This window comes from Mytilus galloprovincialis, chromosome 9, assembly GCF_965363235.1.
Source record: "Mytilus galloprovincialis chromosome 9, xbMytGall1.hap1.1, whole genome shotgun sequence".
In the NCBI taxonomy this organism is placed as follows: Eukaryota; Metazoa; Mollusca; class Bivalvia; order Mytilida; family Mytilidae; genus Mytilus; species Mytilus galloprovincialis.
In genome coordinates, this window is record NC_134846.1 from 13,338,807 (window position 1) to 13,452,646 (window position 113,840).

Here is a 113,840-nt window from a genome sequence, read left to right on the forward strand (position 1 = left end):
TGGCGACGCGTTAGCGGAGACAGTAAACGGGTATTTGCGACCATCAAATCCCAAATTGATGCCGTCGGAGCTTAAAATACAATATTGTTATCTCCATTCTAATGAAATTGACAGAAAATAACGTTAAAACATGTATTTAAAATCTGTTATATGCCGTCTGCGCTTGCGCGTACGTCCCATAGCATCAATTGTCAATTGATGCCATGTAAGAAAGTGACGTTATCCAATCAAAATGAACGTTACAAACGTTGTTACATTAGAATTTAATATATTTGAAGTATTATCCATGTAAAACTGTGTCTGGTTATATATTTTCTTTCCAATTTTTCACTTCTTGTTTACGTACATATTTGAAGAATTTTTGATCAAAATCTACATTATTATCTTTATCAAATTCAGAAAATTTTCAAGTGGGTGCAAACATGCGCCTGCATCATACATAGACTTGCATACATGTACATTAGAAGCTTCCTTAACAAGTGGGCTTGTACCATTAGAGTGATTATTAGAGAAATGTAATAAAACTTGATTTTTTATTGATAAATGTATCTCAAGGTTAATCTAGATTAAATCAGTTTTTGTTATAATGTTGTAGGTTGTATGCCTAACTGACTCATACGGCTATCTTACATAATTAAAAAGTGCCCTTCTGTCCAGGGGAAATATTGGAATAATGGTATAAACGTCATCTATTTACAGATTTAAAAATTAAAAAAAAATTAAATTAAAATTTAGAAAGTGTTTAAGTGTGTTTCATTTTTGCATACGGAAAGTCAAGTTATATTAGGCCAATACAGAAAATATCGAACGTTATAAATAATTGATTGATTGTGGGTTGCTAAACGTCCAGTTGCAAATATTGCATGCAGATTAAGGACGATAATAAATTATCAATTATTTTACTATTTAATAAAAAAAAAAAAAAGGTAATGCCAAATATTTTTTTTCAATCTAATTTCAGGGACTTTTTGTGCGGTTTGTTCTAAATCAATATTTAATTTTAAAAAGATGTAAACAAAATATTAAATAAACAAGTTAATCCTTCGACGAGGAAGAACGTTGATGCAGATGACCTTGAGTAGTTCATTAAAAATTTGATAACTTAAGAAATATAATATCCTAGTATACCATGAAAGTATCAATATACTTATATCTATAAATCACATGACCGTGATGCTGACTTCCTGGTCGCAGGTGAGTGTTAACAAAGAGTAGGCAATGTAGCAGCAGGTTATTAACATTTACGTATAAGAAGGTTGTTACAGGTGAATTCAGTACATCAGTATATTAAGATTTGTATTTTAATAATAAAAAGGGGGTATCCTGGTCTTGTTAATAACTGTTAAAAAATAGTTCAAAAACGAACAGGTTAAAATTAACATTCTAGTCGAAAATATTTGCACAGGTATACAGTCTTCAATACAGCTATGAAGTTTGTTTAAAAAAACAAATAAGATGATTTCTTTAAAGTATAAGTAACTCAATATAAGTTTAAAAGCAAATCTTCCTGTGCGTATTTATGATATATGAGGGTATGCATGGAGGGTTTCTTAATTCTGTATTCTTTAATTTGTAGAGCAATTTTCTCTATTCGTAATGCGTTTTGCCTATTATTTTCGTAATTATTTTTCTTAAGCACCCCGTTATTCTCTACTCCGTGTTTTTGTGTCTATTTATTTTTTGTGTCCTTTTTTTGCCATTTTTTTTTTTTTGTAGTCACTTGATCCATTATTCTCTATTCTGTAAACCCCATCCCAGACCCTCATTTATGGTGGTTTTCGTTTTATTATAAATTGTGTAAAATGATCATTCTGTTCAAGAGTTATGGTGGACTATATAGCCAAATATAGTTCGTAGTTTGTATTCCTAATTGTTTGAAATAAATCAATTTTATAGTTCCTTCACTGATCGTAATATTGTATTGGTTATCAGTAAATAAAACGTTTCTCGTATGCGTTATTTATTACATTCATAACTCCATTTTATTATCATAAAGCCTACATAAATTACAACTATATGTACCAGTTTCATTTATAATATAAAGCGCAGCTATAAGTAAACATTATATATCTCATTGTATACTCAAATATACACACAAAGCTGTGTGTACTCCTTAAGATAAAACCTGCATATATCTTCGGTTCTTGGTATTGGAACCGGAAGATTTTGTATTATTGGTATAGAACGTAATTTTATTACTCTAATCGAAGATACATAACAATTTTTAGGAATGTGGCAAAAAAGTTTTTGATATTCGAAGATCGTATTTAACTTTTGTTATCAACAATGATCAACTCGTATAATTTGAGTATCTGTCAATAACGCAAAAAAGCTGGATAATCAACCAGGATGCTAAATACCAAAGCTATAGTTCATAAGTTACTTTATAGAAGAGCTTCCCATGAAGTAATATACAAAGAACCTAGCATTAACTTCACGATCCGCTATATAAAACAAATCTTCTCACAAAATAGATAAATGCAAAGTTGGTGACTATGTTGGATGCATCTATCACATTATCCGCCACTGTGACTGAGTTGTTCCACTCTAGTCTTATAAACTAGAACTGAAATCCCCCCTCCCATCCAGACGGGTCATTTTTTCTCATCGGGCACTCCAGTCAATAAACATTGGCGCCGAGAAATAGTCAATAACGTTGAAAATGGCGCTAAGTACCAATTATCAATCAGTCACATTAGTGTTGTACAAAACACAACCACTTTCAGTTTGCAATACACGATATTTTTTTAAATAGATATCGTGATTATTTAAAGAGGATTGTTTTCATGTGTTATATCTTGTATCCAGTTCTATTGTTTATTTAGATAATAGAATCAGTGTAAAATAACATCTATCCCATATATTTTTTGGAACTTGAGAGACTACTAAAAAATAGTAAATTGATACGAGTTGCTTAGAGTTTATGCGCAAATTCTCTATTACCATATTTTTTTATATAGCTACCTTTAGTATTGTTATATTTTTGCACCTTAATTTAATATTGTTTGTAATCATATACCAATAATAAGAGGTTTTTTCGCCTTTTCGTGGAAATTGCACGTTTTTTTCCATGTCACTTTTGCAACTCATTTTATGCCTCGTTCACACGTACCTTTAATTCGAATTGAATTCGCTAATCGCGTTCACACAGTCTTCTTTTTTTTAATTCGAATTGATTCGAATTGGCTTATTCGAATTAACTAATTCGCATTAGAAATACGTTTTTGTTAATCCGAATTAAAAGTTAACGTCGTTAGGACAGTAAAGCGAATTTGACGCGCATTCCAATTCGAATATTGACGTTAGGACGTTAAACGTTTCGAGTGCGAATTAAACTAATTCGAATTAGTTAATGCAAATCGAATTTGAATTACGTATGAACTCAGCATTAGTTGTACGAATCAAAAGGATAAGTTTTGAGTACTTTAACATAAGGCAAATAAGAGAAACGACTTCATCGCTAACCTGTCAATTATATATAAAGAGCGATTACAAAATATGTAAAGCTCTGTTCCTCAAATATCTTATGGATTATATAAATGAAAATAATTTAAAAAGACAATAGTATGTGTCTGAGGACGCAAATGCCCCGGCTGAAGCTTTTCAATTTTTCAAATTATAAAGGTTATTACTCAAGAACGATGAGTGACTTACTTCTGAAATTCGAACTGTGTTGTGGTTCTTAGCATTGTGTAGTCGGAAACGAAATGGGACGGTCGGACGTAAAGACGAAAAGACAGAAGGAAGGACAGACGGTCAACGGTAATACTTAATTTAGCCGTCGCCTACGGCGCCACGAGGACACAAAAGTAAAGAATATTTACTATAAAAAAGGGGGGACATGCAAATTGAATCGACGAATGTCAATCGGAATGACACGATTAATATTGTACTAATACGCATTTTCTGATACATGTATAGATACGTTTTCTCATATTTTGTAATATTCTTCATGCATGCGCAGGTTATAATATCAAAATACAATGCAGAATTAAATTTGCTGGGGGTATTTGGGGTTAACAGTTGGGGTAAGAACATCTCTTATTAGGCTTCATATTTCATATATGATGAATGCTTAGACTTTTAACAAGTATCACTCCAAACTTTGGCTTGCTAGCCCCATCCCCCTCTTTTTTTGAAAATCCTGGATCCGCACCTCCTGGGTAATCCTTAAAAACTACGATTTAGATCGTCACATCATAGTTTTCATAATATATATTTATACTCTATACTTCCTTCTCACCAAAAACCCAGTTCTGATTCTAATTAGCGTAATACACACCACTGGATTTGGAAAAGCAACGAGGAACAACGAAAAATAATTGTCATAGAATACATTATAAGTACTGCATGCAGGTGCGTCAAATATGTGTTTTGGCTAGGAACAATGATGTCATGTTAGATTTCAGTTTCTCTGTTAAACAATTCTTACGTTTGCTACACTATGGCCAAGTCTACCGCAAGGTCATTTTTATCTTTGCATAATTAATCTTTATACAAGTCATGATATATGATTTTACAACTTAATTTTTTGGAGATAATGTTTTAACATACAACATCAAATCTAGATGTTATCTACAAGAAAAAAACAAATGTTATAAGCTGAAGATGAAACGACAGCATCCATTCATTGTATTTCTCTGTATGTTATTGGAAAAAATTAACTGCCTTTAAAAAACATCCCGTGGAAAAAAAACATGTCCCCCTTTTTCCACATATAAAAGTTGAAAGATCTGTGCCTCATTCCTGATTTTGCCGACCATTCGAGGGCTGTGTAGTCAGTCAAGGTCGTTAAAACTTCCATCATCATCTTATTCCCGATCATAGATTTACCCCAAGTACACGAAAATAGACGAAAACGGATAATTTCAACGTTCAGTCATAATGTATACTTTTTCTAAAGCAGTAAAAAGCGTTCAAATCGGTCGTGTATTGAAACCACGACCTCTCCCACACAGGGGGCGAGCACGATACCATGAGATCAAAAATAAATCTGAAAGAAAAGATGAAAACATATGAATACACATAAATTCTTGGAAGGTTTTTTGGTTTTCAATTACATGTAAAGTTCAGATATCAAAGGGTATGCATGGGGTATTTTAAATCTTTTGTAAGATATACATTTTGTATATGATGTAGGTAAAAGGAAGTTAGTTAACTGTCATCTGACCTATTTCATTTTTTAAATACTTATATGTTGTTTATCAGTTTTAAAAGATTTTTGTACAGGTAGAGAATTTTCACTTGGGGGAATTTCCCGAATTTTGACAATTGATAACTACTAATTCCCTGTTCTAAAAATAGTAGGAGGAAGTTGAAGATAAAAACCCAGACCCAAAACCTTCTTTGGTATATCAACAGTAACAGTGACATTTTAAGGAAATCTTTTAGAATGGTAGTGTTGTTTTAGATAAGGTAAGATTTAAGTTAGAGTTTAACTTGACATAAAAGTGGTCTGCACCTTGTTTTAAATACAAATATATGTATTGAATGAAGCAGAAAATTAGGTATTTTATATTCATCATGAAATTTAAATAGTTTACATGTTCTCGCATATTATTGATAATACTTTCAATCAGTTGCATTCATTCAATATCTTTAAATTTACAAGAAATTCTGATATTTTTCTCCGTATATAGATAGATAGTGATTTTATTTTCCGTATAACATATTTTGAATTTAATTAATTGAAAGGAAGTTAAACAGTGCATTGAACTTACTTTAATCAGTAGCATTCGTTTAACTATAATATGCATAAGGAAAGAAATATCTTAGGACCTATTAAATATGTGAATGTAGATATAAGGAATTGTGATATGTGTGCCAATGAGACTCTCCATCCAAGTCACAATCAGTTAAAAATAACCATTATAGGTCAAAGTACGGTCTTCTTCACGGAGCATTGGCTATGATCTATAAAGGTGTGAAATTTTTCACGAAATCTATGAAATATTTGTCACTGGCCGTTTAGCAAATCATTATTAAACAATCATAGCAATGATATCATTGCCGAAAAAACGACATAAAACATTTACTTTGTGGTATTTTTTGGTACATAAAACATATAAATGATATATGATAATGAGTTTTATAAATTGACATACCGCAATCATTACATCGTAAGGAGCGGTAACACATATACTATAGTTATTATCCTTCTAATGAAATTCACCAGGTTTTTTTTACCTTTTAATAGTATCGTACTGGAGTGCTGCAGTATTTTATTATATGGACCTTGTTGTTAATGAAGTTAATGAAATATGTACGCCAGGTTTTTTTTTTACCTTTTAATAGTGTCGTACTGGAGTGCTGCAGTATTTTATTATATGGACCTTGTTTATATTAATGAAGTTAATGAAATATGAACGCAGATTATAGACAAAAAACTAAAATAACGAAAATTCGAATTCAAAGGAAAAATGAACAAATAAGCACACTGCAGATTAAACGTATCGAGCAACTTTAGTGTGACAAAAAATAATTAAATAACTATAAAAACATATGTGGCTTTTAAAAGTACATGTATATCAGTTGTGCATTTACATCACCCTTCTGTACCCATTTTGATTAAGTCTGGAAAACGAGGGGGAAACCCAAAATTTTGATCGAATTTTGATCGGTTGCTGATACAAAAAAAAAAGAAGTTTTAAATGACAATAATAAAATTGAAAACCCATATTTGGTAGACCGCATGTCAGGATGTATCGAAGAGACAATTAAACGCTTACATGCATAACTTACTTTACCTTTGAAATTAAATCTAAAATATACATGTGTGTATGTGTCATGGTCTTTATTATTTTTAAAAGATGAATCTCTAGGTTTGATGTAAAGAGGCTTGGGTATGATATATTTGTGGTTTCTATTTATTTCAATAAATCGTAAAGGATGAAAAACTGAGCTTAACATAAAGTCACACTAATTTTCTGTTTTATCAATATCTATATATAATATTCTATTACAAATTTGAAAAATTTTAAACGAACAAAATCATACAATATATATAAGTGGTACCTTTAATGTTAATTTGATGCACACTTACAAAAATACATCATTAGACATCTTTTTTTCTTCAATCTCTTGAACAGTATTTCAATATTTGTTTTAAATGTTTTAAAATTTCGAATTTTGACCTTTGATCCTAGCTTTACAAAATAACGATGTTATCTTATATTTAACACATATTTGAAGCTTATATTTATAATTGCCTCCTTTTCATACGTCCTACAATTTAGCCTTGTAATTTGTCTGTGTGTTCTTTATTCATGATTAAAGGACCATTTAAAAACATATAGATATCAGTCACTAGAACGATGGGTGGAAAAATAAGGTCATATGAAAAATTCCGGTTGGAAAGTAAGGATATGAAATGATTGCGCAATCTGATGAAATGCTAAGAAATAACTAAATATTAAGAGAGATTCATTACCGTTATTGATCTAAACTTTTCTAAAAATCAAAAGAAAAAGAAAAAAAATCATATTCTGCATTAGACTGATCACTATATTGGTTGATCTACGTCAAGTGGCAGATATTTCATGAGTACCTAGAACAGAATCATATTGCTGCTGAATATATTTCAACCTAACAAAACGAAACATTCAAAACTTTAATCTTAATATGTTTTAAGACTATAGTCTACATATTCAGGATTAACATTATACAGAACATTTGCAAATAATATCATCGTAGTCATCTTTAAGGATCAACAAAAGCCCAAAAATTTTACTCAATAAATACTTATTTATGCATGTTTTTATGGTTAAAAAAAATCGCATCAGTCGGACGTTTAGATAATACCGAGAATTATGCAATAAACTTTGTAAGTTATAAGTATATATCAATGTTTTGATCTTTTATCACAATTCAATTTAAACTCGAGCAAACAATTTAAATAGAAAACGGATTGAGAATTTTAAAAAGGTATTTGAATAAGTATAAATTGCTTCAGACAAGTATATACCTATACATCTACATGATACGAATAAAAAAAGAATTCTCATACGGTAGGACTTCCTGGTTGAAACAAATATAAATAATAAACTTCTTTTTTTTTCTCATAAAGATTGCAACAAGATGGCGACAGGACACGGTGTTTTAGGGATACATTTCATACCATCTGATGGTTATCATTGGGCAGAATTTTTACAACAGAAACTTAATGAAGATGGATATAATATCAAAAGTATGCTTTTGGATCTGACATCTACAAGTCATTCTCATTTCTATGAAACAAACGTTCTTTTAGTTAGTCCTGACTTTTTTAGTCTCCAGAATTTGGATGCTTTACACCGAATCAATCCACAAAGAGCAATAATGGTACTTCTGGGAACTTCCGCATCAGACATTCAGACATTTCTGTCTCAAAAATACCCTGCAATGTTGAAAATTACATTTTTTGAAACTCAAGCGACTGAGGATTGTGTACGTGCTTTATTGATTGGCATTATTAAGTTATACGAGCACGTGCACGAGGCGAGTGACGAGGAGACAGAAAAAGATGTATATGACAAACTGCCGCTACCAAGAAAATCCCCAGGAGCATCAATAAATAATATCCACAAAGTCGCAGTATCATTTGATAATAACGTAAGTATCATAAGAACACCAGTTTGATATTAACTTTATTCTCACTATGAACACCAGTATAGTTTGATTAAACACGATAACGTAGTACCACGAGAACACGACAAAATCTCTCTTTTTTAATTTACATACAATTAAAGGACCAGGCTATATCAAATGTACCTAACTTCACGAAATTCCAGTTAAACTTACTAGTTTTGGGACAAATCTCTTCAGACGATCCCTCCTTACATGGTATTTTTCATATCGCATGTATTATCAGCCCTATGTTCAATATCAGCCCAAGAGCCGCATGGCTCGAGGGCTGACATTGACCGAGGGCTGATAATACATGCGATATGAAAAATGACATGTTATGATCTTTTTATCATATACTTCTACAATTGAGAAAAATAACAGATTCATAAATTGATCCTTTTACGTGGTTCCCAAATAGAAGTCAGTCAAAGAGTGAAAAGTTCACGGACGTCGGACCCCAAATTTAGTACATTTGATATGAAATCTTTCTAACATATGCCTCAACAGAGAAGAAAAAACATTTTGATATGGACAAATCGACAAAAAAATTAATTCAATAATATAAATAATGAACACTGTTTGGAAAAGTAAACTTTTAAAAAGTAACTTTCTAAATTATGTTTGAAACTTTTTAAAAAATGCATTTATAAAATAATTATTTTTTTATTTTTTTTGTTTTTTTGTTTATTATTTTACACAATATACTTTCCAGTATCCAAATAATTGTTTTTTTACACTACTTTGTAATGTTTTTCACTGAAAACGTAGCATTGATGTGTATTTCCGAATTTACCGTGTATCACCGGAATGCCATGCGAAAACGTTACGGAAAAACATGTGATAACAGTCGAAGCATGTGATAAAATTTTCATATCAGCCCGCTAAGCACCAATTCGAAAAATATTGAATTTACGTTCATTTAATGCTATTATACAGTAAAAATCATATGTTATTTAGTCTAAGTATATGATAATAGGTGTTATTCCATATTGGTATTATTTTAGTAGGTTTCTGTATATAAATTGGACTTTGAATAAAAAAGCTTATCACATATTTGTTACGAATACGTTGGGTTTTGCATATGCAATAACCTCAAAATTGTCCGGGGCAAAAAAGACGATATTGCTATTGTGCCCTGATTCCAAATGACGTCACGTCATTGCGACACTTTTGTGATACAAAATTTAAAATTTTACCTGTTATGTTTTATTAAATTGTAATAATTGAACTTTGTATCTCTATTCTGCAGAACTTAGATATGTGATAAATAGATTATAACATGTCTTTTCCATATTGGCCCTGGTATCATCCCTCGACCCATATCGGCCCTCGGCTAAAGCCTCGAGGCCGATATAGGAGTCTCGGGATGATACCAGGGCCAATATGGAAAAGGCCATGTTATAATCTATACATATTCACCTGAGAAAGTGTTATTCACCGCGCTAAACGTCACGCGCTTTTACATGCAACGTTATGGTAAAATGTTTCATGTAAAATTTGTTTTGGTATATGTTTGGCATTAAATGCATTTTCTTCTCTCGGAATAAGGAATAAAACAATTACTGTCTTTTGTTTCGATAAATATGGGGTTTAATTGACTTTTGAAAAACTGATATTCACTTCGGCCGTCGGCCTCAGTGAATATCATTTTTTCAAAAGTCAATAAAACCGCATATTTACCTCATCAAAAGACAGTAATTGTATATTATCACATATTTGTTACGAATACGTCTGGTTTTGCATATGCAATAACCTCAAAATTGCCCGGGGCAAAAAAAAAGCATATTGATATTGTGCCCTGATTCTAAATGACGTGACGTCACTGCGTCCTTAACGCCACGTTTGTGATAAAATGTTTAAGATTTTACCTTTTATCTTTCATTAAATTGTTATAATTGACCTTTTTTTCTCTTTTCTGCAGAAATTAAATATGTGATAAAAAGATTATAACATGTCTTTTCCATATTGGCCTTGGTATCATCCCTCGACCCATATCGGCCCTCGGCTAAAGCCTCGAGGCCGATATGGGAGTCTCGGGATGATACCAGGGCCAATATGGAAAAGGGCATGTTATAATCTATACTTATAGTCCCGGGCGAACAAAAGTTGTATGTTTACTGCGCTGTTATCACTTTATCACTATTTGATAAACTGGAGATGATTTTCCTGTCTGGCTCTGCTTTTGTCTGACATCTTGATTCGTTTTCTTTAAAAAAATTATGAGATTTGAACATAGGTAATATTCTATTGACATAATGTTTTGAAAAAATCTGGATAAAATATTTGCAATTCATTTTTTATATTTATTTATTTATTTTTTGCTATAATTTTAATTGTGTTACCAGCAATATATGACGAAGAAAAAAAAAACTTTTTTACGGTATATGAATAAAATGCGTAAAATATTTTATTCTTATTTATTTATAGAATAGGGAAGTTTTTATTCTTTGTGATAGAAAAGGTAGTGATGAAATACAGATAGAATTGTTAAATCGACACGGACAAATAAAAGCTATTCACGAAAATAAAGCTATATATAGATTCTCGGTTGATGGTAAGTACTCATTGTTTACTGTTTTGTCAGTCAGTCTTCTGAAACAAGATATGTTTGTTATTGTTCAAACATTTTGATTATTATCATATTTATAAATGCATGTTTTGTGTTAAGTTAAATAAAGCACATAGTTAGACATACGATTGATGTTGTTTTTTTTCACCGAAATATTAATATTTTTTTACATAGTTTTTTCTCTGGGTTCGCTGTGGGATCATCCTAACACTATTACAGCTTTTAATACGCTAAAAAGGAAATATTAGTTGAAAAAGGTAAACGTGATCAAGACAGAAATATCAAAGCCAAATATGGAGATTTAGACGCTCGGGTCATGGGTTCAAAAAGGAGAGGCGAAAATACCAGAGGGACATTCAAACTAACAGGTCGGAAATAAACTGGCAACGCCATGGCTTAGTAAAAAGGAAGAAAAAACAACAATACACAATACATCACATAGAAAAACAAAGAATCAGCAACACAAACCCCACTAAATATTCGTTGTTTTCATAGGATCAAGGGGGTATGGGCTGGGAAACATTTGATTGATTATATAGGGAATCAATGAAGCATGACTGGAGCCCCCCTTTAGGTCCGTCAGCCACCCCTCTTTTATGAAAAGTTATGGATCCGCCACTGGTTGTCTCAGGTGCTCCGGAGGAGGTTATAGATCCTGCTCACAAGTATATTAACATATATATTTTGGGCATGGGAAAAATAATGTATCGTAAAGTTTATACAAATAAATGTTTTGTCTATTTCAACATTTAATCAAGTTTATTTTGCCATTAACATTCATTTTTATTATGTATTTACAGCTGAATTAGCAAAGACCAATCCCAAATTTATAGCAAAAGATGGTCAACTGACGATTGGATCAGGTCAAGTTGTAATTCCTGAATCTCAATGTGTTAAACCAGAGTCACAGAATAAGCCTAGGCGCTCAAAACTAGACATTTTACAAGACATCCTTGGTGAAGAAAAGGACCCAGTTTGTCTCATGTGCCAAGCACTTAATATAGAAGATAGAACTAGAGAGGCATTGGATATGAACTTGGCAAGGAAATGCCAGAGTCTTGAACCTCTTCGAAAATTTGATGGAGGCTTTTTTGATAATATTGGTCGTCGAAGTTCAGGTAGGTGGAAGAAAATTCAACAACAAAGTAATTAAATTTACAAGGAAGGATTTCTTATGATGAATTTTTTAATCGATTTGTAGGCGTAAGGAAAAGGGAAGAATGATTTTGTTGATTAATGTGTCATTTCGCCAAAACGTGTATTCGAAATTAAAAAAAAATTATAAACGGGAAATATTGATTAACTCTCTAAAATATTTGATAATATTATCTCAAAAGATTATCTCTTGAGTTCTCGTTTTGTTTTTGTCCATGTTGAATGTACTGGTGACTTGTTTTCCTCCGGGAAAATCGGATCCAGTTTTTTCTTACCCACCGGTACAAACCTTTCATTAATTCCTCATTGGGATTCGTATCCTTCTGCGGTTTCGAATCGGGATACCTGACATGCACTTCTTTTTTAGGATTCATCATGTTCATGAGCATATCGCAATATCCATTAATGTGCTCTAATTTTCTTTGCTAAAAAAATGGTTGTCCCGTTTTACTAAATAGATTTTGATCTTTCTTTTTTTCATGGATGGAGAGACGGACTTAAACATGGTTGTGGAAGCGATATTTGTATTCTATTTTGTTTCTAATTTTTCTAATACAGTTCAACATCAGTATCATGTCTAGTTCAAACAGCTCATTGTGAAGTTGTCCTTATTGTTTGCCTCACGTTTAGTTTTAATGCCCGATTGCTCAAAATTTCGAACTGATTTTTCAGTTCTATTTTGTTCCTCGAATTAATTTTAAAAAAATGAAACATTTAACAGAAAAATTATATGCTTTTTAAATATTGTGCTACAAAAAATTCTTATTTCAGAAAGTGAATAATACAAATTTTCTTTTTTATGTCAATAAAACCGGGTTGATTTTCAACATTTTTTCAGTGATGTATACTAAAAATGTTACAAGTTGTGTAAAACAGGCATCAGTATACCCGTCACAGATAATTCACAATAATTTAATTGTGGATGTAATGCGTCTTCTGATTGGCTGACGTTATTTTGTTATGAGCCCATAGACATAATTTAGTCATGTGACCGTGACGTCATCAACGTTTTTTCACTGTTTTCTACGGTTTAAAATGGAATTTAGAATTAAATTATAAGAAATGACTGTAATATTGTTTCTGTCTATTCGAAATAACATAAAAAATGTTAGCGGGTTATTTAACAGTGTGCACCAATTTTTTCATAGACAGAACAAATATTACAGTCATTCCTTAAATGAATTTTACTTTTATGCTCCATCGTATTTCAAGTTATGTTTTAAATATTTGTATGACATTGTTATTCATATCATTGCAACATGCCTTGTAAGCACCCTCATTTATTCTTATCGATAGCCCGGCAAATATTGGTTTTTTTTTTAGACTTATCTTAAATCTTTTTGACGATGATTACAGTAGTAGTATAGATTTTGAAGTATTAATTTCAGTTTTGTATGAAATCTACACCGTTTAATCTGCATCAAATTTTCAAAAATTCTTTATAAACATTATAAACGATTATCTATACTTTTGTTGTGACTTCAAGTTTGCAATCTGAATATGAATGTTTTTTCCTGTTTTATATTTCAGAAAATGATTAAACATTGATTGATGAGCTTTGTATAAAACATTTTTTTTTTCAGGTCATAGCAACGAGAAATGGCCAACATTAATCCACTTTGCTGCAGAATTTAATCTACCTCGATTTTGTGAAGAGTTATTAAAGTTACCATGGAGCGAGGACGCATGTTACAAAATGAACAAAGACGATGATACCCCACTAGATATCGCAAAACGGAAAAGTTTCCATGAACTGGTCGAAAAGTTAGAAAAATGTACTGCAAAAACAATAAAAAGTGGTGAGCTTAACTAAAATCAGTATTCGCTTCTTAATTGTTAGATACACATAAAGAGTTATAGAATAATCGCAGGCTGGTGTTTAAATTTTGACACTTTATTTGCAACATATTGAGCATAAGAGATTTCAATTTGCTGTATAACATAGTATTTCTTTTAAAACTATTTCTTTGAGTAGTAAATGTCTTTTGTAATATTTGGACCATACAACATAGATATTACACTATTCGTTCTTACACCAGATAATTAGTAATCAGTTTTAAATTCTATCAACAGTAAAGCAAGTTTTATATTTCAAACTTTAACTTTTTTTTTCGCTCCTATTTTGCTGCAATTTATATATTTTGTAGGAAATAAGTGATATTTACATTTTATACATCCCTTCTTTGAATCTTAATTTAGCATACAAATACCGTCCGATACTACCAATTTATTGATACTAGCTTTTGCACAAATCTATGAAACTTAATACAATTTAACGTCAGTAAATAATCAGTTCATAGCGCTTTTGCAGTAATACACACTTTTGCTTTCTGGTGAATGGCTTCAAATATTATCAATGCAAACGAGAAAAAATTAAAGGCCTAATTTATGTACAAAATAATAAACGAGACACAAAATATTATGTACAGACACAAACGACAACCACTGAATTACTTCAGGCTCCTTTCTTGGGACAGGCACATACGACAACCACTGAATTACTTCAGGCTCCTTTCTTGGGACAGGCACATACAGAATGTCGCGAGGTTTGACTAAGTTCAGATGTCAAAGTCATATTTAAAATCTTACAATAATTTATGGTATTGCTCAATTGCAGCGTTCATTAACAATAAAAACTCATATTTACAAATCTTGATTTTACTTCCTTGAAATACTTGGTATATACAAATAGTATCTTCTATATTCCATTCAATTTTCTTAGCTTGCCTCCTTAATGAAAACTAACGGGAAACTTGACTCTATTGCTTTATTACCTGCTTCGATAACATAATGCCAATTGCATCTAAATTAAATTTGACAGGAAATGTTCCAGGTAACAAAGACAGTGGAGTTGTAGAAGATGAAATTCCTATGAAAGACGACCGTTTAAGTTCATCAGAATCTTACACAGATATGTCAGAGATGACCAAACGAGGTAAACAACAAGTGCATTAGAAAACATTACTAGTACTTTGTTTGCAAAACTGTAACTGATTTTTCTTCTTCTCACAAATGCTTTAAGAGCTATTCATAGATATAGGAAGATGTAGTGTGAGTGCCAATGAGACAACTCTCAATCCAAATAACAATTTATAAAAGTTAACCCTTATAGGTCAATGTACGCATACCATGAATTTGAATACCATGAATTTGAAATCTTAGGATCAAATATACAAGTTAAACTGGAATTTATTACATGCATACAATGAAGATGAAATCTTTTACATTATTTACGTATTATATGGTTTGTTTCTCATTTCCGAAGTATGATTATTTCTTTCGCTTACTAGTACTAAACTTGCTGTTCTATAAACGTTTTGTTAATCAGTTAGATAACCATATTGGATGAAGTAAAACTAACAAAGTCGTTTAAAAGAAACAGGCAAACCAGTTTAATAAATCAGATTAAAAAAACATTAAATATAAAATAAGTATAAAAGTCTATGTTTCTATTTTTTTAGACTCGTTTACCGAGAAGGAAGAAACACCCCCACCATCGCCTCACCCACCACCAACGTATATGAATACTAGAGACACAAGTCCTGCTCGTTGTTCAGGACCACCACCTCCACCTAAGCCTCATCGTCCTCAGTCTAAATCTAGTGGTGATACAGATACACAGAGTGAATACATGGACATGAACGCATTGGGCACAACACAGTCAGCCCCGAACCTTCCATGTTAGTAGACGATGCGTCCTTATTAAATTATGTATGGAAAGGTCTACCACTCATTAAATTTTAGATACTTTTGACCGCGCTGAAGAATGTACATTAAACATTTTACTAATTCAAAATGAGAAATGAAATAGTACATAATATACGGAGACCAAATTTTATTTAAACCATATTCAGTCAGATGACACATGTCTTTACATGAAAATTACTTTGAATCTTAAAGCAATAGTTCATTTGATAAAATATCGTCGCAAGTCCGTAGACAAGTTGGTAAATATTATATTATGATGATTTTGAAAGCTACATATAAATGACAGGGTGAATTATTGGTTGTTAAATCGACAATTTTCTATAGTTATGCATGTACATTATTCATGGCATGACTATATCTTTTATGGTTTTTCTTATTTCTGTCAACAGCTATACAGGTGCAACATGCGCCAACAGGAAGATCATTGTCAGAAAGCCAGTCTCAAAACTATGCAGACGACGAAGAGGAAGACGAGGAATATGGTAAGGGGTGGTATTTAACTCTACTGTTTTTTTATAATGGTCACTCAGAATAGTTAATGATGCCATTTTGATTTTAAGTCAATTCATACAATTGAAGCTTTGACCAAATGTTGAAAAACAAGATTATTCTAATCTTCATATTTTACACTTTTCAAGAAATAAATTTTGAAATACAAAAACAGATAAATTTAAATGTAGCGTATGGTGTGTCATTTTTTTTTTTATTAATTATTACGGTTACATAATTCAAATGGTATTCCAAGTTCCTGAAGCCTTGATTCTTTTTTTCAAATATATTGACGCAATGTTTCTATCTAAATATATATACATATATTGACGGTCATTATCAGTTTATAGGCGTCAATAGAATATAAAAATTGAGAAATTATACTTTGCATATTATATCAATATTTAAACGTATTTTCCAGATTATCCGATAGAGTTTGACTTGCAATCAACTGGCAGCTCCACTTCAAATCTCACCTATTTATCTCCTCAACCTGTTATACACGAGGATGTTCAGGTACTATTTGTACTTTATTTATATATTTAAAAAAAAGTATAAAGTCTTCGGGTTGCCTCATTACTTGGATATGGAGAATAGGTGAAACTCTATAGAAACGCCCCAATGGATGTATTTCATCTGTACTTTCGTCCGTAGTGGCGTTCCTCCAACAAATATTATAACACACCTTTCTCGACATGTAATTCTAAAACAGAATGAAATAATTTCTTATCAACAGCTTGACAATGATGAGTTATAACATGTAAAACACTCATCAGATCCCCCAGTCAACTACTTGCTTCTTATTTTCTTTGATTTTTTCTCCTCAATACTTTGAGCGAGCTGAATATTTTTGTTGCTTTTAACTCTACATAATGAGGTCATTTTTGGAAATCAGCTGGACAGTGGTGATATTTTAGCGTTTTCCGAGTCTGTCAGACTCATATTTCCAACTTTTCAACAGTAGTCAGCACTTCGGTGTTGACATGGATATCAATTATGTGGTTATTTTTATAAATTTCCTGTTTACAAAACTTTGAATTTTTCGAAAAACTAAGGATTTTCTTATCCCAGGGAATAGATTACCTTAGCCGTATTTGACACAACCTTTTGGAATTTTGGATCCTCAGTGCTCTTCAACTTCGTACTTGTTTGGCTTTATAAATATTTTGACATGAGCGTCACTAATGAGTCTTATGTAGACGAAACGCGCGTCTGGCGTACTAAATTATAATCCTGGTACCTTTGATAACTATTTGAATTACTCGTAGGGTTATGCATTCCCCGACAACGATTGTAACTTTGTATTCAAATTATTTCCAACTGAATCATTTTTACAAAACTATACTCGGGACTTTTAGTGAACATGAGCTATTTGAGAGCCTGATTACATAACCAGAAAGTTAAACTATAGTTTTGTTTTCATTGTAACATATGTATTTTTTATCACCTGTCTACCATGACGTCAAGCATACGTATATTAATCTAAAAACTTCATTATTATACTTCTAAAAAGTACGAAGACGAAGAACGTACATAATGGTTTAACCTTATCTTTCATGTTCTAGCTTCCAACACATTCCCACGGGGAAAGACACAGTGGATTTTTCAAAAAGTTCAAGTTATTTGGGAAAAAACATAAAAAGGATCCAAAGCCACCGAATAGAGACCGAAAGATGTCATTGCCCACAGAAATGGATTTGAAAGCTTTCCAGCAGACGAGAGCTGTAAGTCTATACGTTTGTATTGTAAACCTTACCGTACACATTGATAATTCTTATAATATATTTTTTAATATTACTTTCACGTTCTGTCGTTTATTAGGGTAAGATAATTCACATGTATTAATTGTATTTTATAATGGCTTTTGCTGATACACACTGTAATATCAACTGATTCGAAATGAAGGCTCGTACAAAAGGTACACCAGTACGATTTTCATTCGTGTTACTACTTTGTCGTTTATATACATACATATAAATACATGTTTTTATATAAGATATGAGACGATGTTGTACGAGTGCAAATGAGACCACTATCCATCCTAGTCACAACCATTATATACAGGTCAACACGGAGCCTTGACTCACACTCAACAGCAAGCTACAAAGATGACTAGTGTTAAACCATTCAAACGGGAAAACAAATGGTATAATTTTATTATATAAAAAACAAGAAACAAGAAACATAATTGTTTACTTATTGAAGCTGTGTAAGACAAGTTTTTAACATGTTTCAATGTTGTGATTATAGGGAGGAAGAAGAGGCAGTATTCCTGCCGTTCAAGTCAATAGAGATAGTAGTTCGAGTAAGTACTTACTAAAATACGGAGCTTTAAAAGAGAGGGGAAAGATGACAGAGGAACATTCAAACTCATAAATTGAAAATAAACTGAAAACGTCATAGCTGTAAAAAGAAAATAAGTCTTAACTCATGTTTCTAGCTAAATTACCCTTAAATGTTGATACCTTATAGGATTCCATACTGAAAAGATTGTAGTTTAAAACAGGACTTTTCTAAATCTTCTGAATAAATTTTATTTTCATTCTTAACAATTTTTCAAAGTTTTTATATTTTTATTGAATTAAACTGATTTTTACGTCCACTAAAAAGTCAGTTTTGCATATGAGTTTAATTTGTTATAATACAGAACCTAAAGATTTTTAAAATAGTTTTAATAAGTGTAAGCATAATTGTTATTTCAACTTTTTATAGGTACGTCAAGTGGTGAAATTAATGTAATGCATACCAGAGAAGACAAATCTAAGGTAAATATTAAACCATAAATATACAGTATCCTCAGTATATGATGATTCGTCTTTGAGGAAAAAATATGATATAAATTAAGAAGTGTAGAAGATAGTTTATTTGGGGGTACAAATCAGCTAAGCTACCTTTCATTTTAATTCCATATATGTATACACTTGGCCACAACCATTCACATACGTCAGTAAACCATCGTATTATATCACCGACTGACCAGCATAAATACTATTATTGATTGACCGACTGACCAACATAACTACTATTATTGATTGATTGATTGATTTATGGTTGTTTAAAGACACTTACAACACTAATTATATTTCGTGGCGGACCAGTTAATTGATGGAGGAAGCGGTAATGCTCTGAGAGAACCACCGAGCCTCCGTAGTAAAACTGGCAATGCTAGTCGATTCATATTGGAGTTTATTGAAAAGAGAACTCTATTATCTCTAAGTGATATTTTAGCTATTTTCGAAATAAAAATTGCAGATTTTATACGATGTATTATACAGCTTCGATTAATGGATGTTGACAGATAAAAAAAATAATTTGAGAGAAAATGGTTTATTTATTACTTAAAATTGGCTTTGAACTAGCTTTCAGTATCTTCTCTACTAAAAAGTTAAATAGACTTAATAGCCCTATAGAGCGTTCAGAGATTTGTTTTTGTTTTATAGTCTGTGGATCTATTCCAAGATGCTAACCGCAGAAAGAAAAAGACACATTTTCTTAATAAAGTAAGTATAAATTTGTTTTCACATAGGAAATCGAATAGTATGTACATGTCCCATGTCAAGTTCAATATCTTATTATTGCAGTACTAGCTATATTAGTTTGGTAAACATTATCGACTATCATCCAATGAGGAAATATAGCTGTCGAATTAGGTTGCTCTTAATGTAACTTTTTACTGGAAATTGAATATCACGGATAAGGGAGATATGGGTATACGTCAATTAGACTACTACCCAACGACAAAACAACTAAAAGACTTCTAGAGGGCAGCATAGAGTCTTTAATAATAGAGATGTGTATATTCAATACATTAAATCGTCTCAAGTAGGTAAAAGTTACCAACAATTAAACACAAACAAGCAGGATCTATAATGAACACATGAAACAGACATATAACAAAAACGCTAAAAAAGGACATATTTTTATTTTCGTCGTATACCTATGATTTACATTGATCTTGATTTGACTATGTTATGTTCTTTATATTGTAAATATAAAATATACAAATTATATTTTAGGATACAAGGAAATCCATGAGAATGAACAAAGCCATTGAAGATAAAATAAATCCACTTCCTCTTCCTCAAAAGTCAAAACATAAGTAATTATCACCATAGATATGATCGTGGCAAGTTATGTTGTTAAAATGTGGGCAATGAAAGGAAACTAATTCCACGAAGTTTTCAATAACAAAATGTTCTACAAGACAAAAATGCAAAAAAACGGTTACATTTTATGCTGAGGAATAATTTCTACAAACCACCAGTCAGAAGGACAATTTTGATCGAGAATGATAAATTTTAAGAATTTCATCATCTGAGCATTCTTGAAATATAATTATATCAAATTAATTGAAACGTTCTCTTTGACACATTCCCCATTTCCATTCTCAATTTTATGCTTCATTAAAGTTATTTACATATAACCAAGACTTACTGCTTTGTTAGTAACTATGCATATGAATTATTTACTGACAGTATTACAAGAAAAACTAGTTGACACTGTATATATTTCGTAAAAAAAATGCAATTTTTATTTTATTTATTCACAAATGTATATATGTAAATATTTTGTATTGTACAAAATTGCTGTAAATATGTATATATGTTATATTGTACAAAATTGCTGTAAATATGTATATATGTTATATTGTACAAAACTGCTGTAAATATGTATACATGTTATATTGTATAAAATTGCTGTAAATATGTATATATGTTATATTGTACAAAGTTGCTGTAAATATGTATGTTTTGCCAATACACAGTACAATGACTTGTGATGAATATGTTTACCTTATTTTTATTGAAAATAAAGATCTTAGTAATGATTTGTTTTGGTTGGTACATTTTGATTGTTTTTACTTTGATATTTGCCTTTATTTTCTGTATATTGATACTCATCATAGCATGGATAAATGCAATAGCTAGTATACCGCTGTTTAATATTCATAAATCGTTTCAATTGAAACAAATTCGGATCACAAACCAAAAATGAGGGACACACATCAACAATAAGAGGGAGAAAAACCCCAAAACAACAGAAACACTGAACAACTACAAAAACAAACGCCCACATAAAAAGAAACAGACTATTTGATAACAACTGCTATATTTCTGACTTGGTACAGGACATTCATAGAAAAATAGTGGGTTGAACCTGGTTTTATATGGCTAGTCAAACCTCCGGCTTATATAGCAACCTTAAAAATAACGCGAAAATGACAACATTACGTTACAGGAATACAACATGAATAAATGTAAGAGCACCCAAGACAGAAAAAAATCACCAATAAGTAATATCAAAGTACAGCTCAACACGTAAACCACAACATAACAACTAACACCTCAATAAATTTAAGACTATACACTAAAACAGCATACAACAATTTTGAACTATGCGTCACACGAATGCATTAACGCCACAAAAAGTGACGTCACATGAAATTTCTAACCTTGGAATATAAAATCGGAATAAAGTTTGTAATGGTGTTATTTGATGAAAGATACCAATAGGACTTCGAGTGACTGTAACACACGTGAATAATGTTGCTCAACTATGGTTGTAAAAGAACAAACATTAGATCAGTTACAAAACAGCTTTGACTTGAAGATACATTGATTATGTCATTTTATGTTAACATTCATTCATTACGATAATTTACATCGAATGAATTAAAAACTAAATGAATTGAGAAAAGCAAGTTCTTAATACAAATAATTATTTCAGTATACATCATTGTCATTATTCATTTCTGTATACAAGTAAATCTATATAAGATAACCTTTGAAATACATAAGTTTGGTTTTTTCAAACAGTTATAACCTTATTCTAAAAAACTGATAACAAATCGAGGAGTTAGTCTCATAGAATAATCTAAGTGTGTAATGTCATCTTCAGATTAACTCCACTACGAGTGTATCAATTACTAGTTGTTATCTTTGGATGATTGACAACCTTCAAAATTCAAGTTGTTCCGGCAACTCGTGAGTGTATACTTATAATTTTTGTAATGCTCTAATCGTTTTAAGATCGTGGTAGTGTTCTCTTATCATATTCTAAGTGTACGAATAATCTTTTTTTTTTTACTTCATATTTTCGACCAAAAGATCAGAAAAGTCCTTTGCAATCTTATTGCTCTCTCATATGATGGAACATGACACTTGCTTTTTTTCTTTTTGTTCGAATATAATGATGAGAACAAAACAGAATATTCGGCAGGACATTACATAGACTGTGTGAATAATTGGTTTACGTCAAATCTTTGGATTCGACGTCTAGTTCGAGTTGAAATTCAAGTTAAAAACATTTTTTTTCAAGACAAAGTTTGAGTTTCAGGTTATTAATTTGTCCACCCTCCTTGTCGAGTAAAAGATCCTGTCTGATTTTTATTTCTCACTATACTTATTGTTTTCAAAGGGAAGTAGAAAGGAAACCCATTCTAATTATCGTCTATTTCTTCGATAATATGTTGTGATGTTTTGACCAGAGGTGACGCATTCATATGTGAACCAAATATGACCTCTTGCTGACTTTTTTTGTAAACTTCGAAAAAACGGCGTGTTTTTTATTCCGCTAATGTGTTTTGCCTATATTCCTTTGTGTGTTTCTTTGTTATATATTTGTTTGTTTTTATATTGACTTAGATATTTTTACTTATTATATCTGTTTGAATTGTTCACACATCGTTGTCAATATAATAGAATTATGCGACTGTCATTCAAGTAAGAGGTTACGCTAGCTATGAAACCAGGTTTAATCCACCATTTTCTTCATAATTCATGAATATGACAGTTGTTATCCATTCGTTTGTTGTTTTTGAGCTTTTGATTTTGCCAGTTGATTACGGAATTTTGCTCGGAGTTTGGTATTTTTTGTTATTTTAGCTTTTTCAATACTGGAAAAAAAGAAAACCAGTAAAAGAAAACTAATTCAATAAATTTCGAATAATTTAGCAAATGATAAATATTACCCTCTCTTTTACAACCCACAATCCGAACTTCTCGAAATTAAGGAAACAAGATTTATAGCTTTAATACTTAATATTTTACTTACTACTTATGCGTCAATTTTAGAAAGTTTTCCATTTCGTAAAGAAGTCTATGGAATGCTCTATTGTTTCAACTTTTTATTTATTAATGTTCATGACAGAAAGACGAACGGACGGACGGATTTTTCAAGCACTATATACCGCTGATTTAAGGAAAAAGGAGGAAAACAGCTTCAGCAAAAGTTTCATAAATTAAAAGTCTGTTTTTTTTTTTTTTTTGGTCATAAAAAAGTAAAGTTTTTCATAAGATGTTATGACGGTTTGACAGTTACTCATAAGATGTGATGACGGTTTGACAGTTACCGATGGTATCATCAGCTCAGTTGTCATCACTTCAGAATCTATGTTGACAAGAATTATCATTGATATGGTCATAATTGCAAATTGTTCACAAGACTTTTAATTTTTCGTAAAAAACAGAGGATTTTCTACCATATGAATAAATAACCTCAACTGAAATTGTCAAAATATTTCGGAATTTGGGGTCTTCAATGCACCTCAACTTCGTACGTTTGATGTAAAGTTTTAATTTGAAAAAGAGTTTGCAAGTAATATATATATTATAGCAAACGTTACATATCATAATGATCAGATTGTCCATGTTTTTTTTTTAACTTTTTATCATGTCATGATAATTATTCATTTCAGCTCAGTTCATTTATAAGATGAAAATAATTTTTTGACAAAATAGGGGGCCAAATACGGCCCTTAGTGTACCTTGTCATTTTTTTTTCTCGAGCCTATCTGATTTGTCAGATGTAGATAATTCTAGCAGGTATCTATGACGAGTTTATCATTGAGTGTGAAAGTTGAAACCGACGCCGAAGGAATGTTAGAGCCATATTTCTCGGACGAGGCATACATGTTGCGAGCTGGACAAAAATACATTCTACAAAAAGTCATCTCAGAATTATTTCTGTGGTCTACTTCAAAGCAGTATGAATTTCTCTGATACAACGTCAGCTTGGAAAGTAATTGATCAACATTTATAAATGGTAAAGGAAAGACAATACAGATTTAGTTTTTATATATTCGGTAAGTGTAATGTTCTTCCTGTTTCTAATGTTTACATTTATAGATAACATTTCGGAGGGTATCAAACTACTTGTTCATATCAGCCTCTTTTATGATAAATAGGAACTATCATCATCTAAAATACCAATTACATAAAAATTGTTAAGTAATTCTGAAAAGTAGCGAGGACCATCAACAGGGAGAAAACAGTTTGTTTCCAGAACTGCATGATTACACAGTTACAATGTACAAAATGTTCAACGTCACGGTAATCGCTTAGTTTCGTCTGTTACATATTCTTACATAGGAAATAAACTCATCATAGATACCAGGACTAAATTTAGTATATACGCCAGACGCGCGTTTCGTCTACAAAAGACTCATCAGTGACGCTCGAATCCAAAAAAGTTAAAAAGGCCAAATAAAGTACGAAGTTGAAGAGCATTGAGAACCAAAATTCCTAAAAGTTTTGCCAAATACAGCTAAGGTGATCTATGCCTGAGGTAGAAAAGCCTTAGTAATTCAAAAAATTCAAAAAATTGTAAATAGTAAATTTATAAATGTAACCATATCAATGACAATTCATGTCAGCACAAAAAGTGCTGACTACTGCGCTTGTGATACCCTCGGGGAAATAAATCTCCACCAGCAGTGGTATCGACCCAGTGGTTGTAAATAAACTCATCATAGATACCAGGACTAAATTTAGTATATACGCCAGACGCACGTTTCGTCTACAGAAGACTCATCAGTGACGCTCGAAACGGACTTTTAAAACCGAGTTTTTTTGTGCATATTACTATGCATTTGTTTTTTCTTTATTGACCAGAGGTATGGGGGGAGGGTTGCAATCTCACAAAACATGTTTAACCCTGCATAGTTCATTCATATGTTTCAGAGTTAAATGTAACATCCATTTTCTCTGAACAGCACTCATTTTGTTAATGGGTCAACTGAAGCCCGCCTGCAGGAACTGGATGTTCTAGCTCTGTTTATAACTCATAGGTGACTTTGGAAAGTTTTTTGCTCTTTGGTCGGGTTATTGTGTCTTTCATACGTTTCCCGTTTCCATACTCAATTATATTAATCACTCAATATATCGAGAAAAATGATTCCGAAAGAATAAGAACGGTGGTCAAATATTAATATTGCTATCGGATCGTAAAACGTCTGGAATTGCATTTTGAAGGACAATTGCATTTACCGAATGATTAGTTTTAACCCAATGTTTTAATTCATTAGAATAAATATTGAAAAACAAAGATATCTATCAAAGTTGCTGAAAATGATGTTCAGTATCTGAAAAAAATCAATATTAAAAAATTCACAGATTTAACAAAACCACAAAAAGTAGATTGTTTATCAACTTTCCAGAGACATAAATGTTCATCATATTATCAGAACAGAACAGGAGAGACATGTTGTCTTTTCTCTAGACAAAATTGTTCTATACTATTTGTTGGCTCCCAAATTATTTTTCTATAACTTATACACACTTTTTGCAAACGTCTAGATATTCAAACATAAAGGCATCAGAAGTATACCGCTGTTCAATTGTCATAAGTCAATTAAGCAAAAATAAATTCAGGTTACAAACGAAAACCGAGGGAAACACAACAACTATAAGAGGAAAACAACGGAACAACAGAAATACTGAACTGTAACTAAAACAAACACCAACATACCTAGAAACGGACTGTTTGACAACAACTTTGATAAAAACGAAGGTAATATTACACCCTTATTGGTGATTGTGAAAGAACAAGAAACGATTATTTGTTTCTGCAAACATCCCTTAAAGCTTTCATGACATCGTGTTATAATTTGGTGAATTATCATTGTAATTGATATACTTTAAGAATTGATTTACAAGACTTAATCCTCCTTACTTTTGTTAGTGAATAGAACTAAAACTGGTTGATTACTTTTGGTCTCCAATTTATTCTTGAAATCTTACATAAATAAACTCATCATATATTCAAAGATTGAAAATGTGTACATCATCCGCACGTTTCGTCTATAAAAGACTCACCGATACCACTGGAATTTAAAAAAAATGAAAAGGCATAAAAAAAGGTACGAAGCTGAAGAGCACTGAGGACCCCAATTTCATTAAATGTTATGCAAAATACAACTATGGTAAAAGAGCGGCGGGAAACCTGGGATTTCCCAATATCATTAAAAATTTGTCGTAATTATATTAGACTGACAAGTCAAACTGAATTTTCACCTTTGTGCTCTAATGTATAAACTGTCTACAGTAGACATATCGCTGTACCTGGACAAATTTATTATTCTTATTCAAGGTCAGTTAGTCGTAGCTATTATTCCTAGACACTAATGAAATGACTTTCGCTTTTGGAGAACATCAATTTTAAAAATACAAATCAACAGTAATAACACGATGTTATTGCATCACTTCGAAATGAAGTCAGTCCACGTGTGTCAATAGGGTCAACAACGCATTCTATATATAAAAAAGAAGATGCATGCGTTACCAGACATGTCAATTCATACCAGTCATTCATATTGTGATTACGAATTGAACACAATTTGTAAATTAACAGACAAAATTGGGTAGATTACAACAACCTACCACGCTCAATGCAAGTTTTTAATTTAAAACAAAGTAGAGTTAAATGCTATGACTATTTGGCTGTTACACAGTTTTCATCTTTGATGAGTTTATTCAATAAATTTATAGAATAAAAAAGAACCTCGGTCGATGCTACTGTTTATGTTTTTTTCCTTTCTGATGATTTCACTTTCCCAATAGTCACCACTTTTGTGTTGATAAATGATATCATAGATATGGCCAGATGCAAGAATTGAATGTTAACAAGACTGTCACTTTTTCCAAATGTTAAGGATTTTCTACCCCATGAATAGATTATTTTAGTTGTATTTGCAAAGCTTTTAGGATTTTGAGCCATCGACGTTCTTTCACTCCGCACTTAATTTGTCGATTCAACTTGTTTTATTCGAGCCGCACTGATAAGTATTTTGTAGAAGAAACACGCATTAAGGTACAAAACTGTAAGCCTGGTATCTGTGACGAGTTTATTGGTGTATATCTTTGTTCTTACTAAGGTCGCTGTATACAACTGCTTATGCATTTCGACGGGAGATCCCAGACTCCATTTCCATTTGTAGTTTTCGCTAATTATACTTTAAACATTTGACATGCAGACAATTTTTTTTCGGCTAGGTACGACGCTGTCGGTCTTGTTATCTAGCATGTTTATGGAATAATTAACGAATTGTTTTTTGAAAACAATTTCAAGTCAAAAATAGAATTAAACATTGACATTCTTGTTGCGTACAAATCGGTCTCAAAATTCACCCAATGGAAGTAATACTTCCATATACATCTTGTTTATTTTTCCTCTGTGTAAACAGTCATTTGATTATAAGTTGTATGTTTGCTTGATGTACTTTTGTTAAATCGTCTAGTGAAAATGAAATAGTGGTCAATTAAATAAAATACAATACAAAGAAAATCCTTCATGTTACTTTTAAATGTTCCCTTACTTAAATTAATAAAAAGAAATGGATAGTAAAACTTCTCATTAATAAATGCTGTGTATTGTCCCTCTGTGTATGACCATGAAAGTTTTAAAAATAGATCTGATTTCTTTCATGTTGGGTTTTACTTTTAGTCTTTTTTTATCAGCTCTGCAATACTTTCATTAAGGTAAGGACTTTTACATTTTTTAGACTTGAGTATCACTTGAGAATCAGTAATTGTTGAAATGCGAATCTAGTGTAGTTAATTCGGAACCAACCATTGGTTGATACATCACCGTGTGGACTGTTATTCACTGAGGGCATCACCGGCCCAGTAGCTAGTACTTGGGTTATTGCATGGACATACGGGTATTGTTCAAGTGGTCATAATTACTAATCAATTCCAAGTATATCATTTGTTAACAGAAATGAGCCTTCTGATCATTTAGTCTTAGAATAAGAAAAAAATAATTTCTTGTTAAAGTTATATTGTTGAAAGTTAGTTTTAAAATAGAAAATATCAAAATCAAAGCCAATCAACAGCGCCTTTCTGGTATTCTGTTATTTAAGGAATTACTGTCATATTTTTTCTGTCTATGAAGAAATAACATAAAAAAATTGGTGCACACTGAATAACGCGCGTAGACAGAAAAAATATTACAGTCATTTCTTATAATGGGTTGCTGCTCACAAGGAAGCTATTAAACCAAGAGTTCCAAATGGTGAAGTTGAAATCATCCCTTCGTAAATTTTACGGACGCCATCACGAGTTGGTTGACCGTTATGGAATAACCGTATCACAAATGATATCGGATATGTTCCTTACGTCGTAACTACAATCCCCTTCCCTTTCCTGAATGTGACCTACCGAATTAGACTATTTACCGGATTTGTTATCACATAAGCAACACGACGGGTGCCGCATGTAGAGCAGGATCAGCTTACCCTTCCGGAGCACCTGAGATCACCCCTAGTTTTTGGTGGGGTTCGTGTTGTTTATTCTTTAGTTTTCTATGTTGTGTCATGTGTACTATTGTTTGTCTGTTTGTCTTTTTCATTTTTAGCCATGGCGTTGTCAGTTTGTTTTAGATTTAAGAGTTTGACTGTCCCTTTGGTATCTTTCGTCCCTCTCTTATAATTTAATTCTAAATCCATTTTAAACCGTCGAAAACCATGAAAAAATGTTAATGACGTCACGGTCGCATGACTAAATTATGTCTATGGGCTCATAACAAAATAACGTCAGCCAATTAGAAGACGCGTTACATCCAAAATTAAATTATATTGTTTTATGTTTATGCTTTATTTGTTAGCCTTTAATAACGGAATTATCTTCTTTTGTTTAAGGTGTTTCAAGTAATAGTGCAACTAATTACCCTAAAGAAAAAAAAACAGTTTTAAACGTCATCATCGTAAAGAAATAAAATTCTATTAATTCAAAAAAGAGAATAACAATCTTGACTCTTTAGTAACCTGAACAGCCGTTTGTTTCCGATAATGTAACATATACACAGCGAAAAGGTCCGATCAATTGAGAATATATTATCAAATGGCGTATATTGTACATCATGTCATATTACAGCTAGCTAAACCTCTCACTATTATGACAGTCGAATATTCTATCATATTGACAACGATGTGTGAACAGAACAAACAGACATACTAGGTGGAATTGTCAAAAATAGGGGTAAAGCAGTCAACATTATCCTATAGTCTTAATCACTATATAAACAAAAAATTATATATATTATATATATAACATGTATAAAGAAAAAGCATAAAGGCTCTCGAAAAGCCCGTTAGCAAGAACGAAAGACAATGATACAAAAATGTACCATAGCACAAAGATTGCTCCTTTAGCTCTTTTACGTGAACACAAAAATTATGTGGTCAACATAAAGGTTTGAAAAAATGAAAAAAAAATGTTTGAGGGCAATACCCAACGCGAGATATCCTTTAAAGGGGAATTTATAGAGATAAATTTTTATGCACTGCATAACTTCGTTGCCATAGTGTGTTCTATTTTTTATTAATATAATCACTTTCACAAACCTATTTTTTTTTAATTTTTTCCGCCTTTTGAAAATGCATCCGATTTATTACAGATTTTCAAGCGAAATGATCTTGGATTGCATTCATGATCCGAATGCAATACTAGGCCAGCGATACTTATTCTTTAATGCTCATTTTGCTTGATATTCCGAGTGAAGAACTTTATCAATAATCTGAATTTTTTCCTTCCTAAAAATATAGATCATTTCCCTTCAATACATTTATAAGTAACATACTTTTATGATGTAAAAACGCTATTTAGAAATTCCTTAATGCTAACTTTCGATTCATACAGAACCGCAAATTTTAATTAATGAATATAAATCAAGAAATTTTGGTTTTGCCAGACATATATCCTTGAAATATAATTTTATGCAATAACAGATCAACTTTCCCTTTTAACCAAATGCTAAGTAGTTCGGATAAACCGAATGCAGTGGTGGTTAATAGTGTGGAACAAACAGCCCAGTTTAAAGTTTGACATGCGGTCGAGACTGTAGACAGTTTTTAGTACATCTATTATAATATTATTTACTACTACGCATTTGTTACGGTTCAATGTGTCCATGTTATAAATCAATTACTTTAACGTTTTCCCAATTTACAGTAATTTTAAACCATATTTTTATATGACTTCCTGTTATAAAATTTAAGGAATGTTAGGTGACTTTAATACTGGTGATTTGATACGAAATAGTATCAAAAGATTAGTTAATATTTCCTTATTTATAAGAGCGCACATGCTTTTACATCTAAATTTCGCGTTGTAAGAAGATTTAATGTCCAATTAAAGGTGTTTTATATATCAGATATATAAAAATGTAACCTTTTGACCAGGTATCATAGTAACATATATATCTGACATAAAACAAAGTGAAATTTCCCTTTAACACGTAGTAGGAGAATGATGCTCCATTTCAACAGGGAAGACGGTATTACTTCCGTGTTTCGTGGATAGGTAAAGCCAACACGTGTATATGGATATTTATTTTCTCCGTTTTGTGAATAGATAGAAACAACATTTAAAAGTAAGTTTCTCGTCTCGTTAAATGCACAGCATATAGTAAAGTGTTTTCATTTTCATAACGTTAACTCTGAATAGGTATTTAAATTCAGCCATGGAGTTTTCAGATGTTGGAATTTTTTGTGTGTTCTCAGATGGAAAAGACTGGGCAGACTTCTTGCAAGTGAAACTCGCTGCGGTTGGAATTTCATCAAGTGTAGAAGGTTTAGAAACTGATCACACACAGTCAAATTATGCAGTCAATGTTGTTCTGGCAACACCGGCCATTCTGGATATATTGGAAACTAACAATATTGCAGCAATAAAGGCTGATGGTTCTGTGATGGTATTACTAGGAGTTGACAAGGATGAGCTTAAACTTTCATTTGCAAAACATAACTACAAAACAATAAGCAAATGGGAATACTTTGAGACAAAACAGACTGAAGAGTCCGTATCAGAACTTGTAGAATGTGTTCGATTAAAGTTGGAAGCAGCCATTAAGTCATCATGTACCCCTGCTTATGATTTTTTACCACCACCACGTCCGTCACAAGCAAAACTGCGCCATGCAGAACCATCCGAATTTGCCTCATCACCAAAACTTCAAGTTGCCACAACAGATGATTTTGATAAGGTATTTTTATTCATTAATTACCATTGTTAACATTTGTTTTTAAATGACAATAATTATTACATTGGTGTGTATGATAGAATTATTACATTGCTGTGTATGATAGAATTATTACATTGCTGTGTATGAAAGAATTATTACATTGCTGTGTATGATAGAATTATTACATTGCTGTGTATGATAGAATTATTACATTGCTGTGTATGATAGAATTATTACATTGCTGTGTATGATACAATTCGGATAGTATAGCCAATAACAAAACACTGTTTTGTTTTCGTTCCCTTTTCACGAATGTGATTTACCTAATTAGACTATTTACCGGGTTTGTAATAGCCCCCAGTTTTTGTTTGGGTTCGTGTTGCTCAGTCTTTAGCTTTATATGTTGTGTCGTTTGGACTAATATTTGTATATTTGTCTCTCTTTTTTGCCATATTGTTATCATTTTATTTTCTATATATGATTTTGAAGGTCCCTCTGATATCTTTTGCCACTTTTTATACGACCGTAAAAATTGAAAAAAATTTGGTCGTATATTGGTATCACGTTGGCGTTAGCGTCGTCGTCGTCGTCGTCGTCCGAATACTTTTGGTTTTCGAACTATAACTTTAGTTTAAGTACATAGAAATCTATGAGATTTAAACACAAGGTTTATGACCACCAAAGGAAGGTTGGGATTGATTTTGGAAGTTTTTGTCCCAACAGTTCAGGAATTAGGGGCCAAAAAGGGCCCAAATAAGCATTTTCTTGGTTTTCGCACTATAACTTTAGTTTAAGTAAATAGAAATCTATGAAATTTAAACACAAGGTTTATGACCACAAAAGGAAGGTTGGGATTGATTTTGGAAGTTTTGGTCCCAACAGTTTAGGAATTAGGGGCCAAAAAGTGCTCAAATAATCATTTTCTTGGTTTTCGCACTACAACTTTAGTTTAAGTAAATTGAAATCTATGAATTTTAACACAAGGTTGATGACCACAAAAGGAAGGTTGGGATTGATTTTGGAAGTTTTGGTCCCAACAGTTTAGGAATTAGGGGCCAAAAAAGGGCCCAAATAAGCATTATTCTTGATTTTCGCACAATAACTTTAGTATAAGCAAATAGAAATCAATGAAATTTAGAGACAAGGTTTATGAACACAAAAGGAATGTTGGGATTGATTTTGGGAGTTGAGATCCCAACAGTTTAGGAATGAGGGTCCAAAAAGGGGCCCAAATAAGCACTTTTCTTGCTTTTTGCAGCATAACTTTAGTATAAGTAAATAGAAATCTATGAAATTTAAACACAAAGTTTATGACCATACAAGGAAGGCTGGGATTGATTTGGGGAGTTTTGGACCCAACCGTTTAGGAATAAGGGGCCCAAAGGGTCCAAAATTAAACTGTGTTTGATTCATCAAAAATTAAATAATTGGGGTTCTTTGATATGCCGAATCTAACTGTGTATGTAGATTCTTAATTTTTGGTCCCGTTTTCAAATTGGTCTGCATTAAGGTCCAAAGGGTTCAAAATTAAACTTAGTTTGATTTTAACAAAAATTGAATCCTAAGGGTTCTTTGATATGCTGAATTTAAAAATGTACTTAGATTTTTGATTATTGGCCCAGTTTTCAAGTTGGTCCAAATTGGGGTCCAAAATTAAACTTTGTTTGATTTCCTCAAAAATTGAATAATTGGGGTTCTTCGATATGCCACATCTAACTGTGTATGTAGATTCTTAATTTTTGGTCCCGTTTTCATATTGGTCTACATTAAAAGTCCAAAGGGTCCAAAATTAGACTAAGTTTGATTTTAACAAAAAAATGAATTCTTGGGCTTCTTTGATATGCTGAATCTAAACATGTACTTAAACATGTACTTAGATTTTTGATTATTGGCCCAGTTTTCAAGTTGGTCCAAATCAGGATCCAAAATTATTATATTAAGTATTGTGCAATAGAAGGAAATTTTCAATTGCTGAGTATTCAGCAAAAGCAAGAAATCTTCAATTGCACAGTATTGTGCAATAGCAAGAAATTTTCAATTGCACAGTATTGCGCAATAGCAAGAAATATCTAATTGCACAATATTATGCAATAGCAAGAAATTTTCAATTGGAGTTATCTTTCTTTGTCTAGAATAGTAGTTGAATCAACTTAAATCATTGTTTTATACAATATACAATGTATATTCACTTTTACTACCCACTGATAAATTAAAGCAATCTTACAATTCAGTGATAACAAGCACTTCTTTTACATTTTAATATTTTATCATGTATTTAAATGAGTAGTTATTGTTGCAAACTCCATTAGTAATTTGAACTGAGATCAGTTTTGGAATAAGGAAAAGGGGATGTGAAAAGAAAATTGAGGGGGGGGGGTCTCATTTCAGATTTCATAAATAAAAAGAAAATTTCTTCAAACATTTTTTGAGAGGATTAATATTCAACAGCATAGTGAATTGCTCAAAGGCAAAACACAAATTTTAAGTTTATAAGACCACATTCATTCTGTGTCAGAAACCTATACTGTGTCAACTATTTAATCACAATCCAAATTTAGAGCTGAATCCAGCTTGAATGTTGTGTCCATACTTGCCCCAACCGTTCAGGGTTCAACCTCTGCGTTCGTATAAAGCTGCGCCCTGCGGAGCATCTGGTTTGCACATATAACAAATAGAAATTGGTTAATATTAATACAACTACCAACGTTCGATAATCATAAGTCGTAGATTTTTTGTATGCATAATAGTAAACCAATATTTTAAATACCCAACGAGGTATACATTTTTTATAGGCATTTTTGCAGACTTTGTAAGTCCACGAAATCAATTCAAGTATCAACAATTGATATAGAAAGTGCATAGTTTTGGTATTGTATTTCATAAAGAGATATGAAAATTTCTCATGCAACTAATACCTCATTCCAAAAAATTTAAATTTCTCAATTGAAAATGTTATTTTGAATATAGAAACTACCTGCATGATTTGTTCTGCACACCCTTACCATTAATTTTATGAATAGTTCGTAAACATTTTATTGCAAACTCATTCAGCAAAATTGACATTTACTTATTCTCATTGTTGTTGGACGAAATACAAAGTTCTGCTACCTTTAAAATGTTTGTGTTACATAATTATATTATTAATTATATAAACAGATAGGAAATGTGTTACTGCAACTCTATCGGCAAAATAAATAAAGGCAACAGTAGTATACCGCTGTTCGAAATTCATAAATCGATTGAGAAGAAAAAACAAATCCGGGTTATAAACTAAAACTGAGGAAAACACATCAAATATAAGAGGAGAACTACGACACAACAGACAATAACAATCAAAACCAAGGAGTAAACAAAGACTCACAAAACCAAAATACATTGACATCAACAGTTATAAATCATAAATAGAAACAACACGAACTCCACTAAAAACCGGGAGTGAAATCAGGTGCTCCGGAAGAGTAAGCATTTCCTGCACCGTATACGAAAACACAACATTAAAATGTAACACACAGAAACGAACTATAATATAACAATGGCCATTTCCTGACTTGGGTTGAACCTGGTTTTGTGGCATGCCCAACCTCCCGCTTTTAAATGGCAATGTTAAATATAACTTTAAAATGACAACATTACATGCTAGGACTACAATACAAATAAATGGGAGAACATATAGGACAGAGAAACACACGAATAATAAAAATATCCTGCTTAATTGGAAATGCTGAACTGCTGCTCAACCGGTATATAATAATAATAATGATAAAAATAAATCGATATCCCTAATAAGTATCTTTCGCCTTTTTCCAGAGGGATTTGAAAAGTCACTTTTCACAACACTTCGTATGTGACGTCATGATTATGACTTTTTGCGTTCAGGCCTGGTTTGTCACTGAGTCGGGTGTGTCTATTTTCTGTGTTGCTCTTAAATGCATTATGTATTATGATTTTGTTTTCTGTAATTAGTTAACGTCAGTTTGATCATGTAAATCTTTTATATTCATTTGATAAAATTTACTGTTTGCAATAGCATAAATTGTTATATATAATAAGAGTTGTTCTTATCACAAGCAAAAACCCTAGCCGTATTTGGCACAACCTTTTTCAACTTTTGATCCTCAGAGCTGTACAACTTTGTCCTCCTTTTTTTGACTTTCGAACTTTATATCTGGGCGTCACTGGTAAGTCTTGTTTGGACGAGGCGCGTTTTTGACGTAATGAATTTTAAACCTGATGCCTTTTGTTATCTATTATTCATGTGCCTAATACGTTCTGCTATTTATTTGTATTGTAGTCCTGTATTATTATGTTGTCATTTTAATGTTACATTTAACAATGCCATCAAAGTGCGAGGTTTGGCATACAACAAAACCAGGTTCAACCCACCATTTTTTTTCTTTAAAAATGTCATGTACCAAGTCAGGAAAATGGCCATTGTTATATCATAGTTCGTTTCTGTGTGTGTAACATTTTTACGTTGTGTTTCCGTTGTGTCGTTTGTTTTCTCCTATTTTTGAGTGTGAATTCACATTACTATAAGACGTGTCACGGTACTTTTATATCCCAAATTCATTTATTTGGTTTTGATGTTATATTGGTTATTTTCATCGGATGTTGTCTAATGCTTAGTCCGTTTCTGTGTGTGTTACATTTTAATGCTGTGTCGTTGTTCTTCTCTAATATTTTATGCGTTTCCCTCAGTTTTAGTTTGTTACCCCGATTTTGTTTTTTGTCCATAGATTTATGAGTTTTGAACAGCGGTATACTACTGTTGCCTTTATTTAGAAGAATGGCTATTAATATAACAATTAGAAGATGTGGTATGATTGCCAATGAGACAAATCTCCACAATAATCAAATGAAACACAAATTAACAACTATATGTCACCGTACAAATTGTGTTTGTACTTTCTTGGGTGCGTTTTCATAAATTTAATTCCTAACATTTCCGATCCAAACAGGATATAAGACCATATGACAGCGAGTGTTAACATTGTTACGAATTATGATTATGCAGTAACAAAATTATAACAAACAGTACCTGTTACATATAACAGGTTATGTATTTTTGTGTACTGAATAACATTAGGGGACACAGAAAAGCAACGAATGGCAGATATATTAAATGTGTATTAAACTAAAGCTCTTCACCAAGATGAGAACAGGAATATGCCTTGATCATCGTATGTGAATAAAGCAAATAATTACTTAAAATCTAATTTGATTGATAAATAAGATTTATATTACATCAATTCATTTAATGAATACCAGTTATGTGTACAAAACGCATTTGCATTCCTGATTCGTCCTGACTCTGTATGAATTTGCTCAATTGTAATTAGTAAACTAAATTTTACTATTTTTTAATATTTGACCAGAAATGAACAATTTCGATACCTTTAACGACAATATTTAAGTGGAAAAAAAGTATCACTACATATTTAGCAAGAAAATCTGTTGATAATCGATCAACAATTGGACCTACATGGTAAGGTTTCGAATCTCTGAAAGAGGAAATAAAAACTACGTAATCTTAAGAAATGACAGTATTCCTCGAAATACATCATAATATGTCTGCATAAAGTTTTATTTTTTCCTAGTTTTCCTAGTTTGAACACCAGTGAAGCTTTTCTAAGAACAAATAAACCTTCTGATTTATATGCTAAAAAAGTATAAACAGATAAACTATTCTATAAATTTCTAAACGTTATGCATGCTAAATAGTACCCAAGAACACGATGTGGACATAAATATAATAATTCAAATCAAAATCATATCATATCATGTTTGTGCATGTATAATCCGAGGTTTGATCCTTCTTCCAAATTTAATGTTGCATATGTGTTCATTAACGAATACAACGATATTCTTAGATTTAGGGGGGTTAGTGTTGCTCAGTCTTAAGTTTTGTATATTATAGATTATATACTATTGTTTGTCTGTTTCTTTTCCGTTTTAGCCATGGCATTGTCAATTTATTTTCGACTTCTACGCTTTAATTTTCATCTGGTATCTTTCGCCTCTCCTAATATAATAAAAAAACCAGACATATACGACGGGTAAATAATTGAAAGAAAAAAAATTGTTTACTGTCATTTTTCTATTTGTTAAAGGCGCTAATTTGTTTTGTGGTAAACATGTTCATATGATCACGTTGATTCGATTTCATTTTGTCTTGCTATCATTCTCCTTTTTATTGAAGGATACTTTGTTTTGTAGTAAACATGTGCCTATGCTCATGTTGATTCGATTTCATTTTGTTATATCCGGTTTAAACATTTGCGCCTATATATCATGTTTTGAGATATATGATAATGCAATAAGCTGAAGTAATAAAGACATTAATATCTAACATTGAAATAGTATATATAACAGGTGTCATAAAACATGCATATATTAATATCATTAAAAGTGGAAAACAAACTTCTTTCTTAGCAGATATTTGTTTTCGTGCATGTCATTATTGACGAATCGATGGTAACGGTTGTTCGAGTGCCTTCTGCTTTACAGTGAGATCTGTTGCCTTTTTGATACGATAAACGCAAAACTGAGTCCTTTGTCATTTGATAATCAGTCACTGATCCGTCACAATGAGACATCGATCAAATTGTAAAACAATTACATGAACTGTATTATTACATCATTTATGTAAAGTTGCACATTTAGAAAGAAAATTAAAAGCTTTTATTGTCACTTCTAATGTAAATTCATTATCAATTATACCTATTTGCTGTTTTTTGTCTGATAGATTTTATAAATTAGACTTATTAACGCAATCACTTGACTTTCGTTGTCCGTAAACTTTTCCCATGTTCTTCTTATCTGCAACAGTTTGTCCAATTGTAATTAATCGTACAGAATTATTGTGTAGAATGTCAGTTGTCCATGTTTTACATGTGCTTCCTGTCGGATAAAATACTTGTCCAACAGTAGCAATCTTTGATCCTGATATGCAACAAATCATATATATAACCTATGAAACTACAATGCAAATAAACTCATCATAGATACCAGGATTGAAATTGTATATGTACGCCAGACGCGCGTTTCGTCTACAAAAGACTCAGCACTGACGCTCGAATCAAAACATGTTAAAAAGGCCAAATAAAGTACGAATTTGAAATGCATTGAGTACCAAAAATACCTAAAAGTTTTGCCAAATATAGCTAAGGTAAATAAACTCATCATAGATACCAGGACTAAATTTTGTATATACGCCAGACGCGCGTTTCGTCTTCAAAAGACTCATCAGTGACGCTCGAATCCAAAAAAGTTAAAAAGGCCAAAATAAAGTACGAAGTTGAAGAGCATTGAGGACCAAAATTCCTAAAAGTTTTGCCAATTACAGCTAAGGTAATCTATGCCTGAGGTAGAAAAGCCTTAGTATTTAAAAAAATTCTAAATTTTGTAAACAGTTAATTTATAAATATAACCATATCAAATAATTTATTCCTAACAGCCTTAGTATTTAAAAGATTCAATGTTTTGTTCACAGTTAATTTATAATTATGAGCATATCAATAATAACTCAAGTCAACACAGAGGTGCTGACTACTGGGTTGATAATCCCCCGGGGAATTAAAACTCCACCAGCAGTGGCATCGACCCAGTGGTTCAAAATGTTTTTGGTAATGGGTGATTGGAGGATTCGCTACAAATGGTCCTCCATTTGATATGTATTTGGTAACAATCATGACACATTAGTGGCACATAGTTTCCGCTATAAACCTATGGCAAATCTCAACTTTTTCTCTGAATGTACCAGGTACTTGTTTTATAAAAATTGGCAAAAGAGATATGTGAAGGAGGATTGTCGGTTTGTGTCCTATCAGGGGAGAACATGGCATCAACAGGCATTCTATGTTTCCGTTTGACCAATTTTCAACATCTCCTCTGAAACAATTTGAAATTGAGTACTGAATAACCTTCGTAAAATATTTCTCATTCAATGTTGATGAAATGGAACATGACGGAAGGACACATGGCGGCATTAAAATGACTTATTGAGATTTCATTTTGTTCTTAGAAATCGCTTAACATTTTTTACATTTGCTATTTCGAAGCCTTTATATGCTGACTTCGCGGTATGGGCTTCCGAACGGTGATTTGTAGTTATTATTGTCAGTGCTTGTTGGTCTCTTGTGGAGAGTTGTCTCATTGGCAATCATACCACATCTTCTTTTTCATAAAGCTAGTATGTTTGATATATTTAAAATTTCGTCTTTGTACCTGCCAGTTGAAACGTTCCGTTATTTTAAGTTGTCGCTGATGATGAGACCCTTACACGATCGTTAGGTTAACAAACGGCATCCAACTGAAATTTTATGAACATTAAAAATGCCTTCTTGCAAATAAATGGCCAATTTAAACCGAAGTAGAGTCATATACATCTTCACAAGCTGTTCTGGTGAATTGTCATATCATTATCAATTATACTACACCTTCTTTGCTTAAAACACAGGAATACTTTTGAATCTTAAAAGGCAAATGTGGGAAACAAATTATCCGAACCTAAACTTGTCGGGCGTTATCTACTCTTAAAGTTAAACAACTCAAAGACAGATTTGTCAGCTGATCGACACATGCTAGTAGGAACCTCTTCTGATAGTTCGTGTGTATACATACTGGTTTTTTTTTTATCCTCAATGCTCTTTCAACTTCATGCTTAATTTGGAATTAATAATTTTCTTTTGTTCGGGCGTCACTGATGAGTCTTTTATAGACGAAACGCACGGCTGACGCAAATAAAAATGTTCTTTCCTGGTATTTATGATGAGTTTATTAAGATTTAATTCTGATTTTTTATTTTGTTTCATGTCGGTCTTATTGGCGTATACCTCCTTTCTTTCCTTTTAACGTAATTCAACTCGTTTGTATTAGAACTGAGGGCAGGGGACTCTTTTAAAACAGCTTGTTTGTTTTTATAAATGTTGATGCTGTTTTTATTGTGTGTATGTATATATGTTTATTTTGTTAATAGAAGAAGAATTCTTCAGTTATATAAAAATGCAACACGGCGTACACGTCGAGTTAAGAGCTGATGTAAGGTGTATTACAAAGAATCTTATCACCATTGAAATATAGACACGCAAATTTGAAAAAGACTTTTTTTAAAACTCATCAATTGGAAAGGGGATTTTTTTAGAAAGTGTGAACTATTTTCGAGCAAGTTTTATTGTACTAACATTTTCAACGAAAATTTGCAATATATATATATATATAAATCGGGAAGACACAAATTTAAAAACAAGTCCTCAGTTTTAACCTTTTGGTCAAGTCTTTTGTTAATATTGCGTGTATTTTTCATATTTATTAGGAAGAGTTAAGTACGAACCTCTAACGTTTCATTTTCTTTTCCAGGTCGTTGAGGTATTCATTCTTAGCAATAGAAAAGGTTCAAATGAGATAGAGATCACCTTAAACAATTCAGGCGATCTAGTCAATACAAAAGCAGTGTTTGATGACAAAGCATTATACCAGATACAAATACCAGGTTAGAAGCTATTATCTCAGAGATTTTCAAAAAGTAGTTGTTTATCAGAAATTAAACTATAACTGCTGATTGTTGATCAACGTATTTAACCCTATGGCACAGTAGTAAGATAGGGGTATATGTTGTTATAAATATATAATTGGCATAGTTTTGGATGCCCATGGTATTTATAAAATATTTTGAAAATATGTGTCTTATTTCAACTACTAGTAGTTTTGCTATTTAGAAAAAGAACTTTCTTCTATTAAATATCCATCGTGAAAACCATTTAAAAAATAGGGTCAAACTTAATGAGCAAATAATTACAAATTCTTATGATATAATACAACCCCCGCATCTGGATTTTATTGTGTGTTCTGTTTTGTGCGATTTGCTTATATATTTTTGCGATGGAAAAGAGGTAAAGTGAGATCTCAATAAACTAAAGCTCCTCCATTTACCAGTCCTAAGTAAAGCACTCCATAAATAATAATATTTTCTCTAACTCTATAGTTAGATATAAGAAGATGTGGTATGTGTGCCAATGAGACACCTCTCCATCCAAGTCACAATATTTAAAAGTAAACCATTATAGGTCTAAGTACGGCCTTCAACAATTGCTATTTGTTTTCGTTTTATATCAGTTCTTTATTAATCAAAATGCATGTCTAATGTCAAATTGGTTTCCTCTGAATGGGGTAGTATGATGTCACATGAAACATCCAAGCATGCCTAACGACGTCACATATTATTCAAAATTTAGCATAGATAAACAAATTTTACCACCAAATCGGTGCAATGAGATATTAATCTACTCTCGACAGATTAATTTTAAATACTTAGCCTATACATGTTGCCGTTTATTTTTGTTCCGGTTTTTTTTCCGGTTAAATTCCTCTATAGATAAATAAACTCATCATAGATACCAGGATTAAAATTTTATATTTACGCCAGATGCGCGTTTCAGTTGATGTTTACCTCGGTTTTAGTTTGTAACCCGGATTTGTTGTCGCTGAATCTTTTTATTACTATTGAACAGCGGTGTACTACTGTTGCATTTATTTGGCAGAACTGTTATAAATATGAAACAAATATAAGAGAAACTTACTTTAACTATAAAGGTTAATTATATTAAATCACACAGATTACGATTAATGACGAGTGGGCCTAATTTTTCGTACTCCAAACTTATGTCAACGTGTCTCTCACTTTTTATTTTGGTTATTATCGCATCCGTCCTTATTTTGTGATTATTCATCACCTCGGTATCGTTTTATTTTACTGGAAAACTTGTTATCTTTTTAGAAAACACAGAATTTGAAGAAGACTGCCAGTTTGTTGCCATAGATAATGATATCCCAATGGGAACCGGCAGCATTCCAAAATTAGTGGAAGTAACTGACAATGTTTTTTACTCTAAACCTGTGCCGACCAAATTAGACATTATCAGAGAGACGTTAGGTTTTGGGAATGATCCAGTTCCATTAGTTTGTCAGATGCTAGGTTTGTCTCATATGGAAGAAACAGATTCACATAGTGAACTCTTAGATAAACATGTTACCAGTCAGTATAAACAGATAAAGGACCAGGAAGAATCAGATGATTGGAAACCGCTGATTAATGAAGGTATCCCACTAACTTTATTCAGTCAAATTTCATTGAATTTCTGTATTAAAGGCAGATTGTTCATTGTATACTACACACTATATCAAGCAAATAAATTATGTAGGAACTCATGAACTTATATATTCATTTTCAATTCAATTTATAAAGAAATGCATGGTATTTGACGGATGGGAAACCTCGATGTATGGACAAACAGTAAACGATTATCTCGTTTGATTGTGTAATTTCAATTTATTATTATAACATATTAAATAATTAAATCACAACGTTAACAAAGATATAGTGACGTTAACAATGATAAAATGAAAACGGCGTTAATATTTGACGTAAATTAAACTGTTTTTAATCACCGACATTTATAAGCCTTTACTTAATTTTTGAATAACTATACGTATTTAGAACAATGAACAATGATTAATAACGAAATATGTTCACAGTTATTTTTATTTTAAGCAGCTGTATTTTTGTATGTGCTTGTGATCTATTTAAATTACGCAATATCAAACGGCAATCAATTTCACTGACTCATTTTCCCAACGTTTTAATCATCTTTTGTTATGCATTTCAATGAGAATGTGCTCCAAAATCGGTTGAATGTAAAAGATATAGATTCACGCCAACTAAAATATCCAAACCTTAGACTTTTTGATAATACATAGACATAAATTGTAAAAATCAGTTTGATACTTTCAGAGATCCACTGTTCGATAAAGATATAAATGTACAAAGCATCTAGTTAAAAAATTTACATAAGGTATAATCCAAGACATTTACAACCAGCCAAATTTCTTAGCATGTGTTTTTTGTTTTTTTAGATTGTAATTTAAGCCATTGTCCAACCCTTTTGCATTTTGCTGCGGAGTACAATTTGAAGACATTGGGCTCAGAACTTCTGAAGCTCCCAGAAAGTCTGGATGCCTGTTTTGCTATGAACATGGACAAAAAGACCCCTCAGGCAATAGCTCAGACCAATGAATTTCCTGAATTTGCTCATATGATTAGAAGTTTCATGAAAGTAGAAACACTTAAAGGTTAGTAAATTTAGGTGTAATTATTTGCTGTTTATTTTTTGTATATTAATTTGCTATCATTATCATCATTTTAATAGTTATTATCAGCATTGCTGTTGTGTTGAAGATTGTGTTATTTTTTACTGGCCGATTAGAGGTGTTTTATAAAATTGTGCTACTAACATAATATGCTCTCAAATGAAATAAAAAAGTGCAAATTTTATTACAAGTATATTTCATTCCTGTATATCAAAGAACATGTCAGTGTAAAATGAAAATAGCACTTCATAAATTTGATGTGTCTGAAGCATTTTCTTTATTGACTTTTTTCAAAACCACTTAAACCCAAAAATTTAAAACCAATTTAGTTAATTTTGAATGAAGAAGTTGGAACAAGACCTGGGACTTTAATTTCTGAAAAAAATTATTACCTGAAAATGTTTATGACGTATTATATAAATTATGTCAATGTTAAAAAACTGACAACCAGCAGCAGTAATTGATGCGACGTGGGTTAAGCATTAATGGGAATGTACGCTTAATTCCAAAATGACTACAATAATTACCTATGCATATGAAAGTCGAAAGATACCAAAAGGTAGTTCAAACTCATTAGTCGAAAAAATACTCTGACAATCGTCTTGTCAAAAAGACAAATACAAACAGACATTCATACATCAGTATACAAAAAGTAAAACAGCAAAAACGGAACTCTAAGGAAAATGCTAAACGAAAAGTCCTTTATGAAATGGCAAAACAAAAACTCAAACCCCTCAAACGAATGGAAAACAACGGTCATATTCCAAAATTGGTAAAAACATTTCCTGATGAAGCATATGGTTTATTAAACCTGCAGTTAGTTTTGTTTCAATTTGTTTCGAGTGGCAAGTAAGTTATGCAACAGTATTATCAATTTGTCTTATATTAGTACTCTTAATTTCTGATTAGTTGTTTTACCATGTGTTTGCCAATTGATCTACCAATAAGCAATTTTAATATTGATATTATATTTTAGGAAATATACAGAGGAATAAAGATAGCGGTATTGTCGATGATAAGAAACTTCCAACAATACCAGGTGAGTAGAATAGATAAGAAACTTCTAAAAATACCAGGTGAGTAGAATATGATATTGAATTATTTTAAGCATATAACGACAACAGTAGTATACCGCCGTTCAAAGGTTCATAAATGTATAGAGAAAAAACAAATCCAGAATACAAACTAAAACAGAGGGTATTTCCAATACACATCGACTATAAGAGGAAATCATTCCATATTGTTGTAGTCGGTTGTGCTTTGGGTGTTCTTAAGCTAAATGTTAAATTCAAAGGAGTAGGTCCGGTAAGGCCCCTTTTTGGCCCAAAAATATAACAGTTTTACAAAATTGTTAAAATGTAAACTTTTAGTTATTTATTGGACAGTTGAATGCTTCTGCTACATAAATATGGGCTGTTTTGACAATACAATGCACATATATCGGGTTGTAGCACCATTAAGTCACGCTAAATTACTGAAATCTTCAAAATTCTATCATTTTAGTTAAATTTTAGACGGTTTCCGTGTAAAACGAAAGTGGCCGCATTCGTGTTCATCCTTAATATTGCAATGTAAGTTGTATTTTATGATAATGCATAACATATATAAAGGTTGTGGATGAACACGGATGCCGCCACTTCAATTTTTGACAAGAACAATCTGAAAAGTGACGTTTTTTGGCATATTTGAGAGATTTTTCATATTTGAGCTTCAATCGGATCGTTTTTAATGACTTAATCAGTTAAAATATTTCACATAAACTAATTGAATCAAGTGAAATAGACACTTAAGTGTTTAAAAAATGGTCAAAATCTTTCTTCAGATGAAACTGAAATTTGAGGCCAAAATGAGTCCTTACCGGACCTTCTCCTTTCTTTTCATTATGGAATACACAACTTTGACAATTATTTTAATTCATAGAATACGAAAATCGTAACGGTATGAATATTAAATAACGTATCTAAGTGCATGTTTCCCGTTTATTATGTCCATACCAAAGCAGCAATTTAAACAGTGTTCATTTTATTTAGATGTGATTCTGATAGATTGGGTGCTGTTTTTCTTACGTTCATGCATGTTTTACACAAACATGTGATTATGACATTGGAAAAAAAAGTGCAACACTGTTGTTTGTACGCAGTAAAGGATGATATATTGTATTACCGAAATATAGACTATTACAGCGTCATTTGTCACTTTCAACAAGTGTATTGTCTTCTATATAGTTAATTTAATTGCAAAATATCTATCATTCTGATAGTAAAGTCCTTCTATCGTTTATAAGGGTCAGCATAGAGTTCCTAATGGATTCTTTGTTTTTGTTTTATACCTTTTTTTCTATATTCTTTATTCATTTTGCTAACTATTCTATGTTCTTTATATTTTAGTACCCCTTTATTCTATACTCTTTGATCATTCTTTATAGCCATGGAATTGTCAGTTTATTTTCGACTTATGAGTTTGAATGACCCTTTGGTATTTCTTGTCTCTTTTTTATTTTCCCTGTTTTACTATATACTTCAATATTTGGGCATTTTATTTTGCACGTTTTCTTATCTTTCTCTGTTCTTCAATTTTGTGCTTTTTATTTTTCACTTTTTACCCTTAATTCTTTGAACTTCATCAAGACCCTCCTTTAATAAAAGTCTATTCTGTAATCTTTCAGAATTCCAAGAAGAAATTGAGAGCTACGGAAAAGGAAAGGTAATTGCTTTATAGAATAAGTTTTCTTTATTCACATTAGTGTTCTTTCATTAATCTTCTTGGTGATTAATTGGTACTGTATAATGCTTGGTCGTGGATTCGATACCTGAGTGAGTCAAACCAAAGACTTGAGATTTACTCATCTCTGCTACAAACATGAAATAAAGGAGTTATGTTAAAGACTGGTAATCAGAATAATTATTATATGTAGAGAGAGTTTCAGATAGCTATAAAACCGGGTTTAATCTTCCATTTTCTAGTTACGGAAAAGTCTGTACCAAGTCAGGAATATAACAGTTATCGGTAAAGTACAAAGAAGGGGTTATATTCATATCACACCAAAATATTCTCAATCTGATAAGACTAATATCTGTTTTGAACATATTCATATCAGCATGTCCGCCTTCCATTTATGTTACTCTCTTTGTATTGATTTGTCGAAATTGTGCGATAATATACTAGTTCATTTAAAAATCAAACAGTTTTATTATTTATTTTTTATCATTTTATTTATCTATGTATCCTTATATTATTTCGATTTCTGTAGAAAACTTCCTCTGGAGAAAAACCTAGACTTTGGTCAAGATTAAAAATACCGACAATTATGAAAACGAAGAAAAAGCCTCCAAAATCTGATGGTAGAATGCATAGTACCTGCTCGACACAAGACTTGCATATGCAATGCAGTACAACCATTCCAAATGATGGAAGCAATGATGAAAGTTGTAAAATTGAGGCAAGTTTGCATACAATTATGGCACTACGAGAAAACAAAATGTCCTAAAATTTAATATCAAAATGAACTGTCCAGTATTACTTTTAGGAAGATTTACTTAATTTCATATCTTTAAGCATTTCAAAAGTACAAATATATCAATGGGACAATCAAAACCCCAATCTCCGGCGCAGAGCTCACATCCGTTCCGTACTTACTTCGTATCACTACACTAAATATGTATTGTAGTGTACTAAGTATACGGAGAGGAAACGAGCGCTGTACGGAGATTGTCAAAACCCGTAAGTCGACAAGAGCATGGTCAAGCGAACAACTACAAAAAGATCATCTACTAAGCAGCACTCAGAAAAATAAAGATTAATCAACATTTACTCTACCAAAACCATTGGGTGAACTCCGGTGTTCTTAAAGGGTAAACAGTGCTTGCTCCTGAGTGACACCCGACTTGTTTCTCCTATTACAAAAACGTTAAAAAAAAAATATTTGGGGATAAGGCATCATATATTTTTAGAGAGATAAACACCGAGTTTGCCCGCCTTAGTCCTCGTGTATTGTTTTAATAAGTTATAATCGGATTCTTCAGAACATCACTTGATGCACAGTAAATATTGGTTATGAAAAAGCAGTGATCATTTACAGATACTTAGTACTTGTATACATCAAAGGGACAACGAAACAAAAACAGATAAACAAAAGGCGGATGTTTACACAATATGTCAATCTTAAATCCAGTTTAAAAATATAGTGGATAATATTATATGTATACACAATAAAAGTTCAGTTATGCACCACGAATTACACAATAAAAAAATCAATACTAAGAGGATAAGGTATGTAAATAACGGCTAGAAAATATTAATGTAAGAATTTATTTCGGTGGTATCGAGGGGTCAGATAATAACTACAAAAATGAGATATAAAAAGGAATTAAACTGTTTGTTCGGTCAGTCACTTTGTCTGCTTCTTCTTGTAATTCTTAAAATAAAACTGATGGTGGACGTTCCGTATCCAAGTGTAGCTCCAGTTTAGACGTCAGCACTTGTGTGTGACATTTGTTTGTCTGTTTGTCCTTTTTCATTTTTAGCCATGGCGTTGTCAGTTTATTTTCGATTTATGAGTTTGACTGTCCCTTTGGTGTCTTTCGTCCCTCTTTTTCCTTAATATCGCTATTATCACATTTTCCATCGAGTTTGTAGTAATACGCGCAATACGACGGGTGTCACATATAGAGCAGGATCTGGTTGCCCTTCCGGAGCACCTGACATAACCCCCATTGTTTTGATGGGGTTCGAGTTGCTCAGTCTTTATTTTCTAATGTTGTGTTTTGTGTACTATTAATTGTCTGTTTGCTTTCTTCTCCAATTGAGTGAAATATTATGTACAATTCCCTTAATTTTGTATAAGATAAAAAAAATTTGTGTGCACTAGTATGCAAATATGTCTCATTTTTCCGCAATCCCCCCCCCCCACAGCTTTATCTAGCAAAACTGTTCAGAATTTTTGGTCTTCGATGTTCTCCAACTTCGTACTTTATTTGGGCTTTTCACTAAATTTTATTCGAGCGGCACTAATGAGTCTTTTGTATACACAACGCGCGTCTGGCGCAAATACTAAATTTTAATCCTGATATCTATGATGAGTTTATTTTCATTTATTTTAAAAATTAGACAGTTCCTTTTCTTCCAGGATGATGCTACCAACGAACCAGTCTCAAATTCATCCGAACATCATTTGACACATAGTAAATCTTGGTCTGGACCTGGTATGACAAAGATGTGACCATTTAGTGTGTGGTTCGACGCCTCGTGACATTATTGTGCAGCTATATACGGAACATGTGCATTATTGTTTATTAATTAGGTACTCAAAAGTTACGACAATACTGAACGAGAAATAAAAGTCATATAAGCAATATATTTAAACTGTAGGTATGAGTGTTACTCTCTGATACTCACCGGTGCATCCGTTTTGTTAAAAGAAATTTAGTAGACTGTAAAAAACATTGTTACAAAAACTATTTTCAGTGGGCATTATGACTATCAATTTTAAGTAGAAAATATTTTCTGCAGAAAGTATTAAAACATGCAAATCAACAAAGTTAACTTTTTCCTTTTTAAGGCAAAATATTTTAGTTGAATGATTTCGTTATTGTAACAAGGAAATATTACGCCGGTTTATATGGATTCAAAATGAATGTATTTTTGTTTGTACAATAAACTACCAGATACAGATAATCTGTAAATGATAGTTGTTTTGGTCGATAAAGTCTGAACATTTAATGTTGTCAGTTTTATGGACTTTCCCACTTTATTTTTCTAATTTACTTGTCCATTCGTTTTTGATGCCTTTTGTTATTTGATTTTGTCGTGTGATTATAGACTTTCCGCATTGATTTTCCTCTGAGTTCAGTATTTTTGTGATTTTACTTTTTACCCTGGAGTTCAGTATTTTTTGTTTATGTATTTTACTAAATATTATTAGTAACACAGTGTGCAATTTTCCTAATACGAGAAATTATCTAGTCAATAAAATAAAAAATAAAAGTCAAACCCAAAGTGTAATTTATTGACCCGATAGATTCAGTATTAGGACAATTGCAAACTGTGTAACGAATTTATCCTGATTTTGTTATATGACATATTATTATATTCAAATTCAATTATTGGGACAAAAGCAACCAAATATATTTAGAAATTTAATCTAACACTGTGAAAAATATTAGGACTATTAAGCATCTAAAAAAATATTAGGTCAATGGTATAAGGGAAATAATTCAAATTCGCGTAATGAAAAATTGAACTGAAATTAATTAGGACAATATCAGCCAATCAAATTGCAAGAAATTACTCTAGATCAGGATAATTTCATTTATCATCCAGTTTTACAATTTCACACGTTTTCATTTTATTGTATGAAAGATAAAGTTAAAATAAAACGAATTATTTTTTCTCTTCCCACACAGCCGCATTGAAAATCATACAGAGACTGCTCTTCATTTATCAGGTGTATGTGTGTGTGTGTGTGTGTGTTATCAACAGAAAAGTATTTGTGTCCTTGTATTTATTGTTTCTTATTTATGAATGAATGTAAAATCGTGGAACAGATGATTTCTTTTGGTTGTGTCTCGCGATTGAACAATGGCTTCAGTAAACAAGATATTAAACACTAAGAATGGTATTATTTCAAGCTATTTAAGTAAATAGATGTATTCAATTCAAACTGCGTACTTGTTATCTGTTCGGGTATCAGTTTGGTAATAAAACATATACTCAGATGAATATGACAAAGTAGTTTAGATGCGCATTGAGTAAATTTAGAGGTGTGGAGCGAACTTGTGACAGGAAGATGTGAAGACGTGAATGACAATGAAAGTATATATGTATACAGTATGCTTCGAAAAATATAAACATTAAACATGTTAAAATCATTTTTTCAAATGATGTCAAAGTTATATACCAATTTTCGCGATCTAATTTTTGTTCAAATTTTAATAATTTGACTGATCCCGAGAAAAATATTGTAAAGTTTATAATCTAGAGAGAATAGTTCTTTTAACGTCTGTAATTTTGATACTTTTGCATACAATTTAGTCATTTTATTTAATGTATAATTTTTTATTGTGTTCAAATGTATTAAATGATTTGTATTTTGAAAGAAGTAAATAATAAAACTTTATTTGTGTGTGTGTCTTTTTGTTTTTGTGCTTTTGAGCTTCAGTCATCCGTTCTTTGTTAGTTTCTTACCTTAATTGGAAGAGAGTCCAACGATACCAAGGGATGTCCCAACTAACTACTAGGAAAAATCCTGACAGTGTCTTGACAAAAAACAGAAAACGATTAATAGACCATATAAGACATGGGGAAATTCTATTCAGCTGTTTTTGTGTACTGTCCTAAATTAATTTTAGTTCTCAGTTGTTATTCTGTGGTTAACATTTGTACTGTTATATTGGTTTTTTTATGTATTTCTCTGTCATCAGTGTTCTTGTATTTATTTGTACTGTATTCCCGTCATGTAATGTTCTCATGTAAGCGGTATATTTAACATTGTCATAAAGCGCGAAGTTTGGAAAACCCCAAAACCAGGTTCAACCCACCGTTTCTTTTAAATGTCCTTTACATAGTCAGGAATATGGCAGTTGTTATCTAATAGTTCGGATATATGTATGTTGCATTGTCATTTTTTTCTGCACTTAAGTGTTCTGTTGTTTCATAATTGATGTGTTTCCCACGGTTTCAGTTTTGTTTTCTCCCAATCGACTTTTGAACAGCGGTATACTACTGTTGTTTTTATTGAGCAACAAAAGACAAACAACCGTATATAAAACATATAACACACTGCGCAACTCGAATCTCACTAAAAAAGGGTGATTTCTGATACTCCTGAATGGTAAGAAAATCCTGATCCACATATGACACCCGTCTAGCTATTTCTATTTGATTGATAAGCTTTATCAAATGAGTAGGTCATCATGCAATATACTGGCTGGGTGTTCGACTCTTATCTAACCTACCAACAGATGATCCAGAAGGTAAAATCGATTCTGCTCTACATGTGGTACCAATCGAGTTGCTCCGGTTAATTCTGTAGTTTACATACGGGGAAGGGGACTTTTTTTCTTATAGAACATGCAGAACCTAATAGAACCTTGGATTTGTTTTAGCTTTGTTTGATATATCAAGGCTATTGTGGCTTTAGACATCATTCTAGATTCTTAGCATTGCATAAATACATTCAATGCAGACGTTTTTAGCTTCACATGCTTAACATTTATGAAATTTTATGATAACTTAAATGGAATATTGTGTATTACTACATTTTTGTTTTGTTTTTTAATTTTAGGTTTTTTTTTTAAATCGTATTTAGAGACATGTCAAATGTCACGCGATGTGGATATTGTACATACCGTTAAACTACTTAAATATGTTCCTTGTTGATAAAAAAAATGCTATGGTATTTGGTGAGCAATGGATTCCGCACTACTGTGGTGACATGGCATATATAGTTATCAAAAGTACCAGGATTATAATTTAGTACGCCAGACGCGCGTTTCGCCTACATAAGACTCATCAGTGACGCTCATATCAAAGTAGTTATAAAGCCAAACAATACAAAGTTGAAGAGCATAGAGGATCCAAAATTCCAAAAGGTTGTGCCAAATACGGCTAAGGTAATCTATTCCTGGGACAAGAAAATCCTTAGTTTTTCGAAAAATTCAAAGTTTTGTATCAGGAAATTTATAAAAATTATCACATTATTGATATTCATGTCAACACCTTAGTGCTGACTACTGGACTGGTCATAGATATGGTCATATTTGTATATTTTGCTGTTTACAAAATTTTGAATTGTTCGAAAAACTATTTTTTTCTACACAAGGAATATATTACATTAGCTGTATTTGACTGAACATTTCGGAATGTTTAGATCCTCAATGCTCTTCACTTTGTACTTGATTTTGCCTATGAACTTTTTAATACGAGCGTTATTGCGGAGTTTTCTGTAGACGAAATGTGCGGCTGCCGTACACATGTATCATATAAGAGCTTGTTATCTTTATTGAGTCTATTCTAATTTCTATCATACAAACTGGTCCAAAAAAATGAAATGTCAAAATACCGAACTCCGACGAAATTTTTAACGAAAAGTCCCTAAGCAAATGACAAAATCAAAATTCTTAAACACATCAAACGAATGAATAATCTGATTTTGAGTCATCCGTTTGTTATCCGCTTCATGATTTCTTTGGCATGGGATCACATATTGTTACTCTTTCAAAAGAAGTATTACATGGGCGTTGATTTTATTGTATACCTAAAACAAAACGAACAGAATAGTAAACAATCGTACAATACTCGACTTTCATCATCGGATAAATTTATTGTCCCTAAATCAAATACAGAATTATACAAATCAAGTTTTTCTTTTAGTGGTCCAAAAGTGTGGAATTCACTGTCCAGTGAAATTAAAAAATCAAAAATTATATCTGCATTCAAAAACTCTCACAAGTCCTTTTATTTTTAAAAGTGTTAAATCTATAAGTTAAGCCACAATGTATACCATAGGTGTTTTTTTTTTTTTTTTTTTTTTTTTTTGTTATATTACTTTATATACTCTTTTATAGTCCCTAATATTTTATTACTAAAAGTAACTGTGCATTTGCATTCAGATATCGCAGATCAAATTTATTCGTTTATAGTGTATTAATGTACGTTTTTTGATTGAGTTAAGCCTGCCAATTGATATTTTATCGAGTGTTTTTCTGTGTTGTGATGTTATGCTATTGTGTCAGAAAAAGGTGGAAGGTTTGGATCCATTAAAATGTTTAATCCCGCTGCAATGTTTGCACCTGTCCTAAGTCAGGAATCTGATGTCCAGTAGTTGTCGTTTGTTTATGTAATTTATACGTGTTTCTCGTTTCTCGTTTCTCGTTTTTTTATTTTATATAGATTAGACCGTTGGTTTTTCCGTTTGAATGGTTTTACACTTGTAATTTTGGCCCCTTTGTAGCTTGTTGATCGGTGTGAGCCAAGGCTCCGTGTTGAAGGTCGTACATTGACCTATAATGGTTTACTTTTTTGAATTGTTATTTGGATGAAGAGGTGTCTTATTGGCACTCACACCACATCTTCCTATATCTACATACATAAATAATGTGGGGGTTAAACATGTTAGCGGGATCCCAGCCATCCCCTTAACCTGGGACAGTGGTATAACAGTACAACATAAGAACGAACTATAAAAAATCAGTTGAAAAAGGCTTAACTCGTCAGATGGACAAAAATACAAGTGGACGTGGCCGGGTACTTTTACATCCCTGACAACAAAAAGACACTAGGAACAGATCTAAGAGTACTCGTAATTATCTGACAGCTAGTTCAAAGCCAATAACAATTAATAAAAGAAATCATGCATCTAAGAATAAACTATCAATCCGTACATATCCAACATCCAATGGATTTAGTGTAATTTTAAAGACGTCATAAACAGTCAGAGAAAAATATGACCTTGTGCAATGCTAAGTTACAGGTATCGACAGATTGTAGAACCATGAATGTGTAAATGTATATAACATACTAGTAATATTTAGTTTTCTTTTAATTTACTCATAACAAAATCAATATTTATACCAATAAAAACAATATTCAATGATCTTTCAATCTTATTACAGTGTTGAATTAGTAACCTTTTAGAATAAGTTTATTTAAAGGTGCGATTAGTTTACAAGGATCATTTATGAATTTCCGGGCACGGTTAACAACATTTCCCTAAAAATGAGGATGTGCTATCCCGTTTGAAATAAGTTTTCTACAGGTACAACCAAACTTCAAAACCAAATCTTTATATCTATGGAAAAATTTAGTAAAGGTTTTAAGTAATTTATGGTAACGATATCCCTGGTTTGATAATTTACCAGTAAAACGTAGATTGCGTTCGTTAAAATCAAAAACGTCACAACAGACACGAGCATAGCGAACGAGCTGTGAAATATAAACACCGTAGGATGGTGCCAAAGGAACATCACCATCTAAAAATGGAAAATTAACAATAGGGGACGAAAAATCGTCCCTTTTGTCGTAAATTTTAGTGTGGAGTTTCCCGTTTAAAACCGAAATATCTAAATCCAAGAAAGGACAGTTATAAACGAATAAATTTGATTTATTTAAAGTAAGTTCCTTGGGGTAAATTCAGCAGTATATTGAGAAAATTCTTGATTATTTAACGAAAAAATGTCATCAAGATAACGGTAAGTATTGTTGAATTTATCAATTAAATGCAATTTCGACGGGTCTTTACTGAGTTTAGTCATAAACTGTGATTGGTAACAGTACAAAAACAAGTCTACTATTAGTATGTTGTTTATTCTAAGCTCTACGCTCGTGCAGGAAAGTTCGTTATGAAGTCCCACTCATCTTTAAAAGAAGAGAGACGAAAGATACCAAATAAATAAATAAATAAATAAATAAATAATCTTTATTTCAAGAGGATGATCACATTAGTTAAAACTAATCTTCCTGAGAGTCCTCAAAATAATAATAACATATTTATAAGTACATAGAGTATTATAAAGTTATATTATACACAATATACAATTGTATTTAAATAATAATGAAAAAGCATATTAATTTGCACAATTGATGAAAAATTTGTAACATTTTGTTTTAAAAGATACAAGTGTATTACTCATTTTTATTTCATTTGGTAAACTGTTCCATATTTGAGAACCCGAATATGTAAATGTTTTCTTTAAAAAATGTGTTTTTGGTTTTGGAAGATTTAATAGTTTTTCATCAGCTGAACGTAAGTTATAATTTTGATTATCAGTAAAATGAAAATGTTCTTGTAAATAGTTAAGAACCATTTAATGATTTAAATACAAGTATTGCCTTTTGGTATTGAATGCGTTTTTCCACATTTAACCAGTGTAAACTATTAAACAATAAACTGGATGATGTCATTATGTCAGCTTCTACTATAACCCTAGCAGATTTCTTTAATAACTTATTAAGTTTATTTATTCCACTTTCACAACAGCTTCCCCATATATTGCAACAATAATCAAATAATGGCAGAATATAAGCATTAAAATAGATAATACGTATATGCATAGGTAAATATTTTCTTATCTTTTGTAATAAATTGATTCTGTTTGATATAGTACATGACATTTTATCTATCTGCTGATTCCAATTTAGGTTTTTGTCAATATATAAACCAAAGGGACAGTCAAACTCATAAATCTAAAACAAACTGACAACGCCATGGCTAAAAATGAAAAAGACAAACAAACAACAGCACACATGACTCAACATAGAAAACTAAAGAATAAACAACACCAACCCCACCAAAAACTAGGGGTGATCTCAGGTGATTAAATGAATGTAAAACTGTTGTCAAATATATAGACTATAAGTAAATATGTAAATTTGATCTTTGTAGATCGTGGTAGACTGTAGAATTGACACGGCTTATGGGCAAAATATTGACATAAAGATTAGCTTATTAAAATAAAATTTGCTGCGTCTTTTAGCGAGCTGATTTTATATACAAATACAAGCGTTTGTTTTCTTTATTAAACACTCCATGAAAATATGTTTTTGGTTTTAGCTTAATAATAGCTTTATTAAGTGCTTGTTGACAGTGTGGTAACTGCCTATGTTTCACGGTTATTTTGCCTATGTGGTAACTGCCTATGTTTGTTATTTTGAAACCTTTTCAAAACATTTATAAATAACATCAGGATTGAATTTATAATAGAATGAAATTCAAAACAGTGTAGCTGTGGCCATTGATTGACACATTAAAATCATCCATTGACTGGGACAATTTACGTGAACGTTTGTCTGTAACGACCACTGTTCACGACGTACCTACGATAGACATTTAAACTGTGGGGTCACCAAAGGTTTCTTAACGCCTTTAATTATAAAATAATTCGAAAAATTAATCAGGAATAACCTTTGTGTTTTGATTTATATAATTGATATAAATCAAAATATCGTGTTATTTCTGGTTAATTTTTCGAATTACTTTATTTAGGTGTTGAGAACCTTTGGTGACCCCATAGTTAAAGTGTCTTTAAAAAGTACATAGTGAGCATTGGTCGTTACATACAAACGTTCACCTAAATTGTCCCAGTCAATGGATGATTTTAATGTGTCAATCAATGGCCACAGCTACACTGTTTTGAATTTCATTCTATAAACGGGGAATGAGTCAAAGAGACAATTTACAGACAGACCAAAGTGCAGAAACCACCCCAAGGCCATAATTGTGTCTTCAACGCAGAGAGAAATCCAGCAATCGGAGGAAGGCCTCAACTGCTCCATGAGAAATAATGTATAATCATTCAACGAAATGGAAGCCTCCCTCAACTCCGAAGCATATAAATGATCCAAATTTAAAAAAAAAAAAAAAAAACAGCACAAGGAAAAAAAAGGCTAGAGCCGTAGAGGTTTCTAACTTTGGTCAGGCGCAAATAATTCGATGGAAAATGTTTTGTGCTATTCCAAACCTTCCCCTATACATCTAGCCAATGCATGTGGAATAAACAAACCTTGCCATTTCTCTTACAAGATGCTGTGTTTATGTATCATGTTTCAGTTTAGGGCAAATTTAAGGAGCTTTGTGTGTCTTGAAAGGCAAGTAATTGGTATTAAGCAGCACATTTTACCAGCAAAGTGGAACGACATTTATGAATCGTACTCAAAGCATTAATCCGGTGCGTTACATTTCCGAGAATTTGTTCCCTGTTTGGGCGAGAAAAGAATCGATGTACTTGCAACAAAACGCGCGTCAAAAGTCACTAGCATACACCTGCATTCACTTTGTAATTGTTTTATATTAAACCAAATGACGTTCCCTGTTTGGGCGAGAAAAGAATCGATGTATTTGCAACAAAACGCGCGTCAAAAGTCATTAGCATATATAATGAAGGTAAATTGAGGTAAAATATTTAAAGAAATAAATTTTAGTATTACATATAAAACTAAGTGAATCTTCTACGTAATTGTAGAATATAACTAATTCTTGTATATAAAGCTTTTTGTGTAAAAAGATATAATTAGAAAGTCTTTAATGTTATGTAACTTTTTATATATAAGTATTAGATGTGAAATTCTTCTTATTTGACACTTAGCGATATAAATAAGGTTTGACAGCTTAAACTCTTAGAAGTATTTCCTTGAGCAAATATATCTAATTCTTCCCTATTGTTCACCTAGAATTCTTTCTAACTAAATAATCGGATTTCCCTAATGGTCGTAAAAACAAAGTATTAAGTAATTAAAAATAGTAACCCCAAACAATGCAAAAATGTGAATAAGGTAAAAGAGATCTAACCAATAGAAACTGTCCTTATAAAAATAAGTATTCTAAAAGTCATTTTGATTGGTGAATAAAACAAGTCCAACCAGCACGTGTTCTAGGGATTTAAAATAGGAAACCCTAAGGATTCAAACATTAGTTTACTCGTATGGTTGGACTCGAAATAAACATATATAGACATCTTTGTTTTATTCACCAGGTTCGTAAACTTACAAATTTTGTTTAATGATAAACATAACGTAACCTCAATAATCTTTTAATGTAACAGTTTATAACAGAAATCTTTAATTTCTTACCATGATTAAAGTTACCATTAATATCATGATAAACTATTTTAATTAATTGATAAAGTATTTTGATAATTGTTAATTCAATTTCATTTTAAGAATCAAACTCTTTATTTCATATTTATGTATTTGATTAATTTTACTCGTATGGTTGGACTCGAAATAAACATATATAGACATCTTTGTTTTATTCACCAGGAGGCCTCGAAAGAACGCAAACGACAGTCCCCCAAATTGCTGTAGTTAAAATAGAAACACAGATATGTAAAACAGAGACCAGCAACAACATTAAACCCTTTAGTGGGAGAGGGGAGTCAACTGCCTTAGTCAGCCCTTACCCCTCTTTCCCGCACAACACATACACCTGCATTCACTTTGTAATTGATTTATATTAAACCAAATGACGTTCCCTGTTTGGGCGAGAAAAGAATTGATGTATTTGCAACAAAACGCGCGTCAAAAGTCACTAGCATACACCTGCATTCACTTTGTAATTGTTTTATATTAAACCAAATGACGTAAAAAAATGTCAACTATATGTCAATGTGTGACCTTCAACAATGAATAACATTAATACCGCATAGCTAATCATAAAAGGCCTTGAAATGACAAATGTAAAACTATCAAAACGAGGAAACTTACTGCCTAACTTTTTTTCTGTTTGTACATAACAATAAAGTAAATTAAACCAAAAACGAAAAACAAATGATGTATAGCAACAACAAAAAACCACTGAATTACAGGTTCCTGACTTGAGACAGGCACATACAGAATGTGAGGGGTTGAACATGTTAACATTTGTTTCCGGATCCAATTTATTATTCATTTGTATTAATCTGTTAATGCTAACTTGTTTATACTATTAAAATTCAATTTGATTAATAAAATATGTTTGCACTAAACAAAAAAATATTTGAAGAGAGCTTAATGAACTCGCCAGATCGAAAACAGCTCCGCCACTGAAGAGTGCGTCTTTTCCATTCTCTATTCTATCTAGTCAGTCAAAGCCAATAACAAGTAAATAAGAATCATGTGTATCCAAGACTAACATATCAACCATTATGGATTTAGTGGGAGCGTATATATTGCTATAATCCATACCCCAGAATTTCTACAGTCCAGTTGCCCGACGGTGCGATAGTCTGACAGTCTGTTGGTCCGACGGTCCGACAGACTGTTAATCCGACATATGAATTGAAGTCGCTCTTCGTGAGGATGTGCTGTGGCAGATGATAGATATCGTCCTTATAAAAGCTTACTTGTATAGTGGCGAAACGCTGGCAGGTATTTAAATTTTCAATAAGTGGAATTTGTTGGCATGGGATATGGCATGGGCAAATTCTGTTTGAACAATCCATCTCAGATTCTATTCCTGTTCACCATGTCAAAGCAGATCATCGATAATGTTTAATTGCATTATACATGTGCGTACATGCAATGCACATTTTGTGGTTAGAAGTTAAATCACATAACATAATTTTTTGTCATAAAATCCTCACGCCATAACATCATTTATGTTGAAAAGAATGGAAATTTAGGACATTGATGATGACGCGCATACAATACACATTCACAAACAGCAAACAAAACAGAAGCTCACTGTGCAATGAGGAGTATAGAGCATTCTAATCAAATGGTTCGACTTAAAAAATGACTTGTTAGATTCAAATCAGTCCCATCTGTGTGGTCAGAGGTGAAATGAGGGAAAAACAGATTTTAAAGCGCATTCATGGCCGTAACTACATGGAGACAAATGCCTCATGTCGGAAATTTAAAAGTTGAAACAAAAGCTCGTCTTCGTATCATTTTTTTTCACGGCGAGTGTCATATGCAAGAAGCAATACTCTTCACTCTCCGATGTCGGCCCTGCATGTTTTTCGTGACCCATGTTTTTAATTTACTTTTAGTTTTCAGTGTTGATGGTCTATTGTTAGTACGGTTATGTGTCTTATTATATATGTACCCGGGTTTGTCTTTTGTTCATTTATTGTCCTACTTTATGACTATATACAGTATAAGTGTTGATTTTCATTTGTAAATCTAGTAATTTTGTTTTAAGCTTGAATTTTCTTATACTGAAGGACCTTTTGTCTAATTAAAAAAAACTGCATTTAATTTTGAGAATATTTGAAATCATGAAGCGCTGTTTCGTTCTGGTGCTGATTTTGGTTGGCAAGGTTTCATGTCCACCGATGTCCAGACATTGTGCGAGAAAATATTTAAGAAGAAACGATGCTACTGGACCATGACAGAAAAAGTTGGTCGATAACGCCGGATTTCGTGTAAAGCCTTCATTAACAGTCAGAATAAAACTATGGTCTTGTACAATGCCAAATATACCTTTATATATATATATATCAGTCTTCATTGATCGAAATCCTAACATCCTAAAAAGATCATTCTCAAATGTGGGATTTCACAAAAGAAAGACAGTTTTACAACATTTTCAAAATTTCAAAATTTTAGACACTTGTATTTGCTTTTGGAATATACCTCTTTATCGATTTTCATGGCGATCCAAGCAAAAAAAAAAGAATTTTTGCTCCAAAAAATTTAAGCCGTTTTATAACGAAAATGTTACGACCAAAATAAATCATCACACTATTAAAAATAGAAATCAATTTTGATCATTTGAAATCAATTTAAATTACATTTCATAACATTTATATCAATATTGGTTGAAAATTCGGTATAAAATGTTGTTTCTCAAAATTTGTGATTTCTGAAAAAAAAAACTTAGATCTAGTTTTTACCCTTATTTTAGGGAACAGTCATTATTTATCAGCTGAAGGGTTGCCATCAAAATTTTTTATCTTACTGGGGGGGGGGGGGGGGTCACACAATGAAAGTTTTTATGTCTGTCAAGTATATAAATTGTTGACATTGAAGTAAGCGTGCAATCTTTAAGATAATTTCTCTCATTTTTAAATCTTAAAAAATTTATAGTGTACAGCACCAGCAGGATGCCCAATCTCTCAAGGGTAGTGAATCTGATCACTCATCTGTTATATTGTTCGAAAATTCATTATCCATAGGATGTGAAAATTTATAACCCAACTTATCTTAAATTCTTTTAAAGATTTACAACTCTATAAAACATGAAAGGTTTCTAAACATGCAGTGGAACATGTGTATCTCAACTTTCTGAAGTGTTAAAATCATTTTGATGATATTTTTTAGGATATAAATGTATGTAGATCTGTTTAAGGTGTGTACATTCTTAAATCATAAAATCATTTGTAATTAGGTATTATTAATTTATTAAATTATTACAGTTATCGATTAAGAAAAAGAATATTTAAAGTTTCAATTAAGGGCATTTAATTTTGTTAGGCATTGATCATGGCATTTACAAACACAACAATTCACTTGGGCATTTTGTAAAACATTTCCACATTGAAATGAAATTGAATGTTCTTATAAGTATTAACCTATATATAAATATATATACAAACATAAGCTCAGAAATGAAGCATGTTCATATTTGAAGCAGGAAGGACCAGAACCATAAGTTGCACTTCCTAGAACTTTATGATTAGAAAATTAAAACCCACAAAACATTTATAAAACTTTAAAATTTCAATAAAGGCATTTAATGAATTGAGACATTTTCCTTAATTCTGTACACGAAGGTTCAAGTGAATTTGCAATCTATATTGCTTATTTTGTTCTTTTTCTTCTTGCTTGAGTCTTCTTGCATGTGTCAGATATTCATGTTTCAGAAAAAAAGGGGGAAAAAAGAAAAATGGATGTGATATTTCATATATTCAGGGTTTTCTCAAAGGATAAAACTGAAAAATATTAACCAAAATCAGTTCAATCAGCTTCAAAACATAGAATACTGAAGGTCGTGAAGAACACCAAAGCAATATAATATTTACATTCTAGTTTATGTGCTTTATCCAATAATAATATTTGAAAATATTTAGAGAACATCAGCTTAACATGCAGACAAACTAAATATATGAAATAATAGAACTATAATTTATAATGTACTATAAAAAAAAATCAGTACAAAATCAAAGAAAACAACTGCAATCAAGGAATAATTATTTCTGCCATACTCATATCAGATAGTGTCAATGTCTACATACTTCTCATAGCTATTTGCTCACTGTTAATTAATAGGGATTTTTATTTTATTTTTTTTTTGGGGGGGGGGGGGTCATACTTATGAAACATCGTTCTAAGGGGGGTCATTATGTGCTTCATAAAATGTATGGGGGGTGCCAACTAAACTTTTTGATGTGAATATTTGAACCGACCCCCTCAGCTGACTGAATAATGACCATTCCCTTAGTTTATATTTTCAAAAAATAACGAAAGGAAACTTCAACGCTGTGTATGAAAATTGTGGAAATCGGTGAAATCGGTTGTACAATGTAGTGTTCTAACATGGTGATACTATTCCAAAGCGAGAGCTTAAACTATACAAGTACACACCCGTGATATCGCGGGTCCGTGACTGAATTAAAGTATATAACTATGCCTAAGCCTTATTTTAGTAATTAGTATTGTCATCTGATAAAGTCATGTCGATTATAAGATACAAAGTTTTCTCTGCTTTCAAATCTTTCTGTTTGAACCCGTCGACCTGGAACTTATCAATTTTTGGTAATATTAATTATTTGGAAAACAAAAGTTCCTGGCTATCCAGGAATGGAGTATTTTTTAATCAACAGCATTGTCCTATATTAGTTATCTTAGAAAGTCTTGCTGATTGCTGAATAAAACTACAATAGGGAACAATTTGACAATGATTGAATTTAGTAGTGTCAGCCCTTTGATTATGACCCGTGTACATAGCAAAATCCTAAATACACCGTTTGGTGGTGCGCCTGTCAAATGCGGAACGTACAGATAAGGTAATAGCTAACAGGTGAATATACTATTGGTATCGGTATCGGATTCGACCCGGAACTTGTTAATTATTGGCAATATTAATTATGTGGAAAACAAAAGGGTCTGGAGTGGTGTAATTTTTAATCTACACCATTGCCCTATATTAGTTATATATAGAGTTGAATTCTTTGATTTGTCGTTTTTACCCGATGACGGCTGACAAATTGGACCTCGTAATTTTAGTATTATAGATGAAAACGGTTCATATGACCCCCAAATGACCCCTTATAAAACCCAAATATGAAACAGACTATAAAAATCAATCTCGTTTCAATCATCAAACTCGTTTTCATTTCTAGAGAAACCACGTGCTTCCTTCTTCTACCGGCTTCGAGAATCCCGCCATCACAATTCCGCTCACTCATTCATTTCACCTGATTTTCAGGAGATTATCAAGTATGGCAAACCCAAAATGTTTTTTCGATATGTCCATTGGAGGCAGTCCAGCTGGTAGAATTGTTATGGAGGTATGTTATTACGTTATTTTCTATAACCAGCGGTATTTGTTGTGTTACCATGCAAGTGAAGGTAGCCGGCTTTCTTGAAAAACGATGAGTCGCGTTGTAAACTTTCGCTAGATTTTTGTTTAATGTTAGGCACTTGTTTTAGACCGTGTCTGAAGTTGTATACAAAAAAAAAGCTGCTGAATAACAATTAAAATTAAAAAATAAATAAATGCCGACTCTGAACAAGGTGAAGGCTGCGCGGATTGGATATTCATTTTCACCCGTTGCTTGTACCGCGTGTTTATTTCTTCTTCCGGTTAAGTACATCGGACCACCCAGAGCCAGGGGATTATTATGCACGACAAAGCCGCTTTAAAATACATCATACATGCACTCAAGTAATGACTAATTACATTACTGAATAATGACGGTAATGTCGCGCATTTTGCATGACAAGCGATATTTGAATCCTATTTTCCAATTTTTTTTCCACATCATAGAAATTTTATTTACCCCATAAATTAATAAATAATGTGCCTGCAATCTCTGAAATGCCTTACTAAATTGATTTACTAAGCCAGAATTTTAATTTTGATATCCCCCTTTTTTCTCCCTATCGAGAAAATTATCTAGTGTCTATCAATTTCTTTGGAGGCATAAAGTGATAAACTGTTAAAAAACTGCCATTTCAACTTATATTTGCTTTTAAATAAAGATGAATTATTTTCTGGATTCCTATTCCGTAGCAGTTTTGAGATTCTGCCATCCTCACATACAGTGGAGTCCCTGGTGGCTGATGAAGCTGTGCATAATTTACCTGATTGGTTTTGATTTGACCACCTAAGAATCTCTTATAAGTCCTAATTAGTCTATTCAGAAAAAAAATTTCCTAACTTCCTCTCCTGGAACTGGTGTCTTTCACCAGTGTCAGGCTTGCATCACCATGATTTCTGTATACTCAAAGCAGGAAAGAGATATAAGCCTTTTGGAATCGATCAAAATTTGAAAATACCATATATTAAACCAGGAACATATATATTAACGGGACTTGACACTACATGATTGTAGTCGATTTTATTTTCGTGCCATCTTAAATAAAAATACAATACAGAAACAGACGTGTGCTTAAAACGGACTCGCTATTATCCTTAAAATTTCTGATAATATCAATAAAATGTCATTCAAACTAGTTTTATAGTGATGCTAGCTAGTGTATCAAACTTGTATTCTGTCACTTCAAATTTGTTAAAATCGCAAGCAGTTCATCACAAAACTGTGCAGAATGCAAACATCGTAATAAAAAAAATGGCGACCATTGCTGCGGTGATTTACAAATTCCCAAACTATTATAAAACACTAAACATCAAATAAATCACTTATTTTAGTAATTTTATATGACAAAATATATCTTCTAAATGATACAACATGTATTTATTTACGATTAAAATTATAGAGTTATGTGGTCAGGGGTTTATCTGGGTATTTTGGGAAAAAGGACCCTGGCCACTTTTGGGAATTTTTTTACGCGATTTATATAGAAATTGGGAAAACTACAAATAAACCAGAAGTCAGTTTTAGTATGCATCATACTATAATTCATTAGAAATTATATTTTTTTGTGAAAATAAAGAAAAACTACAATACATGATTCATTGTCATTTATAATTTTATTTTTCTGTCCTTTTTGTTTTTAAATGTCTCAAGAAGACGATCAAGCTTATCCTCTGACAACTCTGCTCTGTCACTGGTACCCTCTAAACAAATTCTCATAATTGACTCTAATGTGCTCTGGCCAAGTTTAGATCTCAGTGGGCTGCACACATCATTCATTGTACTAAAGCTTCTTTCAACTGCAGCTGTAGATGCTGGAATTATGCTCATTAAGTGTACTAAAGTTGACATCCTTGAAAAACAATTACGAAGGACATCATCTTTTGTCAGCTCATTAAGGATGTCTTTTGGGGTTTTAATTCTTCCGGTTTGCCTACAAGTAATAATAATTTGATTAAAAATGAATAATGATCCTTGATTGGAGTATAAATGAAGTAAAACTTTGGTGGATAGTTGTCTCATTAGCAATCACACCCCATCTTTTTTTTTAATCTGTACACAATATATCCCTCCTTTTTTCAAAGAAAAAAGTGTTTGATTACTATTAATAATAATACTACAACATGTTTCTGTATGTTTTAAATTAAATTAATTTATTGTGTCTTATTTTTCTTGTTCAGTTCAGAAATATTTTAAATCTGAAAATAATAAGTTCTATTCATTGTGATATCATATTATAAGAAAACTTGTTAAGGTGGAAGCTGTTCTTTTAAATAACTGGTAAAAGTGTTATCACATCATCAATTAGTTATCTTAAACCTAATTCATTTTAAATGTTGCTATTAACTGGAATAAGACGAGCACACAACCAATTTATGATTATCTTACTGGTCACACTCACTGTCACAGGTCATTTGTCTTTTAGACTTAGCTTTGAGTTAGCTATCCAGACCAAAGTCTACAGAATACACACCTTAGAATAACTTAAGGCAGCCTTCACTTGGAATCAATGCTTTATGAAAACAAAACAAAATAAATGTAACAAAAATCAAAACAAAAATGCTAAATTAAAATTGATTTTTTTTAACATAAACAGTTGATTAAAGATATAATATATAATGATTAGACTAATCTATTGAATCAATCACAACAAAAAAACAATTAAATAGATATACAATCATGACTGCCAGGCAAGATGTGAAGAGTATAATTAATTCATTAATGTATTGCTATCAAACTATAAATAGATTAGATTGATCATTCACTTAGCACCTGACTATTTACAGCATGTTTGTATAACAGATCAACAAAAAAGTAGAATTTTAAGTATAATAACTTACAAAATTATACTTAAAATTCAACGAAAAATGAACACAACAAATGAAAGTTGTTTAATAAAATAGTAACTATAATATAAATTTGTAAACTACTACCTCATCATAAACATCTGGTGCTTAAAACCAGCATACTCTGCCCTAGCAACATCAACCATGTCTATGTCAGCATCACACCTGGTCACATGTCTCTTAAATTCATCGAGTTTTGGTTCACCGTAGTGGTGAAGTAAAATGTCAATTTCACCCTGAAATATATTAGAGAAGACTCATTATTTAAATAATTAAAATTTGTGATTGAATCATTCATTGGTCTTCACTATAATTAAATTATGAATTACTATTTTATTTTATGTTTTAAAAATAAACTACTGGTACAGTACTGTCTAATCATACAGAATCTAAGATAACGAAGAGCAGAACAGAAATCAAAGACTTGTTGCTGATATCAGATATTTCAGCCTACTTCCTAGTATCATGTATAGTTGTAACTTCAAGTGTAATAAACAGTACAAATGTATACAATAATATGTTGATTTCTAAATTATTATTTAATATAAACAATAAATTACCTTTCCATACTCAGTTAAATCTTCTACAGTGTCAGGCAAGCATCTTGGATCTAGAGCTTTGAATGCACTGAAGACAGGGTTGCAATGAAATGCATCAGCAATTTCATTTATCAGACTGTGAATGAAAGGTATTCCAACCTTCTTCAGAAATTCAGGCCTAAAAAAAAAAGATATGTGTTTCCGGTAACATCATTTTGAAAAATAGGGACGGAAGGTCGGAATTCTTTTTTTTTTTTTTTTTTTTTTTTTTGACATCGTAAATGAAATCTGGAAAATTATCATGTTTTTTCCAAGTCCGGATCCGTAATTAGTTTCAAAAACCGGAAGTGTGCCATTTGCAATGTTTTTGAAGCACCTGCTGTGCAAATTTCTTGGATTTTAACCTATTTGGAATACCTTTTGACATTAATAAAATGTTTTACTGGCTTTCTATGCAAGAGGAAGCAAGAGAGAAAAAATATTATGTCATCTATCAGAAGCCTGTGTCAAAAACAGGGTCGGTTGATAAAATTTTTTTTTTTTTTTTTTTGGAAGATCCAATAAAAAAGTTAGGGTCGGGGCTAAAAAACAGGGTCGGTCGGGTTACCGGAAACACGGATTTTTTTTTTCTCGGCCTCATCAGGGTCTACATTAATTTGATCACCTCGTAATCTCCTCTGCAACTCTGTTCGATCGTTAATCTCATCATAAATATCACTGATTTTACTAAAATATAAATCAGGATCTCTCCTTTCGAGAAGAGTTATAAGTTCGGACAACTGATTAGTAGTGGTTGTTACCTTTTCTGATACGTCATTGAGACAAATTTCAGAACTCTGCAGATACATACTCAGAATGTTTACGATCTTGAGAACATCACACAGTAATAAAATCATTGCCATATTTTCTTTTTTGGTAACAGCAATACGTAATCCAAATACTTCAGGTTCTTTCTTCTTGGTATAAATAGCATCTAAAGTATCAAGTATTTGTGTGTATCTATCAACAAATTGCACACAAGCTTTACCATGGGACAGCCATCGTGTTGTTGCTGCACGAATAATTGTTAAAGGTCTGTCACCATAAGCTTCCTGAATGCCTTTGAAAACAGCAAATCTAGAGGGAGAATAGTGAAATAACTTCCAAACAGCAAGAAGAGCAGCATCCACATCTACCAAAACCTCGTACTGTGCCGCTTTCATGAGGTGCTTTATACAAAGTGCAAGACGATGATTGCGACAGTTAATATACAGGCACATTGGTGACAAATGTCGCATTCTCCTTTGAAGACCTACAAAGATTTCAAATAAGACAATTATTAGTAATAAAGTAAATGATTTGAACTGAAGTTAATAAGTATCAATGTCATAAATATACCTGCAGCATTTGTCATATAATTTAAATCAATCTCATAAAGTAAAACACACTTAGTGGATTAGGCAAAGCTTGCCAGTACCCTGGTACCTGCATAATTAAATTATTTTGTCAAATAGTTGCTGTTTATTTTTTTTTTAATTCTAAGTCTTCATTCAATCATGATTAAATCAACTCATAAAATTTTTACAAAAGTAACTTTAATTAGTAGGCATTAAATTAAAGATGTTTATGTAAATTAAAAAGGTTAGTAACTCATTGAATTGATATAATAAAAATGTGTACCTGAAACTTGACCACTCATAGTGTTTGTTCCATCCAGTCCAATGTATCGGCACTTTGTACAGGGACTAAACTTAACGCTCGCCCGGGCGCCCGAGGCGACCAGATTTTCGGCTGGGCGAATATATTTAGTCATCATGGTCGCCCAGCTGGCGACTGTAAAAAAAATGAAGTAAATCCCATTTGTACCCTTTCCCCCGAAATATTAACAAAGACTGTTCCCAAAAGGAAACCTGTTTGTCTTATCAAAGCGATATAGAAATATAGAGTATTTCCGAAAACTAGTAGGTTATTTCTAATAACTGAACCCAGTCGAATAGCTATGTTTTCAATCCGGAGTCACGATGTTGCATATATATACCTTCTTCTTTCCGCATGTTTTCTTAGTTCTGCTAAATTTTCTACGATAATTTCATTATTGAACAGTGTTTTCTATTTTACTGTTCAATAAGCATCGTGAAAGGGATGTTTTCTTATTGTCCTGCGATTCATTACAAGCCTGTGTTAGACGGTAACTTGTCCCTGAATCGCTTTTTACAAAAATATTTAATAAAAAACGAAATTTAAAATCTCGTAAATAAAAATCCCAATATCTAGTTTGATATCCAATCTTCATTAAAAACTTATTGAAAAATATATTTTGATCAACACTATTAGAGGATGGCTTGGATTGAGATAATATTTAATGTTCAAAGAAAAAGCCATATTGTCTAAAGGTCAACAGGAAGTTGAAAATTTGAAGGAAGATAATTTTGTTAGGAAACAACCTAAAATAAATATTGTCAAATCTTATGATGCATTTCTGGTGGCAATAATTCAAATATTATAATGGTTACCATAGAAAACATTTTCAAGACTACAAGTAGGATTTCACAATAAGGCTTCATTAGAAAAACTGTTTTGTTTCATACCATGAACAAACATTTAAAGAAGAATCAAAGAAGTTTGTATTTGAACATATATGAAGACTATTTCCTGTTTTACTTCTTGTATGAATGATCCTCCTTACGTGGGAGCACTTAACAAATGTACAAGTTTGTTAACATAAACATCAAAATGATTTGCTTTGCTTCATGGTATGATAATTTGATAAAAAAAAAATCTGACTGGAACCAACATCAAGAAAATATTAATTTCTGAATAAGGTTTAAATACAACTAATGTTCTCCAGCTGAGCCTATAGCTAGCAATATTCAAGGTAACTTATACAAAGTATCCTTACAATCCCGGTTATTACGCTAAAGTGCCCTTCCAGAAAACTAGCACCCTTCTGCCCTGAGATTTAAGCTGGAACACTGTTAGTAAGTATATACTAAGTAATTTTCAGTTTTGTTTTATTTTAGTATAAAGATTAGTGGGCTCCTAAAATTTTAAGCGGGCCCCTGAAAAAAATATCTTAGGGGCCCAGCTGGCCCCTAGAGAAAAACAGTTAAGTTTAGTCCCTGTTTGTAACATCAATATTCTTGTTAACTAAAAATTCTTGTATAGCTATCAAGAGCGATTCGCTATCAAGTTTTTCTACATGGACGAGTCCTAAGAAATGATCAACAACATGGAAATTTGATGTGTTAGAATCAAGCAATGGCCACCTTGCAAATATGCTTAGTTGCTCTCGGTTTGCCTCATCAGCACTTTCATCAGCAAGCAGTGAATAAAATTGGCTGTTTCTCAATGAATTCAACAATTCAACCTCAATATCATTCCCTAATATTTCAATAAGTTCTGCTAGACAGGTATGTAGCTTGTGGTTGAGCAAGTTCTAAGTGATTAATCAAGTCCTGTACACCTAGGGAGGCAACAAATCTGACAAAATCTTCAAAGTTGGACTGGGCCCAATGTTTTTGAACGATAAAATTTGTGCATTTAAAAAGTTTTTTCATCACACTTCTGTTAAGAGCAATATCAACTTTATTTTTTTCCTCACTGGAACTTTTTATCATTTGTAACACAGTAGGCTTACTAGTTGTTTTCTTGTATGCAAAACTGATATTGGCCTCAGCATATTTTTCAGATGACTGCTGGTGTTTATTCCTGATCTCATGTCTTTGTAATTGTCTTGTAGGATGATCCCCTAAAATTACCCCCTTACTACTAAAGTCAGTACTACCAAACGGAAATAACTCGCAATATTTGCAGACGTATCCCTCTAAGGATTCACTATAGTATAACCATTTATATGCCATTTCATACCTCCTTGCATCAAAAAGTCTTCTGTCTGATACATCATATACTTTTAATTTATCATTAAAAGCAGTTTTACTGTCAGTACTACCCAACACAGTCATGACTTTACTACTACTAGGTTTCATTGTTGGTATTTCATTACTTGGTTTACAGATTTCAGTTTGCGTTTGGAATTGACAAGCTTGGTCCTCAGGTTGTATCAGTAGCGAATCGGTATTGGTTTGACTTTGATCATCATTTGAAATTAAATTGTCATTGGAAGAAACATCAACAACATCGGTAACATTTTCAATTGATTCAGTCACGGATAACGCTGCCTCTGACTCATTGCATGCAGTTGCGGCATAGTCAATTACAGCTCTTGGTTTGAAAAAAGATAAGATTTTACGGGATTTGTTGCCGTCGGTGTTTTTCAATTTCTTCACATAGTATTTACTATTGTGAGACGACATGTTTACAAAAGGAAAGAAGTTAAAAAATATTTTATTTTATTATCAAAATTCGGGGCTTCTTAAAGCGCACATGTGATAAGGATTTCCCGCTTTTTTTACCTTTAAAGTGAAGAGCGTAGTTTTGGAAAGGCTAAATTGCGGATTTCAATCCGGACTTTTCAAATATAAAATTTTGACTACGTTTGGGAATTTTTACACCTGAAATTGGGAAAAATATAGGGGTTTTGCCATTGGGAATGGGTCCGAATACCGGACTCAGTGGAATGCTAGAAAAATCCATGGTGGTTTATGTATTGAGCAGTTCCAATAGTTTTTCAGTCAGACGCTACCAAAATCCATAAATCTCGGGGAGTCCGAGATTTTTTCAATTTTATACTGATAAGCGTATCAGATTCATTTCCCGTTAGGTATACTGTCCCCAGATTAAACGATAGATACTGGATCTCCTTTATACATCATAGATATAGGAAGATGTGGTATGAGTGTCAATGAGACAAATAACAATTTATAAAACACAACCATTATAGGTCAATGAACGGCCTTCAACACAGAGCCTTGGCTCACACTGAACAACAAGCTATAAGGGGTCCCAAAATTACCTGCCAACTTTTAAAAAATACCCATGGGAGTTTTATGTGCAAGAGGGCTCTTATAGTCCTGAAAGTCAGCAAGGAAGCCTTCAAATGTATTTTAATGTTGTTTGGCGACTACATACATTTTAATTTTAAAACCCTTTACTTTAGCCATTGTAAAATTTACTGTTTTTTTTAAACTGTGGACAAAATTTCCATCTGGGAGCTTTCATGGTGGAAATCTACCGCTTATAGTGACAGTTGGCAGGTATGAAACATTCCTATAATTTTTTGGGGCAGCCAAATCTTAAAATTGCTCAAGACTTAGAATTTTTCAAAAAATTTACAGCATCATACAATTTTGTACTTCAGAAATAAAATTAAAAAAACAGCCTTACATGTATGTGTATTTCTATTTTCAGTTGAGAGCTGATGTTGTACCAAAAACAGCAGGTATGTATATTTTTAATTCTTTTTTTTAAGAGTGAGGTCAATACAGAATTTGATCTCAATATAACAATAACATTCTATCATAAGAAAAGCAATTATCTTTAATTTTATCCCAGTTTTTGCTCATAGTAAGTCTTATTTTAAACAACCTGTGTATATTTCAAATTTAATACAATGTCCCAAAAAAATAAAATACACTATAGACGAATAATTGTTATTAAAGGGGAGTCAATCAATTTATATTGTATGGATTATGTCCTTTTGGACAGTATCTAATAAACTAGCAAGATATTATGATGTGTGTGTATATTTAAGGCTTTAAACAGAATAACAAGAGATTTTTACATTTACTGATCAACCTTGTGTTCCATGAATATTTCAATAGCAAAGAAGCTTTCAAAATTAACAGAAAAGTCAATATTAAGAAAATCAAGGTTGAAAAAAAAACCCAGTCACTAGCAGTATTGTGTCCTTGAAAAAATACTGGTGTTCTTAGTATGAAAAATTAATTTATTTTCAAGAATCTGTTCTTAAATTTTAGAAAACTTCAGAGCTCTCTGCACTGGTGAAAAAGGTTTTGGATTCCAAGACAGCAAATTCCACCGAGTAATCCCAGGATTCATGTGTCAAGGTGGAGATTTCACCAGAGGAGATGGAACTGGCGGCAAAAGCATCTATGGCAATAAATTTGAGGACGAGAACTTCAAGCTGAACCATACTGGTCCAGGTAAAAATTTGTTTGAATTTCTGTTCATACTTTTGAATGGAGGATGGAACTTCTCCACAGGTTCACACTGATGCAGAAATATGTTCATCAGTACAAGTCATTCTAAAGAGGGGTGACTGTTTGGGAACGAGATGTATACCTATTCAGCTTCTAAATTTTATTGAAAGGGAATTCAAATTTTAACGCCTTGCGTGAGGAGAGTTGCATGCATACACAATGAACTAAAAGATTATTTGTTCAATTTTAGAAACATTTTTGTTCTCGATGACAAAATAATAGAAATTATAAGTCAATGAAACCATAATGGATAATGACATCTTACTTGAGGTACCTGGATATCATACTTAAAAAAGAAATGTAGTGTCATCAAATTCTGGAAAATGCTATATTCTCCAAATGAGGGTTAATATTGTTTCCTGGTTTTTCTTTCAATTTCATGTCAAGTTATAGTTTAAAGAGACATTCACCATAACCTGTGGAAGTTGAAATTGCAAAGTAAATTTACATTTTAATCAATTGCATTTCAGGAATTTTATCCATGGCAAATGCTGGTAAAAACACCAATGGATCACAATTTTTCCTCTGCACAGCAGAAACTTCATGGTAAGTATTCATATACATGTACTACAATCCTGAGGATTCTGTCTGTACTTGTACTCATAGATCAAAATTTCCCCCAGAATTTGTTTATCCAAGTTCAAAGCCTTTCTTTTTTTCCCACTGTGGAAATGGTATATTCAATCTTCATCTAGGTTAGGCAGGGATATCTTTAAAAAGATAATCAAGATTATTTTTCATTATACACAATGACGGTAAACTGGTTTACCATTTGTCCATCCATCCCACTTAAGTGTTCTTCACATTTTCATGAACCTTTAAATCAGCTACCTGAAGTTTGGTATTGAGCTTCGTGTATGCCATCTATACAACATGAAGCATTTTCAGATTCATTGATCAATAAGGTATGCTTACACATAATGGCCATGTAGGATATAGTCCATGGTTCCATGCATTTACAAATCTTAGCTTTCTGAAAAATGGAATCAAGCTATTCTAGGTTTGTATCTTTACTGTGATTTTTCACATGCATGGATAATTAACTTCCTGTTTTAACAGAATGATCGTAGTGCTGAAAGTATTAGATTAAATAACAGGAAGTTGATAAGTGCACACTACAGAGTTTGTTGTTTTGTACTACATTTTAAATTAATACATTTGTGTGCATGCTGGTAAAAATCTTAAGCTCAGAATCCATGTTCAACAATGTATATCAAGAATTGTAGAGGCCAATCAAACCGGAAACTACAAATGACTATTGGAAATGATCAGAAAGTTAATAATAGAATTATTATTCGTCATATTACTTCATAAGCACAACTGATAAATGTTCTTAAATTTATAGTTTTCTTACTCTTTTAAACAGGTTGAATGGCAAACACGTTGTATTTGGCAGTGTTGTTGAAGGAATGGATGTTGTAAAGAAAATCGAGGGTGTTGGATCTCAAAGTGGCAAGACCTCCAAAGAAGTCAAGATCACAGCCAGTGGACAACTATAGAAAGACTCATATCTTGTGCAATTTTTTTTTTTTTTTTATTAATGGATATTTTATAGAAAAATAGCGGAAATACTGGTGTAGATCATTTCTACAAGTGAAAATCTTGGACAATAAAGTGCTAGCTCAACAGACTGTATTTCATTTTAAATATTTGGTTTATATTGCCTTTCTCTCTGTTCTTATTAAGCTTCCAGAAGAAAGGGAAAAAATTCGGAATTGTGTTGAGTGAAACCATGAACCGTTAGCCACTAGTTCTATGCCCCAGTCTGGCAGATTTTATTCGGACTTGTCAAAATTTTATATAGACCTATAGGAACAAGTTATGATATTAAGTTTTCTGACCATCAGATGTAAAAGATTTTTGCGCAGACTGGTGCTAACTTTTTCTTTAAGCAAACAGCTTCCGTGTGACGACTTAGTTTGAATTATCATAGGGCCTTATTACTTTTCTGTTAACTCAACTGCCCATTATTAGGTGTAAGCAAAGTCTTATTTGCTCGTTTATTTTAAGTTATCAAGATTCTTGTTCTGTTTCAGAAAACTTCACAATTGGCAGAGAAAGTATCGGGACAATCTACCTTTAAGAGGTGCCTTTTTAGCTCACCAGAAGTGAGCTTACTCAATTTTACAATAATCTAATCCTCTGAAACTACTGGGACAAATTAACCAAACTTGGCAACAATCATCATTGGGGTATACAGTTTAAAAAATGTGTCCTATGACCCGTCCAACCAACCAAGATGGCCGCCATGGGTAAAAGCATAAAATGTAGATTTTGGCCTATATTTCTGAAACCAAAGCATTTAGAGCAAATCTGACATGGGGTGAAATTGTTTATTAGGTGTCGAGATCTATCTGCCCTGAAAATTTCAGACAAATCGGACAACCCGCTGTTGAGCTGCTGCCCCAGAATTAGTAATTTTAAGGAAATTTTGCAGATTTTGGATATCATCTTGAATATTATCATAGATTGAGATAAACTATAAAACAGCAATAATGTTCAGTAAAGTATCTACAAACACATCACCAAAACACCAATTCTCAGATCTACATCCTGGCATTTAAATTTTTCAAGGGGTGATGCAGATAGGATTCCTCTAGATTTTTCATTTATTTGAAGGTGATAACTGATTATTTATATTGCTAATTATTTTTTAACCAGAGGATATAGTATGATAAAAATCAAAATGGAGATGTTATATAGTGTCTAACAATATTAAGTGGGTAAAATTACTAGATTCAACTGGTGTCAATATATATCAATTAAATTAATTTGCATTGAAGTCTATGGAAAATCTAGGATTCTTAGCCGCATCACCTCTCAACATTGTTTACATAACACAAATGCTAATCATTGATTGGTCAGTTACATGTTGTGATGTCACTGCAGATCTGAGAATTTGTCATTAATTTATCTGAGTCCATTGTTTTATATGCACATAAATCAAGGTGAGCCAGAGCCTCTAGTTGTTGCCTTAAAGAGATCAAGTGTGTACTCGCTCGCCAGGACTTTAGATGTTGGATAAAAAGGAAATGGATGTGTGAAAGCTGAGGAATATCTTTCCCGTATAAGGATTACTGGATTAGGTTTTAAAAACAAAACAAATTAACTTAAGTAAATAACAGTGAAATATTTCGCCTACTAAACTGACCACTGATTTTATGACGATAGTCCTACATATAAATGTAGTTTTATACTGCAATTATCGCATTAACATTTATGATCTCAGAAAAGGAGATCAAGGTCAGATAAACCAATCCAGAAATACACGTACACCTTTATGCAATCCTTCCGTTCATAGAATATAGATGAACTATTGCTTGTAGTATTAAACAAACAAACCAAACCATGGAAATTACTGACCAATGAAACTGTCAAACAGACATGTACACCTTTAAATCATTTGTGGTTAACCTATTGCTTGCAGAATCTAAGAAACAAACTAGGAAAAATGAACCGTGAAAATGAGGTTAAAGATTATACCTACCAGAAAGACTTGCCTTGAAATAATTTCCTACACTAAATATAGAAAACAGAAACACTTAAAGTATGCATTGAACCCCTGGCACTTGTCCCAAAAAAATGCCCTACATGTATTTACCTGTGTTATATTTTAAAAAGGTATATAGTACATTTTTTTTCTGAGACAAATGCCTGGATCCGCCTATGGACACGTACACCTTAATATCATTGCATACACCAAATAAAGTAGACGTATTCCTTATTATATCTGAGATGAGAACTTGACCTTGTTCACGGATTCATGAAATGATGTCGAGGTCAAGTGAAAACTGTCCGACAGTCGTGAAGACAAAAACATCTATCTCATAACCATTCACATTTTTACCTTTCTCCCAGCTCAATTTAATTTTTGATTTATGGTGACCCATAGTTGTTAATGTCTGTTTCATTTTGGTCTTTTGTGGATAGTTGTCTCATTGGCTATCATACCACATCTTCTTTTTTATATTGGATTTCAAATTTACATCATTTGTAAACGATTCAAATTACTTCAACGGTATTCACCAAATGATACAACAAAAAATGAAAATGCATAGATCCCGATCAGGAAAGACCAAACAAACCACTCATTGAAAACCACATGATTCTGGGATGTGTTCGTCACCTGAGTTGCACAAGAAATTGTTTAATATCGACTTCAAAACTTGGTGAAGTTTCAACTACACCTTTTTCATTCTTTCGACTAATGCTCTTACAACCGTGAAGAAATAAGGTTCTCGTTATTAAAACGTAATCAATTGACTATTCTTGATTTGTTTACAACCTCCTTACAGTCATTATAATCGTTCCAAAAAGGATTTTATACAGTTCCAACTTAATAGAAATGATATCCAAACATTGATTTAGACGTTTTATAAGGATAATGATTATATGCAATGAGATAATCGTTGCAACTTAATTTCTGCTTTAATTCCTTGTTTTAAAGAAATGGAATCCAACTTTTGTTGATCAGGAATGTCCCTGGAAGAAACTGAAGAGAAATTGTAAACTAAATTCCAGGATCCCATGTCAGAATCTTTCATAATAAGGGCCAATACAGTCAAATCATACAATAACTGCCAATCATGCCGAAGTCCTTAATTTAAAGTCTGACAATGTCGAAGATGAAGAAGCTAGTAATATGCATCCTTGGTACATTGCTGTTACACAAACATAGGTTGAATAATATATAATAGCGCACAAAAGGGAATAAAGCCCTAAAAATCCTAGCTTAAACCCTGGTTATATATTAAAATATTGTGACAAACATATGTTACTATTGGGTCTGTTATGAAAGTTTAATTCTTGGGCAAGTTACAGCCCTGTAAGGTTAATGACGGTTTGTTCCAGTTGTCAGTTTTGATTTACAAATAGTTATAAGAAGATGTCGGTATGAGACAACTCTCTATTCAAATCAAAATTTATTTATGAAAGAAAACCATTATATGTCAAAGTATTGTCTTCAATACGGAGCATTGGCTCGCACCGATAAACTCTGTATATAAAAATTAGAACACGTATGACTACCAATGAGACACTGTCCTACCCAATAAAGTTCAAAGGAAGAGGATGTAAGCAAGGCAACAGTACGGCCTTCAATAATGAGAAAAACACAAACCGTCTGGTCGACTGTAAAGGCGACAACATGAAATATAAGAAATATATTTAGAAATCTATTTTTCTAATTTATAAGTAAACAATGAACGAAACACAAATAATTATATGACAGACATGAACCAACGAAAACCACTGAACTATAGGCTCCTGACTTAAAAGCACACCGGCAAAGAATGTGGCGGGGTTAAAATGATTGTGACAAATAATAAAAAAAATCATACATCTAAAACTAAGATATCAATCAATACACGTCCAACATCCAATGGATTTAATGCAAAGTCGTCATAAACAGTCTTAGGAAAACGTGAGCTTGTTCAATCCTAAACTATATTATGTATCCACAGATTGTAGTGTCGTGAAATTACATATGTGTTATATTTAAAACATTACCAGTGGCGGATCCAGAAATTTTCATAAGTGGGGGCCCACTGACTGACCTAAGAGGGGGCCCGATCCAGTCACGCTTCAATGATTCCCTATATAAGCAACCAAATTTTTTCCCAAAAAGGGGGGGCCCGGGCCCCCTGGCCCCCCTCTAAATCCGCCTCTGATTACAGTGTTGAATAAGTAACCTTTACTTCACTTTATAATCTTAAAAAACAGAGATTTTCCTATTCTATAAATGTTGGCATTTCGTTCAGTGTATTGTTCATAGTTCTTTATTTTCCAATTAAGGGCCTCTGACGGGACATAATGACAACAATACACAATACATTCTCATTTATAACATATAAACATATAATGGAGATAGAATTAAAATTATAATTCACATATAAAGAGGAGGTCGAGATAATATCATAGAATATGTATAATCATATCAAATATCGCAACATAAAACAATTGTTATTGCTATTATCTTAGTTCTTTTAAAGTTTCATATCTTTCATTTTACTGCCATCGGCCAGAGTGCCAATAAAAATAGATTAATAACTGAATTTGATAATGCCATCCACAAACAGTGAGACGTTTAATTCCTTTACAGTAATATTACCTACTAAATACCGTATACTTTAGAATATCTATTTTTGTTTAGTCTATTTCATACCGCATGTATAGATCTTGAAATATTGTATATACACCTCAAGTTGCTCCATTGTTATGGATCTAGAGGGTACTGGTGTGTTTGAATACTGACATGAGATGATTGAAATGTATTTTTCCATTTGTTTCCCAACAAGTGTGTTCCTATAAACAATGATATTTCCCTCTCCTTGAAGACAATAATGGCCATGGCCGAAACAACTTTTCAAAGTATGGCCGAACTGGTACCGTAGAGCAGGAACCGACATATTATTTTATTTTATTTAGAGCAAATAGTTGCAAGTGTCGATAGAGTGAAAATGTGGCGACTTGTCATATTTGGTTATGAAAATTATCTTTCTTTAATTAAGAACTTTGATTTTAGAAGATCTATATGCAAATTACGTATTTCTGCTCATAAGCTTCAAATTGAAGTTGGTCGTTTTTCAAATATTCCACGAAATGAAAGAATTTGCAAAAAATGCTCCTCTGGCTGTGTTGATGATGAAATCCATTTTTTAACTAACTGTGAAAATTTTAAATCAGATAGAGATGCTCTCTTTGACTTTGTTTGCCAAAGAATTCCAAATTTTTCTACACTTGATAATCAGCATAAATTTATTTATTTATTAAACTGTGAAGACAATCAGGTCCTTAATGCTGTTGGTAAATTTATTAAAGTGAATATGAGTTAGTAATTGTATTGTAACTGTATGTAAAAAATTGTTTGTATCTATGTATCTATGCAAATCAATATTCTTTGCCTTATTCATGTATACTCTGTATGCCCCTTGTGGGCCCTTAATTGGAAATAAAATATGTTCTGTTCTGTTCTGTTCTGTTCTGTTCTATTTCCCAATATTATAATCATATTCAATTTATTCAATTACACTAAAAAAATCAAAACCAAACCTGATTCAATTGCAAACTTCTAACATTGTTTAAGGAAATTAATATATTCATGAAATATTGCAATTTAAAAGAATTTAATGGTCGAAGTTTCGGATCTGTCACGTGACATTCAGTGAAAATGGCGACGCTCGAAGACAAGGCAATTTGGGACGATGGAGAGGTATTTTAACACAAATATTGCACAGTTTCACTAAATTAACCACCATGGAGACCTGTAAACAGAAATACAGTCGCCTTAAGTATCCATAAGAGTCAATATATCATGTTATGGAAATGTTCTTTGTAGTTTTTAGGAGAATACATGATTCAATTTTCCTTCGTCATCCTCTCGCCGGTCACCGTACATACACTTTTCCCCAGGAATGACAAGTTGACCTGTGAAATTTATCATTAAACCTACATTCATACGTTATTGTCCCGTTAATATAATGTTCATCGTAATGCAATAAATATTCGAATTTACATTTTTTATAAAATCATTCATGTCCATGTGTATAGTTACCAGTAGGTGGACGGTATCAGGTCCGTTCGCACTCTACACATTCGCGCCCAATTTTTATTCACATTCCAGTTGAATAATTGAAAAATTATGATTGTTGTTTAAGGTTCATCATAAGGAATTGAAAAATATGGCCGTGTTTACACCTCCAACATTACTATGAGTACAGACAAACTGGTACATCCAGGAAAGTTCTAAGGCATGGCAGGAACTAGATATATAAAAGTTATATGAAGTCTACGTTTCAGAAAATTAAAAACTTACCTGGATTTTGATGTTCATTTTTTTCCAGTCTGCAGAAGATAGCAAAATAAACAAACACCCGAGTTTCATTTGATACGGTCCACTCAGTTACACAGTTTAAACCTGTTAAATCACCTATTGTTTACAGGTGTCTATTGTCCATCTATTGTCCATTTAAATCAATACTACTCACAACATTGATTATATGAGGGGAGCTTCTCAAACGTTTTCACTACTTAGTTAATTTTTGCACCTTCTGCAGGAACGAAAAAAAATGGATAGCAAAATCTAGAAAAGTTTATAATTTTCTGAAACATAAAATGCATTTAAAATTTATATATCTAGCTCCTGCCATCCCTTAAAACTGTTGCAGGTGTATAGGTTAGTCTGTACTCAGAGTAAAATTTGGGGTGTAAATACGGCCATTTTAGCCAAAAGGTTATGATGAACCTTAAAGTTGCTTTGGTGTAAATACTGAATGTATTTATAGCTTAATATGAGTAAAACTTTGAAGATTTTAAATGAAAAACACAAAAGATAATTGTTTTTAACAGCTTGGTCCCTTTGACCTGAAACAATATCACAATTAGATATAGCAATACACTATTATAACCAAAACATGATAACATTTATTCAACACAGAAGAAAAAAACGTAGTCAGAATCTCCTTTCATTTTAAAACAAGTCAATGAAACAAAAGTTATAGCAATACACTAACCAAAACATGATTATAAGAGTTATTCAGCACAAAATAAAACGTTGACAGAATCCCACTTTATTTAGAAAGGATTATTAATTTTTTAACAATACACTATCCAAAACATGATTAAGATTTGTTCAACACAAAAAAAAATGCTGTCTCACTTTATTTTGAGACGATGACAACAATTATACTTATTAGAATACACTTGCCAAAAATTTGATTACAAAGTTATCAAACACAAAACCAATTAAAATTGGGCGCGAACAGACTTTGGGTGCGAACATGTAGGGAGCGAAAGTGAAAGGGGGCGAACATGAGTGGGTGCGAACGTGAATGGGCGCGAACGGACCCGGATTCTTACCAGTACATAGTAGTCAGTACAGGCTATGTTAGTCTGTATCTGCATATTAGTTACACAGTGGCTAGAGCAGGATCTGATTACGGGTATATGTGTACTGGAAGAAGTACTGGTTGGTATGTCCAAAAGTGTTGAAAGGCAGCCGTGAAACCCTCAACTTTTGCTAGTTTTGTCATGACCACTGCATTATCTTTTTTGGAAGAAAGGAGTTCTTATGGATGTCTTGTTTTGCAGTCTATCAGTTTAAATGATCTGCTATTTTGAATTTCTTGTCTTTCTACGATGTTCGTGTATTGAAAATCACTGCCTTGACTTGGCTTTATTTCTTATTTATTGCAAATAGTTTGTTGGTTCAATAGCTTGCCCCCATCACTCAACCACTTTATAGAACATAGTCAGCCTCTGGTTTTCTCTGTTCCCAAATGACAAAACCGTATTCTATTAACGATGTATCCGTGACTAAGTTACACTTGCCTAATAGTCTTCTTGCTTCACCTGTCTCTGATTGTCATTTTTAGACCTACATGTATAGACCCCCAGCTCGGCCATATAATAACTGCTACTTCTCAACTAACCACATGGTATTAAGCCTGTTTAAGGAGTAAAAGCAAAAACAAATAAACTTAAGAGTTAGGGTAGGGTGACTGTCTTTCTCCTTGTTTTCTAGCATATTCTAGTTTAAAGCAGGGTTAATATTTATATTACTTTAACATTTTCTTGTCCTTAATACATTTAATTAACTGCTGGACATTAAACAGCCCTCTATCAACATCATCAGCACCTCCCAAATGTTTTCTCTGTGTATTTTAGCATCAGGGGATAGAATCTCCTGACTTTGGACAGGCACAAAAAAGCGGCTGGGTTAAACATATTTTGTGAGATCTCAACCTTCCCCTATACCTCTGGCCAATGTAGAATACAGAAACACATAGCAATACTCATGTAGTAAAACTAAGTTTAAAAGAAGTCTGAATAGGTATCAAAAGAAACTATGCAAAATGACAATGATACATAAATGATGATAAACAAAACAAATGTATAACAAATAAATAAAGCTCTGGCACCCTGAATACATATAACATTATTACATACAACAAACACACACATCGTGACATGACATATAATATCATTGTCTGATATCATTTTTGAAAAGATTAGAACTTGTTCCAAATCTTTACTAAGGCACCGGCCTCCCTAACAACACGACAGGTTAGCTACTGTTAGTAAATGTATTCACACAAATATAGTTCCCTATTGTTCTCATGTATGTGCACATAATACACATCTAAACTGAAAAAATGGGTATATTATTGGAGCAGTTCATTCAAGATTGTATGTCATTACTAATGTGTGTTGATGTGCAGGCTTTTTTTTTAAAACATTTTGATTAAGTAATTGGGTATTGATACAATACTAGTATGCTTGACAACTGTCATTATCACTAAACAATCAGAGACAAGTCACAAGGTAAACCTATACTATCAATCAAATTGACCACATTACTTATCAACCTCAGTCTTACATAATTATACAAACCCTGCAATATACATCTAGATCTTAATATACAAATATTGACCTCATAATTGAATACACAAATGTCATGAATGTATATATTAGATGTTTGATATATAAGGATGATAGATTTATTTATTGCCTATTACTTTTGATCTACATTTCATAAAGTGATTCTGTAAATTATATCTGAAAGATAAATGGTTAATGGATTAACAAGATCTTTAAAGCAAAAATGAAATATGAATATAAATATGAATAAATAAAAGGTATTCAGTAAGGCCTATAATTTACTTGATAAATTTCCAATAAACATCTAAGTCATCAACAATTTAGATTAGTTCACTATTTTTTATTAGGAATTGGCTTGAAACAGTTTTAAAATTTAAAAAAAATTAATTATAACAAACCATTGTTTATTAGTTTATTCCCCATCAATCATTATGTCTATTTTAATCATTTGAATTTTTATTAGAAGTGAATATATATTTTTGCAACCAAGAAAGAATCCACATTTCAATAAGAAAAGTTTTTTAATTTGCTTACGTTGAAAAAGTACATTTTCAATGCCCTGTGTTGAAAAATACTTTGAAAAATTGATCAAAAGGCACTCTACAACTTTTAATCTTCAATGTCATATAACCTCTTTTCCATGTTTAGAACAGGCAACATTATTTGGATAAGATATTAACTGAAGTTTAAATAAAATTGTGCAAATTAAGAGACCCATATTAATTAATTTGTGTTCATTTTATCCTCATACTGGTAAAGCATGTTTCCTTCTAAAGACCAGCTGTTAATGCAATAGTGCTTTATTAATGTTCATTTTCCCCACTATTCTATAATATGAAATTATTCAAACTACTCTTCTAATCTTCCATGAGTGATTTCCATCACTTTGATTTTTTGGGATACGATTGCTTTCAAGCAATCTGTAGACTTTTACCGCTGACTCAGGGCTGCATTCCCTCACGTCAACCGTTTTATTCTAAACATTCAGCAACATCTCAGATTCTTATGATTGTCTTGCTTTAAAAGGTAAAAACAGGCAAAAGGATTGAACATAAACAACTTTCCTGTAATGCTCTTCTCATAATCTTCATGCTTGATATTTCCCTTGACTTATATGCGTGTTTTTATCAACACGGAAAAAACAGAATTAAGCAGTATTTATATTTAGTGTTTTTATAAATTTAGAAACACGTCAGAGGGAATTCCCCAGTTTTGATAAATGCGAGAGTTTTCTGAATTCCGATAATTCTATTTCTGTCATATAAGAACTGAAGTGGAGTTTTTCCAGATTTTACCTTTATGAAACTGATATTTGATACTGTACTCTCCGATAAAGAAATGGAGAACCATTCGTCATATCATTTAATAAACATTCTTGTTCCAAATCGCAAGTCGCGGGTTTGTTTATGTATTAATGCGCATGCATATAGTTTTCTTGATTTCAAGGGGTATCAGATTGAGTGGTTGCTCTGGATTCCCCGCTTCATTGATTAATTTGAAACTCATGGGATTCTTTCTATGTCTGTCTGCTATTGAGGGTTATTGTTGTTGCATAATTTTAAATCATATGCATCATTTAAATTAAAATAAATGTAGTCCACAGTTTACCTAACACCCCTTCAGCCGAAATGGAGTCTTCCATATTATCGTTTCGAGTTGTCTCCCTTCCGGAAGTATTTTCCGTTAAATCGAAATACAATACGACTCATCAAGAAAAATTAACTCGTTAGATGTAGATAAACGTCGTATTATATTCAGAACGATCTCAATTTAAACAGAGGGGTGTGTGTGGAAAGGAGTCATGCCCACTGACCCAAAGGAAATTAATATTTAAAGAGTTAGAAATGGTGTTCCTCCTAGAATTAATGGTGATAAGATACGAAGTGAAATACCTTCTCTCACTCTCAGTGACTGCTGTGGAAAGTAAACTTGGAATTGATAGTACAAAAATAAAACACAATAAGTACATTGCTCATACACTTGTAGCCGGGATTGGCTATTTTTAAAGTTGAGTGACTATTCAGATTATTACATTTTGCATGTGCAGTTGAATTTAATAGTTTTGAAAATAATACTATCCAGCTGTACCAGGGCTGCATGTTCATGCTTTTTTGCGGCAGTATCCTTGGATCTTTTTTTTTTCTCTCTTTGATCTTTTCAATTTTGGCCAAATCTCACGCATTTGCTTAATGAAAAGTTGGCAGAACTGCTATACATGTGTCAATGAAAACTATGGCAATCGTATCCCTCAGAGCATTCTGCTCTTTGATTCTGGAATAATATTTATATGATATGAAAATGAATTGAAGTGTATTACTTTTTCACAGAAGTTATGGAGTATATATTTCTATTTTTAGGAAAGTCTTGGTGAGGAAGTATTAAAGTTAAACACAGATGAAATAGTAACAAGAACAAAACTTCTAGACAATGAAATAAAGGTATGTCTGTTCTTTCCTGCTGCTGACTAAATGACAAGGTATTCAAGGATTGCAAAATAGGCTACTTAACGTCATGTAGTAAGGTCAAGGTATAGTGAGAGAAATTGGTATGCTTTTGTTATTGTTGACCTATTCTGATGTTTCCATCTCAGATAATAGAAATTCACAGAATGCTTGCACACATGCAAAATTATTTCATCTGACAAAGTACAAATGGTTAGATCTTCAGAATCACTGCTTGGCAGTGTTTTAGTAGATATCACATATAATCATTGCAATGGTTTTTATTAATCATGGTAATATAAAAAATGCGACAATATCAGGTTTCTCAATAATGAAAACTTGCATTCATAATTCCAGTTTCTTCACAAAATTTATGCAATCACATTTAATTACATCTAAAATTGAGAAAGGAAATGGGGAATGTGTCAAAGCGACAACAACCTGACCATAGAGCAAACAACATCCTACCAATGAACTGTATATTTCTGAATTTACAGTACATTTTTTTTGTATTTTAGTGCTATACTTGCCATCTTTACAAGTGTAAAATGTCTGCTGGTCATCAACATTCATTTCTCTTGATCTTGATCTTGATTTCATTTACCAATTTTCATTTATATTCTAGATAATGAGGAGTGAAATTCTCCGTATCACACATGACCTGGCGGCAACTAAAGACAAGATTAAAGAGAATACAGAGAAAATTAAAGTCAACAAAACCCTGCCATATTTAGTTTCTAATGTGATTGAGGTAAAATTAATGTAAAAAAACACTGATTATAACTTTTTTACAATATTGAAATTGATAGCAAACTTAAAAAGATTGTCACATAAATGTGGAAGATCCCTTTTCATTTTGAGATCACTACATCAAAGATAGAGGTCACCAGACTTGGGGTCAATTACATTGGAATGTAATTAATTAAATTACACATTACATTGCAAAAATGATCAATTACACTAATTACACATTACACAGTTTTTGAAATGTAATTAATTAAATTACAATTGCTTTACTTTAAAGTAATTAATTAAATTACACATTACACATTACATTTCAGCATATTTTTTAACAATATTATACATGCATGTGTAAAATATTCATGTAACCATAGTTTAAGCGTTGCAATTGATAATCATTAGTTATTTTAATGTTTTGTCATTTAGTCTGAATCACTCTTGTCTGAACACTTTGACAGCAATTCTAAATAGTCTTTCGACAGGAACATATGTGGCAGATATTGCTTGATCAGAAGATCAGCATATTGACAGGAGAGGGAATTTGTTCCTATTAACTTGTCAATACATCAAGGGGTATTTTGACATCTCAAGTAAAGTCATTTAAATTAAACATAATTCAATAAAGAAATTATAAATAAATTAAAAATATTTTTGTTTTACTTTAAAAATATAAAAAAGTGTGCTTGTCACAATATTGAAAATAATTTTTAGTACAAACAATGTATATAATGTCTAAATATTAGCAATATTTTGCTAATTAGATGAAATACATGTAATAGTGGCATTGCCCCTGGACATTTTAATCTGATTAGTTGCTGTTTGTTTTTCACAGCTGTTAATTTTTATTTCTATAATCCTTTTGTGTATACTAATTTGACAAAATGATTGTGTGCAGTGATTTTAAATTCTAAATGAAGTATCTAGAAAAGATTTTTCAAAGTGACACATTTTTTTGTTTTTGTTTTACAAGGTGATTAATTACTTATTAATCTATTTAGTTAAAAAGATCTTTCTTAAAAACTGAACAACACAAATATTTGATCCTCACTTTTTTTTTCAATTATAAGACTATTCAAAATAATTCTGTCATGTATGTAGGTCAAATAAATAATATAAAAACTTCAGAATGAATTACAGTGTTCATATATTAAAAAAGTATGTGATATCAATATTTGAAAAATAAATATAATTTTACAATTTATATTATTAAACACAAATCCTTATCTTTAACACCAATAAAGTATAAAATTGAGAATGGAAATGGGGAATGTGTCAAAGAGACAACAACCCGCCCAAATAAAAAACAACAGCAGAGGGTCACCAACAGGTCTTCAATGTAGCGAGAAATACCCGCACCCGGAGGCGTCCTTCAGCTGGCCCCTAAACAAATATATACTAGTCCAGTGATAATGAACACCATACTAATTTCCAAATTGTACACAAGAAACTAAAATTAAAATAATACAAGACTAACAAAGGCCAGAGGCTCCTGACTTGGGACAGGCGCAAAAATGCGGCGGGGTTAAACATGTTTGTGAGATCTCAACCCTCCCCCTATACCTCTAACCAATGTAGTAAAGTAAACGCATAACAATACGCACATTAAAATTCAGTTCAAGAGAAATCCGAGTCTGATGTCAGAAGATGTAACCAAAGAAAATAAACAAAATGACAATAATACATAAATAACAACAGACTACTAGCAGTTAACTGACATGCCAGTTCCAGACTTCAACTAAACTGACTGAAAGATTATGATTTCATCATATGAACATCAGGCACAATCCTTCCCGTTAGGGGTTTAGTATCATACCATCATAACATATATGAGAAGAATAAAGTACATGTAATTGAAATGTAATTCAAAAGTAATTGAGCATTACAGGCTTTTTTTCAATGTAATTAATTAAATTACCATTACATGTAATTAAAAAAATGCTCAATTACACATTACATTCAATTACATGGAAAATTGTAATGCATTACACTTAATTACCATTACATTTTTAATTACCCCATCCCTGGCTTAGGTCACAGATACTTAAAATATACTGATATAAGAGCAGAAAATGGGGGTTCCAAATAATAATTTCAACAACCTTACATGGAATTGCAACATAACATGCATACATAATCACTTATAGTTAGAGGTGAATCCCCATTGAGTTCGAGATAATTGCCTTCGAGGTCAAAGATAATACCCCTGAAACATTTCATTGTTGTATGTCTCTTTACAGTTATTAGATATGGACCCTGTTGAGAGTGCAGAAGAAGATGGTGCCAATATTGATTTAGATGCCCAAAGAAAAGGAAAATGTGCAGTCATTAAAACTTCTACAAGACAGGTATGTACAGTTTTGTAGTAAATATATATTTGTTCTTTAAATTGTCCAAAAATTTGTCATACGATAGAAGCAAAATGATGGGAGGCTTTATTATTTCATTGTTTATGACTTTTGATAAAGCAAAAATACATTATTTAAAGTATCCTTATGAAGATTTGTCAAAGTGAACTAGACTTTTTAAACAATTTTGGAGGGATGAACAGATATTATATAAATATGTGTACTATATCATGTATATACAACCAAATACAGTATTCATATTCTAGAAATGGTCATGAGAATTTGGAACAAAAACCAACAGCATGTAGAATATGTAGAAGTTGTTGTTGAAATATTTCTATTTAATTCATTTTAGTTAGATTATCTATCTTACAATGTATACCGTAATCTTTTTATAATTATGCTATGATATAAAAGTTGATAGAGAATAAACCTCTACAGGATGTATTCTTCTGACGTTTCAGTCTCGTTGAAATCTCGTTCTGGAATTATTTCAAAACTATGTTATATCAGTGGAAAATAGAAATGTATTTAATAAATATTGTAATCAAAATAAATTCTGTGAAAATATTGGGTATTTACAATCAGTAGTTTTTAAGTAACTAATTTTCAAAAACATTACCAATCAAGGCAGTCTATTTAGCTAAAAAGTTTAGAAAATAGATTAGAGGTACAAAAAAATGTTTTTTCCAGAAACATCTCATATCACATTTGTCTTTTCAAACTACTTAGATATGTATTTTTTCAATCATTTATAACAAAAAAACATGAGATCATATGCAGAGAAAAATCACAAATTTACAAAATTGACAACATGGTAAATTTGCCAAGAAAAAAGCATCAGAATATGACAAAACTTTCTTATATTAACATATACCTAGAGTTTTTTTAAATTAAATTTATTCACATTGGTCCACTTCATCTTTATTGAAAGTATGAAAAAAGTTTAATTGTGGAACTGTGATTTTTTTTCACGATAATAGCCCAAAAATGGGAAAATCATCAAAATGGGTACTTTCAAAAGGCTGTAGCAAAAAAAAAGTGCACCACCATATGATTTTTTCTTTACCAATTATTTTTTTACAGTCATGTAAATCCAAAAATCAGGTTAAGAACAAAAGTTTTTATTCTAAAAAATTTTGGCTGTTCAGAGTTGTACATCCTGCAAAGTCTGTATTAAATATCTTTTTGATACATGTACATATTAAAAATAAACCATGGTATCAAAGACTTGGTGCTACTTCTAATTACAAAGACAAAAAATGAAAATAACCTGAGAATCAATATATTGATAATCATGGGATAATCTGCAAAATGAATATTAAAATGTTTCTTTTGAAAAATTATACAACTTTTGTACATTTAAAGGTTATGAAGACACTCTACAAATAGCAAAAAAAAAAACACCACCAAATAGTGGTATATATTGGAGTGCTTTAAATGACTATTTAAGCATCCTTTTCTTACCTATTTATACATTGTAAAAAGTCTGGAACCTTTCCCTGAAACAGTTTCTTTTGACATATTATCAGATTTTGTGTTCTTTAATTAATATCATCTACAATACATTTCAGACATACTTTTTACCTGTAATTGGATTGGTTGACCCAGAAAAACTGAATCCAGGTGATTTAGTGGTAAGATAAACATTACATTGATAAGTTTTATAAACGGTTAAACTTATTCAACATAGGCTTGCACTGCATGTAGCCCTTTCCCTTAGCTTCTTCATGTTCAAGGAATGTAGCCCTTTCCCTTAGCTTCTTCATGTTCAAGGAATGTAGGCCTTTCCCTTAGCTTCTTCATGTTCAAGGAATGTAGGCCTTTCCCTTAGCTTCTTCATGTTCAAGGAATGTAGGCCTTTCCCTTAGCTTCTTCATGTTCAAGGAATGTAGGCCTTTCCCTTAGCTTCTGCATGTTCAAGGAATGTAGGCCTTTCCCTTAGCTTCTTCATGTTCAAGGAATATAGGCCTTTCCCTTAGCTTCTTCATGTTCAAGGAATGTAGCCCTTTCCCTTAGCTTCTGCATGTTCAAGGAATGTAGGCCTTTCCCTTAGCTTCTTCATGTTCAAGGAATGTAGGCCTTTCCCTTAGCTTCTTCATGTTCAAGGAATGTAGGCCTTTCCCTTAGCTTCTTCATGTTCAAGGAATGTAGGCCTTTCCCTTAGCTTCTTCATGTTCAAGGAATGTAGCCCTTTCCCTTAGCTTCTGCATGTTCAAGGAATGTAGGCCTTTCCCTTAGCTTCTTCATGTTCAAGGAATGTAGGCCTTTCCCTTAGCTTCTTCATGTTCAAGGAATGTAGCCCTTTCCCTTAGCTTCTTCATGTTCAAGGAATGTAGCCCTTTCCCTTAGCTTCTCCCTTAGCTTCTTCATGTTCAAGGAATGTAGCCCTTTCCCTTAGCTTCTTCATGTTCAAGGAATGTAGCCCTTTCCCTTAGCTTCTTCATGTTCAAGGAATGTAGCCCTTTCCCTTAGCTTCTTCATGTTCAAGGAAGTTTTTTTGTTATTCATTGTTGATAATAATTCTTTATTTAAAGAGGGTTACACAGTTAGCTATAAAGCTAATCTTCCCTGAGGCCCTCATGAAATACAATGAAATATAACAATTACAAAATATCAAACAGACACACATACATGAATAATGAAATAAAAAATTGTTATGAAATATACAATTTTCAAAACAGGTAAAAGTTACAAATTCATATATTACATGTATAGTATTGGCATCAACAATATCATAAGTTTGAGTAAGTGTGTGACAATTATTATGCAAATAAAAAACGCACAGCTTCTTAATGTTCCATCAAGTAATTTTTTAAATCTTTTTTGAATGAGCTTGTACTTGAGGTTGATTTTTTCAGGGATATTGGTAAGTTATTCCATAAAATAGATCCTGAATATATAAAAGATTTCTTATAAAGCTCTGTTTTGGCTTTTGGAACTTGTAAATTTTTGCAAGAGGCATTTCTCAAACGATATTGGTTTATTTCTGGCATTTCTTTAAATTTTTCCGTGAGATATACAGGGGCTTCATTCTTAAGGCATTTATGCATCAAAACTGATTTGTGGTATGAGATTCTGTTCTCTACTGTCATCCATCCAAGATGTTTAAACAGTGGAGCTGATGATGAAAGTGGATCAGCATCTAAAATAAGTCTTGCAGCCCTTTTCTGCAATTTTATTATTCTAACGAGCTCATTTTTAGCACAACCACTCCAAATAATACAACAATAATCTATCAGTGGGAGAATATAACCATTATAAAATAATTTTCTTAGATCAATATTTAGAAATTTCTTGATTTTAGAGAGTAAAAAAAGTCTAGATGAAATTGATGAACATAAGTAATTAATATGGCCTGTCCAGGACAGATTAGAGTCAATTCTAATACTTAAAAGTTTTTCAATTGATGATTTTTGAAGAATATTATTCTCAATAGTTAGAACTGGTTCTGCTTGATTTAAACGCAGCCTTTGTCTTGTACCTATAACCATACATTTTGTCTTATCCGAATTTATGAACATGCTATTTTCATGACACCATTTTTCAACACATTGGAGATCATCTTGTACTTTTAATTGCATATCACCAATAGTCTTTCCTGATGTATGCGTAGTTGTGTCATCAGCATACAAGTCTGTATGGCAGTTTTTGATGTGTAATGGAAGGTCATTTATGAACAAAACAAACAAAATGGGACCAAGTATTGAGCCCTGTGGAACACCAAAATTTATAATTTTTTTATCAGAAAACTGATTATTTATATGGACTTGCTGTGTTCTTTCACTCAAATATGATTTTAAAAAATCAACAGTATCTTCATGGAAGCCATAAATTAGAAGTTTTTTACATAGAATTTCATGATCAACAACATCGAAAGCTTTCTTAAAATCCAAGAGGACGGCCAAATTGATATTTTCATAATGGAGTTACATTGCAATATTTTACCTGCCCAATGATTTTTTTAAGCTTTACAGTGTGTTTTCTGCAAGCAGTGTTTTTTGAGATAAATGAAAAATAAGAATTCCATGTAAAATCTGTTTTAATCACTTTCAAAATAAGTTTAAATTGGCCATGAAAAATCAGATCATTTTTCCCCATGATGAAATTTATAAACTTTTATTTACATATCCAATGGCCAAAAAAAAACAACCCCAGCATCATACATTGAACTTTTACTTATTATATTTATAATTTCAGGGTGTTAACAAAGATTCATATTTAATTCTGGAGACCCTTCCGCAAGAGTAAGTATAATTACTATAACAGTTTTATTTAGTAGAAAAATTATTAATAAATTTTTATCAAAAGATACAAACCTCAGTTGTTGTAGTGAAAGGTAGGATATCAGGTATGTGAGAAAAAAAAACCCACATTATTTAGTTTCTGTGCACTTGAACTCTTAGCTGGATTACAATAATTGTACCAAATATTTTTATGACAGCAAGGCCACGAATGCTCATGACCAAAACTTCTGAAAGTAAACAAATGCTCTTGTCATGACAAAAATATCCTTATTAAGAGTCATCTTTAGTGATACAGCACATTTTCTTGAGGTGATGCACGTATATCCATTTACAGTATACATGCTTTAAGGGCTGTTGGTTATTGATTTAAATTGTAAATATTTTTTTCTCTAATTCAGATTTGATTCTCGGGTGAAAGCTATGGAAGTGGACGAAAGACCAACAGAACAGTATTCAGATATTGGTGGCTTAGATAAACAGATTCAAGAAGTAAATTTCACTCTAGATATTGACAGTTACGGAATAATTTTTTAGAAGACCTTAAGATACAAATAGTATATTGTGAGATCACCAAAATAATTTAATATCAAATTCTTCAGTAGAGATTTAATCACAGCTTGTGATTGAAATATCATACAATTTCATCCAAGACAACGAAACACACTTTATAAGATAAAGATAAAGATATTTTATTTCCAAATCATAGGGCTCATAACAAGCATGTAATCACATGAAGTAAAAATAAAAAGCATTTCTCTCCCACTCGCATACACTCACACATACAACTCTCGTTCTGATTAAGGATGATTGATTTAACAGTACAACATGTAAATGAAAAATAAAATACAGTAAAAATACAGATACAATACATGTATAATATATACATATTAATAATATTGAATGAATACACTGATGTAATGTTTTTATTTGGAAAGCTCTTTGTTCCATCCAAACAAACTTATCTATACCTCCAAATTACTGAACAGAAGTACTATTTGGCATTTATACAATAAGCTTTAATTTTGGATAATTATATATTTGATAGAAGTATCTTTACCCATTTATACACATAGTTTTAATGTTGGATTATTATATGTTTGATAGTTAATAGAGGCAGTTGTATTACCTATGACACACAGAGAAAGGTTTGAGGCATTAGGAATCCAGCCACCTAAAGGTTAGTCAACTAGTTCATGTAGTTGGATAAAATACTGTATAGTAAGCTATAAAAAGTCCTTAAAGAACAAAATTTGAACCCTACAGTCTGATTTATTCTTTAAACAATTTAACGGAAAACAAATATTGCAGACAGCAACCAAAACCAACCATTGAATCATAAAGAATGTGGCAGAGCTAAACAGGACATAACCTGCTAACAGATGTACAACAGCATAATACATAACAGACTGTACAAATCTGTTGAAAAAGCACTAACCACAAAAAAAGAAAGAAACACAGAGTATAAATCGTGGTTTACTAACAGTTACTGAAAGCTAGTAACTAATACAGGATTAAACCACTAATTCAAGACTCCATTGCTTACCACACTGATTTTCTGCAATTTCCAGCATGCATACCAAGTTCAAATAAATGACATTTATTCCTTTAAACCTATTATTAAAGCCTTTCTACTGAATCTGAAATTTAACATACCTTGAATTGCATTTATCGAATGCACTGGAAGATTGGAATTGTGAAATCTGGTGAATTACTGGGTCTATAATTGAATAAACCACTTTTTCCAAGAAGAATATATCAATCAGTACACGTAAAGGATTTAGTGTCTAACCTGAACATTACAATTATGTAGTCCCCACAGAATTACTGTTTTCTGTATTGTAGGTGTACTTCTATATGGAGCTCCTGGTACAGGAAAAACGTTGCTAGCCAGAGCCTGTGCTGCACAGACCAAATCCACATTTTTAAAATTAGCTGGTCCACAGTTAGTACAGATGTTTATTGGTGATGGAGCTAAGCTTGTCAGAGATGCATTTGCTTTGGCTAAAGAAAAACAGCCAGCAATTATATTTATTGATGAATTGGATGCTATAGGTTTGTAAATTTGGATCATGATAAACTGATGACATTTTATAAGTTATCCAATTAGTAAAGACAATTATCTCTGTTATGTGCATTTTTCCTTTGATCCATTTTTGTGATAATTTTCATATAATGCTACTCGCTTGAGATGGAAAATTATCGCTAGAAACTAAGGACACACGTGGCGTTGCTAACGAAATTGACGTCGTCGTAGGTAAAATAGCGATAAACAGATTATCATTGATAATCTCAACTCGATTGCCTCTCTCACTTTTGCCGTCCCAGCTCAAGCGAGAATATCAATCTCTTTGAGATGATCAACGATAATCTATAAATATAATAATAACTAGAATTGCCATTGCAAGCAATAGCGGATGTCACCCTTCCCCTATTGCCACTAAGCGGCAGCCATTTGAAAACAATTTAACAGTGAATGCAGATCAACGCATTGCGATTTATCTTTCTGTAAATTTTCAGTACATTTTGAGCATTGTCAAAAGTTTCACATTTCTTCTGTTTCCATGGCAACGGCAGCCATTTTGAAAATTCCGAAGTCAAAAGTCTCATCTATACATGCCAGTTAACAATAATATTACGTTACATTAAGTTTGGAGCATTTTGAAAATATTTGACATTTCTGCAGTTTCCATGGCAACGGTGGCCATTTTGGAAATCCCAACTTCAAAAGTCTCATGCAGACTTGACAGTCAACAAAAATATTAAGTTTCATCAATTTTGGAGCATTTTGAAATTTTTGACATTTTGGCTGGTTTCTATGGTAACAGATACCATTCCAAATTTCTAATGACAGATACCACATTGATACATGGGAGGGAACATACCATCAAAGTTTCAATGGATTTGACCTACCATTTTAAGAAAGTAAATGCCACTTTAAGGTTTTTGAAGCATTTTTACCATTTTTGACTTGTTTCCATGGTAACGACAGACATTTTTGAAATTCCAGCGCCAAATTGCACATCTACCAATGTTGCTCATCGTTACTGTGGAGTTTTATTAAATTTGGAGCATTTTGATATTTTGGAAATTTTTGGTGTAGTTTCCATCGCAACATGATAGTTCCAATGATTGCCAAAATCATCCAAAACCAGTATATGCCCGGCACCTACATTGTATCAAAATATAATGATTCTAAGTTAAAGCAACACCAAATAATTCATTAATACCAAAAACTGGAATTTTTCACAATTGTTCCGTTTCCATGGTAACGGCAGCCATTTTTTATGGTCTTGAGACCTACTGCAACCCGGAATTTTGTGTTCCTCATTATAGTTAACTATCATTAAGATTGGTTCCATTGGCTCCGAGAAAACTGCCGGGCAAAATAAGTGGAAGAATAATAATAATACAGAAAAAGAAACAGAGGAAAAGCAATATGTCACCCGACATTGTCGATCGGGTGACATAATGATATCTTGAGATTTCAGTTTTGCCTTCAATCTAGTTATTTTGTTAGAAGAAATTGAGATCTTTATCTTCTTTGCTTCAATGCTTGACTGTATCGATTTCTGTTCTAAGATTTATCAATATTGCTGTTTATTGATAGGTACAAAGTGATTCAATTAAAAAATTGCTAAGGCATCTCTCTTTAATACCTGCTGGTACAAGGCTGTTTGATTCTGAGACTCATTAAGGGGGTAGACTTTGGTTCAGGGAGATAACTTTTTAAATCAGTTATGTGTTTGTTAAAGTCAAGTTTCATCAATGTTTTTCAAGAATTTACCTGAAACAGATTGGAAATAATCTATGTAACCTAGAAGCTTAGAATATATTTATGAAAATGGTTGACACAAACGTACTGATGATTTTAAGAGTTATTTCCCTTAACCTAGGTCTACCTCCTTAAGTACTTTTTTTACTTGATAGGTACAAAGCGTTTTGATTCTGAGACTCATTAGGTACTTTTTTTACTTGATAGGTACAAAGCGTTTTGATTCTGAGACTCATTAAGTACTTTTTTTACTTGATAGGTACAAAGCGTTTTGATTCTGAGACTCATTAATTACTTTTTTTACTTGATAGGTACAAAGCGTTTTGATTCTGAGACTCATTAAGTACTTTTTTTACTTGATAGGTACAAAGCGTTTTGATTCTGAGACTCATTAAGTACTTTTTTTACTTGATAGGTACAAAGCGTTTTGATTCTGAGACTCATTAGGTACTTTTTTTACTTGATAGGTACAAAGCGTTTTGATTCTGAAAAAGCTGGTGACAGAGAAGTCCAGAGAACTATGTTAGAATTACTTAATCAAATGGATGGTTTCATGCCCAATGCCCAAATAAAGGTGCGTATATACACATTATAGGTATTTGTATATGTTAAGAAATATGATTTCACAGTTATTTTGCCTTAAATAACATGACATGATAAAAATTTAAAAAGATAATTATTTTTGTTATTAAAGATTTTTGATAACAAACATCTTCAACATATTATTTGTTTATTCAGGAAAGTGATGTCACTAGAGTGTAAAATAAACTATTTATTAATTTTTCAAGGTTCCATTATATACTCACCATTTATCTTTTTTCCCTTCTCATCCGTCATATATAAATATTTTTGAAGTTACCTCCCATTGTCCAAAGTGAAAAAAAATTTGTACTAAAATAGAATCATTAGAAATACTTGAAAAAATATTTAATGTTAAAAGATTTTATTGTAAAGAAAATTACAATCACAAAAAAAAAAGAATTAATTTGCAGTTGATAGGCTAAATAAAATCTTGGTATAAATTTACTTCTGTTCAGAGGGTAAAAAAATAAAGATGATTCCTTCACTGTTAAAAGAGGTCAAATAAATGTACATACATGATCTGTCAGTATCAGTAGCTTTCATAACATCATTCTTGTTGTATATCATAATATTGGGGTATATTTTCAACAATCAAAGCAGTTTGTTTTAAGTACCATTTTGAAGCTTTTATAGGTACCATTCAAACTAAACTTGATTTTCATTATTTGCAGGTAATTGCAGCCACAAACAGAGTAGATATTTTAGATCCTGCATTACTGAGATCTGGCAGGTTAGATAGAAAGATAGAATTTCCACATCCCAATGAAGAAGCTAGAGCTAGAATATTACAGATTCATTCCAGGAAAATGAATGTCAGGTATGTTAATATTGAAATACAACAATTTATATCATTGTTTATTTGGTGATCAATGGGTGCAAAATATTACATACATATTCAGGACAATAGTATGATAGTGTATAAAAGATGAAATTACCTTGCAGTGGGCTAGATCAATGTACATATTCAGGACAATAGTATGATAATGTTTTAAAAATGAAATTACTCTGCTGTGGAATAGATCAACACACTTAATATTCTAGCTCACAAGGAGATATCACCCTACCTGTACATATAAAATTTCAAATTAAGAGGTCAATGAACGGTTATAATGATAAGTAAATAGTCAATATTGGTCAAATTGTTTCGATTTAATAAATTGGCTTTTTATGTTACCACCCTTCAACAAAAAAAACAAATATGAATTGTTTTCCAATTTTGAGCAGTTATTCCCTCTTTAAGGTGGTACCTAACACCTTGACTAAAATTAGTTTGGCTCGTTTAATTTTCATGAAATTTTGATAAAGTATTAACCTTGACCCTTTGCCAAAAATATGAAAATTTCAAAAAATTTGAACCAACCATTTTATCAGAAAAATTACATTGGTTATATAGCAGTTTGACAAAAACTGATTTTGATCATTGAGAAGCTTAATATTCCATCAACTACGCAACGTAAATAAAACGTTTAGCTGATTTTACAGAGTTATCTCCCTGTAGTGTTAGGTACCACCTTAAGGAAAAATCTATTGACCTGTTTAGTGGTTATTGCCCCTGAAATATCTATTTCATAGACATAAGAAAATGTGGTATGACTGCCAATGAAACAACTCAACATCTAAGTCACAATTTGTAAAAGTAAATGCAGTTTTTGTCTGGTATCACCTATATATTGTAACAAAAATCAGCTATATTAAAAGTGTCAACATAAAAAGTTATCAATGAAATTTGAGATATGTTTAGCTTTCTGGAACAATGGAAAAATTTCTTGCTAATAGTATTTTTTGTGTAGTATAAAAGTGCAAGTTTTGAAGATAAGTTTAGTGAATTTAGGGAGGTATAGAGCAAACAACATAGATATGAGTCATAGGAATAAAACAAGGTTTGCTACATAGCTGTTTATGGGGGCACATTTCATGTTTTATGTATAATTTTTTTTTTTTTGATTTTAGTAAAGATACAAATTTTGAAGAATTGGCCAGATGTACAGATGATTTCAATGGAGCCCAGTTAAAGGCAGTGTGTGTAGAAGCTGTAAGTCTAGACATCCTGAGTTATCTAATTTATTTTATTACTTGTTTTAATTTAACTCACTGGTCAATAGGGCTGTGTGCACTATTGTTAACATTATCCGCATCTATCTTCTGTTAAATAATTTTATTTTTATCATCTTCTCTGAAACAAATAGACCAATAAAATCCAAAATTAAAGGGAATAATATATGGAAGTTACTGAAGGAAATTCCTCCTTTTTTTACAATCTAAGGATAATGTAAAACAAAAGAGCAGAAAACAGCTGATGGCCACCAATGTATCTTCTATAGAGTGAAAAACTCCTGCACCTGGAGGCATGCTTCAGCTGGCCCCTTAACAAAAATATGTACTAGTTCAGTGATAATGGACCAATGTGTCTTCAATAGAGTGAGAAACTCCGGCACCTTGAGGCATGCTTCAGCTGGACCCTTAACAAAAATATGTACTAGTTCAGTGATAATGGACTTCATACTTAACTCCAAATAAATGAAAGAAACTTAAAATTAAAAAACAAAAATGAGTCCAGGTTAAACATGTTTTTGACAAACAAATAACAAACACACAACAATACGCATAGTAAAACTCACTTTAAAAGAAGTCCGAGTCCAACGTCAGAATAGGTAACAAATGAAATTGAACAAAATGACAATGATACATAAATTAACAAAGAACTGCTAGCAGTTACTGACATGCCAGCTCCAGACCTCAATTAAACTGGTTGAATGATGATGTCTTTATTATTTCACAATGCCCCATTGTCTTTTATAAGTTTTGTGTTTAGATCTCTATTTAGTAGTAACCTACAACCATATAACTTGGAGTAATAAAACATTTAATATACCAAAATAACTTACCTGAAAAAGTAGATAATTCGGACATATATCTTGATACAAGAAAACAGGAGTAACGGAGTACAGCTAAAAAAAATGCAATATTATATTTTAATGATATGCAAATTGATCTAATGTCTTTTTACTTCCATATCTGTTTTATTCATTATAGAAAGTTTATCAATCAGAACTAGACAAACTCTGTAATAGAAGATTACCTTTTATGTTTATTGTTGATAGTTAAACCTGTTGAATAAGGAAAACTTATAAATTGAAATTCAGTTTTTTTCACTTTAATTTCAGGGTATGATTGCATTGTAAAATTCAGCATTCTTTTCTTTAATTTCAGGGTATGATTGCATTGAGAAGGGGTGCTACAGAGTTACAGCATGAAGACTATATGGATGCTATCATAGAAGTGCAAGCCAAAAAGAAGGCTAACTTACAATATTATGCATAAATCTCATTGTGGAATCTCATCATCATAGTTGTTCAAAAGTTGAATGGACAAAATAAAGTGAAATATAGATCATTTCTTAATTTGAGGAATAGCTGGAGTAGAGATGTCTGATTTGCTGAATCAATAAATTTGATAAGATGTTGTGAAAAAGAAATAGACTACATTGTTCGCCTGTCTGTCTGTCCAAAATACAACAATTCCCCTTGAACCTTTAATAGAGACCTTGCATGCTATGTAAGATTTTTAAAATTTTCTTTGGCATTGATATACCGTCAGTTTGTTTTGAACATTTTTACAAAAGTTCTGGAACTTCGCCATCATTCCTAGTTAGTAATAGGTCAAAAGTAGAAACTGTAAACATATGTTCAGTGATTGAAAATTTATGAAAATTTCAATATAACTAAATCATTGGATGTCTTCTTCAGGAGTTATTGCCCCTTAATGATGATTTTATCCATTGGTGCATTTTGTGCAGAATCTATTGTAGATATTATGACTACCACCTATAGTGAAAGGCTTAACTTGGTATATTTGAAGTGTTTCTGCTAAGTTTACATTATCTAATAGGAAAAGAAAAGACATAATCATGTCTTTGTACAGTATAAATCTTGGTATCGGTTTAGTTCAAAGCTGGTTTCAAATTCATAATACATTATAAACATGTTCTTGTCTGGAACATGCATTTTGTTCCCACTGAAACTGAAACAATTCTTCCTGTACCTGTCCTAATCAGCTACTTACATTTCACAGTTGTTAGTTTGCTGCCATAGTATATCTTCAAGTAGGATTGAAATGCAAGTTTTAAATGTAAGTCTGTTTTTCATACTTGCAAGAAAACACAACAGTAAGTTTTCATGCTAGCCCACCTGTAATAAAAGATCATGTTAGGTTTTGTCATCACTTGGCATCTGTCATCTTACACTTGAAAAATATTCGCCTGAAACTGGGCTATAGGTTGCTTAGCTTATCTGACTGTTCCTTAGAGTATGAAATACTATCAAGTTTGAAAATGGTATCCCTGAAATTGGTCCAATGAACATGACTGAAATCTTCAATTTTCATGTATTTCCCTTGATAATTGATTATTACCATTTTTAGGAAAAACATAAAAGATTGAGAGAAATTGTAAATAAAAAAGATGTAAAGCACAATAAGAACTACAAATAAGTTTTCATAGCTGATGAAATTGTAAACTGACTTCTTATAGGAGTATTTGCCCATGAATGACTGGTTTTACCTTTGTATATATAAAAAAAGAAGGTGTGGTATGATTGCCAATGAGACAACTCTCAACAAAAGACCAAATGACACATAAAAATTAACGATTGATATACTTTTTGATGAAACTAATGTTGAGAAAATTAAGATCTACAAATAAGTCAGCGTGATTGAAAACCTCCATTAAACTACTCAAAAATACAGAAAGTATGCAGTTTTCCATTGTGATTTTTGGGGAAACATCAGGCCTGGCCAATTGCAACAAACAACAAAATAATTTAGGAAAAGCTTTATTATAACTATTGACATATAATAATCTTACTAATTATTAAGTTGTCAAAATATATATGTTCTTAAGTTTCTAAGTCTGATGCTAAAAAGTTTATACTGTATGCCTACTTGGGTCTTTGTAAAAGATAAACTTATCTATTGACTTGAATATTTAAATAAAATACACAACTTTTGTGATGTACATAAACTACATTTTATGATATGTATGCCAACTATACATCTATTAAGTTGCATATAAATGTACATATGCCGAAATACATTTCATCTATATACATTGTATATCAAGATGCCTATAAACTGCACATCTTTTGCACAAACAACCCGTACGTAACTGTACATCTGCTGAAATGTATTCAATATAAACCATCTCCTGAAATATATATTCAGTAGAAGCTCAAATCTTCATAACATAAATAGGACATCTGTTGAACTACATTCAATATAAACTGGACATCTGGTAAACTGCATTCATTATAAATTTGACATCTGGTAAACACGTTCAGTATAAACTGGATATCTGGTTAACTGCATTCAATATAAACTGGACATCTGGTTAACTGCATTCAGTATAAACTGGATATCTGGTAAACTGCATACAGCAAGCATATACTGGAAATCTGGTAAATTGCATTCAGTATAAAATGGACATCTGGTAAACTGCATTCAATATAAACTGGATATCTGGTAAACTGCATTCAGCATAAACTGGATATCTGGTATACTGCATTCAGTGTAAACTGGATATCTGGTAGACTGCATCCAGCCAGCATAAACTGGAAATCTGGTAAACTGCATTCAGTATAAAATGGACATCTGGTAACGATAGACTTTCTGAGTTGTGATGTTACTTACACTCTTGTTTCAATCAAGGGTGAAGGTAAGTACCTATTAAAACGTTTAACCCCGCTGCATTAATTTGCACCTATCCTAAGTCAGGAACCTGATGTTCAGTAGTTTTCATTTCTTGATGTGGTTCATAAGTGTTTTTCGTTTTTCGTTTTTAGCTCACCCGGCTCAAAGGGCCAAGTGAGCTTTTCTCATCACTTTGTGTAATGTGTCTGTCATCGTCCGTCGTCGTCGTCGTCGTCGTCGTCCGTTGTCATTTACTTTTACAAACAGTGGCTAAATATAGAACATAGGGGTAAAATGTAGATTTTGTCGTATATCTCTGAAACCAAAGCATTTAGACCAAATCTGACAGGGTAAAATTGTTTATCTGGTAAACTGCATTCGGACTAAACTGAATATCTGGTAAACTTCATTCAGTATAAACTGGACATCTGGTAAACTGCATTCGGCCAAAACTTGAAATCTGGTAAACTGCATTTAGTATAAACTGGACATCTGGTAAAGTTCATTCAATATAAACTGGATATCTGGTTAACTGCATTCAGTATAAACTGGACATCTGGTAAAGTTCATTCAATATAAACTGGATATCTGGTTAACTGCATTCAGTATAAACTCGACATCTGTTTACTGCATTCAGTTAAAACTGGATATCTGGTAAAGTTCATTCAATATAAACTGGATATCTGCTGAACTGCATTCAATATAAACTGAAAATCTGGTAAACTGCATTCAGTATAAAATGGACATCTGATAAAGATCGTTCAGTATAAACTGGACATCTGGTAAACTGCATTCAGTATAAAGTGGACACCTAGTTATCTGCATTCGGTTTAAACTAGATATCTGGTAAAGTTCATTCAGTATAAACTGGATATCTGGTTAATTACATTCAGTATAAACTGCATATCTGGTAAATGCATTCAGTGTAAACTGGATATCTGGTAAACTGTATTAAGTATAAACTTGCTATCTGGTAAACTGCATTCAGTATAAACTGACATCTGGTAAAGTTCATTCAGTATAAACTGGATATCTGGTTAACTGCATTCAGTATAAACTGGACATCTGGTAAACTTCATTCAGCCTAAACTGGACATCTGGTTAACTGCATTAAGTATAAATTAGACATCTGGTAAAGTTCATTCAGTATAAACTGTATATCTGGTAAACTGCATTCAGTATAAACGGGACATCTGATAAAGTGCATTCAGTATAAACTGGACATCTGGTAAACTGCATTAGGCTTAAACTGGATATCTGGTAAACTGCATTCAATATAAACTGGACATCTGGTAAACTGCATTCAGCATAAACTGAATATCTGATTAACTGCATTCAATATAAACTGGACATCTGGTTAACTGCATTCAGTATAAACTGGATATCTGGTAAACTGCATACAGCCAGTATATACTGGAAATCGGGTAAATTGCATTCAGTATAAAATGGACATCTGGTAAACTGCATTCAATATAAACTGGATATCTGGTAAACTGCATTCAGCATCAACTGGATATCTGGTAAACTGCATTCAGTATAAACTGGATATCTGGTAGACTGCATTCAGCCAGCATAAACTGGAAATCTGGTAAACTGCATTCAGTATAAAATGGACATCTGATAAACTGCATTCAGTTTAAACTGGATATCTGATAAAGATCGTTCAGTATAAACTGGACATCTGGTAAACTGCATTCAGTATAAACTGGACATCTGGTAAACTTCATTCAGCCTAAACTGGACATCTGGTTAACTGCATTCAGTATAAAAATTAGACATCTGGTAAAGTTCATTCAGTATAAACTGTATATCTGGTAAACTGCATTCAGTATAAACGGGACATCTGATAAACTGCATTCAGTATAAACTGGACATCTGGTAAACTGCATTAGGCTTAAACTGGATATCTGGTAAACTGCATTCAATATAAACTGGACATCTGGTAAACTGCATTCAGCAAAAACTGAATATCTGGTTAACTGCATTCAATATAAACTGGACATCTGGTTAACTGCATTCAGTATAAACTGGATATCTGGTAAACTGCATACAGCCAGTATATACTGGAAATCGGGTAAATTGCATTCAGTATAAAATGGACATCTGGTAAACTGCATTCAATATAAACTGGATATCTGGTAAACTGCATTCAGCATCAACTGGATATCTGGTAAACTGCATTCAGTATAAACTGGATATCTGGTAGACTGCATTCAGCCAGCATAAACTGGAAATCTGGTAAACTGCATTCAGTATAAAATGGACATCTGATAAACTGCATTCAGTTTAAACTGGATATCTGATAAAGATCGTTCAGTATAAACTGGACATCTGGTAAACTGCATTCAGTATAAAGTGGACATCTAGTTATCTGCATTCGGTTTAAACTACTAGTAGATATCTGGTAAAGTTCATTCAGTATAAACTGCATATCTGGTAAATGCATTCAGTGTAAACTGTATATCTGGTAAACTGTATTAAGTATAAATTTGCTATCTGGTAAACTGCATTCAGTATAAAATGGACATCTGGTAAAGTTCATTCAGTATAAACTGGATATCTGGTTAACTGCATTCAGTATAAACTGGACATCTGGTAAACTGCATTCAGCCTAAACTGGACATCTGGTTAACTGCATTCAGTATAAACTAGACATCTGGTAAAGTTCATTCAGTATAAACTGTATATCTGGTAAACTGCATTCAGTATAAACGGGACATCTGATAAACTGCATTCAGTATAAACTGGACATCTGGTAAACTGCATTAGGCTTAAACTGGATATCTGGTAAACTGCATTCAATATAAACTGGACATCTGGTAAACTGCATTCAGCATAAACTGGATATCTGGTTAACTGCATTCAATATAAACTGGACATCTGGTTAACTGCATTCAGTATAAACTGGATATCTGGTAAACTGCATACAGCCAGCATATACTGGAAATCGGGTAAATTGCATTCAGTATAAAATGGACATCTGGTAAACTGCATTCAATATAAACTGGATATCTGGTAAACTGCATTCAGCATAAACTGGATATCTGGTAAACTGCATTCAGTATAAACTGGATATCTGGTAGACTGCATTCAGCCAGCCTAAACTGGAAATCTGGTAAACTGCATTCAATATAAACTGGACATCTGGTAAAGTTCATCCAGTATAAACTGGATATCTGGTTAACTGCATTTAGTATAAACTGGACATCTGGTAAACTGCATTCGGACTAATAAACTGAATATCTGGTAAACTGCATTCAGTATAAACTCGACATCTGGTAAACTGCATTCGGCCAAAACTTGAAATCTGGTAAACTGCATTTAGTATAAACTGGACATCTGGTAAAGTTCATTCAATATAAACTGGACATCTGGTTAACTGCATTTAGTATAAACTGGATATCTGGTTAACTGCATTCAGTATAAACTGGACATCTGGTAAACTGCATTCGGACTAAACTGAATATCTGGTAAACTGCATTCAGTATAAACTCGACATCTGGTAAACTGCATTCGGCCAAAACTTGAAATCTGGTAAACTGCATTTAGTATAAACTGGACATCTGGTAAAGTTCATTCAATATAAACTGGATATCTGGTTAACTGCATTCAGTATAAACTGGACATCTGGTAAAGTTCATTCAATATAAACTGGATATCTGGTTAACTGCATTCAGTATAAACTCGACATCTGTTTACTGCATTCAGTTTAAACTGGATATCTGGTAAAGTTCATTCAGTATAAACTGGATATCTGCTGAACTGCATTCAATATAAACTGAAAATCTGGTAAACTGCATTCAGTATAAAATGGACATCTGATAAACTGCATTCAGTTTAAACTGGATATCTGATAAAGATCGTTCAGTATAAACTGGACATCTGGTAAACTGCATTCAGTATAAAGTGGACATCTAGTTATCTGCATTCGGTTTAAACTAGACATCTGGTAAAGTTCATTCAGTATAAACTGGATATCTGGTTAACTGCATTCAGTATAAACTGGACATCTGGTAAACTGCATTCAGCCTAAACTGGACATCTGGTTAACTGCATTCAGTATAAACTAGACATCTGGTAAAGTTCATTCAGTATAAACTGTATATCTGGTAAACTGCATTCAGTATAAACGGGACATCTGATAAACTGCATTCAGTATAAACTGGACATCTGGTAAACTGCATTAGGCTTAAACTGGATATCTGGTAAACTGCATTCAATATAAACTGGACATCTGGTAAACTGCATTCAGCATAAACTGGATATCTGGTTAACTGCATTCAATATAAACTGGACATCTGGTTAACTGCATTCAGTATAAACTGGATATCTGGTAAACTGCATACAGCCAGCATATACTGGAAATCGGGTAAATTGCATTCAGTATAAAATGGACATCTGGTAAACTGCATTCAATATAAACTGGATATCTGGTAAACTGCATTCAGCATAAACTGGATATCTGGTAAACTGCATTCAGTATAAACTGGATATCTGGTAGACTGCATTCAGCCAGCCTAAACTGGAAATCTGGTAAACTGCATTCAATATAAACTGGACATCTGGTAAAGTTCATCCAGTATAAACTGGATATCTGGTTAACTGCATTTAGTATAAACTGGACATCTGGTAAACTGCATTTAGTATAAACTGGACATCTGGTAAACTGCATTCGGACTAATAAACTGAATATCTGGTAAACTGCATTCAGTATAAACTCGACATCTGGTAAACTGCATTCGGCCAAAACTTGAAATCTGGTAAACTGCATTTAGTATAAACTGGACATCTGGTAAAGTTCATTCAATATAAACTGGACATCTGGTTAACTGCATTCAGTATAAACTGGATATCTGGTTAACTGCATTCAGTATAAACTGGACATCTGGTAAACTGCATTCGGACTAAACTGAATATCTGGTAAACTGCATTCAGTATAAACTCGACATCTGGTAAACTGCATTCGGCCAAAACTTGAAATATGGTAAACTGCATTTAGTATAAACTGGACATCTGGTAAAGTTCATTCAATATAAACTGGATATCTGGTTAACTGCATTCAGTATAAACTGGACATCTGGTAAAGTTCATTCAATATAAACTGGATATCTGGTTAACTGCATTCAGTATAAACTCGACATCTGTTTACTGCATTCAGTTTAAACTGGATATCTGGTAAAGTTCATTCAGTATAAACTGGATATCTGCTGAACTGCATTCAATATAAACTGAATATCTGGTAAACTGCATTCAGTATAAAATGGACATCTGATCAACTGCATTCAGTTTAAACTGGATATCTGATAAAGATCGTTCAGTATAAACTGGACATCTGGTAAACTGCATTCAGTATAAAGTGGACATCTAGTTATCTGCATTCGGTTTAAACTAGATATCTGGTAAAGTTCATTCAGTATAAACTGGATATCTGGTTAACTACATTCAGTATAAACTGCATATCTGGTAAATGCATTCAATGTAAACTGGATATCTGGTAAACTGTATTAAGTATAAACTTGCTATCTGGTAAACTGCATTCAGTATAAACTGGATATCTGGTAAAGTTCATTCAGTATAAACTGGATATCTGGTTAACTGCATTCAGTATAAACTGGATATCTGGTAAACTTCATTCAGTATAAACTGGATATCTGGTTAACTGCATTCAGTATAAACTATATCTGGTAAACTGTATTAAGTATAAACCGGCTATCTGGTAAACTGCATTCAGTATAAACTGGACATCTGATAAAGTTCATTCAGTATAAACTGGATATCTGGTTAACTGTATTCATAATAAACTGGACATCTGGGTAAACTGCATTCGGACTAAACTGGATATCTGGTAAACTGCATTCAGTATAAACTGGACATCTGGTAAACTGCATTCAGCCTAAACTGGACATCTGGTTAACTGCATTCAGTATAAACTGGACATCTGGTAAAGTTCATTCAGTATAAACTGTATATCTGGTAAACTGTATTCAGTATAAACGGGACATCTGATAAACTGCATTCAGTATAAACTGGACATCTGGTAAACTGCATTAGGCTTAAACTGGATATCTGGTAAACTGCATTCAATATAAACTGGACATCTGGTAAACTGCATTCAGCATAAACTGGATATCTGGTTAACTGCATTCAATATAAACTGGACATCTGGTAAACTGCATTCAGTATAAACTGGATATCTGGTAAACTGCATACAGCCAGCATATACTGGAAATCGGGTAAATTGCATTCAGTATAAAATGGACATCTGGTAAACTGCATTCAATATAAACTGGATATCTGGTAAACTGCATTCAGCATAAACTGGATATCTGGTAAACTGCATTCAGTGTAAACTGGATATCTGGTAGACTGCATTCAGCCAGCATAAACTGGAAATCTGGTAAACTGCATTCAGTATAAAATGGACATCTGGTAACGATAGACTTTCTATGTTGTGATGTTACTTACACTCTTGGTTCAATCAAGGATGGAGGTAAGTACCTATTAAAACGTTTAACCCCGCTGCATTAATTTGCACCTATCCTAAGTCAGGAACCTGATGTTCAGTAGTTTTCATTTCTAGATGTGGTTCATAAGTGTTTCTCGTTTCTCGTTTTTAGCTCACCCGCTCAAAGGGCCAAGTGAGCTTTTCTCATCACTTTGCGTAATGTGTTTGTCGTCGTCCGTCGTCGTCCGTTGTCATTTACTTTTACAAAAAGTGGCTAAATATAGAACATAGGGGTAAAATGTAGATTTTGGCGTATATCTCTGAAACCAAAGCATTTAGACCAAATCTGACAGGGTAAAATTGTTTATCTGCTTTCGGCCTAAACTTGAAATCTGGTAAACTGCATTTAGTATAAACTGGACATCTGGTAAAGTTCATTCAATATTAACTGGACATCTTGTAAACTGCATTCAGCCAGCATAAACTGGAAATCTGGTAAACTGCATTCAATATAAACTGGACATCTGGTAAAGTTCATCCAGTATAAACTGGACATCTGGTAAACTGCATTTGGACTAAACTGAATATCTGGTAAACTGCATTCAGTATAAACTGGACATCTGGTAAACTGCATTCGGCCAAAACTTGAAATCTGGTAAACTGCATTTAGTATAAACTGGACATCTGGTAAAGTTCATTCAATATAAACTGGATATCTGGTTAACTGCATTCAGTATAAACTCGATATCTGGTAAACTGCATTCAGTATGACGTGGATATCTGGTAATCTGGATATCTGGTAAACTTCATTCAGTATAAACTGGACATCTAGTTAACTGCATTCAGTTTAAACTGGATATCTGGTAAAGTTCATTCAGTAAAAACTGGGTATCTGCTGAACTGCATTCAATATAAACTGAAAATCTGGTAAACTGCATTCAATTTAAACTGGATATCTGCTAAAGATCGTTCAGTATAAACTGGACATCTGGTAAACTGCATTCAGTATAAACTGGACATTTGGTAAACTGCATTAGACCTAAACTGGATATCTGGTAAACTGCATTCAATATAAACTGGATATCTGGTAAACTTCATTCAGCATAAACTGGATATCTGGTAAACTCCATTCAGACAGCATAAACTGGAGAAATTGAAAATTATTGATTTTAGTTGAAATGATAGGACATTTTTTGAGTGAGAATTCACTTTTGTCCACCAACTGTATATCTTACAACAAAATTGTATTCATTTACCTGTGTACATTATTTTATTTGGCGGCATTTTATCCAATGTTATTGTTGTCTGTCTGATATTGTTTGACATCTCACCCTTTATTTTATTGATTTTGTATTTACATTGTGTTATTGATCAAATTATTCGTTCAGGACTTATTGACCTATATACAGTTAACTCTCGTTGTCTCGAACTCGGTTGACTCGAAATTTCGGATGAGTCGAAGTTTTCACGTGGTCCCGAACTTTACTCCATACAAAAGTATGTAATTCGACTCCTGATGAGTCGAAATTGGATGAGTCGAAATTTCGGTTGAGTCGAACTAAATTAACGGTCCCAAGGTTAACAAAAGCATTCAAAATTCATTTTTTTTTTTATCTCAAACTAATACACCTATGTCAAAACATGACCTCCGGGATTTAAATGAATTGAATAGTTAATCTGACAATACACGTGTAATTAAATTTCCGGTCACTGACCACTGTATTGATTTATGACATGAAATTTCCATGAGTGTTTACCGAAGATTATCTTTTAAAGAATTTTGACAAATAATTAGTGATACATTGTGAATGTTCATGAAAAAGTATTTAAAATGTTTACAAAACAATTAATTTGTGATTTACACTAATGAGCTTGGGTGTGTATAAAGTGAGGACTATAGCTTCCGTTTATGATCACCTAAAAACTACTCAAACGGCGTGTTTAATCTTGTTATATTTTCTTTTGAAAAGAAAGAGTGAGATAAAACAAAATGAATAGAAATCAAAATTTTCTTTAATCTCTTGTTTCCGAAAATAAACTATTTTGTCAACTATAACCGATCTGAATAACGAAACTATCGATTGGAAATTACTCTCTTGGAAAAGCCATAGGATTTTTTCTTTAATTGAAAGAATTGAATAAATAAAAAAATGTCATCATAATAATAAAAGACTGTGACATACAAATACATCGATCTGATACTAGAATATCGATCCCTTGCCATATTCACCCGGATTTATTTTAGATTTACCAAGCTAAGCAAGAGTTGTGTCCCTTAGATTGTCGAACTTCCGGTGTTCGTTTGAGTCGAACTATGTGTATCTCGAAATATTTCTCTGGTCCGTCTGACTTCGACATAACGAGAGTCGACTGTAGTTAATTTTACTAATGTTTCTTAAATTTGTGTAATCTTTTTTAAAAGTCCTTTCCTCTGAAACTACTAAGACAAAATGTAACCAAACTTGTCCACAATCATCATAAGAGTATCTAGTTTTAAAATTGTGTCCGATGGCACTGCCCGTAAACCAAGATTGCAGACGGCTAAAAATAGTACATATGGTAAAATGTAGTTTTGGGTTTATATCTCTGAAACTGAAGCATTTAGAGCAAATCTGACAGGTGGCAAAAATGTTCATCAGATTTAGATATATTTGCCCTGAAATGTTCAGACAAATCCGACAACCAGTTGTTGGGTTGCTGCCCCTGAGTTAGTAATTTTATGGAAATTTTGCAGTTGTTTGCGATTATCTAAGATATTAATATAATATCTAATGATATCTTACACTATAAATTATGATTTTAACCTTATCTTACACGATTGCCAACGCATCAGTAAATACAGGTGAGCGACACAGGATCTAAGAGCCTCTAGTTTTATATGTATATATCGATAAGATCGTTGTTTTTCCTATTGAATGGTACCTTAGCCGTATTTGGCACAACTTTTTGGAATTTTGGATCCTCAATGCTCTTTAACTTTATACTTGTTTGGCTTTATAAATATTTTGATTTGAGCGTCACTGATAAGTCTTATGTAGACGAAACACGCGTCTAGCGTACTAAATTATAATCCTGGTACCTTTAATAACTATTTGAGGCCATTAATAGCTTGCTGTTTGCTCTGAGCCAATGCTCCGTGTTGAAGCTAGACCGTACTTTGACCTATAAAGGTTTACTTCTACAAATTGTGACATGGGTGGAGAGCTGTCTCGTTAACATTAATACCAAACTCAGCCACGTCTTCAAGGATTACCACTCTCGAACCAAATGTAGTCCCAATGACCTCCATCTGTTCGTTAACATGTTGTACTTAGCATCATCATGTTTTAAGAATTCCCAACTTGTGTAACATTTTGTAACTTGAAAATAAGCCAATCTTAATTAGAATTTGTTCTGCTCACACTGAGGCGCTTGGGTACATGATATTGTTTTTTTTTTCATTGTTTGCACTGAAAATCCATTATTCAATTTTCCTTTTCTTTACCACATACTTAATCTTACTTTGTCTTGTGTGTTACAATCCCTTAGTTTACTCTGCATACTAGTATTTAAATGGAACTTTAGACACAGCTGAATCAAAAGATCAAAGTTTTAGAGTAAGACCAGACAACAATTACCTCGGGTTATTAAGAATTCATATTTGATGTATGTCGTAATTTGATAATCCCGTTTTACACTTCTCTGTAATTTAGTCATCACTGATAATTGACTTTGGAGAAATACTTATACACAATTTAAGGGCTTCTGTCGGTTACCCTTTTTGCATAGAAGTCTTATGCCTCCGTATAGTCTGCCGTAAAACAATATCTGGAAAGGCTTTTTGATATCGGAAAGGGGTTGGGTTGATTGTGTTTAGATAACAGG

General features: G+C 32.2%; 4 protein-coding genes and 1 pseudogene across 5 annotated transcripts; 4 read left to right on the plus strand and 1 right to left on the minus strand.

Annotated features, from left to right (window-relative positions):
- The first annotated feature begins 5,285 nt into the window (after positions 1-5,285).
- Positions 5,286-21,353, plus strand: LOC143044451 (uncharacterized). 2 transcript variants are annotated; one of them, XM_076216475.1, is made up of 14 exons: positions 5,286-5,415; positions 8,066-8,589; positions 11,032-11,158; positions 11,974-12,291; positions 13,912-14,127; positions 15,150-15,263; positions 15,790-16,008; positions 16,426-16,518; positions 16,947-17,041; positions 18,091-18,249; positions 18,776-18,830; positions 19,238-19,290; positions 19,966-20,025; positions 20,542-21,353. In XM_076216475.1, the coding sequence occupies exons 2-14, from the start codon at positions 8,077-8,079 to the stop codon at positions 20,626-20,628; spliced, it is 2,109 nt and encodes a 702-aa protein (XP_076072590.1). In that variant the 5' UTR covers positions 5,286-5,415; positions 8,066-8,076; the 3' UTR covers positions 20,629-21,353. The 2 variants fall into 2 exon arrangements, with proteins under 2 accessions (XP_076072590.1, XP_076072591.1); XM_076216476.1 differs by having other exon boundaries at positions 15,162-15,263.
- A 9,487-nt stretch (positions 21,354-30,840) lies between these two features.
- LOC143044452 (uncharacterized) lies at positions 30,841-51,023 on the plus strand. The gene is made up of 8 exons (XM_076216477.1): positions 30,841-31,786; positions 41,123-41,255; positions 42,540-42,860; positions 43,676-43,891; positions 44,886-44,948; positions 46,575-46,612; positions 47,160-47,348; positions 49,035-51,023. Exons 1-8 carry the CDS (start codon positions 31,265-31,267, stop codon positions 49,125-49,127), a joined length of 1,575 nt encoding a protein of 524 aa, XP_076072592.1. The 5' UTR covers positions 30,841-31,264; the 3' UTR covers positions 49,128-51,023.
- A 12,625-nt stretch (positions 51,024-63,648) lies between these two features.
- On the plus strand, positions 63,649-74,972 carry LOC143044453 (peptidyl-prolyl cis-trans isomerase-like). Its single transcript, XM_076216479.1, has 5 exons — positions 63,649-63,831; positions 72,533-72,563; positions 73,102-73,287; positions 73,815-73,890; positions 74,711-74,972. The coding sequence occupies exons 1-5, from the start codon at positions 63,763-63,765 to the stop codon at positions 74,841-74,843; spliced, it is 495 nt and encodes a 164-aa protein (XP_076072594.1). The 5' UTR covers positions 63,649-63,762; the 3' UTR covers positions 74,844-74,972.
- On the minus strand, positions 66,791-71,085 carry LOC143046428 (zinc finger MYM-type protein 1-like; annotated as a pseudogene).
- Positions 74,973-80,399: 5,427 nt separating the features above from the next.
- LOC143044454 (26S proteasome regulatory subunit 6A-B) lies at positions 80,400-101,242 on the plus strand. The gene is made up of 13 exons (XM_076216480.1): positions 80,400-80,554; positions 86,079-86,159; positions 86,788-86,913; positions 89,141-89,248; positions 90,823-90,885; positions 93,449-93,495; positions 93,894-93,984; positions 94,600-94,672; positions 95,338-95,547; positions 97,735-97,841; positions 98,521-98,666; positions 99,800-99,881; positions 101,060-101,242. Exons 1-13 carry the CDS (start codon positions 80,513-80,515, stop codon positions 101,168-101,170), a joined length of 1,287 nt encoding a protein of 428 aa, XP_076072595.1. The 5' UTR covers positions 80,400-80,512; the 3' UTR covers positions 101,171-101,242.
- The last annotated feature ends 12,598 nt before the right edge of the window (positions 101,243-113,840 follow it).

What these genes read in the sequence shown, in the direction of transcription:
- LOC143044451 (XM_076216475.1), top strand. Translation starts at nt 8,077, where the DNA reads ATGGCGACAGGACACGGTGTTTTAGGGATACATTTCATACCATCTGAT. An exon ending in AGAGGAAGACGAGGAATATG is followed by an intron (nt 16,519 to 16,946) that starts GTAAGGGGTGGT and finishes CGTATTTTCCAG; the next exon opens with ATTATCCGATAGAGTTTGAC. An exon ending in CTTTCCAGCAGACGAGAGCT is followed by an intron (nt 18,250 to 18,775) that starts GTAAGTCTATAC and finishes TTGTGATTATAG; the next exon opens with GGAGGAAGAAGAGGCAGTAT.
- LOC143044452 (XM_076216477.1), top strand. Translation starts at nt 31,265, where the DNA reads ATGGAGTTTTCAGATGTTGGAATTTTTTGTGTGTTCTCAGATGGAAAA. An exon ending in CAACAGATGATTTTGATAAG is followed by an intron (nt 31,787 to 41,122) that starts GTATTTTTATTC and finishes TTTCTTTTCCAG; the next exon opens with GTCGTTGAGGTATTCATTCT. An exon ending in AGAGCTACGGAAAAGGAAAG is followed by an intron (nt 46,613 to 47,159) that starts GTAATTGCTTTA and finishes CGATTTCTGTAG; the next exon opens with AAAACTTCCTCTGGAGAAAA.
- LOC143044453 (XM_076216479.1), top strand. Translation starts at nt 63,763, where the DNA reads ATGGCAAACCCAAAATGTTTTTTCGATATGTCCATTGGAGGCAGTCCA. An exon ending in CTGGTAGAATTGTTATGGAG is followed by an intron (nt 63,832 to 72,532) that starts GTATGTTATTAC and finishes TTCTATTTTCAG; the next exon opens with TTGAGAGCTGATGTTGTACC. An exon ending in TGCACAGCAGAAACTTCATG is followed by an intron (nt 73,891 to 74,710) that starts GTAAGTATTCAT and finishes TCTTTTAAACAG; the next exon opens with GTTGAATGGCAAACACGTTG.
- LOC143044454 (XM_076216480.1), top strand. Translation starts at nt 80,513, where the DNA reads ATGGCGACGCTCGAAGACAAGGCAATTTGGGACGATGGAGAG. An exon ending in CTGGAGACCCTTCCGCAAGA is followed by an intron (nt 93,496 to 93,893) that starts GTAAGTATAATT and finishes TCTCTAATTCAG; the next exon opens with ATTTGATTCTCGGGTGAAAG. An exon ending in TGATGAATTGGATGCTATAG is followed by an intron (nt 95,548 to 97,734) that starts GTTTGTAAATTT and finishes TTTACTTGATAG; the next exon opens with GTACAAAGCGTTTTGATTCT.